Here is a 118,514-nt window from a genome sequence, read left to right on the forward strand (position 1 = left end):
CAATTTGAAGTGGCTTGAACCATAAGGTCATGTGTTATCTCGAGGAACAGTGAAACCCAGAGGGTTCCTGGGAAGGTTGAGTCAGTGACAACATTACCAAGGAGCTGGCCTTTTTAACTCTTCTTTTTTTTTTTTTTTTTGCCATCAACTTCAGACACAAAACGTCCAGAGGAAGAAGACAGCAGTGTGTGGTGAGGCATGCCCTTTGGATCAAGAGCCCTCCAAGCTGATTTCTTTCCCATTCCATGTACCGCACAGCTTAGGCCTGTCCACCCCCAAACTAACCACTGTCAAGGGGATGGAACTACCATGATTGGCTTGCAATACCAGTGCGAGACAGCATGGATGTAGGGAAGTCATCCACAATCTCCACAACCACATCCTCGAAGCTTCATAGAGGAGAAGCTGGCCAACTGATTCGTGTATCACAAAGGACCATGATTCAGGTACCAAGCATCTATCTGCCAGATGCCAGGAGCTGCGCCATTTCCTCCAATAGATAATTCAATTAAGGAGAAATTAAAAACTCAAGCAGTTGGAAAGAGCACGAAAGAGCACATGAAACCCCGGTGCTCTTTGACATGCTGTAGAATGACACTGTTGGCCCCAAATATTCTAAATCAGTTGGGGTCCTGAACAAGAACAACACAGAGCAGCCTGCCGCCGTGATGCCCAAAGAGAATCATTCTAGACCCTGAAAATGTGAAGAAGCTGAAAACTGAACTTGGACTTTCATGTGTGTAAAATGTAATAAAATGTGATGATGATTAATGAAACATCATGCTTTAAAAGGTACAATTCTGGGCCAGCCAAGGTGGCTCATGCCTGTAAACCCATCACTCTAGGAGGCTGAGGCAGGCAGATCCCTTCAGCCCAGGAGTTTGAGACCAGCCTGGGCAATAGGGCAAAGCTGTTTCCACAAAAAATGCAAAAAATAGGCAGGCGTGGTGGCATGGGCCTATAGTCCCAGCTACTTGGGAGGTGGAGGTAGGAAGATACACTGGCTTGAGCCTGGGAGGTGGAGGTTGCAGTGAGCCGAGATGGTGCCACTGCACTCCAACCTGTGTGAGACAGCGAGACCCTGTCTCAAAAAAAAAAAAAAAAAAAGAGAGGGGGGGGGGGGTACAATTCTAATTACAATTACAGTAATTAAATTGTAGAGAAAATAAAAACTTTCATGTTACAATAAATTTTTAAAGAATTTCATGATGGTGGTACTATCAATGTGCATTCATGATTTTAGAAAGATATATCATTTTTCCTGCTCTTTCTGGTGGGTGTGCAGTGTTTTTCTGTGTATCAGTAACACTCATATGCAACAATCTGGTGTGTACCGGAGTGTCCAAATTGTGGCCTTTATCACTATTTTCCATTAAAAGTAGCTGATTCCATGGATTAGGGTAAGAACTGGAATAATTATTTTGTGGTCAAAAAATTCACATGCTTTTAAAATGTATGTTGTAGGCCTGAAATGACAAAAGCCCCAACTTAAAGGGGTTCTTACCAGCCAATTTGTGACATCATGAGCTTCAGAAGAGCAAAGAATAATTATAGTTACTTGAAACAAACTGAGTCTGTAAAAACTCCTTTTGTGGAATTTGACAAGCTGATTTTACTACTTACATGGAAAAGCAAAGTGCCGGAAGTTGCAAAAGACACTTGCAGAAGGGCAGTATGGGTGGATTTGCCCAAGAAGATCTGAAAACATATTTGAAACTATTGTAATTCAGACAATGTGTTAATGCTACAGGAATAACAAATAGAACAAATCTGGAAACCAGATCTATGACAGAGTAGAGAGTGCAGATCAGTGGGGGAAAGCTATTCAATCCATCAGGCCGAACCTGGTCCATTGTTCATCAGACATCAGTAAATCAGAAGTTTCCAGCTGACATTCGAGAGAACTCTTAAACTTCCTGCAGTATACAATTTACTTAGAGAGAAACTCAAGGCTGAGTATGGAGGCTCACGCCTGTCATCCCAGCACTTTGGGAGGCTGAAGTGGGAGGATAGCTTGAGCCCAGGAGTTCAAGACCAGCCTGGGCAACATAGCGAGACCTCATGTCTACAAATAAAAAAAATTAGCCGGGCATGGTGGTGTGCACCTGTGGTCCCAACTACTCTGGAGGCTGAGGTGGGAGGATTGCTTAAGCCTGGGAGGTCAAAGCTACAGTAAGCTGTGATTACACCACGGCACTCCAGCCTGGATGATAGAGACCCCATCTCCAAAGAGAGAGAGAGAGAGAAAGCACAACTAAAAATTCAGTTAGGAAATGTATAAGACGGTTTTCCCTGTGGAAGAAAAAAATTGGATTCCTACTTAAACCATACTTATAAAAATTAATTAAATACAGGGCTGGGCCAGGTGCAGGGGCACATGCCTATCATCCCAGCACTTTGGGAGGCTGAGGCAGGCAGACAACTTAACCTGAAGGGCTGGAGACCAGCCTGGGCAACACAGCGAAACCCCATCTCTACAAAAAAATGCAAAAATTAGGTGGGCATGGTGGTGTGCACCTGTAGTCCCAGCTACCCTGGAGGCTGAGGTGATAGGATAGCTTGAGCCTGAGAGGTCAAGGATGCAGTGAGCCATGATGGCGCCACTGCACTCCAGCCCGGGTGACAGAGTGAGACCCTGTCTCAAAAAAAAATAATAATAATTAATGAAATGTAAAATGGCTAAAGCGTTAGAAGAAAATCATCATGGCAAATATTATTGGGGGGCATCATCATAACTTCATGGTAGGGGAGAGCTTTTAAAACATAACTCTCAGCACCATAGGAAAGGTTAAAAACAAACAAAAATCACAACTCAAAACTGCAAACCATGAAGGGAAAGAGTGGTAATTGTGACTAAATCAAAATTAAGAACTTTTGTTCATTGAAAGGATGAACAAAGAAACCAGAAAGAGAATGAAAACACAAGCAACAAGCTGGAAGAAGATATTTGTGATATTTATCCTTGATAAAGAGTTAGTATTCAGGAAATATAAAGAAGTGCTAAAAATCATTGAGAAAAACTAGGCCTGGCAGGATGACTCACACCTGTAATATCAGCACTTTTGGAGGCTGAGGCAGGAGGATCGCTTGAGCCCAAGAGTTCAAGGCTGCAGTGAGCTATGATTGATTAAACCATTCATTCTAGCATGGGTGACAGAGCAAGACCCTGTCTCAAAAAGAAGAAAGAAAAAGAAAGAAAGAAAAAGAAAGAAAGAAAGAAAGAAAGAAAGAAAGAAGAAAGGAGAGAGAGAAAGAAAGAAAGAGAGAGAAAGAAAGAAGGAAGGAAGGAGAGAGAGAGAAAGAAAGAAAGAAAGAAGGAAGGAAAGAAAAAGAGAAAGAAAGAAAGAAAAAGAGAAAGAAGGAAAGAAAGAAGGGAGGGAGGCGAGGGAGGGAAGAAAGAAAAGAGAAGAGAAAGGGCAAATACTTCACAAAAGAGGAAATGCAGATATTAAATAAACACCATAAACAATGTTCAATATCATTGCTAATCAGGGAATTAAGTCCATGGCAAGATTCCGTTTTACTCTCCTCAGATTTACAAAAAGTGATTAAATTAGACAATATCAAGTGCTGATGAGGATGCTGAGTAAGAGGACTCATATACTTCTGGTGAGAATGTAAATCAGAGCAACCACTTTGAGTGGCAATTTGTCAATATCTAGTTAATGATACACACACTTTATCATTTAGGAATCCCACTCTTGGTCATATTCCCTAAGAAACTCTTATAAGAATGTTCATTATCACAAAGTATATAACAGTAAAAATACGGAAACAGGCCGGGCATGGTAGCTCATGCTTGTAATCCTAGCGCTTCGGGCGACCGAGATGGGTGGATCACTTGAGGTCAGGAGTTCGAGACCAGCCTGGCCAACATGCTGAAACCCCATCTCTACTGAAAATACAAAAATTTAGCCTGGCATGGTGGCAGGTGCCTGTAGTCCCAGCTACTTGGGAGGCTGAGGCAGGAAAATCGCTTGAACCTGGGAGGTGGGGATTGAAGTGAGCCAAGATCGTACCACTGCACTCCAGCCTGTGGGACTAGAATGAAACTTGGTCTCAAAAAAAAAAATATATATATATATATATATGGAAACAATACAAATGTCTATTGACAGGAGAGTGATGAGGCAGAGAATACAAGTTACCCCCATCCCTGGGATCTACTTCCCCTCCATTGAGGACTTCTGATTTTTAATTAGATGCATAGCCACTCCAAATGAAAACTCTATTTCCCATCCCCCTTTTAAACCAGGAGTGGTCATGTGACTAAGTTCTGTCCAGTGGGTTATAAGCAGAAGTAGTTGTAATTTCTGGTGTGGAGGCATGCCATTCTCCTTTCTCCTTGTTCTTTTCTGCAGCTAGAATTTGGAGTTGATCGCTGGAGCTGGAGCAGCTGTCTTGGCTCATGAGGTGACTTTAGGAAAAGAAATCATTCACAACAGAACAGTAAAATAGAAGGAACCTCAACCCCTGGCACTGCTGAGTGTCATCCCAGTCTGGACTACCCATCTCTGGGCATTTACAGGAGAGAGAAATAAACTCCTATCTTGTTTAAATCACTGTGTGCTAGACTGTACTATTGTTCAGCAAATATTTGCTCCCTTTCCCCTTCCACTGGGGGAGAAGTCTACTTCCCTGTCCCACTGATGTGGACTTGGCTGTATGACTTGCTTTGGCCAATGGAATGTAAGTAGATATAATACAAGGAGAGGACTTGTGGTGAGACTTGGTTCTGTGCTCCAAGTGATCTGTTGTGAGAAGAGTATGCCCCAGATAGCCACTGACCCCTTATCCTGGAGCCCTGAAATGGCACCCCTGGTGCAGAACTGAACCCATGCACAGCCTGGAGCCAAGTTCAGCTGATCTGCAGGCTGAAGCAGAGCCATTGGGAGTACCGCTGTGATGAGCCAAACCATAGTTGACCTATGAAAATAAAAACAAATGCATGTTGTTAGCCAGGTGCGGTGGCTCACGCTTGTAATCCCAGCACTTTGGGAGGCCGAGGCGGGTGGATCACGAGGTCAGGAGATCGAGACCATGGTGAAACCCCGTCTCTACTAAAAATACAAAAAATTAGCTGGGCGCGGTGGCAGGTGCCTGTAGTCCCAGCTACTCGGGAGGCTGAGGCAGGAGAATGGCGTGAACCCGGGAGGCTTGCAGTGAGCTGAGATCGCACCACTGCACTCCAGCCTAGGCGACAGAGCGAGACTCCGTCTCAAAAAAATAAAAAATAAATAAATAAATAAATAAATAAATAAATGCACGTTGTTGTAAGCCACAGTTTTAGGATAGTTTGTTATGCAACAGAATCATGGCAAAAGCTGACTAGTATACATTGTTATTGGGAGTCTTCTGTCTTTTAAAACCGAATCCATTCTAATTCAAATGACTGAGTAAATTATGGCATATTTATATATACTCATTAAATATAGAGTTTTAGAATAAAAATCTCTAATGAAAACGAATGAAGCTCAAAAACATAATTTTGAGTGAAAAGAAGCAAATCTCAAGAATACATATCATCACACTTAAATAAAGCTCAAGGCATGCAAAACTCAATCATATTGTATTGGGGTGTACATATAGGAAGTAAATCTATAAAGAAAAGCAAGGGAATGAGAAACAACAAAATTCAGGACTGTGGTTTTGGCAGGTTGGGGCTGGGGATGGGAAGGGATTGTGGAGGTCATACAGGATGTTCTAAAGGTACTGCTTGTGTTCTGGATGTAGAGCAGTGAGTAGAAGGGTCCAATAGTACATCCTAGACGGGGAGCTGACCACACAGGCTTGCTCCCCTCTGCGCACAGAGGAACCTCTAGATGACCACGCTAGCTCTAATGACATACTAACAAGGTATGCAGAAGTTTCCATTGACTCAGTTTACAGAAAAGCTTAGAAGAATTTGACTTTTTAGTTTGTAAACAACTTTTTTTTTTTTTTTTTGAGATGGAGTTTCGCCCGTTACCCAGGCTGGAGTGCAATGGCGTGATCTCGGCTCACTGCAACCTCCACCATCCGGTTTCAAGCGATTCTCCTGCCTCAGCCTCCTGAGTAGCTGGCAATTATTACACTTCTTACAGGTGCATGCCACCACACCCGGCTAATTTTTCTATTTTTAATAGATTCGGGGTTTCACCATGTTGGCCAGGCTGAGCTCGAACTCCTGACCTCGTGATCCGCCAGCCTCGGCCTCCCAAAGTGTTGGGAATTACAGGTGTGAGCCACCTAATCAACATTTAAATATTTAAAATCATTTGATGTATGCATTTTATAAATTTTGATTAAGTATGAAGTATTTAAATGGTTAGGAAATTTATGCTTAAGACAATGAGCATCGGAGAACGAGTCATAGTGGTATCTCTCTCTCCATGCCCAGAAGTCCCTTGGATATTAAGATCCTAGATAATTATGGGAGGAAGTCAAGGCATGGTGGTTCACACCTGTAATCCCAGCACTTTGGGAGGCTGAGGCGGGCAGATCACTTGAGGTCAGGAGTTCGAGACCAGCCTGGACAACATGGTGAAACCCCGCCTCTACTTAAAATATGAGAATTAGCTGGGCATGGTGGCACACACCTGTAATCTCAGCTATTCAGGAGGCTGAGGCAAGACAATCGCTTGAGCCTGGGGGCACGGAGGTTGCAGTGAGCTGAGATCCTGCCACTGCACTCCAGCCTGGGTGACAGAGCGATACAGTCTCAAAATAAAATTATGGGACAAAAAAGGGGTAAATAATTGCCTGGATAAATGTATGTTATTGTCTGTAATTGTTTGCATCTCCAAAAGCTGTGGCTGAGTTAGAAGTGGGTTTTGTAAGCTGGAATGGAAGGCATTGGGTATTTCTCTGAAGGACCCTGGGCAACCCGATGTGAAGTGGAGGTCTTTGCTAGGTCCTGAGCTACACTGAAGATACTGAGTGTGGGTGGGCCTTGCCAAAGTGATGCCCCGCAGAACACAGGAAAGTCCCCCAGTGAGCCTAGAGCCAAGGAAGCAAATGTCTGCCATTTAGAGGAGCTACTTTGCCCTTGTTACTGGCCAAAATGTGTTCAAAACACTAAGAAGCAGGTTTAGTGTACCTTGCTGCCTAATCAAGAGGTTTCTAAGAGTAAAAAGAAACTTACGACTTACACTGTTTGCTTCCTGGGCTGTCCTATTCCATATGCAGCCTCCAGCACCCGTGCTCAGTCCCAAGGCTGGGTGAAGGAACTGGGCCTGACCAGCAGGCATGTTGGCGGCCGCAGCCTTCATGGGCTGAGGAGGCAGCTTTCCTGCCTTCTGGAGTATAGCCTAGCAGGAGGAGCCACAGGACGGGGGAAGAGTAGAGAGCTAGGAATGTGGTTTCCGGAGCACCAGGAAGAAAGCAGCATGGGTGGGTGAGGCCCAGGACAGGCAGGCGTTTCTTTCTGCACATCTAGGCCTGAGGTCATTTCTCCAGCATCTGTCCATGGGAGCCCTGCCAAGGCTGTGCTGGGTTCTGTCTGCTCAGCGCTGCTCTATCAGCTTCTAAGAACCCCTCTTGCCAACTCCACCCCTCATCTTCCCTCCCCACCCCCCGGGGAACTGCTGGGTGTAGTTTATATCATGGAAGTGGGGTGGGGAGGGTCCATGGCTGGCTCAGGGGCCTGGCCACGTCTTCATGTGTATATCTACCAGCCTCTCTCATGTCACCATTCTTGGCATCCTCAGACTCCAAAACCACAGATCAAGGCCCATGACTCATTACACCAAAGATCTGCCAGGGCCCCAGAGTCAGTTCCAGGGCCCTAGAGTCAGTTTCAGGGAGCGGGGCTTCCGGGTGTGCAATAGAGTGGGAGCTAATAGAGTGGGTGCTTACGTGTCTGAGGGGGACCTGTGGAAGATGAGTATAAATATATGGATGTCTAAAAGGACTGACTGAAGACTCATAATTTTCTGTGCATATTTCTGAAGCTGCAGGTGAAAATAACTAGAAAAATAGGTTTTGGTTTGGCAGGCTACTTGGTATTATCTAGTAATACTTAAAATGCACATATTCTTTCACCTAGTATGTCATGGTTACAAGTTATGCATCTATCATATATATATATATATATAGCCACACATGTACACTAGACATTTTTGATAAGGACATTTATTATAGCACTGTTTGCAGTAGCAAAAAAGAAAAAAAAGGAAACAACTTAAAAGTCCATCATTAGAGAACTAGTTAAATCAAATAAGGTGTATCCATATTATGCAGTAGTTATTATGTGGCCATCAAAAAGAGCGAGTGGGATTTATAATGTGATACAAAAATCTCTCCAAGCCGTATTATTAAGTGAAAACAGCAGGCATGTATAACACCCCACAGCTTGTGTAAACACAAGCGGGGAGTGCATACACACGTGCCTGCAGGTGCATAGCCCTGCATACACAAGAGATGGCACCATGGTGGTTTTTAATGAAGGGGAACAGGGAGCTCAGGGAGAAAGACACACACCCTTTTGCAATGTTTGAATTTTGTAATTGTATGAATGCATTTTCTAGATTTATCAAATATTAACATTTCGAAGAATAGGGTTGGGGATGAACTGTGGCTATATAAAAAGTCTATATATGATCACCATTTTGGTTCCCTAGGATCAAAAGAGTGACTATGCAGGTGAAGGCAATAATGATCCAAATGGAAATGTGGCTGTGGGCAAGAAGCTGGCTCTACAAAGCACAGGCCTGGGACTCAGCCTGTGAAGGGGCGGGTACTCAGAAAGTGACACTAGTATTTTACATAAACACCCAAGAGCTTTTGCATCTGATTATTCTCTTCAAAGTAGTCTGCTGGGAGCCTAGATCATCAGAGGATGTCCATCAGAGGATGAACAGATCATCTTAGATCACAGAGGAGTTCAGTGCTAAGAATGCGTCAAAACCTTCTGTCTGGACCTTCAGAGTGGTGACAGGAGTTACTCATTTGTGGCAAATATTTATCCACAGACGCAGAATCTGAATTTTGGAAACGGTCAAATGTCTTTTGGCCACAAGTTTGGTTAAAGAGATGAAAAATCAAATAAGGCAATTACTCTTTTAGTAAAAACCAAGCCATAGAATCAGAGCAGGCTGCGGCTCTGGTGTCCCTTAAAAACTGGCTCTGAGAGTGAAGCCCCAAAAGGATGCTAAAAAAAAACAAACAAAAAAAATGTGTGCCTTGGCAGCATCATCGGGATGAGGCTGAGGTCCCCAGGAGACCACTCTGAAAGTGGCAACGCTCGCCTGGGCAGTGCGGGTTCTGTTTATTTGTTAGAGAAACCCGCCGGCCCGGGGCGCGGCGGCTGGTGCGGCGACTCAGCTCTTCTTGCGCAGCTGGCTGTACTGCGTGCGGCCCAGGATGGGCTCCATGACGCTGGGCCGGAAGAAGCTGTCGCTGACCCTGCGCTTTGGCTTCTCGCGGGGCACCGCCGGGAAGCCCGAGCGCGGCGCTGCAGGCGTGGCGACTTTGTCCTCCAGGCCCGGGCCGGGGGGCGCGCCGGGGCTTTGCGCGCTGCGCAGGCTGCGACGGGGCTGTGCGAGACGCGGGGCGGGCTCCGGGCCGGCGGACGGCGCCCCAGACGCCCTGCGCTCCGCCTCCCGGCGCTCGACCTCGGCTGGTGGGTTGTCGATGTCCCGGAATTCGCTCTCGGGCTCCATCAGCGACAGCCTGGGGAGCTAAGGGCCCGGCAGCCGCCTTAGAGTCCTGGCTTGGCCCTGGTCCCTGCGCCTCTGACCCACCGCCCCTTCCCGGGCCCCTCGATTGTTCCCCCGGGAGCGGCCGTCAGGAGGACACAGGCTGGGGATCGGTTCGGTAGTTTGGGGGACACCGGGGAAAGCCCTGAGGTCCTGCCCACTCTGAGCTTCTCCATGGACCAGGCTGCTCAGGCAAGCCAAGCCTCTCAAAGTTTCAGGATCCCCTAGGCCTTCCTGAGGGGAACCCTCAGTGGGAGGTCATCAGCTTTCCTAACTCTTCCTTGCAGCCCACACAGTGACCTGGCCAGGGACGGGTACACCTTCCTGGGGCTGGCCCGAGCGCAGGATGAACAGGCGGTATACTAAGATCCCTGGCATGCTGCTCGGTAGAGTGACTGAGTAACCCACCCCCTTACCAGCTCTAATGGTGCTTTCTGCCCTGACCAGCGCCCTGCCCAGCTCCCCGCCCCCCAACCCAAGGCTTGCATAACCTGTAACTTGCTTTGGATAGGGGCTCCCAAAGGGATGGCATTGGTATCCCCTGGGTTTTTCTTATTGGTGACAGGTGATAGAATTGGGTGGAGCCTGCTGCTGTCCCCTGGAACTCATGGCCCACCCCTCAGGGTGCCCTGGAAGCCTCTCCAACCCCTTCCCAGGCAGCAGCATGCAAACCTGCCGGGCAACTGCCCGGCCCTTCAGTTGAGAGCAAAGGGGTGAAGGTGAGCCACTGGGATCCCGGGACTGACGGCTGGAGACTCCTCTACCAGCAGGTGGGAGGGGCCGTGGGGAGAGGCCTCAGGCCAGAGCCATGGGCCTCTATACTCCTGGGGCTGGGAGAGGCCCAGTATGTTAAAATGTTGCCAGGGCACTGAGGACTGGAGGGGGGCGGTCTCCAGAGGAGTAGGGGAAAGGAGGGGGACTGCAGCCCCTTCAGTCAAACCTACTTTATCTGCCCTGTCCAGGCCCCCTTGGGACACTAACAGTTTGCCAGGGGTGGTACTCACCGGCACATAATGCACCACTGTGTCCACCACATTGTCAGTAACACCCTTCAGGGCATCCGATAGGGACATGGCCCTCCCCTTGGTCGAGGAGACAGCAGGGGCTGGTGTGAGGTGCAGCACCCTCCCTGCCATGCCTAGCACAGCTGCGGGTGCCCATGTCACAGCCGAGATGGTGGTCTGGAGGGTCTTCTGCAGGGTATGTGCCACACCACCCAGGAGGCCTTGAGGGCCTGGCAGGGCTGCTACCTGGGGGCCAGAGCAGGGTCAGTGCCTCCTGCAGTAACTCCCCTGACCCTTCCCTCCCCACCAGCCCCACAGCTAGAGGGTAAAGCATGAGAATACCAAATTTACAAAACTTCAGGCCTATTCTGCCACTAGCAGTGTGGCCTTGGACAGGTCACATTCCCTCTCTGAACCTCTGTTTCTTCTCCTGCAAAATGGGACAACAATCTCTGCCCTGCCTATTTACAGAGTGTTGCAAGGGTCAGCTGAGAAAATGACATGGAAGTCCCTCGTCAGCTGGGCATCTGGGGGTGGGGTGAAGGGTGTTGCACACACATGCCATGCCGCTGCAACTGGGGCAGAGGCCCTGAGTTCACCCTATGCCTCTGCTTCTTACCCCTTCTGTGGGCTGGGGGACCTTGAGGCTCCCACTCTCCCCCTCACCTCACTGAACTTGTTCTCCTCGGTCTCCAATTCTTCCTCCTCCTCCATGTCCTCTCCCTCCGTGTCTGTCTGGTCCTCATGATCCTCGTCCTGGGCGGCTGCGAGGCTATGCAACCAGGGCATCCGCACTTCGCTCCTCCGCCGGGACACCGCCTGCATGGCCACTGAGGCACCCCACTGGGCCAGGCTGCTCTGAGGGAGGATGGCAGCAGATTGTTGGCTCAACTGCCCCTGCTGAAGGCCAGGGAGCCCCAGCAGCCCAAGCCCCTCACCCCCAGGGTCCAGGCCAGGTGGTGAGCAGGGCTCAGCCCCAGCAGACTTTTCTTGAAACTTTTTATTGAGTGGTAATCTACATACACTAAAGTGCACACATCTTTAGTGTAAGCTTTATGAATTTTTGTAAGAACACACCTGTGTAACCACCACAGATCAAGACATAGACCATTTCAACACCCAAAGACTCCCTGTGTCCCCACTCAGTCCATATTCCCCCAAGAGTGACCACAATCCTGGTCTCTGTCACCATGCCTTAGTTGTGCCTATTTTTGAACTGCATGTAAGTGGAGTCACACCACGTGTATTCATTCATTAATGGCTCCTTTAGTTAAATATTATGGTGTAAGTTTCACCCGTGTTGCTGCAAATGGAAGTAGTTCCTTCTTTTTCATTTCTGTGTAATATTCCATCATACGAATTTCCCGTAGTTTACCCATTCTACTGTTGATGGACATTATCATTGCTTCCAGTTCTTAGCTAAGGATATTGCTGATCTGAACATTTTTTACTTGTCTTGGGAGACTTAAGTGCTCATTTCTGTTGTGTATACACTTAAGAGTGGAACTGCTGGGCCATAGGATATATGTGTGTTAGCTTTGGTAGATAATCCTCCCAGATCTTTTAAGAGTGAAAAATTCAACGAACCAGAGTGTCCCACGGGAAGAAACTGACTGAGCAAGTGGGCTGGTGTCTCCTGAGGCACATTCTAAACCTCTAGGGAGCCCCACAAACAGACCCTCCTTATTACACAGCTTTTGGGGATGCCATTCTATTCCATGTGAATGGTGGCATGTGAGGTTCTGCCCACGGCAGGCGGGGTCCAGGCATGTGACTCAGTCTCAGCCATTATTGATGCAGGGGACAGAGGGGAACTACTACTCCTGTATCCCTGCAGGGGCAACACTTGCTTGAATGAATGATCCATACCTGATGATGCTTTTAAAAGTACTACTCAAAAGATGGCTGAAAACTAATCATCTTCTTTGCTGGCCTTTATGCTTTAATATTGTTTTATTTTCTTTTCTGGCCTTAGTTTCTTACTAAAATTCCTATGAAAAACATCCAGCCTATTTCTGCTAAAATACAGAGAGGTGGAGGTGGGGAGTGGTGGGGAGTTAACTCTCCCTGGGCCTAGAAAGGGCAACTTTACCTTGGGTGCAGTGGTGCTGGGTATACTCTCCCTGACAAAATGGGTTGTATACTTTGTTTATTTAAGGATGACAGTCTCTTGCATAGCAGATGGAGGTCCTGCTGTCTTACAGGTGGGAAGATCCATAGAAAGAGGCCCACTTTGGGGGATGAAGGCTGGGGCTTTTGGGAGACTCAGAGGGAAATGGGGGAGATAGAAGTGAATGGTAGGGCAGGAGCACTCTAGCAAGGCAGGCCTGCCCTTGTTTAACATCCTGTCCCTTCTCTTTCCCTGCGGTCTGGAAGGCCATCCCTCTACCCCTCTCAAGTCCTCTTAGAACTAAAGCCCCAGCCCAGATTGGAAGAGAGAATGTTCTCAGGACAGGAAGGGGTGATGGGTAGGGGATGGGAGGGACTAGGAGGCCCACAGGGCTCCCAGGCAGGGGGTCATTCAGAACTCAGGGCAGATGCTTACCAAAGGCACCACGCCTGGGATCCACATGGCCACGGTGTGGCCCTGCTCCAGGGCCCGGGCCATGGTCTGCATGGTGTATCGAGAGAGGGTGTTGGTCAGAGCCCCAACCCTGCTCATGAGGCTCGGCTTGGCCTTGGGAGACTTCTGGGCTTGCTGGTGTCCAGGAGCAGGGGCTGGGTAGGGATTTGAGGGGAAAGAAGAGAAAACAGGTCAGAGAGGGGCTGGAGAGATCTGGGTCATGTCTAGGACTGGAAAGCAGGTGTTCTAGGTCCACCACAAACTCACTGGTGAGTTCCACAACTCACTTTCCCTCTTTACAGATGGGGTGGGGGCGGGGGGGGGTGTAAATGATTATGAATCCATCTGAAAATCCCACTGGCCTTCCTTATTCCAGAGCAGTGGCTGGATGAGCCACCTCCTGCTGATTCCCAGGCAGTGTGTATGACAACTCACTCCCAGGCTGAGCCTCCGAATGGCAGGTACCTGACTCTTCCTTGTCTGGAGGGAGGAGGTACTCCACCACCTTCTCAATGCTGCCCAAGGCCAAGTCGGCCCCTCCAGAAGCCAGTCGGCCAGCTCGAGTGTTGGCAGCAAATTCCACAGTGTCTCTGGCCACCCCCCAGGCGAGCTCACACCCGGCCAAAGCAGCCCCCAGGACCTTGTCTGAAGTGCTCGCGATGGGAACGCTGATGCTGTTTCTGGCACTGCGGAGGCGGGTGGAGATGGTGTCCTTCAGCTCAGAAGCAATCTGGGGGAAGTTGGTGGGGGTGTTAGGCATGTGGTCTTGCAGGCCCTACAAGGGCTGCCCTTTCGGGGTCTGGTGGCCTGGGCCCAGCTCCCAGGAAGGCGTCATCTAAAGGCCCAGGGAACTGGTACTGATATTTAGGTACCTGGAATTAAGCTGGTCTTTAAAGGGAGAGGGCTCCAACCTTCCCTGTGCCAACTGTTTGGATCTCCTGGCTTCTTCACCCCCCATCACTGCCTGTCAAGATCCCTCCCATCCTGTGAGGATGACCCCAAAGGCTCCTCCTTGGTGCCACCTGTCCTGATACCCTCGGGCTCACAAGGAATCTCCTCCATCCTTTCCTCAGAACACAGCGATTCTATTGATTTATAGGTGTGCTTGATCTTCCTACAAGTTCTGCATTGAAATAATTTGTCTTTTTCTTCATTATCCTGGGAGCTCCTTTGTGACAAAAATGTTGTCTTTATCTGGAAAAATGGGGAGCAAAGAGCACAGGCCTCACAGCTGAACAGACCTGCTCTCATTATCTCCACTTAAGGCTGTGTGGCCATGGGGGAGACACTGGTTTCCTCTCTGTAAAATGGAGATAACAACCCCATCCCAGAGGGTTGACAAGTGGATTAAATGAGAGCGCTTGATAAAGCACAGGTGATGGCCCCGGGCATAATAGGGTAGGGCTCAGTACATGCTTGTGGGAAGGGTAGATAGTTGGTCAGTGAGATAGATGAGGTCAGACACTGAAACTTATTCCCCAGAAGCACCAAAAATGAGTCCTTATCATAGCAACTACCCAATAAATATGTAGCCAGGTAAAGTGACTTTCAATCTCATGGTCCATAAAATGTTGGATATTGAGGATATGGGATGACACTCCTGGGATCTGAATGAGTGTAACTCATGATCTTAGGCAGCTGTAGTTGCCAAGTGGTCCAGGGCAGACTCTGGAACTCAGATCCCAGGGTGTGCTATCGGGAGGCAGTGGGACCCGCCTCGAGCTCCTGTTTGGGTTTGCCTCTGGGCTCGTGCCTGCTGGTCCCAGAAACCCCACCTCCATTCAGCTTCACAGGGAGAAGAGGAGCCTATTGTGTGGCCTTGGGAGCAGGCAGCCTCCGCCAGCCTTGGAGGATGCTCACCATGGGACACAGACTTCCAGTCACGGCATCAGCAGCCCCTGCCCTCTCCTCCCTGAGAGGTGGTGATGACAGGGTGCAGGGAGGCTTCCAGAGGTGGGAAGGGGCTCACCTTTTCAGGGGGGTACTGGAGGGCGGGGATCTTTTCCTCCAGGTGGTCCAAGCCTCGGCAGGCCAGCTCATTGGCAGCTGTGACTGGAAGGGAAGGGCCAAGTTTGCCTGAGCCCTGCCCCTCCCCATGAGAATCTAGCAGTGGCCTCTGTGCCAAGGAAGTGACTTGGAGCCCTCAAATCCCAAGGCCTGCTGCCTCCCCAGCATCTCTGGGCCCCAGGCCCTTTGCCCTCTTTAGCCCTTGTCCGCAGGGACTCCTTGAGACCCGGGACAGTTTCTTCCATCTGTGTGGGAACTCTGGGGTCGCTCAGACCTGCACTCAAAAGGCCAAGTGACCACATCTAAGCAGCCTGTGGCCTCAGCAAGTCACAGCCAGTCTGAGCCTCTGCTTCCTACCTTGTAAAAGGTGAATTAATGGTGCCTGCCTGGCAGGATTTTTGTGAAGAAGAATGATGGGAGCTATATGAATCACCAACAGTACCGTTCTTTCCCTCCTTCTCTTCCTTCCCGACCTGCATGGGGGCTCTGAGTGAGCATGAGGAGGGAGAAGAGAGGTGTGAGAGGGAAGCAGATGGCAGTGAGGCCTTGGGGCTGGGCCTGCTTAGCTCTCAACATGACAAACTCCCAGCACAGCCAGTGCAGGCCCCAGGCTGTCCATGCTCTTCTTTTTAACCACTAGGTGTTGAGATGGTCAACTGTCTGAAGAGGGTCACAGGGAAGGGAAAAGAGTTGCCCCCGGAGAATAAGCGTGCGTCAGAGATGCACCTGCTTCAAGGGGATCCCACCTGGGTCGGCCGGGACATCGGCTCTGCAGCCATGGCCAATGGGGGCCACAGCTTTCGAGGAGAGTTCTTTATACTCTTTCATATATTCTTTCTGCAGATACCTTATTTTTCTTCACAAAATTCTCAAGCAGCAGAGAGCCCAGATGACTTGGCTGTCTTCCAGTTGGGCAGAATGAGACTCAAGGAAACTATTTAAGGAGCTTGCAGCCAGGGACAGGGCCCGGGCCTACTTTACATCTGTCCTTTCCTGTTTGCTGTGTGGAGTCCTCAGCTACCCATAATTCTGTAATTAGGATGGTGGAAGGTGCTAGACTTTTTGGCATTACTGCAATTTCCCTCAGCCCTGTGTATGCCTTGGAGACCACAGTTTCAGATGGGGCAGAACAATTTGAGTGGTGCACACCTGGTAAGGCCCATGGGAGAGCCGTCTTCTGCCTCCAGGGCCCTGGCTGGCGGCTCTCTGCCACCCCCACCCGTCATGAGCCACCACCATCAGCTGCTGGGCTCAGCCAGCTTTCTCCTCCCTCTGTGCCCTCCAGCCCTGCCAGGCCCCCTAGTGCCGGCTGCCTCTGCCTCTGCCAGACTCTGCTGGTTCTTGCTGATGCTGCCTGTGCTGCTACAGTGAGTGTCTGGTCTGCCATGGGCCCCACCCTCACCACTGCCTGCATAGCTCTGCCTTCCCTTCCCCTGCAGATTCTCTGGCCATCATTGTTATCCTAGGAAAATGCCAGCTGGGCCATAGATAGGCATCTACAGATGAAAAGAGATCTGTGTGTATACCTTTATAGCCATAGATAAGAAGACCATGCAATGGGATGTGGTCAGTTAAGTAGACAGACAAGCAAGTTATCAGACAGTCAGACAGACTGAGAGGCAGGCAGACAGACTGGAAGGTAGGCAGTGAACAAGCAGGCAGCTGCTGAGCGCCGCGAGGACTCACACTGGGTGGACAGCCTGCGGACCACCGGCTCCATGCTCCAGGCAGCCAAGCTACTGGCGCTCTGCACGCCCTTCTCATAGGCATTGCACACAGAGGCCACCAGGGGGTGGGCTTCCTTAGTGCTGGTGTAGGTCTTCTGGAAGCATTCGCAGGTGCCACTCACCACCGGCAGCTGCAGGACCCGCTGCAGCACATTCTCCTGCTCCTGGTGCGAAAGGAACACATTCAAGTTGTCCCACCTCCCTCTCCAGCCTCCTGGGAAGGTGACCCCAGGATCATGGGGACCAATGGTGCAACTAGCCTGAGTCCAAGTGAGCTGGGAGGAACCAAGGCCAAAGAGGTCTCTAGATGCCCCAATCATGGGAGCATGGGAGAGCCCATGGGGAAAACAAGAGTCAGCCGGCCATGTCCTCCTGGTCACCATCCGGGTTCGGGAGAGCTGCCAAGGCAATATCTGTTCTCCAGAGACCAAGTCAGTTCCCACCACCCCCACCCCCACCTCAACTCACTCCCCTGATACCTACTGGTAGAGAGCAAGTGTTGTTGTCTAGAGTTTTAGTCCACCCTTGACTGGTGGCTTCTCCAAACATTTTTCTGGTCTTTCTGAGGTACTGCCTCCCCGCCCATGTATCCCGGCCCCACTGCCTAGAACGCTCACCTTCCCTCCCACAGCCCTTGCTGCCTGGCAGAGTGCCATTCCCAAGACTCCGCTTGACCAACACTTCCCCTCTGAAGCTTCCAGAATCTCCTCCATCACGTCGGAAACTACTCCCTCCCTGGCTGTCTCCACATTCATCACACCGTGCTGTGGTTATGTGTATTCATCTCACTCCCCGTAGACTGTCATCTCTGCATTCCCAGAGTGTAGGCTAAACATGGCACAGTAATGTTAGCTGCATACGTGAACCACAGTCGGGGCTGTGCCTAGTAGAATGTGTAGGTTTAGATCTGCCCAACTGCACGGAATCACAGAATTTTAGGGGACTTTGTAGTAAGAATCCTTTCCATCGTTTCTCTGGCAGACTTGTATTTGTTTTTATTTATTTATTATTTTTTATAGAGACAGGGTTTCACTCTGTTGCTCAAACTGAAGTGCATTAGTGCCATCATAGTTCACTGTACCCTCCAACTCGTGAGCTCAAACAGTCCCCACACTTGTGCCTCCTGGTAGCTGGGACTACAGGCATGTGACACCATGCCTTGCTAATATTTTTATTTTGTAGAGGGGGGGTCTTGCCGGTCTTGAACTCCTGGCCTCAAGTGATCCTTCTGCCTCAGCCTCCCAAATCACTGAGATTATAAGCATGAGCCATTGTGCCCAGCCAAGACTTATATTTGAATGTCTCCCTGAATGAGAGCTCTCCCCCTCACAAAGTGGCCTGTGCCCCTTGTTGGACAGCTTTGCTGAGCTGAAATTTGCCTCCACCCTCCTGTTCCACACTCTGCCCTCTGGAACAAAACTGAGAAAACCTATTTCATCGTTCATGGGTTGGCCCTTCACATATTTGAAGTCAAATATGTCTCCCTTAGAAGTGCCTCCATCATGTTAAATGGCTCCAGTTCCTAACTTCGTTTACAAATGGTTCACAATGTGGTCTGGTGACCCCCTCTCCTGGACATGCTACAGTTTTACATTATCTTTCTTAAAAATATACTACCCTCGCTTGAGCCCAGAAGTTTAAGGCCAGCCTGGGCAACACAGGGAGACCCCGTCTCTACAAAAAATAATAATAATAATAATAATCATGAGCAGGGCATGGTGCTGTGTGCCTGTGGTCCCAGCTACTCGGGAACCTGAGGTGGGCAGATCGCATGAGCCTGGGAGTTGGAGGCTGTAGTGAGCCATAATCATGCCACTGTACTACAGCCTCGATGACAGAATGACACCCTGTCTCAAAAAACAAAAAACAAACAAAAAACACTCAAAGACAGCACTCTGGGTGTGATCTGTGCATGCTGGGTGTAGTGGAACAATCATTTATCATTTCCGGGGTGCTGTGCTGTTAGTAATGCACCTTTGGCAGCAGTCACATAATTAAGCTTTAGGTCACCTAGGAACCTTAGTGAAAAAACACTGGTCTTTGAGTAAAAGAATGAATTCTAGGGCTAAATGTAGAAGTTCCTGCCTGTAATCTCAACACTTTGGGAGGCTGAGGCGGGAGGATCATTTGAAGCCAGGAGTTTGAGACCACTCTGAGCCACAAAAAAAAAAAAAGAAAAAAAAAAGCCATGCTAATATTTGACGGCATGTGGACTACAGAGTCCCAGCTACTGGGGAGGCTGAGGTGAGAGGACTGTCTGAGACAAGGAGACCGAGGCTGCAGTGAACTATGACGGTACCACTGCACTCCAGCCGGGGTGACAGAGCAAGACTCTGTATCTAAAAAAGAAATAAATAAAATTAAAAGAACAAATTCTAGGCATGCAGAGGGAAAGAACATTTGCCAGGTGCCATTATGCTGCAAGCACTGGTCTGGGTGCCTTGGTGACATGAGCTCACTTAATTCTAACAGCCATCCTCTGGGGTCAGCACTGTCACCAACACTGAGTCGATGAGGAGATTGACAATCAGAAACAGGAAGTGATTTACCCAAGATCCCACAGCTGATAAGTGGCAGAGCCAGGATTCCAACTCAAGTTGGAAATGGCCTACCTGGGATTATCTTCAAAATAACTCAAAGTGGGGGAATTAATGGAAGTGAGGATGAGGCAGGATTGGCCATGAATTCATGGTCTTCGGGGCTAATAAAGGGTACATGGGGCTTACTATGTTCTTTTCTGTCTATTCTTATGAATGTTGAGAATTCTCCATATAAAAAGTAAAAAGAAAAAAACTCCCCAGGTCAGATTCAGATGCTCAGGCTCTCTGTAGCTTTGAATATGACACTGTGGCATGGTTTTGCTCGCAAAGTGAACACCTGACCTGTTCTGTTTGTAGGAGGCAGAGCTCAAAGACCCCCATCAATGAGACCTACAAGTACACTAAGACAGAGCAGGCCACAATATCTTAGTTTTTTTTTTTTTTGAGATGGAGTCTCGCTGTCTCCCAGGCTGGAGTGCAGTGGCGCCATCTCAGCTCACTGCAAGCTCTGCCTCCTGGGTTCACGCCATTCTCCTGCCTCAGCCTCCCGAGTAGCTGGGACTACAGGTGCCCGCCACCACGCCCAGCTGATTTTTTGTATTTTTAGTAGAGACGGTGTTTCACTGTGTTAGCCAGGATGGTCTCGATCTCCTGATCTTGTGAACCGCCCGCCTTGGCCTCCCAAAGTGCTGGGATTACAGGCGTGAGCCACCGCGCCCGGCCAATATCTTAGTTTTTTATCCTGCAGATGAATTTGAAATTTGAACTAGAAATAGACTATGACTATAAACAAGAAAACATTCTTTTTAACATTTTGGACGAGACTTCAGAGTTTGTTTTAGACAAAACCAAAGGAGGAAATAGATCCTGGGAAGGGAATAAACCACCATCTGTTAGAATGGCTTAACCATGTACTTGACCATTTTACGCCTCTCTCTGTTCTATGATTCAATACAAAACAAAGTGATTCCTAGTGCAAGAGTTAGTAAAAGCCTAACTTGGGCAAGGAGGATATTGTACAGGTTCATAATTTTTAAGTTTCACTATCTGAACTGTGCCCAAATCTGAGATGCCTTGCCAGGAGCCATCAAGCATTCCTGGCAAGGCATCTTGCCACCATTTCAAGTCACAGTGAAAACCAGGTCAGAGAAAGAACACCAGACACATGGAATATCCCACCCTTCCCCCCACACAGCAGCACAGGCTGTGCACTGTCTAACTCTGAGAGGTGACATTCGCCATATGAATGATGCTGGAGACACAGAATGCAGTGGCTCTGCACTGAATGCACATCCAGCTGGGTGGTGGGCAGAGCATGGGCTTCTGCGTCAGGGTTTAAACAATAGTTCCCTTCCTCTCCACTCCCCCCTGTCCCTAAGCCAGGATTTCTGTCCCTTTTTTTCAAGGTGCTTAGTTTTCAATAGGCATCTTTTTGTCCCCTCCCAGATCCTCCAACTGCCCCCTACAAAAGGTGGTGAGGGCAAGAATAACTAAGCCACGGTAGTCAATGAACTAGGATTATAATCTGGGAATATCTTGCTCTAAGTCCCCTGCATCTCCCCTCCCTGCTTCTTCCTCCTCCCTCAGTTGTCCATCCCCTGTCACAGATGAGCCCAAGTTACTTACAGGCAGGTCTCCATCCAGCAAGGTGGGGCCTTTGTTGACTGCCATCCTAGCTCCTCAAGCTGTAAAACAGAGTCCCAGGTCCCATCAGAAGCCCTCAGGCTTGAGCTCCACTGGGTCACTTCCCTGCCTCTCATGGCCACCAACTAGGCCCAGGCTGCCTGGGGGCCCATTTGCCCTGAACAGAAGGCATTAGGTTGGAGGGTGAATGTCACACACAATAGCCCCACTCCTTAGGGTCCCATAGCAATGAGTTGCTCCATAGCTTGTCAAGACTGATGTTTTTGAGATGGATTCTCGCTCTGTTGCCCAGGCTGGAGTGTAGTTACACAACCTCGGCTCACTACAACCTCCGCCTCCTGGGTTCAAGGGATGCTCCTGCCTCAGCCTCCCAAGTAGGTGGGATTACAGGCGCCCACCACCACGCCCGGCTAATTTTTATTTTTTTTAGTAGAGATGGGGTTTCATCATGTTGGCCAGGCTGGTCTCGAACTTCTGACCTCAAGTGATCTGCCCACCTTGGCCTCCCAAAGTGCTGGGATTACAGGTGTGAGCCACCACGCCCTGCCAAGAATAATATTTCCTATAAGAGTTCAGGTTAGGAGGCCAGGCACAGTGGCTCAGGCCTGTAATCCCAGCACTTTGGGAGGCCAAGGCAGGCAGATCACCTGAGTTCAGGAGTCCGAGACCAGCCTGGGCAACATGGTGAAACTCCATCTCTACTAAAAATACAAAAATTAGCCAGGCGTGGTGGTGGGCATCTGTATCCCAGCTACTTGGGAGGCTGAGGCAGGAGAATCGCTTGAACCCGGGAGGCAGCGGTTGCAGTGAGCTGAGATCGCTCCACTGCACTCCAGCCTGGGCAACAGAGCGAGACTCTGTCTCAAAAAAAAAAAAAAAAAAAGAGTTCAGGTTAGGAAATAAAAAATGCAGGTAGCCATAAGAGATAGAAAGTTTTAGATAAAGTCTTAAGGCTCTTAAATGAAGGTCCTAAAGAGACTAAAACAACAAGTTTCAAGCTGGGTGCATTGGCAAGCACTTGTAATCTCAGCTACTGAGGCTGACGTGGGAGAATTGCTTGAGCCCAGGAGTTTGAGATCAGCCTGGGCAATATAGTGAGACCCCCATCTCTAAAAAAATAAACAAGTTTCAGGTTTCATCTTCGAAAAGGCTCTGGGTTAATTCCTCTATTTCTCTCTCTCTTTCTGTCTGTCTGTCCCTCTCCCCGCTCCCTATCTTTTTTTTTTTGAGACAGGGTCTCAGTCTGTTGCCCAGGATGGAATGTGGTGGCACAATCATGGCTCACTGCAGCCTTGACCTCCTGGGATCAAGGTGCCCTCCCACCTCAGCCTCCCATGTAGCTAGGACTACAGGGATGCACCACAATGCAGGGTTAATTTTTTTTCTTTTTTTGTAGAGATAGGATCCCACTGTGTTGCCCAGGTTGTTCTTGAACTCCTGGGCTCAAGTGATCCACCTGCCTTGGCCACCTGCAGTGCTGGGATTAAAGGCATGATCCACTGTGCCTATCCAATTCCTCTGTTTCTAGATTCTGGTATCTATACCAGAATCTCTCCCTCAGTAGTTTCCCTGCAGAGTTTTTCATCCCCAGCAAAATTCCCAAGAGGCCCTTACCTTCAACTTCTTCCCTTTAATGTTCATAAACAAGCCATGTAAGGCAGGTGCCCCAGGATCCCAACACTCACTCCAGCTGACCGCCACCTCAGTCTCACAGAGCCCAGGCTGCAGAGCGTCTCCTCAGGCAGAAACAATTCCTATCACTCCTGGGAGTCTTGGGCAATGCTACTTACGCCTCCCAGATAGAGGAGGGCAGAGAGGAAGAGAAAGCAGGGTCAGCCAGTTGTCATGGTTATCTGACCCAGGGTTCCCCAGGCATATCCTAACTTCTCTAAGGACATTTAGCAAACAAGGAGGTAGGTGGCAGAGCTGAAGGAGATCCAGGCTCAGAGGACTTAGTATTCCAGGGCCATGAAGCATCAGTTCTATAATGTTCCTGCCCTCAATTCACAAAAATCTGCTTTCCAGAAAGAAGGTATAGGGATATACATCGTTAAACTCAAAAGCTCTAAAGTTCTATATACCTCTGCAGTCTTTTGGCTCCTTTTCCATAGAGGGTCTTGTGGGACAGTTTTCAATCCATTCCTCTCATCTTTTCTTATTTACTAGCAAGAGTGAATGTTGAACAGTAAAATTTAAACCCACACAGAAGAGTTCATCTGAATGTATTCATCTTTGATTATGGAGATAAATTGCCCTCAGTGAGGAAGCGATAGAGCCGGGAGTGGAGTTTTTAATAGACTTTGAGGGAGGAATTTCCACTTCTTAGAATTCAAAAAAATTTATTGAACTTTACCTGGCCTAAGATGCTACCAGAATGAAGAGTAGGAGAGCCAAGTAGATTTTTGTTCTCCTAAGTCTGGATAAGTGACAGTGTTGACTAAGATTCTATCACTAATCAATAGCACCCAGACAACCAAGAATCAGCACCACTCAACCCTTCTTTAGTCAGGACTGAAGCACAAGCCCAGGTTCTAGTTCCTGGCTTCAGATATGATGGAGGACTATGGTGTAAGCCATAGCTTTCAGATTAACTAAGAAGGGCCTCTTCATGAAAATGGACAATAGGAAAACAAAACTTATTTTCTTTGTTGCTGGTGGAATTATATGTATTGTTGACTCTGCTAAGTCGCACACTGTGGGCAAGAGAAGAAAGAGGCAGGGGTGGGGAATTATGAAAGATCCTTGGTAATAAATTACGTATCTGTGATGCAATAAAGTAGGGAATGAGAAGGCAGGAAAGGGAGTCGTCAAAGGAGTAATATGCTATACATTTAATACTTATTGATCCAACCTGGGCTTTTCAAATGTAAAGCAGTAGAGAAGACAAAGTATTTACAGAAGTGGCCTCTGCCCTCACCTCAAGGTTCAGCACAAATTATCTGTGAGGCTGTGACTGGACAGCAACCTGAGCCAAAAGGCAGTTTTCAGCCTTCAGAGTAGTGGCTTTGGGCCAGAGGGAGTATAGGGCTTTGTGCCTGAAAGCTCTGCCAAATCAAATAGTCCTTTGGCTGCTTTAGCTGGGAGTGCAGAATGTGGGTTAGAGGTGAGAAGTGGTGAAAGGGCCTAGGAGAGTCCCGTGGGAAGACAGAAGTGTTAGTTTTCTAGCAGTAGCTTGCAGGGCATAGAGTTCTATCTTCTTTCCTTCTCCGTACCTACCTGCTTTCCCTACCCCTACACCACGTGAGAGCAGGGACCTAGGTCGTCTTGCTCACAAGTGGATCCCCAAAACCATTCATGGCACTCAAACATTCATTGTTGAATAAATGAATTATCAGGCAACAATGCTCAGTTGTGAATGTGCTGGGCTGTACATCTATGAAGAACTTCTTCGATTTTTGGCATCCCTCATGAATGTGGAGGCTCTGGGGTGGAAAACATTAGTTACAAAGAAGGATTCACAGGGAGGTACCAGGACACCATTAAGGTTTACACAAACTCTAAAAGAGGTAGTATTTCTCAAACTCCCCACCACTCACCATTGCAGGGGACAAAAGCACCAAGATGGATACCACTGTAACATAACATACCACCATGAATTCAAGGCAGACTTACCTAGGCAGAAGCCAGCCAGCCATTGACAGGGCTACTGTAGAGCACCCTCTCCATGGCAGCAGTCTAGATGAGTTCATTTCAGAGGTCCCTCTCAACCCAGAGGCTCTACATCTCAATCTTTCTCCATCCTCCTCCTCAGCCTGGATCTTCTAGCCCAGAGCTCGCTGTACCAACTGTGTAGGCTGATTGAGGATTATCTGCTGGATTGCCTTACGTTTAACTCTTCTCTATTCCCAGAACATGCTCACAGACACGAGTCAATTTTGTCTAGAAATTTATTGAACATAATTAATCTATTACAGTAGAGGATCTGGACTATAAAAATAATTACTTAAGCTTTTTATTTGCCCTGACCTAGTAGCTTTCATGTCTTTTAAAATTCCCTAAATTTTATTTCTCAGATCCCATATCGTGATTGGTTAAACAGACAGCCAAGAATCTGAGTCTATTTTTTGAGAATCTCAATCACATTTCTGAGAAATGTAACTTATTGAGTACATATTTATTTTCTCATTTCCATTCAGATAAATGACACGGCTTTGCTGGGAGGACTGACATCGGCCTCCTACCTGCTGGCATCCTATTTCTCTACCTCACCTCCCTCAAACTAAAGGATCTGTAACCACATATAAAGACCCACATCCAAGATGGCAGATAGGAACATGAGTCAATGTCATTGACTCAGCATTCCAGTGTCCTCTTCACTGGCTTCCTCCTGCGCTTTCCACCTCCCTCAATCACCCTACAAATAAGACGTCTGATTTATCATAGAAAATTGTGACCCTCTTACATCTGGAGTATTCATGAAATTTTTTTGACTGGATAAATTTTGATGAAAATTAATGTAGAATTGCCTAAATTGTTAGAAGGACTTAAATAAAACAATCTAACTGATAAGTCTAAATATTGTTTTAATTTTTTTTTTAAAGACACAGGGTCTTGCTCTATCACCCAGGCTGGAGTGCGGTGGAAGCTCACTGCAGCCTTGAACTCCTGGGCTCAAGTGATCCTCCTGCTTCAGCCTCCAGAGTATCTGGGACTACAGGCATACGCCACCATGCCTGGCTAATTTTTTAACACTTTGTTGTAGAGATGGGGTCTCACTACATTGCCCAGGCTGGTCTTGAACTCCTGGCCTCAAGCAATCCTTCCGCTTCAGCCTCCCAAAGTGCTGGGATTATAGGTGTGAGCCACCACACTCCACCCAGTTTTAGTTTTTCTAGAAAAGAATATAAACCACTGGACAAGGAAGATTCCCAATTATGGGAGTGTAAGCGGCAAAAAACAGGATTCAGTAGGGGATCACATTTCTACTCAATTCTGAAGACAGTGGGAGAGCATGGAGAGAAAACTGGATTTGGAGTCAGAGGAATGAGGCTCTAGCCTCAGTTTTTTGTTTGTCTCACTGTCAGCTTCTTATCTGTCACAGGCTACATATAGGTACCCATTGTGACCCTGTACCTATTTTTGTAAGTCCCTCCTGTCTGCTTCTGATTTTTGCTTATTCACTGCAACCATAGACACAATTTATACCATGAAGGTGCCTGATGCTTTTCTGATTCTACTTCTGGACAGAGCAAGGACATGAGTGCAGTGATGGTATAAGGGCCAACAAGTTGAGAGGCTGTAAGCCCAGCTCTCCTCCATCCTGCTACTGACATCAGAGCCTCTACTAGGTCTGAAAGTGCCATGCACCACACCTACTGTAATCATGTGAAACCAATGATCCATATAACCCTAAAGTTATCGTATATTAGTGTTCAATGATCAGTGCGATTGGGTCTTTTTAAAATTTTTCCTTTCAATTTTTATTCATTCAGCAAATACTAAGCTCTCACTATGCACATAAGAGATGTTCAATGTCAGATGAAGGGAAAATATTCAGAAATTCACAAGTCACTCCAGCACTCCAAAAACATACAACTCTTCATGCTCCTCCCTTCTCCATTCTTGGCCTCATCTCTGCCCACATCATAGGTTGTTAAATGCTCACATGAACAAGAACTTAAGCACAGTACGACATGGCCTGTGACTTATACAAATGTCTATCCCACTAAGAGGCCATCTTTTAAAGTAGGTACTAGTTCCAAGCCTAAAAACACCCTAACGGGTCTTCAGCTTCATCTGAGGATATGCCACAGTGATCATGCCTGCTATAGAGGACACAAGACCTCCAAGTCCAATGATGCCAGGATTGGACTTATAGATCCCCAGCTGGTCCAAAGGGTTCAGGATATCACAAAGGTTCTTCACTGTGTCCAGGAGCAAGGGAGGATGCTGCTTCAGAGATCGGAATAAGAGAAGTAGAAAGGATTGGAGCCATTCTGTTTCCTCATCAGCCACGCTGTACCCAAGAGGATCCTGGGATGCTGATTTCTCTTTCTTTGCCCTGTCACGTGTAACTCGTTTCATCTGCAGGGAGATTTCATACAGATCCCTGACCAGGCTCAGCAGAAGAGAATAGTAGTAATGGTGGGCAGCCCTTGTTCGCCATTTCTCTTTGTTGATGCCAGAGGTGAGACCTACGCTTCTCACCCAGAGGATGGTGTCACAGATGAAATAAATCACACGGTTCAGGTTGGCTAATGTTAAGCATAAGCGAGGTACCAGGTCAGTGGCATGAATGCTCTGCTCAGTTGCCTGTATAGCATGTACCACATTGCCTAGTCTGAACCCTGCAAGTAGAACCCACAATAGTGAACAGTTATTTCATTAGTACACAATGGGAAGATAGAATCCCTGTATCAGGGTGAGGAGCCAGATTTTCGTTGTTTTTTGTTGAGACAGGGTCTTGCTCTGTCACACAGGCTGGAGTGCAGTGGCACCATCACAGCTCACAGCAGCCTCAACCTCCTGGGCTCAAGCAATCCTCCCACCTCAGCCTCCCGAGTAGCTGGGATTATAGGCATGAGCCAGTGTGCCCAGCTTAGCACTGGTCTTTTTAACAACTGATGGTCATTCAAGGTTCAGCCTTTGTTCAGAAAAAGAGAAAGATTTTACAGTACATTAAGGACACCTAAAATGATCTTGGAAGGCAAAAAATGCAGTGAGTCTTTAAATTTACCTATTCCATTGTAATTAACACCTTAATGTTGACCGATGGCATACTCCAGGCAAGGTCAATCATGAGTGTGGACTGTTACATTTGATTATTTACCAGCTACACTTCTTTAGAAGGAAGGTACTATGATAACATGGACTCCAGATGCAATACTCTCTTGGAGAGTCTGATGCCTTACATTTTATTTATTTTCCAGATGAAAGACTGTCTTTTTAAAAAACACTATTATCATTTTGCCATTTCTCTGGTCCAAACCCCTTTTGGCTACCTATTGTCAAGAAAATAAGGTACAGATGGTAGAATTTAATGGATAGAACCATTAGTAATATTGTCACAGAGTTCCTAGTTGAATTAAATCAACCATTGCAATGGCATGTCCTATGTGAGCATGTAATTCAATTCATCAGGGATGCATCAATCAATAGGTACTTACTGAACACCTTCTGAGAAAGAGTTATGGTACTAAACGTCACGGAGGATACAAAAGAAGTACTTTTCCTTGAAGGACCATACCTTAGACTCAGGAGGCGCTCAGAAGTAGCTACTCTCAGAAAACTTACAATCTCAGAAGGGGCTGGGCGTGGTGGCTTACGCCTGCAATCCCAGCACTTTGGGAGGCCAAGGTGCACGGATCACCTGAGGTTAGGAGTTTGAGACCAGCCTGGCCAACATGGTGAAACCCCGTCTCTACTAAAACAAACAAACAAACAAAACAAAAATTAGCCAGGCATATTGGCGCATGCCTGTAGTCCCAGCTACTAGGGAGACTGAAGTGGGAGAATTGCTTGAACCCAGGAAGTGGAGGTTGCAGTGCACCAAGATCACACCACTGCACTCCAGCCTGGGCAACGGAGTGAGTCTCCATCTCAAAAAAAAAAAAAAAAAAAAAAAAAAAAAAAAGTTTGGTATTATGTTATCAAAAATAACATAAAATAGTAAAACAGTATATATAATGACTGTTTCAGTATATAGATTCTGGGTTCCAGTTCTGGCTCTTGTACTAACTGGCTGAATGATCCTGGATAAGCCCCTTCTGGACTTAGAGACCAGTGACCTCTAAAGGACCTTTCAGCTCCAACATTCTAAATAATCTAAATAGAATTTCTAATCTTGGCCTTCAGTGCCATCCAGAAAAGCTCACCCCACCCTTCCCATCCCTCTGCTTGACAATTTAAATCTTCTCTCTGTCAAACTAGTTTTGTAGTTTGACAATGATCCTCCCACACAATGGTTTGCTCAGAACAGTTCTGAGCCTTTACTAGAGAAGACTGCCCTTCGGAACTCTCTTCTTCCGTCTCTCTAGCCTCACCTCAAGTTCCACGTCCTCTAAAACACCTTCTTTTCCTCTACCTCAGCCAACAAGTTTGGCACTAAATCTTATATATCATTATTTAAAGCACCTTACTTCTCCCATAAGGCTCAGGAATGTACCTATATAACATAGGTGCTCAAAACCAACTGATCAATATGTGATGCTCTACATTCCATTCTAATGCCCCTGCTAACCTACTATAGCAACATCTGGTTTTCATCAAACAACAAAGAGTCAGAAAGGCAACAGCTATGAAAAGCACTGGATTTCCCAGTATGATGTATTATTAAAGTGAATTTAATAAACACAAAATATTGATTTCACTTTTTACCTTTAGCATGAAACCTACCTCAAACATGGTCTACAAAAATGTATCCACCTATATATCCTCTAGCACTTCTCAAGAAAGGAAAAAGGCAGGTGGTCTAGGATATAATTATTCCACTCTTGTTTAGAACAAAGGGGCTCACAGGAGCAGAAGCTCATGTCAGAGACTGCTAAAACATACTGTGATTCTAAGAACTAAAGGTGAACTAACACGTTGTCTGTCTTACTGGTTATGATTAAGCAGACAGATAAGGTGTAGCACCAGATGTGAACATAAGAGGGTGTTTATGAATGGTTTGCAGCAACACATTCAAACCTGTTGTGCCATGAGGACAGCCTTACTGGTCAATTTTACCAATAAACTTGATTGACTAGAAATCAATGACCTAGAAATTACTCCGTGAATTACAGGGTCTGAGGCTGAGGATTCTAAACCAGGAGCCACTGTCCCTCAAGAAACAGGGTACTTACATTTACGACCAGTGCTCACACTGGACTCCAGTTTCTTGAGCTTCATTACCACCTTCTCTTTGCCAGCTTTAGGCTCTAACAAATATCTAAGCAACATGCATGTGTACTGAGTGGCTCTGAAATGGAAAAAAAAATGGAGAATGATTTACAAACCAAATAAAACTTAATTCATGAAGTAAGGGAAAGAGAAACACATGCCTATAGACAACATTTCCAAGACCATTTCTCATGTAGCAACTCTTACAAAAGCAAAATTCTGCAACAGTCATTCCACAGGAGAGCCAAAGGGTAGAACATGTCACGGAAATTTAACACAAAGGTAATGAAAATGAACTCTGCAATAATGCAGCCAATGTGCCTCCAAAAGGCCTTTTGCTGGCACAGAGAAATGGATATAGTCAAAGTGAGAAACTGTAAAAAATCTCCCTCATGTTAAGTCTACAAAGATCCATACTCCTTCTCTTCCCCAGTGTAGATTTCTTTCTTTCTTTCTTTCATTTTTTTTTTTTAGACCGAGTCTCTCTCTGTTGCCAGGCTGGAGTGCTGTGATGTGATCTTGGCTCCACTGCAACCTCCGCCTCCCGGGTTCAAGCGATTCTCCTGTCTCAGCCTCCCGAGTAGCTGGGATTACAGGTGTGTGCCACCATGCCCAGCTAATTTTTGTATTTTTAGTAGAGATGAGGTTTCACTACATTGGCCAGGATGGTCTCGATCTCCTGACCTCATGATCTGCCCGCCTCAACCTCCCAAAGTGCTGGGATTACAGGCATAAGCTACTGTGCCTGGCCTGATTTTCAGATTTTTTTTTTTTTTTTTTTTTTTTTTTTTTTTTTTTTTTTTTTTTTTTTTTGAGACGGAGTCTCGCTCTTTCACCCAGGCTGGAGTGCAGTGGCGCGATCTCGGCTCACTGCAAGCTCTCCGCCTCCCGGGTTCACGCCATTCTCCTGCCTCAGCCTCTCCGAGTAGCTGGGACTACAGGCGCCCGCCACCACGCCCGGCTAATTTTTTTTTTGTATTTTTAGTAGAGACGGGGTTTCACCGTGGTCTCGATCTCCTGACCTCGTGATCCGCCCGCCTCGGCCTCCCAAAGTGCTGGGATTACAAGCGTGAGCCACCGCGCCCGGCCTGATTTTCAGATTTCTAAAATGAACTTTTCTACCATGTACTTAACCTACCATCTATGTGACAGGACACAAACTCAAACCAGAACCAAATGAAAAGTCCACAGTTTAAAGATTGTTTAATTTTTTATAAATGAAAGGACCAAATACACATCAGTACATAAATTAGTATAAATATGTTTTCATAGTTGTCTTTCAAAACTCATTCGTATTTTACATAAAATACAGACAGAATCCTGCTTAATAATACTATATATTTAATAAGGTGATTATTGTCATGCTTACAAATAACAATGACTTACTAATATAAATGTAGGAGAAATTTTACGTCACATAGTCACACATCCAAATCCATTTGGCAATCTACTAATAAAGTAGGTGCCTGGTTCCTACTGTCTTGTAAGTGCATTTGAATCCCTTTACGCTATAAATATTATTCTCAATAAAAATGTGGTATATTTTCCATTTTCTAAAATAGTGAACTTATTACTAGGAATGAAATAAAAAGAGAAGACTGGGATCATAAACAATCACTTTCTCTTTTTTAAGTGTGCTTCCTGGTTATAGGGCTGGTCATGTCAATGACTCTGCCTTTCTGAGCTTTGGTCTAATAATAAGGATCAGGCCAACAGTAAGACATTATTTTTATTTATTTATTTTTGAAGGGAACATAATCTCAAGATTTTATTGTCTTCATAATAAAACAAAAGATGACACTTAAAACTGGATCACTTGACCCTTTCTCTTCGTATCTCCTCCCAGTTCAAAATGCTGGCATCTTTTAATAGCCAGGATTCTCTTAGATCTTCACTGGGCTCAACACACTCAAGCTTTAGCACAATCTTCTTGGTAGTTTTAGCCTTTTTCTGGAAAATCGGCTTAGTCTGCCCACCACAGCCACTCTGCTTCCTGTCATAATGCTGCTTTCCCTGGGCATACAGAGAATCCTTGCCCTTCTTGTACTATGTCACTTTGTGGGGTTGGTGCTTGCCACACTTCTTACAGTCCGACAGGTTTTAGGAATGTTCACCATGTTTGCGTGAGCATTATTGGCACAGAAAGCAAGGTATTATTTTATGAATGCCACTGTGGTCATAAAGGTTATACAGATCATCAAGGGGGTTGGGAAATGAATGCTAGAGATCTCAGATCTTTTGGAATAAACATATCTTAAATTATTATTATTATTATTATTTTTCAAGACAGAGTCTCGCTCTGTTGCCCAGGCTGGAGGGTAGTGCTGCGTTCTTGGCTCACTGCAAACTCCGCCTACCGGGTTCAAGCGATTCTCCTGCCTCAGCCTCTTGAGTAGCTGGGATTACAGGCACGCGCCATCACGCCCAGCTAATTTTTGTATATTTAGTAGAGATGGGGTTTCACCATGTTGGCCAGGCTGGTCCCGAACTCCTGACCTCGTGATCTGCCCGCCTCGGCCTCCCAAAGTGCTGGGATTACAGGTGTGAGTCACTGCACCCGGCCTAAATGATGATGATTATTATTTTTCATGTTTTTATTTTTTTTTAGATGGAGTCTCGCTCTGTCGCACAGGCTGGAGTGCAATGGCGCGATCTTGGCTCACTGCAAGCTTTGCCTCCCGGGCTCATGCCATTTTCCTGCCTCTGCCTCCCGAGTAGCTGGGACTACAGGCGCCCACCACAACGCCAGCTAATTTTCGTATTTTTAGTAGAGATGGGGTTTCATCATGTTAGCCAGGATGGTCTCGATCTCCTGACTTTGTTATCCGCCCACCTCGTGATCCGCCCACCTCAGCCTCCCAAAGTGCTGGGATTACAGGTGTGAGCCACTGCACCCGGCCTACATGATTATTTTTTTAACCAACTTCCTTGATAAACCTTGCAGGGTACATTCTAGGTACACTGGAATTACAGGTTTCTATTTAATGAAATTTCTATTTAATGAAGCTTGTATATAAAGCAACCATTTAAAAAACCTATCAAGCTAATGAGAAAGCCAGTATAGCTTGGTAGTTAAGTGGGCACTGGAGTCATTTGAGTGGATGTGAATCTCTCAGTTCTGCCGTGTAGTACCTATTAACCTCCTTCTGCTTCAGTTTCTCCATCTGAAATGGGGAGAATATTTAGAGTATCTACCTCATAGGGTTGTGATGAGGGTTATATAAGTTCATAGTTGCAAAACACTGGGAACAATAGCTGGCATAAAGATGGCTTCCAAAAGCCTCATTATTGGGGCCATTCTAATTGATCTGTTTGTATCAGCACTTGCACACCCAGAAGAGAATGAAGAGCTGTTAAATAAAACTGCAACTGTAACTATTTTTTAATTAAGCAAGAATCAACCAAATCTTTAAAATATCATGAACTAGTACTGTATTTGTATTAAAGATACAATCTCTCAGTTCTTTTCGTTTCTTATGGAACCGAAAGAAAAAGAGACACAATCCCTGTTTAATATTTTCAGTAGCACAGCATGAACCTTAGAGGTGCAGTTAGCTCTTTCTGAGCTTCTCCCCACTGTATTTCCCCCCCAGTCCAGTTGGTGTGGTCTCATCCCCGCTATATTTTGTTTTACAATTTACAAAACTATTCCACATGCAGTATCTCAATGTACAGCCTGGGCAATAATGGAAGAGAACTTCTGTCTCTCCTTAAACATCTCAAGAGGTATTTGAGACCGGGCGCGGTGGCTCCCCCATGTAATCCCAGCACTTTGGGAAGCCGAGGTGGGCAGATCACCTGAGGTCAGGAGTTCGAGACCAGCCTGGCCAACATGGCGAAAACCCCGTCTCTACTAAAAATACAAAAAGTAGCCGGGCGTGGTAGTGCACGCCTGTAATCCCAGCTACTCAGGAGGCTGAGGCAGGAGAATCGCTTGAGCCCGGGAGGCGGAGGTTGCAATGGGCCGAGACCGCACCACTGCACTCCAGCCTGGGCGACAGAGCGAGACTCCGTCTCAAAAGAAAAAAAAAAAGAGGGAGCTATTTGAAGCCACACCAAGTGGTTTGCTTCCGTAGCCACAAATACTAACCGAAAGTTTCTCTTTAAAGGACATCCCTCGGAAGAATGTTGAGTGGGGAAAACCAATCTTTCTGTGCCCGGAGAGCAAAGTTAAGAGGGGAGGAGGATCTGTTAGCCGGTGTCACGTCGTAGACGGTCTCGAGGCGGCTAGGGTGCCAGGCAGCTTTCGCGCATGACGCTAGGACGGGACGCGGGTGCGTTGGGCCCACTCACGTTGAATTTAGGGTGAGGAGGGGCTCGGATACTAAACTCCCCCCGTAGGAGCTGGCAACGTCCTTCCTCCTTCCATCTACTAGGCTATCACCTCTTTTTTCTCGGGTGCCGAGGAATAGGCACCGGAGCACCGAGTTAGAGCGAGGAACGGGCGGGGGCCGCTGGCACCTGACTCACCTGAAGAGTCGGTCCCGGCCCTGGGTCTGGTTGGTGAAGCGGGTGAAGGCGTCCATGGCTCCTAGCCCAAAGGCCACGAGTCGCACTGGGCTCAGGCGTGGGTCCCTGGGGCCCGCCGGATCCCCAGGGAACGGTCAGTCCCAGGTTATCGGCTGAGAGGGAGGGGCTGAGTCTCTCCGCCCCAGAGGGGGCGGGCGCACTTTCTGTAGAGCAACTCCGCGAACTTCCGGCTTAAGCCGGAAGTTGTGGTTACCAAGGCGACGCAACGCCGCCGGGACAGGTGAGCAAAATTTCTGATCCTACTTTCGGGTGCCGCGGCTCCCCTCGAGTCCCAGGACTCCCCTTTACCCGTAGAGTCTCCTAGAGGAAAGTCTGAGGGGTTGCGGCTCCCCTCGAGTCCCAGGACTCCCCTTTACCTGTAGAGTCTCCTAGAGGAAAGTCTGAGGGGGTCCGTCTCCCCATACTCGGGCGTTTCCGGATGCCTCGCGGCTCCCCGCAGATCTTAGGTTCTCAGGAACCCGGGGTGAAATGCCGAATGGTCTCTCCAGCCTCAGAACTCCCCTGAGCTCTTGCTAATCGTTTCCCAGCGCCGTGCCTCTTTCCCTTGAGCTACACCAGCTCCATGTCTGGTGAAGGAAGTGATTAGGGCAGAGATAAGCCAATTCATAGTGTGAACCTAGCATGGGAGCCGGATGAAGTGAGAAAATTTTCTGCTTGGATTATTGAACACTGAAAGAAGATTGTTACCTGAGGAAATCCTAAAAGACTCATTATGAGCAAAGTGAAGCAAAAATAGATTGCAATGAAATTGCACCGCTGAGCATTCGTTCTGTGCGGCTTGAAGAAAAGGAGCCTTACCCACTCCGTGGCAGTAATTTTATACAATGTAACCTCTATAACTACAAAATAAGGTCGGCCGGCGCTGTGGCTCACTCCTGTAATCCCAACACTTTGGGAGCCGAGGTGGGCGGATCACCTGAGGTCAGGAGTTCGAGACCAGCCTGGCCAACAGGGTGAAACCCCGTCTCTACTAAAAATACAAAAAAAGTAGCGGGGTGTGGTGGCGGGCGCCTGTAATCCCAGCTACTCGGGAGGCTGAGGCAGGAGAATCGCTGGAACCCAGGAGGCGAAGGTGGCAGTGAGCTGAGATTGTGCCACTGCTTTCCAGCCTGGGCGACAGAGCGAGACTCTGTCTCAAAAAAATAAAATAAGGTCAACATTTTCATAATCTTTATTGCCTTGGTCAGGCCAGCTCCTAACATTTGCAGGCCCTGGGTAAGAGTACAAATGGAGTCCCGCATACCGTATGTTTAAATATTTTAGTCATAAATCAAGTAAAAAATTGTTAAGTAAAATATAGTCTGTTTTCCTACATTGACAAATAAACCCTCATAATGATGTAGAAGTCCAGGTTCATTTTCAGAATTCCTAGACTCCTTAGAATACCTGGAAACACAGCTGGAATATGGCAGTGTGGGGAGAAATGGCTCCCAGTCTTTTCCCACTTCCCTTTCTTTTCTGGTTTCTGGTGCCTACCTACATTCCCTGCCAGGAGCCTTGCATACCATCCTGATACTCCAAGCCACACCCAATGTCTGCCCATACCTCTGCAAGCAGCCATGACTTGGCCACCTTTCAGATCGAGGAGTGCTCACATTAGCAGCTGGGTCTGCCCTCAGGAGAAAGCTGAGAAAGGCTCATGCAGGCCATGGTGTCATTTGGGCAGTAAATTCCAGGGGTATTGGTACCCTGAACATGGTCTAGACTCCAGAAGAGGGAAACTAGGCTTTGGGTGAGCATATCTCCTTGGCCCCATGGGTTACTCATTTTTTGCAGAGGAAAGAGCCTGGAAGAGAGCCAGTTTTCTCTAAGTACATGGCCCAGGTCAGGGCAATTCTGCAAGCAATAAGAATTTATTGAGTGCTGGCCATATACTAACCACTGTGCTAAACTCTAGTCCTACGGTAATAGGTTAATAAGGAACACAGTAAACTGATAAGTACAACACAGAGATATGTTAGATGATAGAGGTGAGCACAGGGTGCTTCTAAACACAGATTTATATCATCTGTTTTTTGTTTTTGTTTTTGAGACAGAGTTTTGCTCTTATTGCCCAGGCTGGAGTGCAATGGCGCAATCTCGGCTCCCTGCACCCTTCGTCTCCCGGGTTCAAGCGATTCTCCTGCCTCAGCCTCCTGAGCTGGGATTACAGGCATGTGCCACCACGCATGGCTGATTTTTTATATTTTTAGTAGAGACAGTGTTTCACCATGCTGGTCAGGCTGGTCTGGAACTCCTGACCTCAGGTGATCCACCTACCTCGAGCTCCCAAAGTTCTGGGATTACAGGTGTGAGCCACCGCACCTGGCCTCATCTGTTTTTTATACCTATAATTCTGCCTTTTTCACAATATCATATAAATTGAATCATATAGTATGTAGCATTTTATTTTCTTTTCTGATTTATTTTACTTAGCATAATGCATTTGAGATTATCCATGTTGTACACATCAGTAGTTTGTAATTTTTTATTCCACAATGTGAATCTATTATAATTCATTATCCATTCACCCACTGAAGTACATTTGTGTTGTCTCTAATTTGAAGCCATTATAAATAAAGCTGCTATAAATGTTTAAGTACAGATTTTGATGTGAAACATAAGTTTTAATTTTCCTAGTGTAATATGCAGGAATGTGATTGCTGAAACATATGGTATGTTTAACTTTGTAAGAAACTGCCAAACTGTTTTCCAAAGTGGCTATCCTATTTTGTATTACCACTGACAATGTGTGAGAGCTTGTCTGTTTGCCTATTGGTGGACATTGGGTTGTTTCCACTTTGGGGCTCCTACAAGTAAAGTTGTAATGACTGTTCGTGTACAAGTCTTTGTATGGACATATGTCTTCAGTTCCCTTCTACCACTCCTAAGAGTGGAATGACTGGATATGATGGTGGATGTGTGTTTAACTGTCCTGCAGTGGACGGGCCTATGCAAACCTACCCCCAAAAGTCCGAGAAGGCTGAGAGGCCAAAGCAAGAGTCTGACATACCCAGTTTCTCAGAAACAAACATTTAATAAATAAATAAAATTTAAACAAACAGAAGCCATGTCTGTGTCTCAGGAAGCAAGACAAGATGGTGGATCCCTGCCATTATCCACCACACCCAGGGTTTCTGTACTATAGAGAAAGGTGCTTCAGAAGGAATGTGTAAGATAATTGCTTAAGGACAGAATTTATGACAAGAATGATAGTATCAAGGTTGTTTTGACCTAAGGGCAATATTTACAGTAAGTGGTGCTCTTACACAAGGAATAAGTCAAACTGGAAATCTTAGAGGTTTTTCTGGAACTGGGGATAATCAGAAGTTAACATGGAGGATTAGCATCCAAGATGGAGTTGCTTTGGCCTCCACATTAGCGTTTTAAGAAATTGCCAAACTGTTTTCCAAACCAGTTGTGCTATTATGGTTTCCCAGTAGTGTGTATGAGCATTCTTATTGTACATCTTCAACAACACTTGTATGGTCTATCTTTTTAACTTTAGGCATTTTAATATATGTGTAGTGGTATCTCATGATTTTAATTTGCATTTCACAAATGACTAATGATGCTGAACATCTTTTTCTGAGTCTATCTGCCATCTGTGTATCTTCTTTGGTTAAGTATCTGTACAAATCTTTTGCACATATTTAACAATTGTTGGGTTATTTCTTTTTTTTTTTTTTTTTTTTTTTGAGACAGAGTCTCGCTCTGTCGCCCAGGCTGGAGTGCCGTGGCATGATCTCGGCTCACTGGGTTCACACCATTCTCCTGCCTCAGCCTCCCGAGTAGCTGGGACTACAGGCGCCCACTGCCACGCCCAGCTAATTTTTTGTAATTTTTAGTAGAGACGGGGTTTCACCGTGTCAGCCAGGATGGTCTCGCTCTCCTGACCTCATGATCTGCCTGCCTCGGCCTCCCAAAGTGCTGGGATTACAGGCGTGAGCCACTGCGCCCGGCTGGGTTATTTCTTTTATTACTGAGTTTTGAGAGTTTTAAAAATACTCTGGACACAAGTACTTTATCAGATAAGTGACTTGCACATATATTTTCTCCCCATCTGAGGATTACCTTTTATTCTCTTAACAGTATGTTTTGAAGAAATACAAGTCTATTTTTGAAAAGGTTTAAATGACCAGTTTGTTCTTTTTAGGTTATACTTTAATGTCATGTCTAGGAAATCTTTGTCTAAGTGAAGATTGCCAAAGTTTTCTTACAGAAGTTTTATAGTTTTCAGTTTTACATTTAGGTGTATGATTTTACTTTGAGTTAATTTTTGCATATGGTGCAAGGTATGGATCGGCATTCATTTTTTTCGTATATAGATATCTAATTGCTCCAGCATTATTTGTTGAAAAGAATATCCTTTTTCCACTGAATTGTCTTTGTGCCCGTGTCAAAAATAAGTTCTCCATGTATGTTTGCATCTAATTTAGGACTCCCTATTTGGTTTCATTGATCTATTTGTTTATTTTGATACCAATACCACACTGTCTTGAATATTGTAGCTTTGTGATAAGTCTTGAAATTAGGTAGTGTTAGTGCTCCAATTATGAGTTGTAAAATTAGCTTCTTAATTTCTGGAAAAAAAAGCCACCTGGGATTATCATAGGGATTGTGTTGAATTTGTACATGAATTTGAAAAGAATTGACATTTTAACAAAATTGAGTCTTCCAACTCATAAATAAGGTATCACACTCTCCATTTATTTAGGTCTTCTTTAATTTCTGTCAGCAATATTTTATAGTTTTCAGTATATGGGTGGGTGTTTTTTAGAGAGGGAGTTTTGCTGTATTGCCCAAACTGGAGTGCAGCAACATGATCATAGCTCACTGCAACCTTGAACTCCTGGACTCAAAGCAATCCTCCCACCTCAGCCTGCTGAGTTGCTAGAATTACGGGTGCAAGCCACCTTGCCTAGCCCAGTATACAGGTTTTATATATCTTTTGTCAGATTTATCCCTAAGTATTTCATGTTTTTGATACTGTTGTAAATGGCATTTTTATTTCAATGTTTGGTTTATTATTGCCAGTACATAGAAATACAATCAGTTTTTGTATATTGAACTTGTATCTTACGACCTTGCTCTCCTCATTTATTAGTTCTAGAAAATGTTTTTGTGGATTTCATCAGATTTCCTATATAAGCATATCATCTGGAGATAAAGACAGCTTTACATTTTTCTTTCCACTGATGAAATAGTTCCATCACTCCAAAACACTCCCTCATGCTGTCCTTTTTTTTTTTTTTTTTTTTGAGACAGAGCCTCACTCCGTCACCCAGGCTGGAGTGCAGTGGCACAATCTCAGCTCACTGCAACCTTTGCCTCCCAGGTTCAAGCGATTATTGTGCCTCAGCCTCCTGAGTAGCTGGAATTACAGGCACACACCACCACACCCAGCTTATTTTTGTATTTTTAGTAGAGGTGGGGTTTCGCCATGTTGCCCAGGCTGGTCTTGAACTCCTGACCTCAAGTGATCCACCCGCCTTGGCCCCCCAAAGTGCTGAGATTCCAGACATGAGCCACCATGCCCAGCCATGCTGTCCTTTTTGAATAACACCCTTCCCTGCTTATAACTCTTGACAAACGCTGATCTGTTCCCCATTACTCAGTTTGCATTTTTGAGAATGCTGTATAAATGGAATTGCACTGCATGTAAATTTTGAGACTGGTTTCTTTCACTCGTCATAATGTCTTTGAGATTCATCCATGTTGTTGTGTGGATCAATAGTTTTTTGCTTTTTATTACTGAGTAGTATTCTATTATATGGATATACCACAGTTTGTTTATCAATTGATAAACCTGTTGAAGGACATTTGGATTGTTTCCCATTTTTGACATTTATAAGTAGAGCTGTCATAAACATTTGCATAGAGGTTTTTGTGTGAACTTACATTGGTGGTGGTGGTGGTGGTGGTTGTGTTTATTGTTGTTTTTGTTTGAGATAGGGCCTTGCTCTGTCACGTAGGCTGGAGTACAGTGGTGTGATCATGGCTCACTGCAGCCTCGACCTCCCTGGCTAAAGCAATCCTCCCCCCTCAGCCTCCTGAGTAGCTAGGACTACAGGTGCATGTCACCACACCCAGCTAATTTTTGTATTTTTTGTATAGATGAGGTTTTGCCGTTTTGCCCAGGTTGGTCTTGAACTCCGGGGCTCAAGCAATCTGCCTGCCTTGGCCTCCCAAAGTGCTCTGATTATAGGTTAGTTTTAATACTCCTAGGATAGCAGGAATGGGATTGCTGGGTCATATGGTAAATATATGTTTAACTTTATAAGACACTGTCAAATCCTTTTTCAGAGTGGCTGTACTGTTCTGCATTTTCAACAGCAATGTATGGGAGTCCAGTTGCTCTGCATCTTCACCGGTGCTTAGTACTGTCAGTTTGTTTGTTTGTTTTTTGGGAGATAAAGTCTCGCTCTGTTACCCAGGCTGGAGTGCAGTGGCGTGATCACAGCTCACTACAGCCTTGACCTCCCTGGCTCAAGCAATCCTCCTACCTCAGCTGGGACTGAGGTGCACACCACTCCCACCCCAGCTGTTTTTTAAAATTTCTTGTAGTGATGGGGGTCTCATTGTGTTGCTTAGACTGGTGTCAAACTCCTGGCCTCAAGCAATCTTCCCACCTTGGCCTCCCAAAGTGCTTGGATTACAGGCATGAGCTGCCACACCTGGCACTATTATTTTAGCCATTCTAATATGTATGCAAAATATATTAAACATATATTTACCATATGACCAGCAATCCGATTCCTGAGTATCTACCCTAGGAGCATTAAAACTATTAAAAGTGATCCGTGGGTTATTAAGAAGCGTGTTAGTTTCCTAATATTTTGAAGTCTTATATACATTGAACCATCGAAATTTCTGTTATTGATTTCTAAAATAATTCTGTTGTAGTCAGAGAACATACTTTGCATTATTTAAGTTCTTTTAAACTTAGTAAGAGTTGGTTTATGGCCTGGAATATGGTTTGTCTTGGTAAATGTTTCATGTGCACTTAAAAATAATTTGTAATCTGCTGTTTTGGGTAGAGTGTTCTGTAACTGTCAATTGGAAAAAGTTACTTAATAGCGTTATTCAAGTTTTCTGTATCCTCACAGATTTTTCTGTTTATGTGTTCTATCATTTATTGAGAAAAGGGTATTGAAATCTCTCACTGTAATTGTAGATTTTCCTGTTTCTCATTAAAATTCTATCCATTTTTGCTTTGTGTATTTTGAAGCTCTGTTATTAGGTCCATAAACATTTAGGACTTTTATACCCTCTTGATCAATTGACACCTTTATATATATATATATTTTGAGATGGCATCTCGCTCTGTTGCCCAGGCTGGAGTGCAGTGGTGCAATCTCGGCTCACTGCAAGCTCTGCCTCCTGGGTTCATGCCATTCTCCTGCCTCAGCCTCCCAAGTAGCTGGGACTACAGGCGCCCGCCACCATGCCCAGCTAATTTTTTTTGTAATTTTAGTAGAGACGGGGTTTCACTGTGTTAGCCAGGATGGTCTCAATCTCCTGACCTCGTGATCCGCCCGCCTCAGCCTCCCAAAGTGCTGGGATTACAGGCATGAACCACCGCACCCAGCCACCTTTATCATTACTAAATGAACTTCTTTATCACAGGTAATATTCTTTGCTCTGAAATATACTGTGTTTGATATTAATGTAGTCACTCCAGCTTTCTTCTGATTAGTGTTAGCATAGTATACCTTTGTTCACCCTTTTAGTTTTGGCCTATTTGTGTCTTAATATTTAAGTGGGGTTTTTGTATACAGCATATATTGAGTCTTATCTATACTGACAACTTCTATGGTTTGACTGGAGTGTTTACATTTGATGTGATTATTGATATGGTTAGGTTTTGCTATTTACTTTCTGTTTGTCCTGTCTGTTCCTTGTTCCCTTTTTCCTCTTTTTTGCTTTTTTAAATTAAGTATTTAAATTGGGTATTTTTATGTGTTTTATTGCTTTTGTTGGCTATAACTCTTTATTTCCTTAGTGGTTAATTTAGGGTTTAGAGTATGCATCTTTAACCTAGCATAGCCTACCTTCAAGTGATATTAGTATACTTCCATTTCTCGCCTCCTAGCCCTTGTACTATTATTGTCATACATTTTTCTTTACATATGTTATTAATCCTACACTACATTTTTATTTTTTGTTTAAGCATTTTAAATATCTTTTAAGGAGATTTAAATAATAAGAAAAATCTTTTAATTTGCCTAATGTATCCAGTGTTTTTCACTTCTTTATGTAAATTTCTATTTCCACTTGATATCATTTTAGTTTATTTATTTAATTAATTAGTTTGAAACAGGATCTCTGTCACCCAGGCTGGAGTGCAGTGACACCATCATGGCTCACTGCAGCCTTGACCTCTCGGGCTCAAGTGATCCTCCAAGCACATGCCACCACGCCTGGCTAATTAAAAAAAAATTTTTTTTTTAGAAGAAAGGTCTCCTTTTGTTACCCAGGATGGTCTTGAACTTCAGGGCTCAACTGATCCTCCCACCTCAGGAAAGGGAGGAGAGTCGTGGCTCACTGCCCACCTGGCTTGGGCACAGCCATCTGCAGAGAGAAAGAGAATGAGGAGAAGGCATAAGTTGTAGGAGAGAGGGTGAATTTTATTTGGGACAGAAAGACATCTGCCCTCCTATCAACAAGGGTATCAAATTCCTCTTTCCTTCTTAGTACACATCATCTAGGGTTGGCCTGGAAAATACCTGCCTCCTCTAATGTCCTTACTAATATGAAGAGCATATCCTAAGAATGTGGTAGTAGTCCTCTGGTAATTAAGGAAAATGCCAGTCTGTGGAATAAACAGTCTCTATAGGCTATTGTGCTAGAAAAGGATGGTGTGCTATCTTCTCGTTGCTTCCTTTTTTCCAGAATTCCTTTGTTTACTTCTCTTATCAGCTTTTCAGAGTTTCACAGAGGTTCCCAGTGCCACCTTCTGTGATGTCATTCCCCAGAGGAAGTCAGACCCGGAAGATAAAGCACCCCATTGGTACACGAAAGGGACCATTGGAGGTGCCACCCCCAACAGAGAAGGACTGGCCTAAAGACGATGAAGAGGATCATGTCCTCGTGGATCCAGGTGAGGAGGTGGATTCCTTGCCTCAGCCTTATCGAATGATCAACAAGCTGGTGAACCTTCTGTTTGACCAGTCTTGGGAAATTATTGAAGAGAGGAAAGCACTGAGGGAAGCTGAGAGCAGCCAGATCCAGCCCACCATCTACCCTCCACTTGGAGAAATCCAGGTATGGAGTAAGCAGTTGACCAGGAGCCCCTGTTTCTCAGTTGAGTGTTAATAAATGAAAGCCCCTGATCCAGAAAGGAATTCCTACTAGAAAGCTGCATTCAGTAAGTCAGTGCATTTTTGAAAGATTAGAAGCATGCTGATGTTGATCAAAATGATCTGGTAATTGCCTGGGGAAATATGGGGTATTCTGGTTAATTGAATATTATCCTTTTATATTCAGTGGTTGTTACTGAAAAATCTTCTTAATGTATTAATCTACTCTCTTGCTGGATGGCTGAGGATCTGCCAGTGCCTTGGCTACCGTTCTTCCCACAGTGCACTAGCTGAATAAAGTACAGGGCCTGTGGTCATGCCTAGTGTTGTGAATATGCATTTGTTCTCAACTTACTTGTTTTCTCTGTTCTCTTTGCCCTAACAGTGAAATACTATGAATTTCTTGATGCTTAGGCAAGAGTTTTAGATGAACACTATGTTTGGGAATGTTGTTTTTTGGTTTTTTTTTTTTTTTTGAGACGGAGTTTTGCCCTTGTTGCCCAGGCTGGCGTGCAATGGTGTGATCTCGGCTCACTGTAACCTCCGCCTCCCAGGTCCAAGCATTCTCCTACGTCAGCCTCCCAAGTAGCTGGGATTACAGGGATATGCCACCATACCCGGATAATTTTTGTATTTTTAGTAGAGACGGGGTTTCACCATGTTTTTTTTTTTTTTTTTTTTTGAGACAGAGTCTCGCTGTCATCCAGGCTGGAGTGCAATGGTGCGATCTCGGCTCACTGCAGGCTCCGCCCCCCGGGGTTCACGCCATTCTCTTGCCTCAGCCTCCCGAGTAGCTGGGATTACAGGCGCCCGCCACCTCGCCCGGCTAATTTTTTTGTATTTTTAGTAGAGACGAGGTTTCACTGTGTTAGCCAGGATGGTCTCGATCTCCTGACCTCATGATCCGCCCGCCTCGGCCTCCCAAAGTGCTGGGATTACAGGCGTGAGCCACCGTGCCCGGCCCTATGGGGTTTCACCATGTTGGCCAGGCTAGTCTCAAACCCTTGACCTCATGTGATCTGCCCACCATGGCCTCCCAAAGTGCTGGGATTACAGGCGTTAGCCACTGCATCCAGCCAGGAAATGTTATTATTGTCTAGGAAGGGCCCCTGAATGTCTCTGAGAAGCTAGCTCATATTATTTGAAAACAGTGACAACTGAAAATAATATTTTTTCTTTGTTTTCCCAGCTCAACAAAATGCCAAATTGTATGGCTGTTTCCCAAGACTATGTGTTTATTGGAGGAGCCAAAGGATTCTCAATTTATAATCTGTACAGTGCTAAACAAATATATGCGTGGGAGAAGCTTAAGGTTGATGTCACTTCCATCTGGGCCACAGATTTGGGGAATGAAATACTTATTGCTCCTGTGGATGAAATGGGTATTGTTCTTCATCTTCCTTTTTAGCCTCATTTACAGGTACCTGTAGACTGTTGTCAATTTAATCTCCTTTTGAGGTATTGGTGGGGCCAGGCATGGAGACTTCTCCCTGGTCATGTAATAGTACCTATATGTACAGAACAGGTATGGTGGGTCAGGTACTATTCTACCATTTTACATGTGCTAGCCCATTTAATCCTCATGGCAGCCTTAGGGGGGAAGTAAAATTTTTTATTCCTGTTCAGAAGAGGCAACTGACTTATGGAAGTTAAATAACTTACTTGAGGTAACATGGAAAGTCAGGCTGCAAACCAGGCAATATGGCCCTGGAGTCCACACCCTTCCAGCACTCAGCAGTCCTCTCATACAAACCAGAGCTTGCTCTTTTTCCCTCAGCCTGAGGATGAACCAGGCCTCCATGAGGAGTATGGTCTCAAAAACTGTAGACAGTGTCCTAGATAGGTGAGCTGTTACTCTTGGTTGCCCCCCAAAAGCTAGGCTCCCTCTAGCCTGTCCTTATGTTTGGGTGAAACAGACTGTTACCTCTGGATATGAGGAGCTTTCCTACTTTGTGGAGGATGAGAAGGCAAATGTCAGCATTGGCTGGAAGTGAGTGAGGTGGCTGTGTCATATTGTGGCAGGCAGAGCGGAAAGTGCCTGCTCACTTGGAGATCATCTGTGAAGGCATGCATCTCTCTAGACATCAGGCTCTGCTCAACCAGCACAGGCACACTGAAGAACTTTCTGCAGGAGAGTGACCTGACCAGACTGGCATTTAAGAAGGGCACTCTAGCAGGAGTTTGAAAAAGGCAAAATGAGAGGCAGAAAAACTATGCAGTCATTAAGGAGAGAAAATTCTGAACATCTGAACCAAGATAGGGGCTGTTAAAATGAAAAGAAAGGCCAGACGTGGTGGCTCATGCCTGTAATCCCAGCACTTTGGGAAGCCTAGGCAGGTGGATCACTTGAGGTCAGGAGTTTGACACCAGCCTGGCCAACATGGTGAAACCCCGTCTCTACTAAAAATACAAAAAAAAAAAAAAAAAAAAAAAACTAGACGGGCGTGGTGGTGGGCACCTGTAATCCCAGCTACTTGGGAGGCTGAGGAAGGAGAATTGCTTGAATCCAGGAGGCGGAGATTACAGTGAGCTGAGATGGCATCATTGCACTCCAGCTTGGGTGACAGAATGAGACTCCATCTCAAAAAAAAAGTATACTATGGTTATGTAAGATGTTAACATTAGGGGAAGCAAGACAAGGGATACAAAGAAACTCTGTACTATTTTTGTAACTTTTTTATAAGTCTAAAATTAGTTCAAAATAAAAAGCTTAAAAAATGAAAGGAATGTTTGATGGAAAAACTTAGGGAATGATGGAATATGCATATGGGTCAAGTAGTGGGAAAGTGTGCTGGGGGGCAATGAAGGAGAATGCCTCCCCCTTTGTGCCTTAGATAACTGGGTGGATGATGATGTCATTTCTTGATAACAGTTATGGGAAAATAAGATTTCAGGGTTCTGTGAGTTGAAGAATTCCATTTGAACATGCGCAGACTTGAGGCATCTAGGGGATATCTCTGTGGGAATGTTGATGCTCAGAAGGAGTTTGGTGTAAAGATAGGATCATATGTGTCACACTACATTATACTAGTTGGTTTCAAGTCTGTGTAACCCTCAGTATGATGAATCTGAAGGTAGACTGTCTTGGTGTCCCTAGCACATTTGTTGGCATGAATCAGATATCCCATGAATCTGTACTGGGTTGAGTTAGACATTTACCCACAGTGGGCCAGATGCCTTTACAAGGTTATATTATAGTATAGAGAGGCAAGTCATAAGTCTGTGGGAGGCACCTCAAGAAAGAGGTAAGAAGTCATGGTGGGTGATGGTTGTATACTGGAGCCATTAGGTTAAATGAGAATTAGATTAACGTATTTACTTATTAATTCAACAAAATTAACTGCACGAGGAGCTTGTTGGGATTGAGAGGCAAGACACATCGAACAGTGAGCTATGATCTTTCCCTCAAAGAATCTATGAATTCTCAAGAGGAATACAATACATTTGCAGGAAACAGTTGGATAATGGTGTGAAGCAGTAAGGGATGGTGTGCTCAATCAGGCAGATAGGAATCAACCAGCGGATGGATGTAGCCCAAGTCTTACGGAGACGTCTGGGAGATGCCGGTGGAGCCAGGGTAGGTAGAGAGGACCCAGGAAGGGAAACAACCTGAACATTCAAGTGAGGGGTGGAGGAAGTCAGGGAGACCAAGAGCAGCATAGGCAGTGGAGGGGCTGGGAAGGAGGCCTAAGAATGAGCGAGCTCATGATGGTAAGTTCACAAAGTCCAATAAAAAACTTCTAATTTCTCTTCAGCTCGATTGTCTGTCTTACATTCTCACTTATTTTTCTGTTTCAGGTATCATTAGACTCTTTTATTTTTATAAGGAAGGTCTTTACCTAGTCAAAGCCATCAATGAAGTGGTGAGTTCCTATTCTTTCACCGTTAGCTGGGCCAAAAGCTGTAGCAAATTAAGTTTACTTTTAATGTGGAAGCAATGATAGCTGGCCTAGATTAGAAAGAAATAGAGACCTCCATGGCCAGAGAGCCTCCTCCAAAATATCCAATTAAAAGATCCCCCACCATCAAAGAGTACATGCTGAATTCCTTGGATTTAGTTACCCTGTTGTCAAAAAAAGAAAATTAGCAAAGGAACTCCAGATTTTTCTTTTGAGAATCAGACCAACATATCTAATAAGTACTTAAAAGTCCCTAAATAGCCTGGGCTGTTTCACATTCCCCTTCCCTTGCCCATGCTGTTCCTTCTGCTTCCAATGCTCTCCTTGTCTCCCTGCCTGCCTTGTCTCCCTACCAAAATTTCCCCCATTCTTCAAGACCAGCTCAAATATCTCCTGTAAGATACTTTCCCTTATATACTCAAGAGGAACTGATCTCTCCCTGCTTTATGCCACTGACAAAGAGAACACAGTTTCTACCACAGTGTTTCCCACACCCTCTACCCTAATTTGTTCACGTGACTGCTTCTCCTGATGGAAGAGGACCTGTCTTATTTACCTTTTGAATCCCCTTTTCCCAGATCATTGCCTACAATACTGTAAGTTCTCAGAAAGTATTTTTAAATCAATGAATTCCCAAAGGAGAGGGTATTGCTCAGAGTAAGGTTTCTTTTTTCTTAAATAGAGACAGGGTCTTGCCATGTTGTTGCCCAGCCTGGTCATGAACTCCTGGCCTCAGGTGATCCTCCTGCCTCAGCCTCCCAAAGTACTGGGATTACAGGTGTGAGTCATAGTAGATTTTTTATTATAATTTGTCTTCTAAGAAATACTATTGATGGGCACCAAGGCAATTCAGTGGGGGCCAAAAGAAAGTATTTTCAACAAATAATGCTAAAACACTGGAAAAACAAATATGGAAAAATGAACCTCAACTCTACTTCACACCATATATAAAAATTAATTTGATAGAGATTTTAGATCTAAATGTAAAGGCTAAAAAAATTTCTTCTTGAAAAAAAAAAAACACAGAGGAATTTTTTTGCCACCTTGGGGCAGGCAGAGATTTCTTAGGACCATGAAAAGCACTGATCATAAAAGAAAATATTAATATTGGACTTCATTCCTCACACCATATACAAAAAGTAACTCAAAATGGATCATATACCTGTATGTAAAACCTGAAACTATAAAACTTCTAGGCTGAAACATAGGAGAAAGTGATCCTGGGTTAGGCAAAGATATTTTAGCCACAATACCAAAAGCATGATCCATAAAAGAAAAGATAAACTGGATTTTATCTAAATTTAAAACTTCTGTAAAAGATATTGTTAATGGAATGAAAAGACAACCCATGGACTGGGAGAATTCATTGCAAATTACATATGTGATAAGGGACTTGTAACTGGAATATATAAAGAACTCTCAAAACAAGGAAAGATGTAACTTTTTTTTTAATGGACAAAGGATTTGAAAGGAATTCACCAAAGAAGATGTATGGAAGGCAAATAAGATGCTCAAGATCATTAGTCATTAGGGAGATGGAAATTAAAATCACAATGAGATATAATTACACATGTATTAGAATCCTCAAATTAAAAAGACTCACCAAAAATAGGCCAGGCACGTTGGCTCATGCCTGTAATCCCAGCACTTTGGGAGGCAGGCAGGTGGATCATTTAAGGCCAGGAGTTTGAAACCACCCTGGCCAACATAGTGAAACCCCATCTCTACTAAAAATAGAAAAATTAGTTGAGCATGGTGGCAGGCGCCTATATCCCAGCTACTCAGGAGGCTGAGACAGGAGAATCACTTGAACCCGGGAGGCAGAGGTTGAAGTGAGCTGAGATTGCACCACTACACTCCAGCCTGGGTGACAGAGCAAGACTGTTTCAAAACACACAGAGACACAGACACACACACACAAATAAAAAAATAATAAAAAACAAAGGAAAAAATAAAAATGAAAAAAGGAAAATAAAAAATAAATAAAAACACCATACCAAGTGTTGGCAAAGATATGCAACAATTGGAACTCTTCCTATGCACTGCTGGTGGTAAAGTATAATAGTACAACCACCTTGGCAGTTTCTTCAAAAGTTAAACATGTACTTACCATGTGATCCAGCCATTCCACTCCTAAGTATTTACCCAAGAGAAATGAAAGTGTTTGCCCATACCAAGGCTTGTACGTGAATGTTCATAGCAGCTTTATTTGTAATAGCCAAAAACTGGAAACCATCCAAATGTCCATCAACAGGTGAATGGATAAGTAATTGTGGTGTATCCATACAATGGGATATACTATTCAATAAAAAGGAGTGAACTATTAATTCATATAACATGTATAAATTTCAAAATAATTAAGTGAAAGAAGTCAGATAAAAAATACATAACTGTATGGTTCCATTTTTATAAAACTGTAGAAAATGCAAACTAACCTAGTGATGGAAAACAGATCTGTTGTTGCCTGGGGCAACACAACACAGAGGCAGGAGGAACCATTTGGAGGTGATGGATATGTTCACTGTCTTCATTGTGGTGTTGGCTTCAAGAGGTACACATATGTCAAAACTTATCTAATTGTACACTTCAAACATGCTATTATGTCATGATACCCCTAATAAAGCTGTTAAAAAATTTCAAATTTCTGCTCATCAAAAGATGCTATTAGAGTTCAGTCAGTAGCAGGAGCAGAGAGCGGACCCCAGAGAGCCCTGAACAGCCCCACCTCCACCCATCCTAGTGACAGTCACACCCTGGAGGAGCTACAGTTGTCGCAGCTGGCCGCAGTCACCATCACCACTACCCTGAGCAAGGAGGCTGAGACCCAGCAGCTGCCAGTCCTCAGCAGTGCCCACATCCGCACCACAAGAAGTGGTTGCTAGGGTGGCTAGGACAAGAGGGGCATTGCAGTGAAAATTTCGGAAACATGATTCAGTGTCAGGAATGGATATGGTTTCATCAACAGAAAGGACATCAAGGAGGTGTGTTTGGACAGCAGACAGTCATAAAAGAATAACCCCAGGAAGTGCTTTCCCAATGTAGTAGATGGAGTTTGAGGTTATTGAAGGGTATGGAGGTTGCAAATGTTACAGGCCCTAATTGCATTCCCATGCAAGGCAGTAGGTCTGCAGCAGACTAACCATTATGAATGCCGTCCACATCGCAGGGCCAGTCCTCCACTCACTCACCAGCCGAATTATCAGAATAGTGAGAGTGGGGAAAGGACCAAGGGTCAGAGAGTGTTCCTGAAGGCCAGGTTCAACAGCTGGCCCAGGCATGGGTTTCTAGTCTGTGGTTACCCTGTGGGTACCCATGTTATTGTGGTGCACCACTACTGCGGCTGTGACAACCAGGTGCCCACACTATTGCAGCCGTCCTGTGCAGGGAGAAGTGATGGAGGTACTGATAACCAGGGTGCATGAGAACAAGGTGGACCAGTGACGCAATCCTAGACCACAATTCTCCATGGCCCCTTCTCACCAAAGACAGCTTAGAGAAGTCAGCAATGAAGAGGAGAAGGAAAATCAAGATGAGACACAAGGTCAGCAGCTGCAACTTCAGTTACAGATGTAGATGTCCTGAAAATCCTAAACCCCAGTGTGGCAGAGACAAAAGCAAAGGATCCACCAGCTGAGAATGCCTTGGATCCTGAGGCTGGGCAGGGTGGGGGTGATTTATTTATTGCTTTATTTATTTTTTGCCTGTTAACCAGATAACTAGAACTAATTGCATTATCAGTGCAGCATCTGGTTTTTAAAAAGCCAAACTGCAAACTGCTAATAAAGGCCTTAAATAATAATAATAAATATACTAAGAAAATGTAAAAACAAGCCACAGACTGGGAGAAAATACCTGTATATATATGTATATATCTTTTATATATATTTATATATCCTTTAAAGTATTTGTATCCAGAATATATAAAGAACTCCAAATCAATAATAAAAAGACAACCCAATAAAAAATAGGCAAAAGATTTAAACTGACATTTACAAAAGGAGACAGTGTTTTGCCATGTTGCCCAGACTGGTCTTGAACTCCTGGACCCAAGCAGTCCTCCCACCTTGGCCTCCCAAAGTGCTGAGATTACAGGTGAGGTAGTTTCTTACAAAGTTAAACCTATGATACATCAAGCCCATTTTTAGGTATTTACCCGAAAGAAATGAAAACATTTGTTCACAAAAAGATTTGTACAAGATGTTCATAGCAGCTGTATTTGTAATAATCAAAAAAAAAAAAAAAAAACATAAGGCTGGGTACAGTGGCTCATGCCTGTAATCCCAGTACTTTGGAAGGCTGAGGCGGGCAGATCACAAGGTCAGTAGAACAAGACCATCCTGGCTAACACAGTGAAACCCCATCTCTACTAAAAATACAAAAAATTAGCTGGGTGTGGTGGCACATGCCTGTAGTCCCAGCTACTTGGGAGGCTGAGGCAGGAGAATTGCTTGAACCCGGGAGGCAGAGATTGCAGTGAGCTGAGATCGCACCACTGCACTCCAGCGTGGACAACAGAGCGAGACTCCGTCTCAAAACAAAAACAAAAACAAAAAAAACATAATCAGAGAACAAATGAAAACCTGTGGTAGACTAAGTCAATGGAACACTAATCGGCAATAATAAATAATAAATAACTGATGATTACAACACAGCAGATGAAACTCAAAAACATCAAGTTGAATGACAGAAGCCAGACACAAAAGAGTACATTCTAATTATGTGAAACTTAAGAACAGGCGAAATTTATCTGTGTTAGTGATGGAAAGCAGAACATTGGTTGTATATGGAAGTGTAATTGGCTCAAACAGGCATAAGGTAACTTTCTAGGATAATGGTAACGTCCTATACCTTTGGGTGTTAGTTACATGGATGTATAAGTTTGTCAAAACTCATCAAGTTATGCATTTAATACCTGTGCCTTTACCTATATTTAAATTTTATCTTTAAATAAACTCTCCTAAGAAAAAAAAATACTGGGAATATCCCGCAACTCATTTTATGAGACCAGCATAACTATGATATTCAAATTATCAGCAACGTTACAAAAAAGGTACTGTTGGTGGATTAAAACACAAAAATGTTTAAAATCCATTAATTCATAATAATATATCTTAAATACTTTATTGTCACCTTTGGAAGTTGTGAGGGCACAAACAGTATTCTGAAAACTGATAAGGGAAAGAATCAAGCTTTTATCCTGACTTTTTCATATGGGCAACCAAATTTCAAGGCAGCCAAATAGTTGATGATGGAAAGATCTTCCTTATAGAAGAATTCTAACAAATGCAGAAGGAAGGATAGAACTGAGGTATCCTACTCTTGTTGCCTACTGCAAAGAATGGTCTAGGCAATAACCACCAATGGCTGATGGGGAAGTTTGTAATAAAGGAGTCAGGATGATAACTGTTCTCAATTGTCAACCTTAACATTACTGAAAGAGAGACAACCAGCTATTATGGGCCTCCTGATATGATGCAGTAGGAAGGACACTGTGCACCTGTGGAGGGTTCTTGCCAAAACATTGAACCTAAACCTAATCAAAGCTGTAGATCTGATTATCAGTTTACAGGAAATACAGGAACCATGGAGATGCAATCAGTCCAGTTCACAATGTGAAAAATTCCATAGGACAAATGACACGGTTTCTTCAGCAAATAAATGGCAAACAGAGAAACAAATGAGGGAGCTAATATAAATTAAGAGACTTAGGAGATACATTAGGCTGGGCATGGTGGCTCATGCCCCTATAATCCCAGAACTTTGAGAGGCCAATTTGGGAAGATCACTTGCAAGCCAGGAGTTTAAGACCAGCCTGGGCAACAAAGTGAGACTCCATCTCTCCTAAAATTTTTAAAAATTAGCGAGTCTCAAAAAAAAAAAAAAAAGATAGCATAACCATTCACATTGAGCCTTTCTGACCTTATCCACAATTTGAGCAGGTTTCATACTAGGGTTACATTCAGTCTCTACCATAGTCTAGATAGAGCCTTTTGTCCAGCAACTACCAGAGTTTTCAGTGTCATGTAGAATTTATTTCAATTTAGTTGAATAATTGGATGCCAGCATAGGCTTTAGGGTTTGCACACCTGACCAGGAGATCCAATAGTATGCCAGACATCACCAGGAGTATTTAAGAAACCAGGAAATAAGTTCAAAAACCTTACATAGAAAAGCAAGTTCTACCTCTTTACACACTATCTTGTCCAATTCCTGTACAAAAATGAGAAGTATGAAGCAGTTTGAAGCATCTTTTCATGTCCCAAGCTTTAAAAGGATTTCTATTCCTGGGTGCAAACCACAGAAGGTCCTAAAATACATTCTCTGTCAGCAGGCTATGCCTACTCTATCAACATCTCTTTTGTTTTCAGGATGATACCAGCAAGCAAACTACCTGTATAAAGATGGAGATCTCTCAAGGAGGGGACTTTGCAGCCTTCCTCCTACAAGGCAAGATTAACCAAAGACTGTTAAGGTTCAAATTTTCAGTCTCTTCCAATCTTCCAAATGATCGCTTTTGTCCCTCCAAACCTTTTATTTAGAAATTATTTTCAATTTTAAAGAGTTGCAAAGAAATTACAGAGTTCCCTTATGCCCTTCACCTAGCTTCCCTAATATTAATGTTCAACATGGCCACACCACGTTTATCAAAACTAAGCAAATGACATCGCTACAGTACTATTAACTAACTCTTAACTACAGATTTTTTTTTTTTCAGATTTCACTAGTTTTTCCACTAATCTTTTTTTTTTTTTTCTCCAAAGTTCAGTCTGGGATACCATATTATATTTAGTCATTGTGTCTCCTTAGTCTCCTCCTATCTGGGATGGTTTCTTGGCCTTTCCTCATTTTTTAAGGCCTTAACATTTTTAAAGAGTACCAATCAGGTATTTTGTAGAATGTCGCTCAATTTCAGTTTGTATAATATTTTTCTCATGATTCAACTGGGGTTAAGGATTTGGGGGAAGATACAACAGAGTTGACAAGCTTTTCTCATTGCATCATATCAAGCGATACATGATAGCAGAATGACTCACTACTGCTAATATTAACCTTGATCACTTCAAGTGGTGTCTGCCAGCTTTCTCCACTGTAGAGCTACTGTTTTCCTCTTCCCATCCTCTGTAAGGAGCAAGTCACTACATCTAGACCACACTCAAGGGAAAATGATAGAAGTACCACCTTCTGGCCGGGCGCGGTGGCTCACGCCTGTAATCCCAGCACTTTGGGAGGCCAAGGCAGGTGGATCACCTGAGGTTAGGAGTTCAAGACCAGCCTGGCCAACATGGTGAAACCCATCTCTACTAAAAATACAACAATTAGCCAGACGTGGTGGTGGGCACTTGTAATCCCACCTACTGGGGAGGCTGAGACAGGAGAATCGCTTGAACCTGGGAGGCGGAGGTTGCAGTGAGCCGAGATCGTGTCATTGCACTCCAGCCTGGGCAACAAAGAACGAAACTCCATCTTAAAAAAAAAAAAAGTATCAACTCCTGGAGGTAAGAGAATCAAAGAATTTTTGGACATGTGTTAAAACCACCACAGTAATTAATAAACACCTTGAGGGAGATACTTTGAGATGATGCTGATGTGCTGTTTCTCTTTAATGTTTTACCCACCAATCTCAGCACTCATCATTGGATCTTGCCTGCTGCAGTTATCACTGGGATAATAGAACATATTTTATTCAAATGCTTGTTGCCTTGATTTTTAATCTTTAAGTATTTAGATATACGGTATATTGGCCTCTATTTTATACTGTTGTCCAAGCCCCCTCCAATGTCAGGTATTTGAGGAAGATATGCATTTTATTTATTATTATTATTTTTTGGGAAGGAGTCTTGCTCTGTCACCCAGGCTGGAGTGCAGTGGCGTGATCTCGGCTCACTGTAATCTCTGCTTCCCAGGTTCAAGTGATTCTCCCGCCTCAGCCTGCCAAATAGCTGGGATTACAGGTGCCTGCCAGCATGCCTGGCTAATTTTTATATTTTTAGTAGAGACGAGGTTTCACCATGTTGGCCAGGCTGGTCTCGAACTCCTGACCTCAGGTGATCCGCCCGCCTCGGCCTCCGAAAGTGCTAGGATTACAGGCATGAGCCACCACGCCTGGCCAAGGATATGCATTGTATAATGCTTTGTATATTCAAGGAAACTTTTGCACCATCTGCATTGGTTTCCTGAGGCTGTCATAACAAAGTACCACAAACTGGGCAGCTTAAGACAATAGGTATTTATTCCCTCAGAGTCCTAGAGGCCAGAAGTCTGAACTTAAGGTGACCAGAAGATTACTTTTTAAGAAAAAATTTAGCCAGGATCCCATACCATGGGAGAATAACCTTTCCCAGGTTAACACGTACTTGGTATATAGAAGCTGAGCATGTTTCTTTGACAAGATAAAGTCCCACAGCCAACCCATGGGTTGTTATGTCCTCAAATATTGGTCAGAAGAATTCTTTAGGTACATCTTTCCCAATTCTAACCCTTCCTCAGACACACTCCTCTCAGTTGCTGATTCTGTATTTGCTGCCTTCCTCCCCAGACAGGTAAAACTGAAGGCAAAATGTCAGTGGATGTGATCACTTCAGCAGCACATATACTAAAACTGGAACGATACAGAGACGATTAGCATGGCCCCTCGGCAAGGATGACACACAATTTCATGAAGCATTTATTTATTTATTTATTTATTTATTTATTTATTTATTTGAGATGGAGTTTCGCTCTGTTGCCCAGGCTGGAGTGCAATGGCCTGATCTCGGCTCACTGCAACCTCCACTCACTGGGTTCAAGTGATTCTCCCACCTCAGCCTCCCGAGTAGGTGGGATTACAGGTGCACACATCACCACACCTGGCTAATTTTTGTATTTTTAGTAGAAATGGGGTTTCACCATGTTGGCCAGGCTGAGAACTCCTGACTGCAGGTGTTCCACCCACCTCAGCCCCACAAAGTGCTGAGATTACAGGCGTAAGCCACCACACCCGGCCCCATATTTTTTTTTAATGTCAGTGGAATTTACCATTTGCAACATAGAAAACTTGGGGGCTGGGCAGAACAATTTGGTTAAAAAGCTGTTGCATGAGTGCTGTTAGTGTGAGAAGCCCCTATTTCCCTTAGATAGGTGGTGGTGGGTTGAGGGGATAACTCTCCATGGGAAAGTTATGTGGGGCATGAGGACTTGCAATAACCATTGCAGAACTACTTCTCCTTCAATGTGTCAAAGTTGCCTGCTGTGGAGGTGGCTGGTCTGTTTGCCAGCAGTTCTGAGAAGAAGACAGGCCATTTCTCAGAGGAAACTTGTGGCTGTCTTACAGTTGCTCAATGGTTCTCTGGTTTCCCAATGCAGGAGCCGGAGATATTTGGCTGGATGTGTATAAATTGCCCAAGGAGACTTGGCTCAAGAAAGTAGAGAACCCCCAACTCAATTCAAATCCGAAGAAAAAAGTCAGACAGCCGCAACTGGTAGGAAATATCTCTGCTTTCAGCTGACATGTTTCTCCCTACCCCTGACCCACATCTAGCCCAAGTCCTTGGAAACTTAGGGTGAATGAGGCCTCTGGGCTATAAGAGAGGACAATAGGAATATTGGCCCCTATCTCCCAAGTCAATTTCCTTTGGTTAAAATAAGATATTAAAAAGTAGAGGTGTCTTCAGTAGTGGGAATCACACTATCTCTCTAGTCTGGGAGTTGCCTCTCCACTGAGACCACTCCCAGGCATTTCTCTGGAAGGAGGGCCTTTGTCCTGGAGGGAGGGTCTTTTGTCCTGACTCCTGCTTCACTGGTCATCTTTTTTTCCCTCCTGGCTGAAATAATCTTTTCATGCCTCAAATTCCATTAAATTTTCCAGACTATGTATAAAGAGGTTGTTCTCAATATATAGAAATAAATATATATTTTCTATTATCCTTAGAAAGTAGAAACTCTACCATTTCAGTGTATTTATATATGATGACTGGGCCTTGTGCTGTTTTTTGTTTTTGTTTTTGTTTTTTGAGTCTCGCTCTGTTGCCTAGGCTGGAATGCAGTGGTGCGATCTCTGCTCACTGCAACCTCCGCCTCCCAGGTTCAAGCAATTCTCTTGCCTCAGCCTCCTGAGTAGCTGGGACTACAGGTGCACGCTGCCAGGCCCGTCTAATTTTTTTGTATTTTTAGTAGAGATGGGGTTTCACTGTGTTAGCCAGGATGGTTTTGATCTCCTGACCTCGTGATCCACCCGCCTCAGCCTCCCAAAGTGCTGGGATTACGGGCGTGAGCCACCGCACCTGGCCTATGCTGTGTTTTTAAGATATAGTTGCTCAGTAAATATTAAGACTTAATTTGCTTATTTATACAGTGTATGCTTATTATTTTTACTTTTAAACCACCAATGTTAATATATTAATATTAACTGAGCATCCCTTTAAAATACATTGTATTTGGGTGCTAAATAAATTAGTGAAATTATTAATATAGGAGACCAAGTTTGAGAGTTACATTCACTGCTGAGCTCAAGTGGCTTTGAATACATGCCTTTATGCCCAGTGAATATCTTCATAATGGTGTGTAGTCCTGTGTCCCTGGGAAAGTTACTAGCCCAGAGATATTCCTCTTCTAAGCTATTACAGAATGTTATTATTTGTACCTATTTTTTAACGCTTCTCACATACTGCCTAGGTTTGTAGTTATCCTGTTATACATGAAAATCCTCTTGTCTTCAATGGATAATAAATTTCTAGATTGTTAAGACCATACCTTCTGCTTTTTATCAACAAATTCCATAGTATCATACTTGGTACTCAAAAGATATATTTTTGTTTGGACTAATTTGTTATCCAAATAAGAAAAGCACCTTGAATGGGGTGGTTTCTCACCATAATTCACTTCTTTTTCATACACTGAGAAGCAGCCAATGAATGCCAGTTACAGTGGTAGTTCTTTTACTATGAATTATATTTAGAGTTACTTAAATGTAATTCTCAACATCACCAATACGTTTTGCCAATCAGAATATTTGCCTCAACTTAGATTCTTGTAATGGTGTTCTGACTGATCTCCTCAACTCTATTCATTCAGATTTCCTCTTGTTATTAACTATTTCCTGTTTCCCCACCTACCTTTTAAGATCCTGGAAAATAGGGATTGTGTGTTGAAGTTCAGCAGGCCAGAGGCCCACACAAATACTGGCCCTCCATATCTATTGCATGAATTCACTCACAAGAGTAATTGAGGGGAAGAGAGAGCATGCCAGAAGATTAAAGGGGGTGCTAAACATACATCAAACCTATTGTGAATTAATTTCTCATTTTTCTCCTCAGAACACCCTTGGTCCCATTTCTGCAGATCCTTTAGAAATGGTAAGAAACTTTAAAGAAAATCTCCAGAGAGACTTAAGTTTGCATTTTAGAGATTTTTTTTTAATTATTAATTATTTTTCTTTTCTTTTCTTTCTTTTTTTTTTTGAGACAGAGTTTCATTCTTGTTGCTCTTGTTGCCCATGCAATGGAGCTATCTTGGCTCATCACAACCTCTGCCCCCAGGTTCAAGCGATTCTCCTGCCTCAGCCTCCTGAGTAACTAGGATTACAGGCATGCACCACCACGCCTGGCTAATTTTGTATTTTTAGTAGAGACAGGGTTTCTCCATGTTGGTCAGGCTGGTCTTGAACTCCCGACCTCAAGTGATCTGCCTGCCTTGGCCTCCCAAAGTGCTGGGATTATAGGCGTGAGTCAACTCACTGAGCCCAAGATTTTGATTTTTACTTGAAATTTACCTTAAATGTCAAATATGCTAATAAAATGTTCCACCTGGGCACTATTTTCAATTCTCAGTGACTTAATCTTGTGCCTCATATCCATTGAAGATGGCCTCCCATCCCTGAGAATAGTTGACCCAAGTCATTTGACCAGACGTGGGTTTACTTGAAGTTAAGAGAGCTTAAATTTCAGGGCCCCTCACTTGGGCCCCTGGAAGGGGCCCTAGCAATGTGTTCATATGGTTATATATTTTTGTAAAATTAGCAAAGGTAACATATTTTAACCGTAATCACTTAATTCCACTACGTCTTCACTCTAGCTTTCCTCCGTCACAATTGCCTCCATATTAGATGGAATTACAGTGGCTATGGGCATTTTGTGTTCATAGTTCTGTCTTCTTTTTCTTAAAAGAGAGTCCCATGAATCCTGGATTTGCCTCTACCAAAGTAACAGCCCAATTCACCAAGCCGAGTGACTTGGGGGTTTTGTGTTTGTTTTGGAATACCTTAGAGAACAGAGCAGGTTCGCTGGAGCTTCCTGGCTCTTCCTGAGACCAGGAACACACCATGTCTTCAGAAGGCATGGCTCTTAGAGGACTCGGGCGTGTCAGTAGAGTAGTGGTGAACTTCTGAGATGGAAGTCTCTCGCTAGAGCCCTTTCTTTTTTCCCTTTCAAAGTTATATTAGGCCAGGCGGGGTGGCTCATGTCTGTAATCCCAACACTTTCAGAGCCTAAGGCAGGAGGATCTCTTGAGCTCAGGAATTTGACAGCAGCCTGGGCAACACGGCAAAACCTTGCCTCTACAAAAAATACAAAAAATGGCCAGGTGCGGTGGCTCACGCCTGTAATCCCAACACTTTGGGAGGCCGAGGCAGGCGGATCACGAGGTCAGGAGTTCAAGACCAGCCTGACCAACATGGTGAAACCCCATCTCTACTAAAAATACAAAAATTAGCCGGATGTGGTGGCGTGTGCCTGTAGTCTCAGCTACTCAGGAGGCTGAGGTAGGAGAATCGCTTGAACCCAGGAGGCAGAGGTTGCAGTGAGCCGAGATCACACCACTGCACTTCAGCCTGGGAGACAGCTGTCTTAAAAAAAAAAAAAATTAGCCAGGTGTGGTGGCACGTGGCTGTGGTCCCAGCTACTCAAAAGACTGAAGTGGGTGCATGGCTTGAGCCCTGGAGTGGAGGCTGCAGTGAGTCGAGATCGTACCACTGCACTCTAGCCTGGGCGACAGAGCAAGATCCTGTCTCACAAAAAATAATAAAAATAAAAATAGTTATATTATATTTCACATTATACAAATAATATATGAATATATCACTCTTGGAAAAGTCAAGGAATTCAGATAAACAGCCCTCTCCAGAGGTAATCACCATTATTAGCTTGATATGTTTTTTGTTTTTTTTTTTGTATTTTCAGTAGAGACAGGGTTTCACTATGTTGGCCAGGCTGGTCTCGAACCCCTGACCTCAGGTGATCCACCCGCTTCGACCTCCCAAAGTGCTGGGATTACAGGAATGAGCCACCGCGCCCGGCCCCAGTTGATGTGTATTTTCTAGATCTTTAGTGTGTATTTACATCACATTTATTTTGAAAAATATAGTTTTGTTTTATGGAATTTTTTTCTACATAAGTCGCATCATACTGTATATATTTTCTTATAAACTTGCATTTTTTTACTCATCAATGTGTTTGCACATTTTTTTCTTTTTCTTTTTTCATTTTGAAACGGGCTCACTCTGTCACTCAGGCTGGAATGCAATGGCATGATCATGGCTCACTGCAGCCTCAACCTCCTGGGCTCAAGCAATCCTCCCACCTCAGCTTCCCAAATAGCTAAGACTACAGTTGTGTGCTGCTATGCTTGTCTAATTTTTAAAATTTTTTATAGAAAAATGTGTTGCCCAGGCTGGGCATTATTTCTTCTTAAAATGTTAGGTAGACTTTACTAATGTGTCATCTAGTCCTGGAGCTTTCTTTGTGGAACTACAAATTCAACTGCTTTAATAGATCAAGCACTATTCAGGTTATCTGTTTCTTCCTGAGCAAGCTTTTGTACCTTGTGTCTTTCGAGTAATTTGTCCATTTTGTCTAAGTTGTTAAATTTATTGGCTTAAAGGGGTTCATAACATTCCATTATTATCCCTTCATTGTCTTTAAAAGCTATTGTGATGTCATCGCTCTCATTCCTGATATTGGTAATTTGTGTCTTCTCTCTTTTTTTCTTAATCAGTTTGGCTAAAGGTTTGTCAATTTTATTCATCTTCTCAAAAGAACAAGATTTTAGTTTCATATAATTCTCCCTATTGTTTTTCTGTTCTCTGTCTCACTGATTTCCAGTTTGTTTTTATTATTTCCTTTGTTCTGCCCACTTTGGGTTTAGTTTCCTCTTCTAATTTCTTTCTTTCTTTTTTTTTCTTTTTTTCTTTTTTTTTGAAATGGAATCTCGCTCTGCCACCCAGGCTGGAGTGCACTGGCGTGATCTTGGCTCACTGCAACCTCCGTCTCCCAGGTTCAAGCAATTCTCTGCCTCAGCCTCCTGAGTAGCTGGGATTACAGGTGGCCGCCACCACGCCTGGCTAATTTTTGTATTTTCAGTAGAGACGGGGGTCTCACCATCTTGGCCAGGGTGGTCTTGAACTCCTGACCTCGTGATCCACCTGCCTCGGCCTCCCAAAGTGTTGGGATTATAGCCCTGAGCACTGCGCCCGGCTCCTCTTCTAGTTTCTTAAGGTAGAAGCTCAAATCATTGAGATAGTCTTTTCTGATATAGGCATTTAATGCTATACACTTGTATCTAAGTACTACTTTAAAATTTGATTTTTTAATTTTCATTCATTTCAAAGTACTTTATAATTTGCTTTTGTATTTCTTCTTTGACTAGTAGGTTTTTATTTTTTTATTTTTGAGACAGTGTCTCATTCTGTTGCTCAGACTGGAGTGCAGTGGTGCAATCTTGGCTTACTGCAACCTCTGCCTCCCGGGTTCAAGCGATTCTCCTGCCTCAGCCTCCCAAGTAGCTGGGATTACAGGCGCATGTCACCATGCCCAGCTAATTTTTGTATTTTTAGTAGAGATGGGATTTCACCATATTGGTCAGGCTGGTCTTGAACTCCTGACCTCATGATCTGCCTGCCTCGACCTCCCAAAGTGCTGGGATTATGGCATGAGCTACTGCGCCCAGCCGACTAGTAGATTTTTAGAAGTATGTTATTTAGTGTCCAAATATTGGAAATGTTACAGGCGGCTTTTTTATGGGCTTCTCATAAAATCCGTTGTGATCAGAAAATCCATTGCGATCAGAAAACATACTTTATATATTTGAATCATTTTAAGTTTATTTAGATTTGTTTTATTCCCACAATGTGGATTATATTGGTAAGTGTTTATATGCACTTGAAAAGGATGTTTCAAGACCAATAAAGCTGTTATTGGTCAGGCTATTCAAGTCTTCTATTTCCTTCCTGTTTTTCCTTTTATATCCTTACTATATTCTTACTGATTTTCCATTTACTTATTCTGTACTTATTGAAAAAGGAGTCTCTAAGATTGTAGATTTATCTTTTTCTTCTTTCACTCTTGCGACTTTTTGCTTCGTGTATTTTGAAGCTTTGTAATTAGATGCTTAACAATTTGGAATGTTTTGTCTTCGGATGAATTGATTGTTTTGTCATTATTCACTGACCCTTTGATTCCTGATAATATTCTTTGTTCAGAATTCTTCTATGTCAAATACTAATATGGCCACCCGAGCTTTCTTTTGATTCATTTTAGCAAGATATATCTTTTTCTATACTTTTATTCTTAACATGTTTGTGTCATTATATTTAATATAATGAGTTTCTTCTTTTTCCCTATGGTTTCAGATAGTGTTTCATAAAATGAGTTTCTTGGCCACGTGTGGTGGCTCATACCTGTAATCCCATTACTTTGGGAGGCAGAAGCAGGAGGATCACATGAGCCCAGGAGTCCAAGATCATCCTGAGCAGCATGGCGAGACCTCGTCTCTGCAAAACTAAATTAGCTGGGTGTGGTAGTGCACACCTGTGATCCCAGCTATTCAGAAGGCTGAGGTGGGAGGATTGCTTAAGCTCAGGAGGTCGATCCTGAAGTGAGCTGTGATTGTTCCACTACACTCCAGCCTGGGTGACAGAGCAAGATCCTGTCACACACACACACACACACACACACACACACACACACACACCACACACAAAGTTTCTTTTTGACCTCATATAGTTTGGTCTTGCCCTTTCTAAAAAAATGGTTTCAAAGATGGACTCTCACTATGTTGCCCAGGCTGGAATGCGGTGGCTATTCACAGGCACAATCATAGCACATTGCCACCCCAAACTCCTAGCCTCAAGCGTTCTTCCCACTTCAGCCTCCAGAGTAGCTGGGACTACAAGTGTGTGTCACCATGCCCAGTAAGGGTCTAGCCTTTTTAAAGAGTCTGACAATCTCTGCCTTTTCATTGGGGTTATTTAGACCATATACATTTAATGTGATTATTTATATGTTTGGGTTTAAATCTACAGTCTCGCTATTTACTTTTACAATATTGCTGTTTACTTTCTATTTGTCCTATCTCTTTTTCTTCTTTTTCCCCTTCTTTTCCACCTTCTTTTAAAATTAGTATTTTTAATTATTCTATTTCCTCTCTTCTCTTGGCGTATTAACTATGCCTTTTCCTTATTTTAGGATGCAAATGTTTGTTTTAAAGGAGACATTAAATTGAGTCTTCCACTTTACATAATGAAGATCAAACCACCTAAGCCTGTTACAGGTAAGTGTGATTCACATCTCTCTTCTTTTGCCATTGATTTATCTGTTCTTTCCTCCTTTCCCCACATGTCTTATCTTTTCAACTTATTAGCAACAATATCAAAATTACGAACATAGTTATGAAGAGGAAATCTTTTTAAAACTCATAAGCTCTGAGACATTAAAACAAAAAATGTAAGTAATGCATTTGTATTACATACAGCTAACTAACAGAATTGGAAGGTCAGGAGAGAAAGATATCTTTTCTGAATTGCCAGGTTGAGTTCATTTATTCCTACATTTCTGTGCTAATTCATTTGACTGCTAGTTGTAATACATTCTTTCCTACATTCTTGTGTTAATTTATTCATTATTATTTGCTGAATGCCCATAATGCACCAAGCACAAAGATGAGTAAAACACCTCTCCTCTCCTGCACTCTAGAAGTTGATAGTCTACTAAGGGAGAATGACAAGAAACCACCATAGTAGGATGTGATAAGTACAGCAATGGGGACCATCAAGGGCCATGAAAACTCAGAGTAAGAAGTGACTGACTTGCTAGGGAGTAAGGGACATTTGGGCACAGTTTCAAAGAAAGGGACTTGGTCAAGAGGAGCAGAGAGGCTAGCTATTGTAGGCAGCAAATACAGAGGATATCCTCTCAGCATTCACACATGATCACAAAGACATATCTATAAGAATGTTCACCCCTGGTGGACTAGTAGTTACAATTAAAAAAAAACAGAAAACTGTTCACTGTAGCATTATGTACAGAGGTGAATAATTGGTTAAATAAAACCTGGGCCGTGCGCAGTGGCTCATGCCTATAATCCTAGCACTTTGGGAAGCCAAGGTGGGCGGATTGGTTGAGCTCAGGAGTTCAAGACCAGCTTGGGGAACATGGCAAAACCCCGCCTCCACAAAAAATACAAAAATTAGTCAGGCAGAGGGGCATGCACCTGTAGTCCCAACTACTTGGGAGGCTAAGGCAGGAGAATCGCTTGAGCCCAGGAAGCAGAGGTTGCAGTGAGCTGAGATTGTGCCATTGCACTCCAGTCTGGGAGACGGGAGCGAAACCCCGTCATAAATAAATAAATAAATAAATAAATAAATAAAATCTGGTACACTCATACAAAAAGTACTTTGCAACCATTAAAAAAACAAAAGAGAGGCCAAGTGTCGTGGCTTAGGCCTGTAACCCTAGCACTTTGAGAGGCCAAAAGAGGAGGATCACTTGAGCCTAAGAGGTTGAGGCTGTAGTGAGCTATGATCACACCACTACACTCCAGCCTAGTGACAGAACAAGACCCTCGCTCAAAATCAAGAACAACCCCCCGAAAAGGGAGATGCCAAAGGCGAAGAATAGAAAATTTTCTCTTGTAAAAGAAGGTGGTGGTCAGACTTGCTCTATCAGTATTTATTATAAAGCTGCAGTTATTAAGATAAAAAATAGATAAGTGAATAATAGAAATATAGATGAAGTATAGAAATATAGGTAGATAGAAATAGCATATAGAAAAATAGAGGAAAAATAGGTGAATGAAACAGGATATAGAGACCAAAATAGACCCAGGCATAAATGGACACTTGATGCATTATAGAGGCAGCACTGTGGAGCACTGGAGAAAGGGTGGTCATTTCAATAAGTGGTGGTGGTTGTTTATGTGGAGACAAAAATAAAACTTAACCCCTGCCTCATGCCATACACAAAACTAAATTCCAGATGAGCTGTAGAAGTAAATATATGAAAGGCAAAACAGTAAAGTGTTTAGAAAATAAATATACTCTTTAGGCCCGGTGCAGTGGCTTATGTCTGTAATCCCAGCACTTTGGGAGGTCGAGGCAAGTGGATCACTTGAAGCTAGGAGTTCAAGACCAGCCTGGCCAACATGGCGAAACCCCATCTGTACTAAAAATGCCAAAAAAAAAAAAAAAAAGAAAGAAATAGCTGGGCGTGATGGCGTACACCTGTAGTCCCAGCACTTTGGGAGGCCGAGGCAGGCAGATTGCTTGTGAGCTCAGGAGTTCGAGACCATCCTGGGCAACATGGAGAAACCCCATCTCCACACAGAAAGTACAAAAATTAGCTAGGCATGGTGGTGTGTGCCTGTAGTCCCAGCTACTTGGGAGGTTAAAGCGGGAGAATTGCTTGAACCTGGGAGGCAGAGGTTGCAGTGAGCTGAAATCGCACCATTGCACTCCTGCCTGGGCAACACAGCAAGCGAGACGCTGTCTCAAAAAAAAGAAAAAGAAAATAATATAAACAATAACTTTATCACCTCTGGGTAGGGAAAGACTTTTCAAATAAGACACAAAAAGTACTTACAATTTTTTAAAATTGAATAAATTTGACTACATTAAAATTAGGAATTTTAGATCATTCAAAGACATCATTAAGAGGATGAAAGATCAGGCCACATAGAGGTAGAAGTTATTTGCAAAACACATAAAACCCACTAATGGTTCATGTCCAGAATATATGAAGAATTACTACAGATTCTTAAGAAAAAGAGAGATAATCCAGTACAAAACAGGCAAGAGTATTGCACAGGCTATTCACAAAAAAAAGATTATTTAAATGACCAATAAACATGAAAAGGTGCTCACCATCATTAGTCTGCAGGGAAGTGCAAATTAAAATCACAGTGAAGTAACATAACACATTCACTAGGATGGGTAAAATTAAAAAGACTGACCACACCAAGTGATGGTGAAGATGTGGAACAATCAGTACTCCCATACATTGCATTTAGCAATGAAAACTGGTACAACTACTTTGGAAAATGTGTTTGGTATTATCTAGTAAAGCTGACAATAATTTGTATCCTATGACACAGTATTTACACTGCTAGGTGATAGGGTGACCAACCATACCGGTTTGCCTGACTGAGGGGTTTCCTGGGATGTGAGATTTTTCAGTGCTAAAACTAGGAAACTCTGAAGCAAGCCATTTTGAGTTAATCACCCTACTTCTAGGAATGTACCCATAGATTTGCAAGCAAGTGTGTTCCAGGAAACATGTGCATGAATGGTAATAGTGACATGATTTTTAATAGCCCCAAACACAAAGCAACTAAATGTTCATCAATAGTAGAAAAGATAAATTGTACTATATTTATTCAATGGAATACTATACAGCAACGAAAAATGAACAAACTGCAGCTACACACAGCAAAATGGATAAATCTCATGAACAATACTGAGCAAAAGAGGGCAGCCATAGAGTTAACACTGCATGGTTCCCCTTATGTACAGTTTAGAATCAGGCAAAATGAAACTATGGTGTTGAGGATGCATATTTAGGTGATAAAAGCATAAATAAATGCAATGAAGTGGCTACTATAAAAGTCAGGAGAGTGGTTGCCACTCTTCCCAGAGAATTGTGATTAGAAAGGGGCCCCTGGGAAGCTTCTAGTGAGATGGCAATATTCTATTTCTTTTTTTTTCTTTTTTCTTTTTTCTTTTTTTTTTTTTTTGAGACAGGGTCTCCCTCTGTCACCCAGGCTGGAGTGCAGTGGCACAATCTCAACTCACTGTGACCTCTGCTTCCCAAGCAATCCTCCCACCTCAGCCTCCCAAGTAGCTGGGACTACAGGAATGTGCCATCAGGCCTGGCTAATTTTTGTATTTTTTGTAGAGATGGGATTTTGCCATGTTGCCCGGCTGGTCTCAAACTCTGGGGCTCAAGCGATCCTCCTGCCTCGGCCTTCCAAAGTGCTGGGATTACAGCCATGAGCCACCGCGCCCAGCCGATGTTCTATTTCTTGACCTGAGTAGATGATACCAGAGGTTTGCTTTATAATAACTCATTAAGGTATATTAAGGTATATATTTTATGCTCTTTTCAGAATGTATGTTATACTTCACAATAAGAAAAAGGTTTAATAATTAAAGATAAGCAACAATGAAGAGGATCTATAGTACTAATATGAAACAATCTCCAAAATATTTTAGTAAGTGAAAATACAAGGGGAATAATGCATAATAGCAATTCTCAAACTTTAGCTGCATCAGACTCATTTGGAGAACTCATTAAAACCCAGATTGTTTGCCTATAGTGCCAGCTACTCAAGAAGCTGAGATGGAAGGATTGCTTGAACCAAGGAGTTCAAGCCTAGCCTGGGCAATATAGCACAACCCCCATCTCAAAAAATAATCCAGATTGCTGGGCCCCACGACAGAGTTTCTTCTATTCCAGTAGGTCTGGGGTGGACCCTGAGAATCTGTATTTTTAACAAGTTCCCAGGTGACTCTGTCACTGCTGATCTGGTGTCATCCTTTGAGAACTAGTGTATCATATGATACTATGTATTTATAAAACAGGTGTCTCCCTCTAGAAAATTATGCAATTGTCTGTGAGGAAGCAGTCAAGGGCACTGTGGAATCTCCTGGGCAACCTGAGGGACCCAGGCACCTTCCAAAGTGAACAGAATTCTGAAACTCAGGGTGCAAATCCAGAAAACAAGTCATCCAGTTTTACTGTGGATTTAGGAACAGATGAAAAAGAAGGAAATGAAAGGTTATTGGGAAGAGAAGTAGTAAGAAAAGTGACTGACATAGAAAGATTTTTTTAAAGGAAGATAATTGGGTAAATGTTGGCATAAGAAGAGACTGAGACTGCCTAATTATGTGAGTGTTCAGCAGTGGCTGAAAAGTGATGGTAACTGGCAGACTTGGGGCCTTCCTCAGCTGGGGAGACAGGGACAGTGATCTAAAGTCTCTAGTGGCATTGTGAACATTTCCCCCACACCCCGGCCTTTGCAAATATTCCGTAATCCAAACGCAGAGAGAATGATGTTGGGATGAAGATATAGAAGAAGGAGGACAGCAGCTGCTCTCTGCCTGGGCTCTGTGAGCTGGTGGGATACAGGAGAGGCTGGGAGAAGACGGAATACAGACCAATTGCAGAGCAAGAATCCATTTCTGAGGCTGAGGGATTCTGCAGGAAACTGGGAAGTGTGGAGGAAGTAGAGGAAAATCAGGAAAGGGGAAGTCAAATGGCTTGACTAATTCCGTAATATTTTCAACCTAGGCACCACATTCAAAAGCCCCCTGGAAGTCTTTGCAAAGATCAAGGACTGCTACGGACTGGGCTCCGGGCAGAATCATTTCATCAAGGACAGTCAGTGGGAACAGCAAGCTGAGATCTTCAACGCTTCCTACAAGAAGTACCTAGATGGGGAGTTGGGGGAGGAGCCACTCAGGTGAGCCCCCTAATCGCAGGAAAGCCAGGGAGCCTCCCCAGGCTTCTGCTGTCTTGGCACCTACAGGAATCAACCCAGGGACCTGAATTAATCTGAGATCTAAAAGCTCTTCCTGGGGCTGGGACGGTGGCTCACACCTGTAATCCCAACACTTTGGGAGGCCGAAGCAGGAGGAGCATTTGAGCCCCCAAATCTGAGACCAGCCTGGGCCACATGTTGAGACCTTATCTCTAAAATAAATAAGCTCTTTCCAGTTTGGGAGAATTTTGAGAGAACATCAGCAGATATTTTGAAATGTTGTGTGGAGATTATTACTATATAATTAGAACAAAGGCTGATAATGTGGAGTTAAAAGAAGAAATAGATATCTATGGAAATGAGAAATATAATTTATTTTAGTTTTATATATGACATCTCTTTTAAAATTTTTTTTTCTTTAAAAAATTTTTTTTCTAGTTATCTAAAAGCACAGAGGCCAGGCACAGTGGCTCAGGCCTGTAATCCCAGCACTTTGAGAGTCTGAGGCAGGTGGATTACCTGAGGCCAGGAGTTTGAGACCAGCCTGGTCAACATGGTGAAACCGTCTCTACTAAAAATACAACAATTAGCAGGGCATGGTGGCAGGCACCTGTAATTCCAGCTACTCAGAGGCTGAGGCAGGAGAATCACTGGAACCCGGGAGATGGAGGCTGCAGTGAGCTGAGATCACGCCACTGCACTCCAGCCTGGACAGAGATAAACTCCGTCTCAAATAATAATAATAAAAAACACAGAAGATCCTAAAGACAAATAAAGTCACCACTACTAAAATTGTTCTCCATTTCCTTCCTGCCTTTCTAAATGTAATGTAGCATAGGTGTATAATTATTATAATATATGACTTGCCCATCTTGGTGGGCAGTTAGGTCTCATTAGCTCCAAGTTGTGTTGGAGAGCCCCAGTCTTTGAAGTATCGATGAGGGAGCTGGTTTTAGGAATTAGGTCTCCTCATAGCTACTGCAGATCTTGGGAATGTTCTTGTTCTCACATGGGAAGCGAAATCTCTCGTGCTGGCAAGTGGACCTTAAATTTTCTTACTTCAGGACACAAAGTCCTAAGTCCCTGACAACAGCTCCCTGGTACTGTCTGGAACTATGTCAAGATTCAGTGGTATGCTGGGGCTGGCTCCTACTGCATAGTGAGATAATTAGCGTTTTGCAAGCCAGTTGTTAATCCACTGTTTGTTGTCCATTGTGGGAGCACTGACACCATGAAAATCTGCAAACCCTACAAATTGGGGCCTCTTTTATTTAAGAGACCCAGTTTATCAGCACGACACTGGCTGTATTGCCCCTGGGATAGGAAGAGAACATCTATGTAGATCACCCAAGTCTGCTCTTTAAGGACATCTCCCCCAAAACAGAAGTGGCTCTCCAAAAGACAGCTCTCTCTGGCAAGAGCTCTGCACACCACACTGGCCTAGGAGTGATTCCCAGCCCCACCCAACCTGCCCGCACCAGCATCCAAGGTCAGCGCATCCCACTGGGACCAGCACCTAGAATGTGATTTGCTTCATGGCCTTCTTACCCCTGGGAAGGTCCATTCTAACTATCTATTCTGGTTTTAGGACCAAGACTCTGCCAGCAGCTCTCCTTGCCAGGGAGTCTACATGGCTCTGACTCGTGTCTCTTTCTTTCCCAGTATGGCCACCTTCTATTTCCTTCTTCCTAGCTGCCTATTTGCAATGCCAACGGAAGTCAAGTGCCCCTCAGGTAAATGAACATGAAGTGGGTGGTTGTCCTAGCAAGGGGTCACCTTGGGGAAACCCCTCAGCAAGCCCTCCCAGAGATGTTCCCCAACAAACCTCGCATGGTAGGAGGGAATGAAGAGGGGAGTTTGGTTGCCAGCTGTAGCCTGTCGGTTTCTGTTTGCATCTGTGGCCCCTGAGCACAGGTTCCCTGATCACAAAGGCTGGCACTGCCTTTAGGGAGTGGTTGCCATAGGAGAAGGCATGAGCCCACATCCACTGGGCTGCTTCTGGATATGAATTTGTCTTGAAGAAGATGTTACTTAAAACACTGAGGGTGTGAATTTTCTAGATGTGAAAGCAGCCAAGGGGAGTTGAGACTGTCCTCCCTATCCAAGAAGGCGAGTGGGCCCCAGGAACAGTCCTCACGGGGCTGCCCAGTCCCTCTCTCTTGGGAAACTCACCCTTCTCTTGGGTGCTGCCAATTAAAACAAACCACTTCAGACTTCAAACCAGCTTCCTCTTGGGCAAACACCTTCTGTGCAAACCAAAGGCCACCCAGAATTCTTATGTAACACCCATTTTCTCTCTCTCTCTTTTTTTTTTTTTCCCCCAGGAATGGCCTGTGTCCTTGGTATACACTGGACCAGAAGTCACAATTTCTTCCTGTATTCACTAAACCGAACTCTAAAGGATAAAGCTGGTACTTTACTGCTGAGATGGGAGTCGCTTAAACTCAGGACTTGCAGACATGTCCTTCTCCAGCTTAGCTGAAAGCATGTGACTGACATACATCAAGTGTCACTTTAGGGACCAGATCTAGGCAGGCAGTAGGGGGCTTGGTGGGTATAGTGTGCCCCCAAGAATCTGTCTCTGAAATGTCATGTTCCTTAAAAGACAACAGGTCAACAGGGACAAAGTCTACAGTCAGGTCCACAGGGCTCCTTAAGCAGCTAAGGTAAAAAGAGATTAGGCTTGGCTGGGCGCGGTGGCTCATGCCTATAATCCCAGCACTTTGGGAGGCCGAGGCGAGTGGATCACCTGAGGTCAGGAGTTCGAGACCAGCCTGACCAACATGGTGAAACCCCATCTCTACTAAAAATACAAAAATTAGCCGGATATGGTGGTACGCGCCTGTAATCTCAGCTACTCGGGAGTCTGAGGCAAGAGAATCACATGAACCTGGGAGGCAGAGGTTGCAGTGAGCCAAGATCGTACCACTGCACTCCAGCCTGGGCAACAGAGCGAGACTATCTCAAAAAAAAAAAAAAAAAAAGAGAGAGTAGGTTTGGAATCAGAAGGTCAGTGCTAATCCTAGCCCAGCTGTCTGCAAACCATGTAGTCTCAGGCCAGTCGCTTCACACCCCAACCCACTTTTCATGCAAAACATAGAGCTAATTAATTACACCATTGTGGTCTAGTGCATGCGTTTGTTGAAAATAGCAAAATCCAGAGAGTTTCTGTATGTGAAAGCTCTTTGAAATTGAAACACGCTAAGGAAATATAGGTGGTTGTTGTTTTACAAATTTATGGAGGTGAACAGGCGTGGTGGCTCACGCCTGTAATCCCAGCACTTTGGGAGGCAGAGGCAGGTGGATCTCTTGAGCCCAGGAGTTTGAAACCAGTCTGGGCAACATAGCGAGACCCTGTTTCTACAAAAAATAGCCAAGCATGGCGGCATGAGCCTGTAGTCCCAGCTACTCAGGAGGCTGGGCCAGGAGGATCACTTGAGCCCAGGAGGTTGAGGCTGCAGTGAGCCAAGGTCGCACCACTGCACTCCAGCCTGGGTGAAAGAATGAGGCCCTGTCTCAAAAAAAAAAAAAATTAATGGAAGCAGTTACGTGAGCAAGTTTGCTTTGTGATAATTCCTTGAACTGTACACTTGTTATACTTTATATTACGCTTCAAAAGTAACGTTAAAAAATTCACAAAGGAGGAGTCTCTTTTCTTCCATCCCTTTCCCAGGCAACCTGGCTTCTAATCGCCTTCTATACTGACTGTATGGCCTTAAGCAAGTCACTTCTCTGCCTCATCTATAAAATGGGGATACTAATAAGACTACTTTATAGAACCCTTGTGAGAATGCAATGAAATTATGTGTGTAAAGTGCCTAACACAGTATCCAGCACCTAGGACATACTCATTAAGCATTAGCTGTACAGTAATAATAGTGTGACATTATCTTATCATTCTAGGCAAGGAGAATAGCACTTCATAAAGAGAAGGAAGATGGTGAGTCCAGACAGGTGCTTCTGGTTCCCATTCCCTGAACAGGCAGACCAGTCTGAGTCACAGGTTGTCCAGGTAGAAGTGATGGGTAGGTGCGGAGTCTGGGGGAACCCGTTGAGTATTGTCCTTTCCCCTAGACCCCGAGGGTGTGTGGCCCTGTGCTGCGCCCATTGCAGTCTCTCAGCTCAGCTGCTCCTCCTCCTACCTGGTGCTGGCCTGTGAGGATGGTGTGCTCACGCTGTGGGACCTGGCCAAAGGTAAGCCCTCCCTGCCTCTCTACCTAGTACCTGGGTGGGACTCTGGGCAATGAGTCTGGGAGCTCTGGAATTCCCACAGGCCCTGGGCCTTCTGTTACCTCTGAGTTTTTAAAGAAGTCACCTTGGGAAACTGGTCCTGCTCTCCTCTCATTCATTTCTTCAACAAACATTTATTGGATATAACATGTGCTAATGCTTCCCACTGCCCATGTGTTTATTGAGTGACTTCTCTGAGCCTGGCACTGTACTAGGCTCTGGAAGTATGATCATTGCCTTCATTATTACACTCCAGTGAAGAAGTATGTCTGGCACAGTACAGGTGATCATGGTGGCCTCAGCCTTCCTCCTCCCAGCCCCCAAGCTCTCTAAATAAGTGAGTCTTCTTCCCTGCTATTCTGCCTCATCCCCAGTCAGCAGGAACTCTATTGTATTGGAGCTAAGAGACCTATAAAGCAGTCAAAGCGACACCAGCAGCTATTCTGGGTGGGTGGCACTGTGGTTGAGTTCTAGGGTCCTGGGTCCAGCTTTGCAGATACAGAAATCAATGATATTGCTTCCTAAAATTTGTCAGCCTCTAGGGAAGCAGCTCCCTCTAACCAGACTTTGTTAAAGGCCATTAATGACTCAGTGGTTTGCCATTTTGCAGTTGGAGATGTATTTTCCTAGAGAGTGGAGGTGGGCCACCTTCACTGGGCAGCCCTCCTGGCAGGTGCAGAGCATCAGAGATAGTACCCTGTTTGTTGGGTAGCTTGTGATCAGACCAGGGAGCTGACTGTTCTCAGGGAGGCATCTGTCAAGCTAGCAAATTGCCTTCCTCACTTGGCTATCACTTTCTGAAGAATGCAGTGGTTATTTCAACTTTGGAGGATATTTTCCCCACACACTGCTAAGATAAACACCACTAAAGACCCTCCTTTGTTTTACTTATTGAAACAACAGCATTATTATAGAAGCAAAAGATATTTCAAGGAAAGAAGAATGACGATGATTTCATAAGCCTTTGACCAAAATAGCTTGTTTTCATTTTTTTCTGGATATTAAGTTCTTGTTGTTTGGCCACACACACACACACACACCGCCTTTTCTGAAACAGCTGTGCCTTCCCCTGCCCATATGCCTTTCTGTCCCATGGTCAGCTGCGCCTCAGTCCCTGGCTGGGTTGTAGCTTCCTTCCACTCCAGTGCTGACCCCGCCCTCCTCCATGCTCTTGCTTCTCCCCCTCCCCAGTTCCTCTCCAGACACAGCAGCATTCCCCTGCAGGGGGCTTTTCTCTCCCACTGGGCCCTGGGTTTACTGATTTTCTCTCACAGGGTGCTCATTGCTTGATTTTGCCTTCACATCCTACAAGTCCCTCACACACTTGCTGGTCACAGCCCCTGTGCCCATGGCCTCCTCCCTTACCCCCTTTTCTGACCGGCTTGTGTGATTACTTTCTCTAGGATTCCCTCTTGGGGTCGCTGCTCTTCCTCAGGGATGTTTCTGCCAAAGCATTCACTTCCTAAAATATTTCTTGGTCCACAAAGGACAGAATATGTATCCTGAAGGTCCAGTGAAATCCCAAATGAAATGTGTGGTGCTGTGCACAGACGCCTCCCTCCATCTGGTGGAGGCTAGCGGGACCCAAGGACCCACCATCAGTGTGCTTGTTGAGAGGTCAGTAGCTTGAGGGCGAGACGGGGTAAATAATCGGCCAGATTATTTTAATTGCTATTTAATAGTAAAATCTGACAGCCTCTCTGGCTACAGTCCACCTTCTGTACAGTCATCACTCTCCTGGTGAGCTTCTGAAGATCACCAATGTCATATATATGGTACAATTTTTTCTAACAAAATTGTATGATGGCACAGATGACATCTGCTGTGGTTTGACTCTCCTCTCCAAAACCCATGCAAAAACTTAATCCCCATTGTGGCAGTACTGTGAGGCGGGGCCTTTAGGAGATGATTGGATCATGAAGGCTCTTCCCACATGAATGGATTAACCCACTCATGCATTAATGGATTAATAGGTGAATGGATTAATGGGTATCATGGGAGTGGAAATGGTGGCTTTATAAGAAAAGGAAGAGATACCTGAGCTAGAACATGAGCACACTCAACTCCCTCACCATGTCACACCCTATGCCATCTCGAGACTCTCTAGAGAGTCCCCACCAGCAAGAAGGCTCTCACCAGCTGTGGACCCTTGACCTTGGACTTCTCAGCCTCCAGAACTGTAAGAAATAAATTCCTTTTCTTTATACATTATCCAGTTTCAGGTATTCTGTTATAAGCAACAGAAAATGGATTAAGACAACATCCTTCCTATCCCATACGACCAAGAATAGGCTCATTTCTCCCACAGTAACTTTCCATCAGTTTCTCCAGGCATCTCTCTCTTTTAAACATTGAAAAATACTTAATGCATGCAAATGAACCTGTATAATGTGTGTGTGTGTGTGTGCGCGCATGTGTGTACGTGTTGTGTATGTGTATGTAATAAAGAATAATGTACCCTGTACCCATTGGAAATTGATAATCTCCAGTTCCATTTGGGCTCCCTGTATGGCTCTCCCTCATCAATTCTTCTTGCTCCACCCCAAACACCTTATTAATTATCTAATGCTGAATAACAAACCACCCCAAAACTTAATGGTTTAAGAAAATAGTCAGTGTTTAGTCCTTGAGTCTGTAGGTCAGCAATTTGGACTGGACTCAGTCCATTTCTTCTGCTGGTCTCACCTGGGCTCTCAGATGTGCCTTCAGGCAGCTTGCAGCTCTTCTAAGATGGCTTCACTCACACACCTGGCAGTTGGCAGGTTATTGGCCAGGGCACCTCGGTTTTCCTCATAGTCTCTCCTGCAGACTAGTACAGGCTTCCTCACATGGTAGTCTAAGGGTTCCTAGCAGCAGGAGAGGGCAACCCTAGCACACAAATGCTTTTCAAGCTTCTGCTTATGTTACATTTGCTAATGTTCCATTGGGCAAAGCACATCCCACATCCATGCCCACATTCAAGCAGTAGAAAAACAGACTCCATCTTTTGATGGGAGTCACTGCCAAATACAGCCAACTGCTTTTCAATCTACCACACCATTTTTCTAAATTCATCATTCCTTTGCTTTCCTTTAAGAATTAACCACATTTAGGCCAGGCACAGAGGGTCACACCTGTAATCCCAGCACTTTGGGAGGCCAAGGGGTGGACCACTTGAGCTCAGGAGTTCAAGACCAGCCTGGGTAACATAGTGAGACCCCCTTCTCTGTGAAAAGAAAAAAAAATTATTAAAAAATGGAAAAGAATTAACCACATTTGTATGACTGTATCTCTAAACAGTATATCATTTAGCTTTGCATATTTAGGAAACTTATAAAGGGAACCATATTCTATATATTCTCCAACTTGTCTTCCTTCCTTCCCTCCCTCCCTCCCTCCCTCCTTCCTTCCTTCCGTGCATCCTTCTTTCCTTTCTTTTTTTCTGTTTTGTTTGGTTTTGTTTGAGACAGGGTCTCACTCTGTGGCCCAGGCTGGTCTTGAACTCCTGGGCCCAAAGTGCTTGGCCCCCAAAGTGCTGGGATTACAGGTGTGAGCCACTGCACCCAGCCTCTAACTTTTCAATGGTATTTATTCTGCATCTTGCTTTACAACATTGTTCACAAGAGCCATGCATGTTGACGCATGTAGCTCCAGTTCTTTTATTTTCATTACTGTATATTTCATTGTATAATATACCACAATGACTTAAGCATCCTCCTGATATTTGGATTGTTCTTAATTTTTTGCTACTATGAACAGCCTCCTCACATATTTCTTGATTTCTATGAATTTCCCCAGGATATATGCCTAGAAGAGGATATCAAAACTTTTAAAACTTTTAAAGTAGGAGAATGTCTGTATATTTTCTGTCCTATAGGCCTGTAAAGCACCTGGATAAAACCATCTGTGCAGTGGCCCCAGTCCCAGCCTTACCTGGCATGGTAGGTTCCCCATGCCTCTCATTTCTCTTCTGTGAATGTGTTCGTCTATCCTTCAGAAAATGCTTATTGAAGGCCTGTTATGTGTTAGGCACTGGACTAGCTTTCGGGTTTACAAATAGAAAGAGAAAGAACCTGCCTTCATGGAGCACACGGCTCATTTAGGAAGACAGAGAAGTCACCAGGCAGCTGCCTTAGAACATGAGAAAGGCTGTGATAGGAATTTTTTAATGGATGCATGGAATAGAGAGAGGGGTCACCTAACTCAACCTGCAGAAGTTGGCAGCAGGGGAGGACTGTGTTTTCTGGAGGAGGTGACAGCTGAGCTGAGCCAGAGGAGTTGAGAAGGCAACACCATGGAGGCAAGAGAGCACCACGTGTCCCGGGCACTGCAGGAAGTCCCAGTACCTGCCACATGAGATTGCTGTGGAATGTGGAGAGGCAGGAGGCTGAGGCGGGAAGACGGGTGGGCCAGACCATGGAAGGTCCTGTACACTGGGCAGAAGGATACAGATGTGTCCTTCTGTGGGATGGGGCTCAAAACAGAGAGGTCAGAGAATGGGAACAGCATATTTAGAGCAGGGATGGGGAGTTGAGAGATCTCAGTTCGGAGATGGACTCCACATTCTGGGCTACCTGTGGCTGTTGCCAAAGCAGAGGGAAGTGTGCGCGGTTGATCCTCGCTTGCAGAGCTGATTGCCCAGTCCTTACAGGGCCCACTGCAGGCCTGGAGAGAAAGTCTGTGATTCCCGGTGCAGCCCTGCAGAGGGTGAGGGGCCTACAGGACCCCCAGGGGAGGCTCCAAGAGAGCCCAGGGCTGAAAATGTAGATTCCATGCTCACCAGGCAGGTACAGGTAGTGAGAGGTGGTTGAAGTGGGGGGTACAGCAGGTTCCCCTAGTTAAAGAGAGGGAGTGAATAGAGAAGAGGTTCCCGTGGGCACTACTATCACTTACAGGACCTGGAAAATGAGTTCACAAAGTGACTGAGAGGGGCCCCAGGGAAAACTGCGTGGGGACAGTCCTGCAAGCAGAGAGGAGAGTCTGAAGAAAGTGAGGGCAGTGTCCTGTGCGGCAGAAAACCAAGAACATGGTGGAGACGAGTGGCTGAGGCTGGGAGAGACGCAGGAGGTGGCGGAGTGGAGAGGGTGTGGAGAGACCCTCTTGTGTGGGGAGGGGAAAGTGGTGTGGCAGCTGGAAGAGGATGTTCGGTCAAGGGGGGCTTTTTTTTTTTTTTTTTTTTGAAACAGTCTCGCTCTGTCGCCCAGGCTGGAGTGCAGTGGCGCAATCTTGGCTCACTGCAGGCCCCGCCTCCTGGGTTCATGCCATTCTCCTGCCTCAGCCTCCGGAGTAGCTGGGACTACAGGCGCCCGCCACCACGCCCGGTTAATTTTTTGTATTTTTAGTAGAGACGGGGTTTCACCCTATTAGCCAGGATGATCTCGATCTCCTGACCTCGTGATCCGCCCGCCTCGGCCTCCCCAAGTGCTGGGATTATAGGCATGAGCCACCGTGCCCGGCCAAACGGGACTTTCTAAGGATGGGGAGAGTTTAGTATGTTCACTGCAGAGAGGAAAGAGCCCAGGCAGGAAAGCGTCCCCAGCTCGGATCTCAGGCCAGGAGGGGCTGTTCGATTAAGCAAGGTCCCTGAGGCAGTGGGAAGGAAAGGCACTGGGAGCACAGGTGAGAAACTCAATCTTGGCTACATGGAGGGTGAGCTCTTCAGCAGAGATGTGGAGAACTTGGAAGAGAGGCCAGGGAAAAAGGGGAGGAATGCATAGCCCTGGAGCAGACAGCATGTGGAGGAGGGTCTGTTGGCTGAGGGGGACCCCAGAGGAGTCAGCACACATGTGTGCAGGTCCCCAGCAGCCCTGGATGGATCCAGAGGCTGGGGCCCAAGAGGTTTTATGTCCAGCTGCTTCTCTCATTCCTTACTGGGGTGACCTCTACACTTGACCTTCCTGTGAGGGACAGAGTCCAGTAGAAGTCCCCCTCACCATCTCTTTGCTTCCCAGGTGCTCATCTTTTCCAAGAATGGCTCTGTGTGCCTTATGGATGTGGCCAAGCGTGAAATCATCTGTGCCTTTGCCTGCCCGGGAGCCTTTCCTCTGGAGGTCCCCTGGAAGCCAGTGTTTGCTGTGTTTCCAGACCATCCATGTTTCCTGCTCCGAGGTACAGAAAGGGACCAGGGCTGATGCCCACTGACCATTTCCCTGACTTAGTTCTCTCACAGAGAGAGCCCCTCCAATCTCCTCCCCACTCTGTGTCCCCCTCCACCATAGACCAAAGAGTACCACAGCTCAGTCCTCACAGGGCACTTCGATAAGATGCCAGCAGGGTCTTCTCTCTGAAGTCACAGCTCAACCCAGACGACCCAGCCTTTATAAGCACAGAGCAGCCCCCACATGCTCACCTGGGCCACAGAGCCCACTGAGAAAGCGATTGTTACACAGAACATGGGGTTCTTGTCTTGTCACAGGAGACTATTCACATGAAACTGAGTCCCCCGACGATGCTGGAATCCAATATTCTGTTTTCTATTTTAATTTTGAGGCCTGCCCACTCCTGGAAAATATCTCAAAAAATTGCACCATTCCTCAAAGGGACTTGGATAACATGGCCTTCCCCCAAGCACTGCCACTGGAGAAAAGATGTGAGCGTTTCCTCTGGAAGAGGTAAAGAGCTCTGTGTCTTCACCCCCTCCCACATCTGAGGCTGTCTCTGGATTGAGGGATAGTGGAGTTTGTTTTATGGTAAATCCTTTCAGCATTGAAATTTCCCCTGGCTGGGCATGGTGGCTCACACCTGTAATCCCAGCACTTTGGGAGTCCGAGGCAGGCAGATCACCTGAGGTCAGGAGTTCAAGACCAGGCTGGTCAACATGGTGAAACCCCGTCTCTATTAAAAATATAGAAATTAGCTGGGTGTGGTGGCACACGCCTGTAATCCCAGCTACTCGGGAGGCTGAGGCAGGAGAATTGCTTGAACCTGGGAGACAGAGGTTGCAGTGAGCCAAGATCGCACCACTGTGCTCCAGCCTAGGTGACAGAGCAAGACTCTGTCTCAAAAAAAAAAAAAAGAAAAAAGAAATTTCCCCTAAGTGAAGGGTTCTACCCCATGATAGCCCATGGGCTGCACTCCACCTCACATGTGGATTGGTAGAAAAGGAGTCATTAATTCAGGCTGGGAGAAAAGAAGGGCTTCCAGTTGGTGTTTTCTTCCTGTCAAGATCATCTTTTTAACTTTCTCAATTCCCTCTTAAAAGTACGTTTAGGCCAGGCGTGGTGGCTCACGCCTGTAATCCCAGCACTTTGGGAGGCCGAGGTGGGCAGATTGCTTGAGCTCAGGAGTTCGAGAGCAGCCTGGCCAACATGGCGAAACCCCATCTCTACAAAAAACACACAAAATTAGTTGGGTGTGGTAGCACATGCTTTTTGTCCCAGCTACTCTGGAGGCTGAGGGGGGAGAATCGCTTGAACCTGGGAGGCAGAGGTTGCAGTGAGCCGAGATCGTGCCATTGCACTCCAGCCTAGGTGACAGAGTCAGACCCTGCCTCTAAAAAAAAAAAAAAAAAAAAAAAAAGGTATGTTTGGATTATTAGACACAATCATTAAGATGGGATTGGCAAACTATGACCTGTGGGCCATATCCAGTTCACTGCCTGGTTTTGTAAATAAGGTTTCCTTTGAACACAGCCGTGCCCATTTGTTTACGTATTATCTATGGCTACCGTAGGCTATGGCAGGATTGAAGGCCGCAAAGGAGATAGCATGACCTATAAAGTCTAAATTATTTACATTCTGGGCCTTTACAGAAAATGTTTGCCAACCCATGATCTAAGACCCCTTTCTTTTACCCATCATTCAGATAAACCGTTATGCGTGCGTTTCTCCTCTTCCCCTTCCTCTTTCCACTCTCCCTAATCCTGCAAGCACCGTTTTCTTGCCCTCCTTTCTGCTATCAAAGCGTAAGGAACAGTACTCAAGCCATTCTGGAGAAATAGGTGTCTCTTCTAATCCATCTCACAACAAATTTCTGGGGATTTGCAAATCCTTGTTGATGATTCCTTTTGGGATCTGACTACAGATTTTGGGTGGATTGGGGTCATCAGTGGAGTCCTGGATCCTCATCCAGGGCCTGCCACTACAGAACTAGGTGGTTCTGGTAGGCTCCTTTCCTTCCAGGGCCTAGATGTTCCTATGTATGTAATGTGACCTCTGAGATTCTGTGATCTCTCCAGTCACCATAATGTCCCTTCACGACTGTTTCCCCCTTTCTCTGTGTAGACTCTTTACTCAGGGAGGATTGAAGTAGAATCGTTAATATATGCAGGTCTGGAGCCAAACAGACCTGAGTTTGATTCTGACACTACCACTTACAATGAGACCTTGGGCGAGTTACTTAGCCTCTCAGAGGCTCAGTTTCCTCATTCAGTCAAAAAACACATATTGTGCACCTGTGAGATGCCAGGCTGTGTTCTGACCATTTTAATGATGCCTGATTTTTTGGGGCTTAAGGTATTAAGTGGGATGATACACGGGAAGTACCAGGCACAGAGTGGTTGCTTAGTAAATGGTAGGTATGACCATGATGATGGCTCCCTGCTAATCCAAGTTCATGCCTGGGAAAATTCTAAACATCACTAGGTGGCACCATAGCTCCTCTCCGCTTCCTAGTTCATACCTGCACTTAACAGGGGCATTCAAGTCCTTCCTGCTTTGTAGTGCGTTGTAGCTGCGAGGCTCTCGGTACCTTCCGGAGGAGACAAATATGGTCTCATGAATCTCTGGGGAGAGAGAGACAATGAAGAAGGTGATGGTTGACACTGGCCCTCTCTAGAATGTTCAGCTATTCTTCACAGGGAGGGTTTTGTTTTTTTTTTTTTGAAATGGAGTTTCGCTCTTGTCACCTAGGCTGGAGTGCACTGGCTCAATCTCGGCTCACTGCAACCTCTGCCTCCCGGGTTCAAGCGATTCTCCTGCCTCAGCCTCCTGAGTAGCTGGGATTACAGGAATGCGCCACCACGCCCGGCTAATTTTTGTATTTTTAGTAGAGATGGGGTTTCTCCATGTTGGCCAGGCTGGTCTTGAACTCCTGACCTCAGGTTATCTGCCTGCCTCAGCCTCCCAAAGTGGTGGGATTACAGACGTGAGCCACCACGCCTGGCCTGATTTTATTTAAAAGCAGCAAATGTATAGATTACTTTTTAAAAAAGTGTTAAATTGGCCGGACATGGTGGCTCACGCCTGTAATCCCAGCACTTTGGAAGGCCAAGGCAGGCGGATCACCTGAGGCCAGGCGTTCAAGACCAGGCTGGCCAAAATGGTGAAACCCTGTCTCTACTAAAAGTACAAAAATTAACCAAGCATGGTGGCAGGTGCCTATAATCCCAGCTACTCAGGAGGCTGAGGTAGGAGAACTGCTTGAACTCAGGAGGTGGAGGTTGCAGTAAGCTGAGATCGTGCCATTGCACTCCAGCCTGGGCGACAGAGCCAAGACTCTGTCTCAAAAAAAAAAAACTGTTAAATATTCTTTATTTGCTATTACACATAAACCACACCAGAATCTCTTTCAATAAGTAAAAGGGATTTTATTTTGTCTATTTTTTAAGACAGGGTCGTCCAGGCTGGAGTGGTGGTGCAATCACAGCTCACTGCAGCCTTGACTTCCCAGGCTCAGGCAATCCTCCTGCCTCAGCCTTCCAAGTAACTGGGACCACAGGCAAGCGCTACCACACCCAGCTAATTTTTTTTATTATTTGTAGAAACAGGGTCTCCCTATGTTGCCCAGGCTGGTCTTGAACTCTTAGGCTCAAGCGACCCTGCCACCTTGGCCTTAAAAAGTTCTGGGACTATCAATGTGAGCCACCATTCTAAGCTTGAAAGAAACCATTTTAGATACAGGGAATTCTACTTAGATTGGCAGAGTTAAGGTCAAAAATATGAAGTACACATTGCTACTTTACCTTCAGCCCTTTCCTTTAAGAGGCAAATGAACACAAAATATGGTGCATCTTGCTTGATTCTGAGACAGTGAAGGAATTTCTCCAGTGTTTAAATATATTCATATAACCAGTTATGTAACTCTAAATATAAAACCTATCTCCAATACTTTTTTTTTTTTGAGATAGAGTCTTGCTCTGTCACCAGGCTGCAGTGCAGTGGCACAATCTCGGCTCACTGCAACCTTCGCCTCTCGGGTTCAAGCGATTCTCCTGCCTCAGCCTCCCAAGTAGCTGGGACTACAGGCACATGCCACCATGCCCAGCTAATTTTTGTATTTTTTAGTAGAGACAGGGTTTCACCACGTTGGCCAAGATGGTCTCGATCTCTTGACCTTGTGATCCACCCACCTTGGCCTCCCAAAGTGCTAGGATTACAGGCGTGAGCCACCACGCCCGGCCTCCAAAACATTTTTAAGATAGCATTCACCATCTTTGTGAAAAGTTGAACATTACCAGCCAGGTGCTGTGCCTCACGCCTGTAATCCCAGCAGTTTGGGAGACTGAGATGGAGGATCACTTGAGGCCAGGAGTTCAGGATTAGCCTGAGCAACATAGTGAGACCCCATCTCTACATCTACACCTATATATAAAAAATTAATTAAATTAATTAAAATCTTATCTCCACATAGATGGAGAGCCGCAAAACAAATCAAAGCTATGGTCATTGTCTTTCTCCCCCATAGTACTCCTCTTCCTGTTTGCCTAAGCATTTTAACATCATTCACCTGCACCCCCTTCCCCACCACAACCCCACGGACAGCCCTCTCCACCCTGCTAAGCGTGCCTGTCTCTGTGTGCACCATGAGGGGTGAATCTTGGGCTTCTCTGATTTTTCTGTAGTGAACATGCACTTATTTTTTATTTTTTTAAACAACTCTTACTTTTTTTTTTTGAGATGGAGTTTCACTCTTGTTGCCCAGACTGGAGTGCAATGGCCCTATCTTGGCTCACCGCACCCTCCACCTCCCAGATTCAAGCGATTCTCCTTCCTCAGCCTCCTGAGCAGCTGGGATTACAGGCACGCACCACCGTGCCTGGCAAGTTTTGTATTTTTAGTAGAGACCGGGTTTCTCCATGTTAGCCAGGCTGGTCTCAACCTCCCAACCTCAGGTGATCCGCCTGCCTTGGCCTCCCAAAGTGCTGGGATTACAGGCATGAGCCACTGCACCCGGCCAACAACTCTTACTTTTTAAAAGACCCAACTCAAACTGTCTTTATAAAAGTTGGAATCATACAGTGTGTCTTTTTGTGACTGGCATATTTCACTCAGCGTAATGTCCTCAAGAGTCATCCATGGTGGAGCACGTGTCAGAACGTCTTCCTTTTCAATCTGAACGTTCCGTTGTGTGTAATACCCCAGCTTGTTTGCAAATAGCCTTTTAGTTCCTCAGCTCGCCATCCTGTCTACCCACATGCACCTCACAAGTTAGAATGCTAGACCCATCATTCCTCCAGGAAAGGCTTTCTGGGCACCTGCTGTGTACCAGGCTGAGCCTTGAGGACACAGAGGTGATGTAAGTGTGTCCTCTTAGAGTTTCTCATAGGAGAACAGGGTAGTCAAGGTCTGCCCTGGGGGCTTGGGAGCTGGGGAAGTGAGGGGAGATTCCTCTCATCACAGTTGTGTGGCCCTCAGCTATCAGAAGCTGGAGAAGAACCCAGAGAAGGAGCAGGAGCACTGGGCCCGGCTTCAGAGGTACTCCTTGTCGCTCCAGAGAGAGAACTTCAAGAAGTGAGGCTGCCACCGCCCTGGGATCTCTGAAAAGGAGGTTTCAGCCACTAGGCAGCCGCTCCCAGGACGCTGAGGCCAAGAGAAATGTGACAGAGCCACAGCTCCAGAGGCCTGCACTCAGAGTCTGGGGCCTCTGCAGAGCCAGCAAGGGGAAAAGTATAATCTGGGGGACCTTCAACCACTAAGCCTCTTGTCAGAGCCCTCAGGCAGGCAGATGTGTCACCCAAATAAACAGTGATCTTGTCTCCAGACTCCCAAGTTGCTGTGGTATATAACCCATCGTTCCCACACAGTCCAGACCCCAGCAGGGCCCAGATGATGGTTTCAACCAGAGTCCTCTGCCTGGTGAGGACCACTCACCTCCTAGGCCCTGGAGAGCCACTGTCCTTAGATAAGCAAGACCCCCTGCCCACCTGTTCTCCCCACCCACTTCTCCCTCCCCCAGCTGGCTCACACCTTTATAGAATACCTTTGAGGAACTGAGGCTCAGGATGGTGGTGTAAGGGCCTAAGGCCACACAGGTACGAGAGGCAGAGTGGGAGGCAGAGGTGGCAGGCAGGAGCTGGGCCACTGCTGCCCAGGCCTGCTGGCCCGGGAACGCTAGAGGCGGCTGGGCAGAGAGATGCCTTGCTCTTCTCTAGAAATTGTCCTCCCAGAAAAACCAGACGGAGGGGTCCCCAGCAGCCCAAGGGATCCGCCAGGACCCTGTGTGGAGCCTTGGAGGCTGAGGGGGCTCAAGTGTCCCAGCCTGGCCCTAGGCCTGCTCGGTCTCTTGGGTGAGAAGCTACCTGGGAGGGTGACTGCACGCAGAGTTTGTGATGGCTGCTGTTTTGCAGCCCCATCCACGTCCTCCCTGGGTCACATACCACATTCCTTGTTGGCCAGACACCTCCCGTGTGGCACTGATGCTGGCTGGCTGCCTGTGCCCCGGGATGAAGGGATCCCCGCCTGAGACACTCTGGCCCTCTCCACACCCCACCATGGGAATGAAATATAGCCGCCAACATAGCTCTTGGCAGTGATTCTCTCTACACAGCAGGTGCTCTGGCTGCTCTCTGGAGATGAGGGAGGAGAACTTAGGAGGACAGTCTTGGCTAACACACCACCTAAGGTGATGGGGAACCAACATTTCTGTGGTTGGTGTATTTTACATTTAAGCTTTAAGCAACCCTGTGAAACACAGATGTTATTGTTATCCCCATTTTACAGAGCAGGGAACTGAGATTCAGGTGAGACAGCGTAGAACAGCCTGTGTCCAGTCCCCGTGGGCTTCTCCATAGCAAATGCTAGAAACCCAACACAAACTACCTTTAGCAAAAAGGGGGATGTGTTGGCTCAGATAACTTAGCCGTCCAGGAGTTATGCTCTCAGTGTGGCTGGATCCAACTCCAGGTGTTGAGATCACACCCAGAGTCTCCCTCCGCCTCTCAGTTCTAATTCCCCCTTCAGGCAGGCCTTCTGCTTGGGTGACACCAGAAGCACCCGATGGGCCACCCCTTCCCAATAGTGCTGGCGAAGCCCTGAGCCTGCTGCTCACTGGCCTGCATGTGGTCTCTTTCCTGAACCACTCACTGTAATGATGGTCAGGGCTGCGGCAGGTGTCCATCCCTGGAGGGAGGGAGAGGTCTTGCCACCCCCAAACCAAGGACTGACAAGGGGAAGAGCTCTCTGGGGAAAGGAAATGACGGGGCCATGAGGGAGGAGGGGAGGAGGGATGCTGAGCAGGCAGACAACAGAGGCACCCGGCCCAACAGAGCCAGCAGGGAGCCCAGCCCACCCTCTGCCAAGACATGTGCTGCCCACACCTGGCCACCTTCTCCTTTCCCAGCGTGTGAGGGGAGAGCGGGTGGGGAGAGAGGATCTGAGGCATTCACAAGGTGTCTTATGTGCCAGGTCCCACCAGCGGGATGAGGGAGAGGGAACCAGGGCTGGTCAGCACTAGGCTGGCGCTCCCCAGCTGGTAGGCTGGGCTGCCAGGGCTCCAGTCACCTCCGCCTGTGCAGCCCCAGGCAGAGCTGGCCATGCCCGTGGGCCCAAAAGAGGTCCTTGCCCTCTGGGTGACAGACCCCATGGAAACATCAAGAACCTTATGTCGGCCGGGCGCGGTGGCCCACACCTGTAATCCCAGCACCTTGGGAGGCCGAGGCGGGCAGATCATGAGGTCAGGAGATCGAGACCATCCTGGCTAACACAGTGAAACCCCGTCTCTACTAAAAATACAAAAAAATTAGCCAGGCGTGGTGGCGGGCACCTGTAGTCCCAGCTACTCGGGAGGCTGAGGCAGGAATATGGCGTGAACCTGGAAGACTGAGCTTGCAGTGAGCCAAGAACACGCCACTACATTCCAGCCTGGGTGACAGAGCAAGACTCCGTGTCAAAAAAATAAATAAATAAATAAAAAGAACCTTATGTTTTCTCAGGGGAATATTGGAACTAGAGCAAGGCAAACCAGTGCCCAGGTGCAGCATCCACACCTCCACTCCTCCCCACAGGATCCACACATCCACACCTCCACACAGCATCCACACCTCCACACTCCACACAGCATCCACACCTCCACGCAGCATCCACACAGCATCCACACCCCCCACACCCACAGCATCCACACCCCCCCCCCCCCCCCCCCCCCCCCACAGCTCCACACAGCATCCACACCTCCACAGCATCCACACCTCCACACAGCATCCACCCCCACACAGCATCCACACAGCATCCACACCTCCACACAACATCCACACCCAGCATCCACACAGCATCCACACCACAGCATCCACACAGCATCCACACCTCCACACATCCCCCCACACCATCCCCCCCACCCACAGCATCCACACAGCACCCCACCTCCACACAGCATCCACACCTCTACACAGCCACACAGCACCACACATCCCTGTCTCAAAGTGGAGTGGCACATGTGGTCAGCAAGCAGAAGCTGGTTCCCTGCTGACCATGACACTGGTGGCCAGCGTGCATTAGGAACATTATTTCACACACAGAGCTTTGCCGCCCCCCCCACACACACAGCTCCACCACCACACACACTCAGATACACCCACACAGCCCCACTGCCACACACACACACACACACAGCCCCACTGCCACACACATACAGCCCCACTGCCACACACACACATAAAAACACAGCCCCGCTGCCACACACACAGTGCCCCCCACGTCCCCCCCACACACACACAGCCCCGCCGCCACACACACACCCTGCCACACACACAGCCCAGCCACCACACCACACACAAATACACAGCCCCGCCCCCCCCCCCCCCCCACACCCCACCCCCCCCCCCCCCCCCCCCCCACACCCCCGCCCCCCCACACACACACCCCCCCCACCCACCACCACACCCCCCCCACACACACACACAGCCCCGCCCACACACCACACAGCCCGCCCCACACACACACACAGCCCCGCCACACACACACACACAGCCCCGCCACCACACACACACCCCCCCCCACACACCACCCCCGCCGCCACACACACACACAGCCCCGCCACCACACACACACACACAGCCCCGCCACCACACCACAGCCCCGCCACCACACACACACACAGCCCCCGCCACCACACACACACACAGCCCCGCCCCACACACACACACAGCCCCGCCACCACACACACACAGCCCCCGCCACCACACACACACACAGCCCCGCCACCACACACACACACAGCCCCGCCGCCACACCACACACACACAGCCCCGCCACCACACACACACACACACAGCCCCGCCGCCACACACACACACAGCCCCGCCCCACACACACACACAGCCCCGCCGCCACACACACACACAGCCCCGCCGCCACACACACACACACAGCCCCCGCCCCCACACACACACACAGCCCCGCCGCCACACACACACACACAGCCCCGCCACCACACACCAGCCCCGCCACACACACACACACAGCCCCGCCACCACACACACACACAGCCCCGCCACCACACACACACACAGCCCGCCCCACACACACACACAGCCCCGCCGCCACACACACACACAGCCCGCCGCCACCACACACACACACAGCCCCGCCACCACACACACACACAGCCCCGCCACCACACACACACACAGCCCCGCCCCACACACACACACAGCCCCGCCGCCACACACACACACAGCCCCGCCGCCACACACACACACACACAGCCCCGCCACCACACACACAGCCCCGCCACCACACACACACACAGCCCCGCCGCCACACACACACACACAGCCCCGCCCCACACACACACACAGCCCGCCGCCACACACACACACAGCCCCGCCCCACACACACACACAGCCCCGCCGCCACACACACACACACAGCCCCGCCACCACACACACACACACAGCCCCGCCGCCACACACACACACAAGCCCCGCCGCCACACACACACAGCCCCCGCCACACACACACACACACAGCCCCGCCGCCACACACACACAACACACAGCCCCGCCGCCACACACACAAGCCCCGCCCCACACCACACACCCCCCCCCCCCCCCCCCCCCCCCCCCCACCACACACACACACAGCCCCGCCGCCACACACACACACACAGCCCCGCCCCACACACACACACAGCCCCGCCACCACACACACACACAGCCCCGCCGCCACACACACACACACAGCCCCGCCGCCACCACACACACACCACAGCCCCGCCGCCACACACACACACACAGCCCCGCCGCCACCACACACACACACAGCCCCGCCGCCACACACACACACACAGCCCCGCCGCCACACACACACACACAGCCCCGCCGCCACACACACCACCACACACAGCCCCGCCGCCACACACACACACACACAGCCCCGCCGCCACACACACACACACAGCCCCGCCGCCACACACACCACACACACAGCCCCGCCGCCCCACCACACACACACAGCCCCCCACACACACACACAGCCCCGCCGCCACACACACACACAGCCCCGCCGCCACACACACACACAGCCCCGCCCCACACACACACACAGCCCCCCCCCCCCCCCCCCCCCCCCCCCACACCCCCGCCGCCACACACACACACAGCCCCGCCCCACACACACACACAGCCCCGCCGCCACACACACACACACCCCCGCCCCACACACACACAGCCCCGCCCCACACACACACAGCCCCGCCGCCACACACACACACAGCCCGCCGCCACACACACACACAGCCCCCCCCACACACACACACAGCCCTGCCGCCACACACACACACACAGCCCCGCCGCCACACACACACACACACACAGCCCCGCCACCCACACACACACACACACACACACACACAGCCCTACCTTGCTGCCAGGGCTCTTGCAAAGACAGGCTTCACCAACAGTTGGCCCGTCCCCAGGGGCTGCACACTACTAGCCTTATGGGAAGTTCCTCGCGCTCCCTGTGCTTCAGCTTCTGTCTGTAAAACAGGGAGAGTGCAAACCTACCCACCTCGCCAGCAGCCCTGAGCCCAAATTTTAAGCCCTAAGCACACAGCCTGGCCGAGGGTCGCTGCTGTGGAAATGCTGGTTTCCCTGTGCTGGCCTTCTCACCAGGTGGCCCTGTGAAAGCAGCGCCCCAGAAGAGGAGGGCGGCTGGGGACTAGCGGGGACCAGCGGGCAGCCAGTTGGCCTCAGTGGGCGCCCCTGTGCCGGTGCAGTCCTTCTCACTATCCCCTCCACGGCACGTGGGGCCTGGCTCAGACCACTCCACAGTGGGGCGCCCTGACTGGGCCTCAGGGGAGGTGAGGCGCCCCCCAGTACCCTCTGTTTTTGAGACAAGCTGGTGTTCAGCCGTAGCGAAGGCAGCACACCTGGTGATTACACACACAGGTCTGGAGTCACAGCCGAGTCCAGATCCCAACACTGCCACCCACCATCTGCAGCCTTTTTCTTAACCCTCCTGTTCTTAAAGTGGCCCTGCAGCTGGGGTTACCTCGAAGCGGGGGCTGAGAACTGAGGTGAGGGAGGCTCCGCTACCACCCAGCACGGGGTGCCTACCTGGACGCTGGCTACTGTTGTCGGCTCTGTGAACAGGCACACGGTTTCCTGCGGGTGCGGGATGGGGCTGGCCGGGATGGGGGATGGGGACGCTGGAGCAGTGGGAGATGTCCCCTTCCTATCTCCAGTCTTGAGTCTGGGCAGCTATTAGCAGAACCTTGTTAATGAAAATTCACACCTAGGTGCTAATAAACACTGGGCCACTCCCAGGCTCAGAGCCGGAGGAGAAGCCCTCTGCAGGGAAGGGGGCTGGCCAATGAGCCCCACTTATCTGTGAAAAGACTTGCTAATAACTTTAATTCCCCATTCTAAAACGCAGGGCCTTTGCCATGCAAATTACCTTCTAAGCTGTGTTGGCTCCAGAAAGCTTCCCACTCTACCCCAGTTAGGGTCCTGGGAGGGGGGTGAGAGATGGGACAGAGGAGCAGGAAAGGGGGTGACCCGCAGAGGTGTGAGGTCCCACCCCGCTGCAGGCCTGACTTTTGGAGTCCACTCTCTGTGGCCAAGCGCCAGCCCGGGTGTGCTCTGTCTGGCCTGGACCCCTGAACTGCAGATCAGGGACTCGATCCCACCCTGCATTACTGCCCCTCCCGGCCCAGGCCAGAGTACTGAAGTGATCTCTGAAGCGGCTGAAAAACAAACCGAGCAGCATCAGCGGATGAACCACGGATAAACCAACTGTCATGTAGCTGAACAATGGAAGATTATTGGGCAATAAAAAGAAACGAAGTTCTGACACAGGAGGCAGCATGATGAGCCTTAAAAACATTGTGCTCAGTGAAAGAAGCCAGACACAAAAGGCTGTATTTTGAGATTCCTTTTATATGAAATGTCCTGAAAAAGCAAACCTATAGAGACAGAGACTACATGAGTGAGTGCCAGGGGCTGGGAGTAGGGGAATAGTGGGGAGTGATGTTAACAGGTACACAGTTTCTTTTGGCGGGTGAAAATGTTCTAAAATTAGTAGCAATGGTTGCACAACTCTGTGGATGTACTAAAGCCATTCAATTGTTAAAAGAGTGAATTTTATGGTATGTGAATTGTATCTTAATAAAGCTCTTATAAAAACAGACACTAAAGCCTGTGTTTCAGACACTTGAAGGAGAGGAGGGGAGAACTGGGTATATATCCATAGAGGGTAAAGGACTCTTGGCAGAGAGGCTACACATCCCTTCTCCCCACCCCACCCTCCAAGCATGACTGTTCCCTAGACACCCTGGCTGGATGAGGACATGCTTTCTGGGCTCAAGGCTCCCGTTTCTTGCTCCCTGATGTGAATCCAGCCAATGCAGGGAGGCGTGCAACTGCCTGTGTGGATTCTGATGCAACCCCATGGGCCCCTCATGTCACCCCAGCTAGGCCTGTAGGAGGTCATCGTTATATAAACTCAGGACCGCCGCACCATTATTTATGTCTCTAAGCCACAAGGTAGGGAAACCGGAGAAAAGGCAGATGGGAAAATGCCGGCGGGGGGTGGGGGGGTCCAAGGCCAGGATGCTCAAGTGCATGGAGAATAAGGCCCCAGGACGCAAGAAAATGACCCCTTGGAGCTGTTATCCCTCAGGCCCCAACATGTGTGGAGCTGGCAAAATCCTACAAGAGCTGAGCGCTGGGACTCCGGAGGCCTACCTGGGCTTGAGCGCTGATCCTCATCCTTCTGTAAAATGGTTACTTGAGTATAATAGGTACCTGATGTACATACAATAAATACTCAATAATGCAGTTGTATTTCTACACAGATATTTTGGTTTTAACCAGTTCCCCACCAGGTTCAAAGAAAAGATGAGCAGATTCTACCTGCCGCTGCCGTCTCATAGGACGCCCCTCCCCACCCCTTCCAGGCTGACCCATTTGGACTAGATGCTGAGCCAGGGCTGGGGGTAAGGCCAAAGGGGTCTGGGCCTGTGGGGTTGGGGGGACTAAAGATTGCAAGAACCCCTCCCACCTCTCCCATGCTCTTCTTTGGAGGGAGAGATGGAGCTCTGTGTCCACGGGTGGGAAGAAGAAATTGCCAACTGACACCAGTACAGTTTATTCACAAATAAATAAATTCACATTAGGCAGAGCCTCCTGCTTGCCTCAGAGTGTCTAACCCTATGGGTCCCTCCATGGAGGGAGTGGCTGAGAAGGGCTGCCGTGGTGGGGGCGGCTCTCACCCGCAGGAATGCCCCTGCCGGGATCGCCCGTGCCCTCTTCCAGGAAAGGCAGTCTGCCAAGGAACCACTTCGAAGGTGCTGAGGCCAAAAAGCCTCGGTGCTCACAGAGACGGCGTCAGTTGTCCGCTGTCACTTGGGGTCCTCAGGCAGCCACTCCAGAGGCGAGAGGGGCATCCAGGTCTCCAACAGGGCCAGCACGTCGCCGGGAAGGAGCTGTAGGGAGAGAGGGAACAGCGCAGCCCTCAGCACTGGTGGCCTTGTGCGGGTGTCCGCGCTCGTGGGCTCCACTCTCAGGGGGCCCCTAGCGAGGGGAGACCCAGTCCCCTGCGTGGCCCCTCTTGGAGCCCTGGGCATACTATGGTGGCCAGGCTGCCGGCGGGGAGCAGCAGAGTGCCTGGTCCTCACCGTGGCAGGCGGTGGCGCTGTGCGTGGGGGCACGGACGAAGGGGGCACGGGGAAGGGAACACTAACCGGGGACGGTGGGCTTGGCTCCATCGCCTGCCCTTCCGGGCACGCCGCCTCGGCGAAGAGCGCAGGCGGGTCGCGCGGCTCGGGTGCGGCTCGGGCTCCGGGGCAGGCAGGCGGGGATCCCCAGGACGCCCCGGTGCGGACGGCGGAGACCAGGCCCAGCCCGCGCCCCTGCCCCTGCCCCTGCCCCTCCGCCTGCGTCCGTGTCTGCACCTGCGCGGGGCAGCCGTCGGGGCACAGCGGGCAGCCCCGAGGGGACCCCGCGTCCCCGCGCTGCCGGCGTTGGCGCTGGAGACTCTCCTCGCTGAGGCCTAGCACGGCCGACAGGTGGCCGATGTAGCGGATAGCCAGGCGCAGCGTCTCGATCTTGGTCAGGCTCTGGCCGGCGGGCGCCACGGACGGCGGTAGAAAGCGGCGCAGCTCGTGCAGGGCTCGGGCCAGCGTGCGCATGCGCAGTTTCTCCCGCTCACTGGCGCTCTGCCTCTGCCCGCTGCCCAGGCGGCTGCTGCGCGCGCCGCGCCTACCTACGGTGGGTGCGCGGGGGTCCCGGCGGGCGCCGGGGCGCGCGGGGCTCCGCACAGGGCTGTCGGCTGGGGTGCTGCCCCATGAGTCTGGGGACGAGACGAGGGAGCGGCCGCAGTCCTTGTCGGAGGGCGGCGGCCGCCGAGTTGGGCCCCAGGCCGCGGAGAGCATCCAGGACGCGGAGAGCGGCGGGCACAGGGGCTGGGCCATGGCAGCGGCGGCGCGTCTGGGGGCCGGCGGTCGGCGGCCGCTTTATGCCGAGCCCGAGGTGTGAAGTGGCCCCTTCCAGGCCGCATCAGCACATCAAAGTGGGCTCGGGGCTTGGAGGGGGCGGAGCCTGACCCTTTGAATCCACGGCGGGGGGCCAAGGTGCCAGCCCCTTGGCTGCGCCTGTTTCGCCCCACCTGGGCCCTCGCTTGGGCTTCTGACCCAGCCTTTCGGGCTTCCCGCCTGCGCCCAGTGTTGGGTGAAGCCCGGGGCGTAGGGCCAGCCCTGCAGGTTAAAGGATGCTGGATCAGAAAAACGAAGTCTAGATCCTAGGTTTGGGGCCTGCCTTCACCTGTTGGGACCTTATGCAAATTCTTAGTTCTTTTGCACCTTAGCTTCCAATTTGTATAATGAGAGCCTCAGAGCATGCGCCAACTGGACAGTGAAGTAGAGTAAGGACCAGGAGCAGGGACCCTCATTCCCTCTAAAGGTGGAGAAAGCAGTAAACCATTTCTCCTTTGAGGCAGGATGGCCCTGGATAGACCCTTCCCTGGTGAGAACATGTGGACAGTGCAAGGAAGCTTGCACCCCGGCAAATCCAATAAGCTGCCGAGTCTGGTCAGGATGCTGGACCTTCTGAGCAGAGGGAGGGGGCAAGCCTGCTCCAACCCCCGGACACCTCTAGCCTGGCAGGGTCTGGAACTTGGCCTGTTGACACAGCTGTCACCACTGGCCTCTACCTGATGTTCTGCCGCTGTTGGACAGGTATAACAGGTTTTCTCAATGAAATGTGAGTGGAAATGATGCAGCAAAGGCATTTGACAAAATCCAACACCCTTCGTGATAAAAATTCTCAGCAAACTAAGAATAGAGAGGAATTTCATCAACCTGATGAAAGGCTCCTACAAAGAACCTACAGGTAGCCTCATACTGAGTAGTGAAAGACTGAAAGCTCCCCCCCACCCCCTGATTGCAGGAACAAAGCGAGGGTGTCTCTCTTACCACTCCTATTCAACATTGTACCAGATGGAGGATCTAGGCTATGCAATTAGGAAACAAAAGACATACAGGTCAGAAAGGAAGAAATAAAACTCTTTTCGCAGGTTATGGCAGCTCTGGGCCCTGCTGCGCATGAGCCTGGCCAATTTAAAGCCGAATCCTGGCTCCAGGAAACCCATGAAACGACCAAAAGGTCGGAGAAGAAGTAGAAAATGCGGCAGAGGCCATAAAAGAGACAGGCAGAGAGGAAACTGGCTCTGCTGGGCTTTGAGGATGGCCAGACTCTATTTTACATCGGAATCCCAAAATACAGATTTAATGAAGGACCTAGCTTCAGACACCAGTATCAACCTTTAAGTATCAACAGACTGTAATATCTTACTGATTTGGGTCGTGTTGATCCTACTCAACCTATTGACTTAACCCAGCTTGTCAATGGAAGAGGTGTGACCATTCAGCCACTTAAAGAGGATTATGGTGTTCAGCTGGTCGAAAAGGCTGCTGACACCTTTCAGGTGAAAGTTAATATTGGGCCGGGCACGGTGGCTCACGCCTGTAATCCCAGCACTTTGGGAGGCCAAGGTGGGTGGATCATGAGGTCAGAAGATTGAGACCATCCTGGCCAACGTGGTGAAACCCCGTCTCTACTTAAAATACAAAAATTAGCCGGGCATGGTGGCACGTGCCTGTAGTCCCAGCTACTTGGGAGGCTGAGGCAGGAGAATCACTTGAACCAGGGAGGCAGAGGTTGCAGTGAGCTGAGATCATGCCACTGCACTCCAGCCTGATGACAGAGTGAGACTCCATGTCAAAAAAAAAAAAAGGTAATATTGAAGTACAGTTGGCTTCAGAACTAGCTATTGCTGCAATTGAAAAAAATGGTGGTGGTGTCACTACAGCCTTATAGGATCCAAGAAGTCTGGAAATTCTATCCAAACCTGTTCCATTCTTTTTGGAGACAACCCATTCCAAAAGGAATGCTTCCTTCTGAAGCACTGGTACCATATTCCACCAATGCAAAGAATCGTGGGAACCTGGCAAATCCTGCGAAATTTCCTGAAGCACAACTTGAGCTTGCCAGGAAGGACAGTTCTAATTTACTGGATATCACGAAAGAAGAACTCTTCAAATGTTCAGTACTCGGAAGGATCCAAGGCAGATTTTCTTTGGGTTTGCTCCAGGATGGGTGCTGAATATAGTAGATAAGAAAATCCTAACATCTACAGATGAAAATCTCCTCAAGTACTAGAGCTCATGAATTCCCATCCAAGAAAGCAGAGTTGTTAAAGAGTATTAGAAAAGGGCCGGGCGCAGTGGCTCACACCTGTAATCTCAGCACTTTGGGAGGCTGAGGAGGGCAGATCATGAGATCAGGAGTTTGAGACCAGCTTGGCCAACATGGTGAAACCCCGTCTCTACTAAAAATACAAAAATTAGCGGGGCATGGTGGCAGACGCCTGCAATCCCAGCTACTCTGGAGGCTGAGACAGGATAATCACTTGAACCTGGGAGGCGGAAGTTACAGTAAACCAAGATCGGGCCATTGCACCGAAGCCTGGATGAAATTTCACCTGGCCCCTCAGGGGTTTCAGTTTGCACCCTGGTCTTAATAGGTACTTCATGCATGGCTATCTGCTCTCCAGCCAGACTGTGAAGTACCTGGTGTCTGGCATCATATCTTTACCTGTTTTCAAGCGGAATGGTTTCTTTCAGTGCCAGACGTCTGATTTTTTTTTTTTTTTTTTTTTTTTGAGACAGGGTCTGGCTCTGTCGCTCAGGCTGGAGTGCTGTGGCGCGATCTCGGCTCACTGCAACCTCCGCCTCCTGGCCACATTGAAAGACGAAGAATTTTCTTGAATCACATATAAAATATGGTATTGAAGCTGGGCACCGTGGGGTCATGCCTGTAATCCCAGCACTTTGGGAGGGCGAGGCAGGGGGATCTCTTGAGGTCAGGAGTTTGAAGCTAGCCTGGCCAACATGATGAAACCCTGTCTCTACTAAAAATACAAACGATTAGCCTGGTATGGTGGCGCATGCCTGCAGTCCCAGCTCTCGGGAGGCTGAGACAGGAGAATCGCTTGAACCCGGGAAGTAAAGGTTGCAGTGAGCTGAGATTGCACCATTGCACTCCAGCCTGGTGACAGAGCAAGATTCTGTCTAAAAAAATAAAATTAAATTAAAATACACTAACGATAGCTACTGCACTAACAAAATTGCAAAAAAAAAAAAAAAATCTCATAATGTTTTAAAAAGTTTATGGAATGTTTAAGAAGTTTACTTGTGTTGGGCCGCATTCAAAGCCGTCCTGGGCCATGGGTTGGACAAGCTTGGTGTACACCAAACCACTCATCGTCTCCTCCTTCCTCCACCTCCTTTCCTCCCTACCCCTCCACTCACCCCTCACCCATCTTCTCTGCTTAACTTACCTGGTTCTCAGCAACACCAGCTTTCTTCATGGTATGAAACTGCAGGGATTCCCACTTCACCTTCTCCTTCCAAGCAGTCACCAGATGACATCCCTTCTTTCTGTATTTTCTTCAGGTCCACCTCTTCCTTTGCTTTTCTTTCTTTTTCTTTTCTTCCCATTACCCGAATCCAGTCTTTCTCCCAACTTCCTTCACCCAGTCGAATCTTCTGTAGGAAACATTTCTTCCATCTTCCCTTCAATCTACATTCTTTCCTCTGGCCTCCAAGGATCTCTGGAATGTGGATCCTCTCAGCCCTCAGGCTGTCTCTGCTCTGGGACACAGACCCCTTGGCCCATGAAACTTGTCTTCCTCTGTTTTACACACAGACACACACACACACACACACACACACACACGTGAAGTCCCACCTCTCTGCCGTTGCCCATGCCACTGCCCCACCCTGTAGTGCCCTCATTCCTACTTAGCAAGCTTTCTAAACATCAAGACCTAGCTCAACTTTTTTTATTTTTTATTTGTTTATTTATTTATTTATTTTGAGATGGAGTCTCGCTCTGTCACCCAGGCTGGAATGCAGTGGCGCCCTCTCGACTCACTGCATCCTCCACCTCCTGGGTTCAAGCAATTCTCCTGCCTCAGCCTCTCAAGTAGCTGGGACTACAGGTGTGTGCCAGCATGCCCAGCTAATTTTTGCATTTTTAGTAAAGACGGAGTTTCTCCATGTGGGCCAGGCTAGTCTTGAACTCCTGACTTCAAGAGATCCTCCCACCTGGGCCTCCCAAAGTGCTGGGATTACAGGCATGAGCCACTGTGCCCAGCCCCAGCCCAATTTTTACCTTTGATGAAGCTTTCTCTGAACTTTAGTATGGTAGTTTTCCAAACTATGTCTTCTTATTCATGCTGTCATGTTTTAAATCCTAATTGTTTCTAATAGATTGTAAACTCCTTTGGAATAATGTCAATATGTAATACTTTGTTACTTATCCAAGCAGTACAGGACACTCAGAGTTGATTAGCTGATGTGGAATAGATATGTGTCCCAATTTGTGTTTGATTGTTTTGTTTCTTTTTTTGAGAGGGTCTTGCCCTATTGCCCAGGCTAGAGCACAGTGGCATGATCTGGGATCACTGCAGCTTCTGCCTCCCAGGCTCAAGCGATTCTCCCACCTCAGCCTCCTAAATAGCTGGGACCACAGGCGCATGCCACCATGCCTGACTAATCTTGGTATTTTTTGTAGATATGGGGTTTCACCATGTTGGCCAGGCTGGCCTTGAACTCCTGACGTCAAGTAATCCACCCGCCTCAGCTTCCCAAAGTGCCGGGATTCCAGTTTTGCTGGTCTGATGTTTTGCATTCCCCCATAGCTTCCAGCCCAGTGAGCCTGATGGGTGAGCTGGTTTGTAGCAATGATGGCCCCACGGCATGCATGGTACCTTCCCCCTGGGCATGTCTCCCACCCCTCCTTCCTGGGATCTCTTCTGTCTCCTGCTGCTCTTGGCCTCCTCTGACACCTTCTGTTCCTCGTCCTCTGCAGTCTGTCCCAGCAGCCCCAGAATGCCTATGCCCAGGATCACATCCAGGAGAGGCAGTGCCAGCCAACCCCTAGAGTGGGGAGAAGGGGAGAAGCCCCCTCCCTGTGCATATGCCCTAGGACCCATCTATACCCAAGGACAGCCTGGCCCAGGAGGCACTTCCTGAGCCTGCAGCTGTCAGCAGAGCCCACTCCTGGACTGCAGCAGATGGATGCCTTCCTGGGCTCCAGAGCCAACTCAGGAAACTGGCATGGGGGCCAAGTAACTGGGCCTCTTTGATGCCACTAAGCCCAAAGGAACATGCAGTTGGGAATTAGTAAAGTGTTCTGTGTGCCAGGGTGGGAGTGGGTGCAGAGAAAAGGCCAGAAGGCGGCTGGGCATGGTGGCTGACGCCTGTAATCCCAGCACTTTGGGAGGCTGAGGCAGGTGGATCACCTGAGGTCAGGAGCTTGAGAGCAGCCTGGCCAAGATGGTGAAACCCCATCTCTACTAAAAATACAAAAAAATTAACTGGGCATGGTGGCAGGCACCTGTAATCCCAGCTACTCGAGAGGCTGAGGCAGGAGAATAGCTTGAACCCAGGAGGTGGAGGTTGCAGTGAGCTGAGATCGCACCATTGCACTCCAGCCTGAGCAACAAGAGCAAGACTCCACCTCAAAAAAAAAAAAAAAGAAAGAAAGAAAGCAAAAGAAAAAAGAAAAGAGAAAAGAAAAGAAAGAAAAGAAAAGGCCAGAAAGCAGAAGGGCTGGACCTTAGGAGGCTCCAGGTACCCTGTGGTCCAGGGACTGCTAAGCTTCTCAATGCCAAGAAAGCCCTGATTCTCACATGATTGTGACTTCATTTCATAGCTTTACTTGAGTAAACCCAGAATGACCGCAAACTCTTGTTTTATCTTCGTATCTTCATTTGCAAGTAGAGCATTTGCTTTACACATAGTTACAAAGTCAACACATGCAGAAGGTAGAGCACATCTCTTTACCATCCTGCTCTGGGGCTCTCAATTGCCTGTGCCAGAAGAAACCGCCATTACTGGGTTGTCAACAATGCTTTGAAATGAATTTGGGTTTTTTTGTTTATTTTCTTTTTCTTTTTCAGGGTCTTGCTCTGTCACCCAGGCTGGAGTGCAGTAGCGCAATCTTGGCTCACTGCTGCCTCGATCCCCTGGGCTCAGGCAATCCTCCTACTTCATCCTCCTCAGTAGCTGGAACCACAGGCACCGTGCATCACCACACCCAGCTAATTAAAAAATATATTTTTTGGACCGGGTGCAGTGGCTCACACCTGTAATCCCAGCACTTTGGGAGGCCAAGGCGGGTGGATCACGAGGTCAGGAGATTGAGAGCATCCTGGATAACACAGTGAAACCCCATCTCTACTAAAAATAGAAAAAAATTAGCCAGACATGGTGGCGGGTGCCTGTAGTCCCAGCTACTTGGGAGGCTGAGGCAGGAGAATTGCTTGAACCCAGGAGGCGGAGGTTGCAGTGAGCCGAGATGGTGCCACTGCACTCCAGCCTGGGTGACAGAGCGAGACTCTGTCTCAAAAAAATAAATAAATAAATAAAATATATATTTGTAGAGTCTGGGTCTCACTTTGTTACCCAGGCTGGTTTCAAACTCCTAGCTTCAAGTTATCCTCCCACCTCAGCCTTTCAAAATGCTGGGATTATAGGTATGAGCCACCATGCCCAGCCTGTATTTTATTAAGTACAAAATCAATTAGACATATTTGGACAAGAGACCATATGTGTGGGAAGCACACTTTATGTTGAAACCACAGCCCCTAGAAGTTCTCAGATCTGAAACCTAATAGCTAATGTTAAGTGAGCACGTGGGAGCCACCAAGAGATATGGAGCAGGAGAGGGACATTGGGAGTGGCCTGTGACAGGAAGATCCCTGGTGTCACCACTGAGGTAGGGTGAGAAAGACACAGGGGCAAGTGTGGAGACAACCCACAAATATGGCAAGAGAGAGGTGGGGCAGGTGGGAAGGTTCTATCCCCAGTCCCATCTCTGGGGTCTTCAGCCCTCAAGGCTGACAAATTGGAGGGAACACGTGGAGTCCCTCCCTCCCCTGTTGCCGCTGGGGTCTCTGGGAAATCGCCCCAGGGGCCCAGCTGGTGCAAGGGCAATGGTCAGTAGGCCTGATGGAACCAAGTTAAGGGATGGGAGGCACCCCAACCTCAAGCTCAGTCCCTGCCGCCTCCCACCAGCCAGCCTCCTCTTCCCTGTCCCCTGCCTGTCTCCCCTTTGATCTCCTTATTGTGGTCAGCCTATCCGGTGGGTTCACGTGGGGGCTGCCTGAGTTAATGAGTTCTCCGGGCGGCAGGGCCCACACGCTCTCCCACTGGGTGAGGCCTTCACACCTCTGGGGCCTGTGTTTTGACAAGTGCCGGAGCTAGTGGCCTCTGCTCCCCTGGCCTGAGCCTACCCTCTGCCAAACGTGTAAGGCTGGGAAATGAGGCCTTGGGGCAGCCCCACAGGAGCAGAGGTGAGAGAGCAAGCTGAGGCCAGGATGCGGGCAGGCTGGACAGGACAGCACCCTCTCAGGCTCAGGCCTGGGCCTCAGCCTCCCCACTCTACCCAGCCTGTTTCTCACACCAAACCTGGGTCCTGGGCACTGCCCGGCCCCCCTCCCAGCCCCAAGGCCCTCATTTCCCGGCCAGCCTCTCTGACATAGGAGTACTAATCAGAGGTGCTATGTAAACAGTCCCCTTGCAGACCCTAATCCTGACCCTGCTGGAGCCAGAGGCCCCAGGAGAAGGAAGCGGCTCTCCTACTGCCAGCCTACTTAGCATCTCCTGGGAAGCTCCTAATTTGGGTGTCCCCCACAGCCAGGGATCTTCCCGCCACACCTCTGCAGCAACCCTCTCAGGGGAGAGATTGTTAGTAGTGAAGCCTCCACCTTCAGACAGCCCAGGACACCCCTCTGGAGTCTGGCCAGTGTGGGCATGAGGCCCTGCCTTGCCAGGCACTACCTGTACCACTCGGGCACCTCGCTCTCCATCTCTGGCCTCAGTGTCTTGTCTGTTGCTGTGCCACAGGGTAATTCATGCCTTCTGGGCTGAGCACGTGCGGATCAACTCAGGCTGCACAGAGCGTGCGTGCACACTACTGTCCCCCGAGGTCTGGCACTGGGCTGGAGCTTGGCAGGGTCGCTGCTCACACTCACAACACACTTTGATGTGGGTGTAGTGGCCCCCACTTTGTAGATGAGGAAACAGAGGCTCAGAGAAATTGTCCCACCTAACAGGGTGAGCAGGGGCTGAGCTGGCATCCATCTGGCTCTGTCAGAGGCCGAAGCCTCTGTTCTGTCCTCCCTATATCTCCTATGTCTCCTTTGGAGGATGAGTGGCTCCTTCCATCCTGGAGGGAGGTCCTAAGAGTGAAGAGGTTGGGGACCCCCCCAGTCGCATTAAGTCTTGCTTCACATCACAGAGACTAAGAAGAAAAAGAGGCCGGGCACAGTAGCTCATGCCTATAATCCCCACACTTTGGAAGGCTGAGGCGGGTGGATCACCTGAGGCCAGGAGTTCGAGACCAGCCTGGTCAACATGGAGAAACCCCATCTCTACTAAAAATACAAAAAATTAGCCAGGCACGGTTGTAGGTGCCTGTAATCCTAGCTACTCGGGAGGTTGAGGCAGGAGAATTGCTTGAACCTGGGAGGTGGAGGCTGCAGTGAGCCGAGATCACATCCCTGCACTCCAACCTGGGCAACAAGAGTGAAACTGTGTCTCAAAAAAAAAGAAAAAAACACAAAGAAAAGGAAGAAGGTAGAAGAAAGAAGAAAGAAGAAGGAAGAAGAAGAAGAAGAAGAAGAAGAAGAAGAAGAAGAAGAAGAAGAAGAAGAAGAAGAAGAAGAAGGAAGAGAAGGAGAAGGAAGGAGGAGGAGGAGGAGGAGGAGGAGGGGAACAAGAAGAGGAAGAGGAAGAGGAAGAAGAAGAAGAAAAGAAAGAAGAAGAAGAAGAAGAAGAAGAAGAAGAAGAAGAAGAAGAAGAAGAAGAAGAAGAAAGAAGAAAGAAGAAAGAAGAAAGAAGAAAGAAGAAAGAAGAAGGAGAAGGAGAAGAAAAGAAAGAAGAAGAAAGAAGAAAGAAGAAAGAAGAAGAAGAGCTTTGCAGGCCCATCTGGACTTCATGGACCAGATCCCTGGAGGATGCAGCCTGAGGATAAAAAATAAAATCTCCCTGAAATTATGCAGCAGTGCCCCATGGTGAACACCCCACCCCAATCAAAAGGTGGGAAAGGCCCTGGGGAGCACCCAGCCCCCGTGGGTCTCAGATCGTGAGGCCTGGAGGCCATGCTTGGGCTGAAGCCCAGAGAAGTCAGAGGGCCCAGCAAGGCGGGCTCACCTTCCCCCACCTGTGCTTCCTTTCCTATCAGCCTCCCGCTGAGGCTCTGCAGCTCCCACGGCAGCCCCTTCCAAGGATGATCACTCCCTCCCCTCACACCTTCAGCTCTCGGAGCCACTGAGCTGGCAAGCCATATGGAATAGATTATTCTAGACCCACAATAATCTGATTATCTGGCTACAGATCAGCTGGGTGCTCAGCCAGTGGAAGTCGCAGGCAGCCCAGGGGTGACGAGGAGGGAGGGGGTGGGAGAAAGGAGAGAGACTTGGCAGATTCCAGGAAAGGCTCAAGAGGAAGTGCCGCATCTTGGTGGGTCTGGAGCTGGCTGACAATGCAGGGTAAGCACATAGCACCTCTCTCCTAAGGGACGTAGCATTTATGCTCCTTCACTTCCTCCAGGGAAGTGCCAATGGGTCTCAGCCTTCGAGTGAAAAGTGGGGAAACTGAGGTATAAAGGGAGGAGGCATACTTGTCACACAATGCCACCTGCAAAATGGAGCAGGGGCTCCCACTGCCTGCTGAGGTGTCCTGGGGGCCACTGCCTGCCGTGGTGGGAAGGCCCCAGTCGGGACAGAGGGTTGACCTCTGGCTTTCCAGTGTCCATGCACTCCCAACCATAGCCAACAGAGGGCGCTGCCCAGCCATGTGGGATCTTTGGGTCTGAGTTGGACAGCTCTTCCTCCAACCCTTAAGGGCGTTTTTCTGGGGCTAGGGCCAGAACCCAGGCTTGGCTCTACTTGGGAGGTGCGCTGGAAACTGTGTAGATATGTCAGGGATGCTGGGCTGGCTTAGGAAATAGATGAAGGCCGGTTCAGTGCCTGTGTGACAGGCCATGTGACCCCAGACAGGCCGTTTGCCCTTTCTGGACCCGTTTGCCCGTCTGTCCACCAAGAAAAGCACGCATCTGTGTGCAGAGATGTGGAGCAAGATGGGAGCCCAGCAGAATGAGGAAAAGGGTGACAGGTTCAGGAAGGCAGGAGCCAAGCAGGGCTCAACACCCCTCCCCAACACACACATGCCCCAGGTGCAGCTGAGGTAGAAAGAGGCCAGACCACAAGCTGACCGAAACTTGAAACTCTTGCCAACTCTCGGGTGAGGGTTTGCAGACCTGGTTCAGCTGCCAACTTGGGTGTGCCCAGCCTGCTCAGGCCCTCCAGAAAAGCCCAGGATGGAGCTCTATCCAGGCAGGAAGTGAAGGCTTTGGGCCCTAAGTGCCCCCTCTCCCCTACCGACTGCTCGCAACAGTGGTGAGGTGCTGGGAGGGTGGCCAGCCCTGGGCAGAAGGATGAAGAGTGCGGGGCCAGCCCAGGTCACCAGCCTGGGACCTCATACGAGCCGCCTGGTTCAGGCCCTTGGCCAGCTCCGGGTCCTCCATCTGAGGTTAGGAGAATGCCCCCAAGGCATCTGACTTTAGACCCAGTAAAAAGCAGAGCAGGGTTCCTGGGGCCTAGCTGGAATGCCTGGGCAAGACCTGGGGAAGTGCAGCGCCAGTGGGCGGGGGTCCTTTGCCAGAGGCTGGGGATAGGGCATCCCTGGACAGGCTAGAGAACATTGAAGGGAAGGGGGAGAGAGCTTAAGTTGGCCAGATGTGAAATAAAAAGAGGGGTCTTATATGATCTGTACTGACAACGTGCCAAAGACCGAGGACAAGAGGAACTCTATCCTCAGCTCCCAAGGCCCCTCACCAAGAGAAATCCACCATCCAGCCCTTGGCCTGAGCCAAGGAAGTTTTTTTCAGCCTTGTAGATTATGCTCCACCCCAGGCCCTGGGAGCACACAGGATGGCCAGGTGCCTTGGCCAAGGTGCCCCAGGTGTGTGGGCAGTGCTGTTGGCTGCCATTAACCAGGTCAGCCTCAACCAAGCACCTCCTGGACTCGACAGGGCTGGGCTGAAGCTTCAGAACAACCTCACCATGCCCTTTGCCCAGCCATTCCCCTGACAGCAATTCATCCTGATTGGAAAAGATTAAAAGTGCAAGTTTAAACAGACTGCTTAGTGACAAAATCAGGTTGCAGAAATTTCATTCAGTATGGCACCATTGATATAAGCAAAGTCAAAAGAAAATGAAATTTGAAAAACAGCCCCTCTACACAGAAAGTCATAGATACCACGTATTCTGTAAGGGTCTATCGTATATATGTGTATATGTACACAGACAGAGGCCTTGGGTACACACCAAATATAGAAAAACATACCAGGACTTGTTTGGAGTGTGGGTGGGGGCAGGTCTGAGTTCTAGGGGCTGGTCAAGCTTGAATTTTGTCTTCAGTGTTTACATTTTTCACAAAAAGACTGCATTCATGTATTACATGTGCAATTTAAAAATAAGTTCTGGTGTATAGCCATACCACTCTGAACGCGCCCAATCTTGTCTTATCTCAGAAGATAAGTACCAGGATGGGAGACAGCCTGGGAATACCAAATGGTTTAGGTTTCTTTCTTCTTATTATTTTTTATTTTTTATTTTTTTTGAGACAGAGTCTCGCTCTGTCGCCCAGGCTGGAGTGCAGTGGCGCAATCTCGGCTCACTGCAAGCTCCGCCTCCCGGGTTCACGCCATTCTCCTGCCTCAGCCTCTCCGAGTAGCTGGGACTACCGTGGTCTCGATCTCCTGACCTCGTGATCCGCCCGCCTTGGCCTCCCAAAGTGCTGGGATTACAAGCGTGAGCCACCGCGCCCGGCCCTTCTTATTTTTTTATTATTTAAAATTAAAAAGGCTGGACATGGTGGCTCACACCTGTAATCCCAGCACTTTGGGAGGCCGCGGATCCGAGGCGGATCACTTGAGGTCAGGAGTTTGAGACCAGCCTGGCCAACATGGTGAAACTCTATCTCTACTGAAAATACAAAAATTAGCCAGGTGTGATGGTGCATGCCTGTAATCCCAGCTACTCGGGAGGCTGAGGCAGGAGAATCGCTTGAACCCAGGAGGCAAAGTTTGTAGTAAGCCAAGATCGTGCCATTGTAGTCCAGCCTGGGCAATAGAGTGAGACTCCATCTGAAAAAATAGACATTAAAAAAAAAGTTAAAAAAATAGAAATAAGTTTTGGCCAGGCGTGGTGGTGAATACCTGTAATCCCAGCACTTTGGGAGGTGGAGGCGAATGGACTGCTTGAGCCCAGGAGTTTGAGACCAGCCTGGGCAACATGGTGAAACCCCGTCTCCACAAAAAAACTTAAAAAAAAAAAAATTAGCTGGGTGTGGTGGTGTGCACCTGTAATCCCAGCTACTTGGGAGGCTGAGGTGGGAGGATCACTTGAGCCTGGGAGGGCAAGGCTGCAGTGAGCTGAGATTGCGCCACTGCACTCCAGCCTGGATGACAGAGTGAGACCCCGTCTCAAAAATAAATAAATAATAAAAATTAAATTAAATTAAATTAATGTTTATTGTTGGGCATGGTGGTACATTACTGTAGTCTCAGCACTAGGGAGGCTGAGGCAGGAGGACAGCTTTGAGCCCAGTAGTTCGAGACCAGCCTCGGCAACATAACATAGCAAGACCCGGTCTTAAAAAAGAAATAAATAAAAATAGAAATAATTTTTCAAATATAGGCATAAGGATGTACTTATGTGGAAAACTTTATTAAGGGATCTCAGAGTACACAGTTTGTTAACTAAACTGTCACCACCATGTCGCCAGTGGAGTACAGAGCATGCCTTAAAAATCTGGTTGCAGAAGTACATCTACTGGTATGGACAATGTTCTCAATATATGTGAGAAAAGCTGGTAATGAAACAGCACGCTCTCTATATACCCAGAGGAATTGAAAGCAGGGACTAGAACAGATATTTGTACACCAATGCATAGCTCTAGTTACAGCAGTCAAAAGGTGGAAACAACCCAAATGTTCATTGAAGGATGAATGGATAAACATAATATGGTCAATCATACAATGGAATATCATTCAACCACAAAAGGGAGTGAAGTACTGATACATGCTACAATGTGGATGCACTGGAAAACCATTACGCTAAGTGAAAGAAGCCAGACACCAGAGGACAAAGATTGCATGATTCCACTTATATGAGGTACCAAGTACAGGCAAATCCAGAGACAGGAAGCAGATAAGAGGTTACCAAGGAATGAAGTGGGGAATAATGGAGTGTTATTGCTTAAGAGTTACAGAGTTTCCATTTAAGGTGATAAAACATTTTAAAAATAGAAGTGGTCATAGTTGCACAACATTGTGAATGTAATTAATGCCACTGAATTGCACACTTTAAAATGGCAGAGATGGCAAATTTATGTTATATATATTACTTTTTTTTTTTTTTGAGATGGAGTCTCACTCTGTTGCCCAGGTTGGAGTGCAGTGGCACAATCTTGGCTCATGGCAACCTCTGCCTTCCAGGTTCATGCGATTCTCCTGCCTCAGACTCCTGAGCAACTGGAATCACAGGCATGCATCACCACACCTGGCTAATTTTTGTATTTTTAGTAGAGACAGGGTTTCGCCATGTTGGCCAGGCTGGTCTCGAACTCCTAACCTCAGGTGAATATTACAATTTTTAAATAATTAAAATGCAATATACCAAAACCTTGAATCGTATACTTTATTTACTTATTGAGACAGGGTCTGGCTCTGTCGCCCAGGCTAGAGTGCAGTGGCACAGTCATGGCTCACTGCTGCCTTACTCTCCCAAGCTCAAGCAATCCTTCCACCTCAGCTACCCTAGTAGCTGGGACCACAGGCATGCATCACCACACCTGGCTAAGTTTTGCTTTTTTTTGTAGAGACAGGGTCTCGCCATGTTGCCTAGAATGGTCTCGAACTCCTGAACTCAAGTAATCCACCTTGGCCTCCCGAAGTGCTGGGATTACAGGCATGAGCCACCACGCCTGGCCAAATTGTATGGTATGTAATTCTATCTCAAAAAAGCTGTTAAAAAAAAAAGAGAAAAATACGCCTGTCATCCCAGCACTTTGGGAGGCCGAGGCAGGCAGATCATGAGGTCAGGAGATTGAGACCATCCTGGCTAACACGGTGAAACCTTGTCTCTATTAAAAATACAAAAAATTAGCCAGGTGTGGTGGGGGGCACCTGTAGTCCCAGCTACTCAGGAGGCTGAGGCAGGAGAATGGCGTGAACCCGGGAGGCGGAGCTTGCAGAGATTGCGCCACTGCACTCCAGCCTGGGTGACAGAGCAGCAAGACTCTGTCTCAAAAAAAAAAAAAGAGAAAAAATATATATGCTAGAAGCTTCAAAAAACAGAAAAACAACCCCAGAAAGTGACATGCTGCCTCTCAATGCCTCTATCTCTATGTTCCTGTGCTGGTAGAGAGGCCTAAAAAAGGTTAAGATGCAGTGACATGGGCCAAAGTGCTTCTCTCTGGGTTGATGGAACTGGGAGTCTTTTAAATTCCCTTCTTTTTGCATGTGTATATTCTCTCCCTTTTCTGTAATGAGGATGCATTGCTTTGGTGAAAAAAAAGAAGGAAAGGAAAGAAAAGGAAGGGAAGGGGAAGAGGAAGGGGAAGGGGAAAGGGAAGGGGGAAGGAGGAAGGAAGGAAGGAGAGAAAGAGAAAAAGGAAAGAGGAGAGGAGAGGGGAGGGGAAGGGAGAAGAGGGGAGGGGAAGGGAGAAGAGGGGAGGGGAGGGGAGGAGATGGGAGGGGAGGGGAGGGGAGGAGATAACACTTTGAACCCCCCCGCCCCCCGCCCCCCCATCCAGCTTGTTCACACTCCAATGGATAAGCCCAAGCCTGGAGACAAAGCCTGGGAGGCTGCGTCTTCCTTCCCAGAGCCTGCAGCCCCTGGAATGGGCACTGCCCTTTGTCCTCCCAAGAGCTACAGGGCCTCGGGTGGTCCTCTCCAGCAGAGCAGGCAGGCAGCCAGGACTTGTGGAGTCCCAGGTGCCCAACATGTGGTCCTCCATCTAATCGTCCCAGCAAGGACATCCGTTTCAGATGAGGAGACTGAGGCTTAGATGGGGAGCTGACCGCAGGCACTGTTGGCCCTAGGCCTGAGCTGCCTCCATGGGCCTTGCTGTCCCAGGAACTGGACCAGGTAGTCCTGGGGACTCCCTGGCTCAGCCTTCTTGGAGGAAGAGCAGAGGGTGAGCTCTGTTGGGCAGCTCCCCATGCCTGTGGCTCCCTGCCCCTCCTTTACTTCCCCAGCCAACAGCAGCCAGTCCTTCCCCCTTCTCCACATTCTCTCCAGTGGCGGCTGGGCCCACTCCCAGGCCCCTGCCAGGCTGCAATCAGCCCTTGCCCTGAGATGAGCGCAGCCTCTGGACCGGTTTCCTGCCTCAGGATCTTTGCCTTCCAACCTCTCTCTTTCCTCAAACCTGTGGACCTCATTGCCTTCCTGAGTCTGAACTCCTCACTCGGCAGGACCTCCCCACCCCATCCGGCTCCCACCTGCTTGTCCACATCATCTCCTGCTTATCCCTGCCAGCCTGAGGCACCAGCCCCCTGGGCACTGCCAGCAAGCTTGCCCTGGGCTTCCCTGTTTCCAGCCTTGGGCTCACACCTTTCCCTCTGTCAGGAACACCCACCTGCCATCACTTGGAGAAAATCCACAATCTCAGGCCCTTTCCTTCCCCCCAGAACCTGCCCTGATGGCCCCAGCAGGGAGCACCTCCCTGCCTTCCATGGGCACCCTGCACACCAGGCCACCACCGGACTCAGCGCCGACTTGCCGGTCCTTCTTCCACTCCCAAGCGGGCAACTCGTCCTCCTGGAGACTCAGTCCCAGCCAGGCAGTGTTCCCACTGGTGTTATGCACAGCCTTTGACTCAAAACCAGATGCCAGTGGGCTGGAGTCCTGGCTCCGGGCACCTTCAGCAAGTGATGTGACCTCTCTGGGGACCATTTCCTGAGCTGAGCCAGGGGAAAGCTGCAGGGTGCAGGGCACAGGGTTTGAGCACGGCAGGCTCAGCAGGCACAGACTCGGCTTGCTTGTGGAAAGGGCTCAGAATACGAGGTTGGCCTGACTCGCAGTCAGGGCGAGTGGCAGTTCCAGTGGCTGCTCTGTGACCTTGCCCCAGTGGCTGTCAGTCTCTGGGCCTCCCAGTGACACCTCCCAGTGAGGTGCTTTGCTTGGCAGGGCCTCCATGGCTATGCCCATGTACCAGCCCCTGGGGCCAGGGGACGCTGACTCGGGCTCCGCAAGTGAGCGGTCCATCCAGACCCGAGTCCTCCCACACTCCTTCCATCCCCAGCCCAGGAACACAGGCCCTGGCCTTACCCTGGCCTCCTGGGGCTGGGACCTGCAGCCTCCCACCCCCGACCCCAGAAGCACTTTTTGGGGCTTCTGAGGGGGCCTGCTGCTGGCCTGTTTTGGAGGCTCCTGCACACCCTGGTTCCCAAGTCAACACCTTCTACCCTGAGGGAGGCGGCCTTTGTGTCAACAGGCAGCCAGGAGGTGTGAAGGTAGCCACAGTGGCCTGGGGGGAGGCTGGGCTGGCCCGCTCTGCCTCGCTGGTAATGAGAATACCACACGGCCCTGCAGCTCTCTCCTGGCCCAGCACCCCCAATTCCCTCCCACATTCCCACAGCCTGCTCACCCCCTAGGGCCTGGAAGGGATCCAAGGGGAAGGAAAGGAGAGGAGACCCATGGGTCAGGGCCCAGACTTTAACCTGGCTCCAGGGCCTTGGACCCGCTCCCAGGGCCCTGCACTGCCTCCCCAGGGAGAAAGAGCAGGTGCAGAGCTCCTGTGCATAGGGCTGTGGGCAGCCAGGTGGCTGTAGGGGCCTGTGCTAAGCCACCAAAGGCGGGCTGGACCAAGGGCATTGCCCTCTCTCACCCTGTAACAGGACCAGGGCCGAATGAGCACATCTTGGGGGGCCAACCTGAGGCCTCTGCCCTCCCCACCCCACTGCTGGTTGGGGAGGAAGTGCTGGGAGGCCCATAAGGGGGTGGTGGGATGGAGGTCTCAGTTTCCTCACTGTCTAGAAGGAATACAGACATGGGCATTACCTGCCTCGGGGCCAAGCTGACCCATGCCACACAGGCAAGCCCTGCACAAGATGATGGCAGCTTTGTGCTTCCAGCCCTGAGAGCAGGCCCAGCCGAGCCACTGAGCTTCGGGCACCGACAAGAGTAGGTGTGCAGGTGGCCTGAGCCTGGGCACTTGGGAGGCCTCCCTCTGCGCTCCCCCAACTCGGGATGCCCTGAGGGCTCCCCTGTGCTCCCCTGCCCTGGGACTACCCAGAGTCCTGAAGCAGCAGCTCCTGTTCTCTCCCTAGTTGTTGGCCTGAGCTCTGAAACGACATCAGTGGTCATCAGATCCAACCCCCTGTTTTCCAGAGCTTGGCAGAGGCCGCAGCAGCCATCTGCTCCATCCGCTCCACCTGCTCCAGCTCCTGCACATGCCTAACGTGTCATCATCTGACCTCTTCTTAATTAGCTCCAGGAACAGGCTACTCCCTCCCCTACAAGACAGCGCCTCTGACTTAGAAAGTTCTTCAGACTCTCTCTGGAGTGTTCCCCTGGGTCCGTGCCTCTGCAGACAACTGTCACATCCCCTCCACTTTTTTCTTTTTGTACTCAATGCCCCCAGGTCCTCCAGCTATTTCTCTGGTGACCTGGCTTCAAGCCCTCTCACCAACCTCCCTGTCTAAGCTGGGATTTGTCCCCATCCCTCATAAACAGTGGCCTCCAGTTCTCACCACTTACTTTAGGTAGGGCCCATCCTGTCTGGAGAATAAGAAACCATCACTCCTCCATTGAAGACCCCCCCAACACCCCCACCCCTGCTTCTTGTGAATTTTTTTTTTTTTTTTTGAGACAGTCTTGCTTGGCTGCCCAGGCGTGAGAGCAGTGGCATGATCTCAGCTCACTGCAACCTCTGCCTCCTGGGTCCAAGGGATTCTCCTGCCTCAGCCTCCTGAGTAGCTGGGACTACAGGTGCGCATCATCATGCCTGGCTAGCTTTTTTGTATTTTTAGTAGAGATGGGGTTTCACCATGTTGGCCAGGCTGGTCTCAAACTCCTGGCCTCAAGTGATCCACCTGCCTCGGCCTCCCAAAGTGCTGGGATCACAGGCATGAGCCACCGCACCCGGTCTGCTTCTTGTGAATTTGCATGCAGCTTGGATCACATTTACTTGTATGCCCCTCATACTTTGAAGGCAATGACCACCATGCCCTCCCACATGTGCTGATTTTACAGGATACCTCCTGATGTGAACTTGGAGAAGGGTACAGGGGACCTGCTGGTTCTATTTGATCAGGTCTGATGGGTTGTTCCAGCCTGTCAGGATTTCTTTAGATACTGGCTGTTTCCCAAGTCACTTTTGGGTTTGGGTCTTACCCCACATTAGATCAGTTAATATCTTCCTTCGAGATCATAATACTGCCCAGGAAAAGGCTGGGAACAGTGCCTGTGGACCCTCACTAGAGACCTTCCTCCCAGTGAACATCCGTTCATTCATTTGTGGGGGGCCTGAATCTGTTGTGAATTCACTTAACTGAACTGTCATCCAGCTCACATGGCCCCACTTGGTGATAAGGAAACTCTGGGAACTTCCCTATTATGTGGGTAGGAATTGTGTTTGGTTGCTCGTAGTACCTCCTAAAACGACACTGACCTAAACAACATGGTGATTTTTCTTTTTCTTTTCTTTCTTTCTTTTTTTTTTTTTTTTTTTTTTTTTTTTTTTCCTTTGAGACAGGGTCTCACTCTGTCGCCCAGGCTGGATCATAGTGGCATGATCATAGTTCACGGCAGCCTCAACCTCTTGGGCTCAAGCAATCCTCTCGCCTCAGCCTCCTGAGTAGCTGGGACCATAGGCATGTGACACCATTGCTCATCTTTTTGTTTCATTGTTTTTGTAGAGACATAGGTCTCCCTATGTTCCCCAGGCTGGTCTTGAAATCTTGGGCTGAAGTGATCCTCCCGCCTCAGCCTCCCAAAGTGCTGGGATTACAGGCACAAGCCACGGCACCTGGCCTATTTTTCTTTCACATTAAAGAAATTCAGGGGTGGACAGTCCAGGGCCAGTGTGGCATGTCCACGTTCTCATCAATGTCGCAGGCTTCTCTCTGCTCTACCATTCTTAGTGTGTGATTTCTGTCTTTGAGACTGCTTCAGAGTCACAATGGAGTTGCTGAAACTCCAGCTATCATATGTTTTCCAGGTAATGAAGAAAATATAAGGGGGCAGAGCCACAGGAGTGTACTTCTCAGTGCTAAAGAGTTCTCCCAGAAGCTCCAGCCAGTGACTTCCACTAATATCTCATTGGCCATTCCATCTATAAAAGAAGCTGGGAAATGTAGGGTTCTTTTTTTTAGCAGGGTGTATCACCATGCACAACACAAGATTACTAAAAGAAAAAGGCAAATAAAGGCTGTGCGGGCAACTAGCAGTGTCTGCCACACTTGTGAAACCCAAATACATTCTTCTCACCACGTTTCCCTGATCTAGCCACCATTCCTATCACAGAAAGGAAGATGTGAACCTGGTGTTACTAGCACACTGAAGCCCAGAATGTAATCACCTTACCCAATGGCACACAGCCACAGGCCCTGTTTTTAACAGGGGAACCAAATGAAGGGTGGAAACACTGAAAAGGGGCTGCAGGGTAGGATCCAAACCTGGCTTGTTTGCTTGGCACCTAGGGCAGGTTCCAGCACAGAGTAAATACGTGGCCCCACACCCATCCAGAAGTGCACTGCTTAAGGGCCCCAGGGCTGTAGGCAAGTTGGACAGGCACCCCTGCCAGGGCCCAACAGAAGAGAAAGGCTGGATATGGAGAGGTGGGGAGGGCAGGATGCCCTGGTCTGGTGTGGGAGCAGTTCCCAGAAAGCAAGGAATCACTTCCTTCTGAGACCGAGGCTGAAGATATCATTTCCCTCACTCACAATCCAACCTATTCCTTTAATCACTTCTTTCTGCTGTTCCTGAACTTGCTGTAAGCATAACATCAGCCCTGTTCTAAATGTTATCACATGCATTATCTTATTTTACTTCAGTTACCCTGGAGATCAGAATACCCACTTATAGACGGGAAAACTGAGATTGAGTAAGTTGCTCAAGTTCTCCCAGCTGGTAAGAAACCAGGCCTGTCTCACTTGGCAGCCCAGACGCCTGACCACTAAGCTGCACTGCCTCCTTGTGCTAAGTGGAGGCCCAGTTGGGGGATCCACTTGGGGTTCCCTCCTGGTGGGTGAGGCTAGCAGATAGAGTGCCCCTGTGCTTCCAGAGCCTGGCTGAGGAGTGCAGGGAAGTGCCAGGGGCCACAACAAACCAGGCCCAGGGCCCCACCTTCCAGAACTTACACTGTACAACCCACAGTCAGCCTAGGGTCTAGGCTCCAGGCTAGCTCAAACCAAGGTAGAAGGAGACCAGGCCATCTCCGAGAGGAAAGGATGTATGTACCATGTGCAGGGCTCTGTGCCTGTGGTGGAATCCCATTATATACCAAATCCCTCCACAAGAAATCCCTTAGGCTGGCTCTAAGGAGGTTGGGGGGAAATAATTCTGGATATTCAGAAGCCTCCTGGAGATCACAAGACCATCCACCAATGCATTCCTAGCTGTTCATGCACAAGGCAGCACTGCTGGGCAAAAACTAAAAATACAATAAAGGTGCATCAGTAAGTGGCTGTGTATGCCATGGACTACCATACCTGCAGTTAAAAGGCATGAGTCATGCCTGTAATCCCAGCACTTTGGGAGGCCGAGGCAGGCAGATTGCATGAGGTCAGGAGTTCGAGTCCAGCCTGGCCAACATGGTGAAACCCTGTCTCTACTAAAAATACAAAAATTAGCCGGGCGTGATGGCACATGCCTGTAGTCCCAGCTACTTGGCAGGCTGAGGCACAAGAATCACTTGAACCTGGGAGGCAGAGGATATAATGAGCTGAGATCATACCACTGCACTCCAGCGTGGACAAAACAGAGTGTCTCAAAAAAAAAAATAAATAAATAAATAAAAATAAAGGTATGAGTCAGAAACACCAGTAGAGGCCAGGTGTGGTGGTTCACACCTGTAAGCCTAGCACTTTGGGAGGCCGAGGCAGGTCGATCACCTGAGGTCAGGAGTTCGAGACCAGCCTGGCCAACATGGTGAAACACTGTCTCTACTAAAAACACAAAAAATTAGCCAGGCGTGGTGGCAGGCATCTGTAATCCCACGTACTTGGGAGGCTGAGGCAGGAGAAATCGCTTGAACCTAGGAGGCGGAGGCTGCAGTGCGCTGAGATCATGCCATTGCACTCCAGCCTGGGCAACGAGAGCGAAATTTCATCTCAAAAAATAAATAATAATAATAAAGGAACACCAATAGAAACAGCACCTGCTCTATCTGAAACGCAGCACCTAGATCAAGACATATCTCTGAAGCCTGATGGATTTTGTTTATAACTGTTGAATAAATACATGCAAGTTCCCTGATAGACAGTATGTCAAGAGCTTTATACTGTTGTGTGGCCTTGGACCAATAAATGATGTGCCTACACTACATGTGCCATTATTTCAACCCAAAAAGTTTAGGGGTGAATGTTTTACAAGTTGTCCCTTATTTCCCCTTAGGAAATAGTTTTGTTTTTTTTTTTAAATTTTGGTTTAAACCCTTTTAAGCCATGAAATGTTCCATAACTAACTGCTTCTTTCCAAAGAAAGCCTGTTTGAAATCTATCCCACCTTCTTTTCATGTTATGGACCAATTAAAATTTTCTCTTCTTTATTCATAGCAGCTAGAATAAACTAAACGATAGTTGTCTGCCCAGTGTTATTCAATGCCAAGTGTTACTTCATCATAACGTTAGAGCAGTGACTTGGGCATATTTTCTCCAATATATTTCAAAATAAATTCTGAGGAGAAAAAGTGATATAATTTCATTATTGAAGGTGTATCTGTACCTCCTGCCATTTTACCTTTTTTCCAAAGTTAAAATTATTTACATGGGCTGGTGTACAGTGACTCATACCTGTAATCCCAGCACTTTGGGAGGCCGAGGTGAGTGGATTGCTTGAGCCCAGGAGTATGAGACCTGCCTAGGCAACATGGTGAAACTCCATCTCTACAAAAAATACAAAATTTAGCCGGCGTGATGGTGCGCATCTGTAGTCCCAGCTACTCCGGAGGCTGAGGTGGGAAGATTACCTGAGCCCGGGAGGTGGAGGCTGCAGTGAGCCGTGACTGCCCCACTGCACTCCAGCCTGGGTGACAGAGTGAAACCCTGTCTAAAGAAAAAAATTATTTAAATGGATAAACATTTAAAACATTTAGATCAACTACAACCAAGGTTTTGGTTAAATCTGTATTTGCAGGCAGTACTTTTTTTTTTTTTTTTTTTGAGACAGGGTGTTGCTCTGTGGCCAGGCTGGAGCACAGTGGTGGAATCACAGCTCACTGCAACCTCAAACTCCTGGGTTCAGGGGATCCTCCTGCCTCAGCCTCCCAAGTAGCCGGGACTACAGGTTCACACCACCATGCCTGGCTAATTTTTTTTTTCTTAGATGCAGGGTCTGACTATGTTGCCCAGGCTGGTCTTGAACTCCTGGGCTCAAGCAATCCTCTCACCTCAGCCTTCCAAAGTGCTGGGATTATCTCCACTAAAAATTTGATCCATTATTTTTTTAAAGGGTGAGTCAGCAAAATATGTCCTGACATTGAATGCTCTGAAACATGCTGTTGAATGAAAAAAAAAAAGAAAGAAAGAAAAAAGAAAAAGAAAAGAAAAAGAAGAAAAACAAATTACAAGCTGACATTTACACATAACAATGTACATAATGTAAATGGAGGGTTAATGTGTGTTTGCTAAGGATACACGTGTTTATGTTAACCCACTGGCCAGGTATGGAACTACACACACAGCCTAACAGCCGTTACCTTTTGGGGGTTTATGGGGTGGTTAAAGAGACTCCAGCTTTATCTATAATGTTTCCATTTCTCACAGTGAAATGTAGTAGTTACATAATTTGTGTAATTAAAAGTTAATTTTTGAAAATAGTGATGCCCTCCCTCAAAAAAAAAAAAAAAGAAACAAACAAAAAATAGATTAGCCAGTCATAGTGGTATGTGCCTGTAGTCCCAGCTACTTGAGAGGCTGAGGCAGGAGGATCACTTGAACACAGTTTTAGGGTACAGTGAGCCATGATCACATCACTGCACTCCAGCCTGGGCAACAGAGTGAGACCCTGTCTCTAAAATTAAAATAAATAAAGGCTGGGCACAGTGGCTCATGCCTGTAATAGCATTTTGGGTGGCTGAGGCGGGCAGATCACTTGAGGCCAGGAGTTCGAGACCAGCCTAGCCAACATGGTGAAACCCCATCTCTACTAAAAATACAAAAATTAGCCAGGCATGGTGGCATGCACCTGTGGTCCCAGCTACTCAGGAGGCTGAAGCAGGAGGATTCCTTGAGCCTGGGAGGTGGAGGGTTGCAGTGAGCTGCCACTGCACTCCAACCTGGGCGACAGACCCTGTCTCAAAAATAAAACAAATAATAAAATAAAATAAAATCAGCCACAAAAATATTACAAGGCAGCTGGGCCTGGTGGCTCACGCCTGTAATCCCAGCACTTTGGGAGGCGGAAGAGGGCAGATCACTTGAGCCCAGGAGTTCAAGACC

General features: G+C 47.3%; 4 protein-coding genes, 1 non-coding gene and 1 pseudogene across 13 annotated transcripts; 2 read left to right on the forward strand and 4 right to left on the reverse strand.

Annotated features, from left to right (window-relative positions):
- Nucleotides 1–8,096: 8,096 nt before the first annotated feature.
- On the reverse strand, nt 8,097–22,943 carry PLIN1 (perilipin 1). 2 transcript variants are annotated; one of them, XM_030815004.1, is made up of 9 exons: nt 22,777–22,892; nt 21,145–21,203; nt 16,938–17,142; nt 15,214–15,296; nt 13,710–13,974; nt 13,227–13,399; nt 11,348–11,539; nt 10,682–10,927; nt 8,097–9,659 (listed from the first exon to the last, which is right to left on the reverse strand). In XM_030815004.1, exons 2-9 carry the CDS (start codon nt 21,187–21,189, stop codon nt 9,300–9,302), a joined length of 1,569 nt encoding a protein of 522 aa, XP_030670864.1. In that variant the 5' UTR covers nt 21,190–21,203; nt 22,777–22,892; the 3' UTR covers nt 8,097–9,299. The 2 variants fall into 2 exon arrangements, with proteins under 2 accessions (XP_030670864.1, XP_030670865.1); XM_030815005.1 differs by having other exon boundaries at nt 8,463–9,659; nt 22,848–22,943.
- A 2,092-nt stretch (nt 22,944–25,035) lies between these two features.
- Nucleotides 25,036–34,659, reverse strand: PEX11A (peroxisomal biogenesis factor 11 alpha). Of its 2 annotated transcripts, XM_003268489.4 has the most exons (3): nt 34,453–34,657; nt 29,946–30,061; nt 25,036–27,449 (listed from the first exon to the last, which is right to left on the reverse strand). In XM_003268489.4, the coding sequence occupies exons 1-3, from the start codon at nt 34,506–34,508 to the stop codon at nt 26,878–26,880; spliced, it is 744 nt and encodes a 247-aa protein (XP_003268537.1). In that variant the 5' UTR covers nt 34,509–34,657; the 3' UTR covers nt 25,036–26,877. The 2 variants fall into 2 exon arrangements, with proteins under 2 accessions (XP_003268537.1, XP_004088397.1); XM_004088349.2 differs by lacking the exon at nt 29,946–30,061 and having other exon boundaries at nt 34,453–34,659.
- Nucleotides 31,346–32,099, reverse strand: LOC115835537 (annotated as a pseudogene).
- A 32-nt stretch (nt 34,660–34,691) lies between the features above and the next one.
- Nucleotides 34,692–85,541, forward strand: WDR93 (WD repeat domain 93). 2 transcript variants are annotated; one of them, XM_030815008.1, is made up of 16 exons: nt 43,020–43,758; nt 44,983–45,175; nt 47,592–47,656; nt 54,061–54,139; nt 57,035–57,150; nt 58,984–59,022; nt 64,126–64,210; nt 69,223–69,394; nt 71,075–71,145; nt 71,737–71,823; nt 73,487–73,606; nt 75,046–75,259; nt 77,499–77,562; nt 79,573–79,729; nt 80,037–80,232; nt 85,195–85,541. In XM_030815008.1, exons 1-16 carry the CDS (start codon nt 43,456–43,458, stop codon nt 85,292–85,294), a joined length of 2,061 nt encoding a protein of 686 aa, XP_030670868.1. In that variant the 5' UTR covers nt 43,020–43,455; the 3' UTR covers nt 85,295–85,541. The 2 variants fall into 2 exon arrangements, with proteins under 2 accessions (XP_012362610.1, XP_030670868.1); XM_012507156.2 differs by lacking the exons at nt 47,592–47,656; nt 54,061–54,139; nt 57,035–57,150; ... (9 more) ...; nt 80,037–80,232; nt 85,195–85,541 and adding an exon at nt 34,692–34,732 and having other exon boundaries at nt 43,414–43,758; nt 44,983–46,516.
- On the reverse strand, nt 43,013–96,270 carry MESP1 (mesoderm posterior bHLH transcription factor 1). Of its 6 annotated transcripts, none has more exons than XR_004030598.1 (6): nt 95,684–96,270; nt 93,956–94,966; nt 93,485–93,697; nt 90,633–90,748; nt 82,241–82,343; nt 43,013–43,065 (listed from the first exon to the last, which is right to left on the reverse strand). XR_004030598.1 is itself a non-coding variant. In XM_030815006.1 (3 exons), the coding sequence occupies exons 2-3, from the start codon at nt 94,682–94,684 to the stop codon at nt 93,614–93,616; spliced, it is 813 nt and encodes a 270-aa protein (XP_030670866.1). In that variant the 5' UTR covers nt 94,685–94,966; nt 95,684–96,270; the 3' UTR covers nt 93,337–93,613. The 6 variants fall into 6 exon arrangements, 2 of the variants coding, with proteins under 2 accessions (XP_030670866.1, XP_030670867.1); XR_004030599.1 differs by lacking the exon at nt 43,013–43,065 and adding an exon at nt 92,958–93,017 and having other exon boundaries at nt 81,599–82,343; XR_004030597.1 differs by lacking the exon at nt 43,013–43,065 and having other exon boundaries at nt 81,599–82,343.
- LOC115835595 lies at nt 56,262–56,368 on the forward strand. Its single transcript, XR_004030636.1, has one exon. It is a non-coding gene; the product is annotated as a U6 spliceosomal RNA (small nuclear RNA).
- Nucleotides 96,271–118,514: the final 22,244 nt, after the last annotated feature.

The sequence above is a fragment of the Nomascus leucogenys genome, chromosome 6 (assembly GCF_006542625.1).
Source record: "Nomascus leucogenys isolate Asia chromosome 6, Asia_NLE_v1, whole genome shotgun sequence".
Lineage (NCBI taxonomy): Eukaryota > Metazoa > Chordata > Mammalia > Primates > Hylobatidae > Nomascus > Nomascus leucogenys.

Bases quoted from the DNA above. Each gene is read 5' to 3' on its own strand.
- PLIN1 (XM_030815004.1), bottom strand. From the start codon at position 21,189: ATGGCAGTCAACAAAGGCCCCACCTTGCTGGATGGAGACCTGCCT. The intron at 13,400-13,709 runs GTACCTGCCATT...ATCCCTACCCAG, and splicing joins TCCAGACAAGGAAGAGTCAG to CCCCTGCTCCTGGACACCAG. The intron at 11,540-13,226 runs GTAAGCATCTGC...ATCCTCCCTCAG, and splicing joins TCCCAGGCGTGGTGCCTTTG to AGCAGCCTGGCCCAGTGGGG.
- PEX11A (XM_003268489.4), bottom strand. From the start codon at position 34,508: ATGGACGCCTTCACCCGCTTCACCAACCAGACCCAGGGCCGGGACCGA. The intron at 30,062-34,452 runs GTGAGTCAGGTG...TTTCCATTTCAG, and splicing joins GGCCGGGACCGACTCTTCAG to AGCCACTCAGTACACATGCA. The intron at 27,450-29,945 runs GTAAGTACCCTG...TTCTACTTGCAG, and splicing joins TGTGAGCACTGGTCGTAAAT to GGTTCAGACTAGGCAATGTG.
- WDR93 (XM_030815008.1), top strand. From the start codon at position 43,456: ATGTCATTCCCCAGAGGAAGTCAGACCCGGAAGATAAAGCACCCCATT. The intron at 71,146-71,736 runs GTAAATGAACAT...TTTTTCCCCCAG, and splicing joins GGAAGTCAAGTGCCCCTCAG to GAATGGCCTGTGTCCTTGGT. The intron at 71,824-73,486 runs GTACTTTACTGC...CCTTTCCCCTAG, and splicing joins AACTCTAAAGGATAAAGCTG to ACCCCGAGGGTGTGTGGCCC.
- MESP1 (XM_030815006.1), bottom strand. From the start codon at position 94,684: ATGGCCCAGCCCCTGTGCCCGCCGCTCTCCGCGTCCTGGATGCTCTCC. The intron at 93,698-93,955 runs GTTAGTGTTCCC...CTCTCCCTACAG, and splicing joins AGCCAAGCCCACCGTCCCCG to CTCCTTCCCGGCGACGTGCT.